Here is a 144,179-nt window from a genome sequence, read left to right on the forward strand (position 1 = left end):
GGTCTCCACCAGCAAGGAGCTTGTTCTCCATTCCCTGCAGTAAGCCACTTTAAACCCGAAGAAAGCCAGTTCAGCTTAATTTGGCTGTTTCTGTCAGCCTGTGACTTTTAATTGATAAATTTGCATATCCCTTCAAATCCATGCCATCTCATTCATTTGTTCTTTTACAGGAGGAAACAGGTTCTTCCTATCTACTCTGTCCAGCCTACAAATTATTTTGAAATGTCTATCAAGTCTCCTCTCACCCTAGCCTCTGCAGGGAGAACAGTTCTTCAATCAGCCCTTATCACTGAAGTTTCTCATTCCTGGAGCCATTCTTGTAAACTACTCCTGCACTCTCTCCAATGCATTCATGTCTTTCCCATAATGTGATGCAAACAACTGCATACAGTATTTAATTTGAGGTCGAACAAGTATCTTCTACAAATTCAACATTACTTCCTTGCTCTGGCTTCTATTAATAAAACCAAAAATGTCCTAAAGTGTGGCACTGGAAAAGCACAGCAGGTCAGGCAGCATCTGAGGAGCAGAAGAATCGAAGTTTCAGGCATGAGGCCTTCATCAGGAAGTCATTAAGAACACCGTAACCTTTATTTATTCTTCACTTGTCCAGCCACCTTCAATGATCTGTGCACATACATACCTAGGTCCCCATGCTCCTGCATCCTCTTTATAACTGATATTAAACCCTCAGTTTAATATTACCTTTCAGTGTTCTTATAACCAAAGAGCATCACTTCATGTTTCTCAACATTGAATCTCACCTGCCCCTATCTGCTTATTCCATTAACTTGTTAATATCCTTTTGGAATTCCTCTTTGTTCTCCGCACAGTTTACAATTCTTCCAAGTTCATTGTCATCTGAAAACTTTTAAATTGTTGTGTCCTCCTGAACAGCATTTGACTAAAATAAACTCAACATTTCAAGATGGCAGCTCACTGCCACCACCGTCTTGAGGACAAATAGTAAAGGGCAATAAGTGCTGCCCTTGTCTCTCCTGTGCTAAACGGGTGTTAGTCCATGATGCCAACACAATCAAAGTAGAAGCAGTATCCTATGGGCTCAGTGTTAATTAGAGGTTTAACTAAATCAACCATATTAATTCAAAGTTTGTGAGAAGATTTGTAGCTTGGGTGCTCGTTGTTGTGGTTCTGTTCGCCGAGCTGGGAATTTGTGTTGCAGACATTTCGTCCCCTGTCTAGGTGACATCCTCAGTGCTTGGGAGCCTCCTGTGAAGCGCTTCTGTGATCTTTCCTCCACCATTTATCGTGATTTGTACCTGCCGCTTCCGGTTATCAGTTCCAGCTGTCCGTTGCAGTGGCCGGTATATTGGGTCCAGGTCGATGTGCTTATTGATTGAATCTGTGGATGAGTGCCATGCCTTTAGGAATTCCCTGGCTGTTCTCTGTTTGGCTTGTCCTATAATAGTAGTGTTGTCCCAGTCAAACTCATGTTGCTTGTCATCTGAGTGTATGGCTACTAAGGATAGCTGGTCGTGTCGTTTTGTGGCTAAACGGCAGATACAAATCACTACAAATGCCGGAGGAAAGATCACAGAAGCGCTTCACAGGAGGCTCCCAAACACTGAGGATGTCACCTAGACAGGGGACGAAACGTCTGCAACACAAATTCCCAGCTGGGCGAACAGAACCACAACAACCATATTAATGCTGTGGCTATGAGAGCAGGCCAGAATTTGGTTACTCTGTGGCATGTGATTCATCTCTTGAGCCCTCAATGCCTCTCCATCATACATTTAGCAATTATTAAAAACTCAATAAAGCACCTCAATATCCAATCACAGCAGTTTGCTTAATGATCATAACTCCTGGCCTCAAAAGCCACCCCTCCATCATTGTCACACAGTGGCTGTCACAACTATATTATCCAGAATACACACCGATGTGATTCACAAAGTTTACTCTGACTGAACTTGTCTAAATGTCTCTTGCCCCCATTTACAACACACACTTTTGCAGCTGCCCTGGTAGTTTATTCCATAATTTAATAATTGAATAAATAATGTCCCACCTGACTTGCACTCTGATTCTAGATGTCTGCATATTTGGTTGCCTCACAAGCTCAAAGGTCTTTGGACCAAATTGTCCAGTTTTGTGTTGATTTATGTAAATTGTTTATTTAATAAATTGTTAAATTTGTTAAAACCTAATCTATGCAAAATCTAATGAATAGGAAACTTTGGTAAAACTTGGTATTTCCTTTAAGTTTAGTTGATGCTTTGACTTTTGTTCCAATTAAAACTCATTGCTAACATTCAGTCGAGAATTTTGACTGCAAGGTCTTGTCAGCACTGGCCCATCCAGGAGGAAGGAATCCTCCTTCTCAGTCCTGAAAATGGAACTTATGAATGGAGCATGCAGTATCTTTTTGAAAACCTGCCCAGATTCTTGTCCGTCATGAAAATGTCCACTGACCTAAGAGTCATAGAGATGTACAGCTTCCTTGTTAAGATTACAGTGGAGTCTAACTGAAATAACAGGACCCTGCATACATGTAAGAGAGTCTTGTAAGAGATGGGCCCCTCAGCCACCTGAAAAATCAGGCATCTTTGAATTTCAACAATTTGCAGCAAAATTGTGTGGTCACCCATCCATTTTAACTGCTTCTCCAACTGATGGTTTCACAAAATTTGTATCTTAAATGTGGGATTAAATGAAGACTTTTAGAAATTGAACAGTGAGATTTGGTATATCAAAACAAGCTTTGAATAAGTTTCTGATTTGCATATACTCAATCCACAATTGTCACTTTTGTTTTAACAGGCCCTTCTGATGAACTGGTCAGAAATGTTTTGGGCCAAGTTAACCACCTAAAGGAACAGTGTGACAATTAGGATCATGTTCACAGTTGGATTGGTATAAGACAATAGAATGTGGATCCACATGGTTCACTAATGTCCTTTAGTGAAAGTAACTGCTGTCCTTAATTGATTTGGGCCTACCTGTGACTCCAGACACAGCAATGTGGTTGACTCTTAACTGCCCTCTGAAATGGCCGAGCAGGTCACTCAATTGTATCAACTGCTAGAAAAGGATAAAAAGAATGAAGGTGGATGGGCAACCTGACATTAACCTAGGCGCCAGAAACAACCACAGCAAAAACAGCCCTGTCGACCCTGCAGAGTCCTCCTTACTAACATATGGAGGCTAATGCCAAAATTGGGAGAGCTGTCTCACAGACTAGTCAAACAACAACCTGACTTAGTCATACTCATGTAATCATCCCTTACTGACAACGTCACAGACATCATCATCCCTTGATATGTACCATCCAATAGCAAGACACATACAGCAGAAATGGCAGCACAGTGGTATACAGTAAGGAGGCTGTTGTCCTGGGAGTCATCATCATTGACTCTAGACCCCATGAAGTCTCATGACTTCAAGTTAAACAAGGAAACTTCTTATTGATTGCGATATACTGTCCTCCCTCCATTATGAATCAGTGCTCCTCCATGCTTAACAATGCTTGAAGCAAGGGCACAAAATGTACTCTGAGTGAAGGATTTCAATGCCCACCATCAACAATGGCTCAGCAGCAGCACTTCTCATCAAGCTGGTTGGATCGCAAAGGGCATTGCTGCTAGACTGGGTATGTAGTATGTCATGAGGGAACCAAAACAAGGGGAAAACAGTCTTGACCTAATCCTCACCAATCTGCTGACTGCAGATGTCAACAAAATCCATATTCAGCAGAAACCAAAACAATCTAACCTCTTGGCCTGGCATATCCTCCACTCAACCATTACTATCAAGCCAGGGGATCATAGATCAACCCTGGTTCAATGCAGAATGCAGGAAGACATGCCAGAACAGCACCAGGCATACCCAAAAATGAGATGTTAAACTGGTGAAGCTATAAAACTTGCATGCCAAACAGCATAAGCAGAAAGTAATAGTCAAGAGTCAAACAACCCCACAACCAACAGATCAGATCAAAGCTGTGCAGTCCTGCCACATTTAGTCATGAACGCTGGTGGTCAATTAAACAACTCAGTGGAGGAATAGACTCCACAAATATCTTCATCGTCTACAATGGATGAGCCCAGCACATCAGTGCATTCACAGCAATCTTCAGGCAGAAGTGCCGTGTGGATGATCCATTTTGAACTCCTCCAGTAGTTCCCATCATCACTGATATCAGTCTTCAGCCAATTCAATTCACTCCACATGATATCAAGAAACAGATGGAGGCAGTGGTTACTGTAAAGCTTATGAGGCCTGACAACATTCTGGTAATAGGATTGAAGACATGTCCTCCACAACGTGCCGGACCCCTGGTCAAGCTGTTCCAATACAGGTTACAACATTGGCATCTACCAAGAATGTGGAAAATTGCCCAGTTATGTCCTCTACATAAAAAGCAGGACAAATCCAACCTGGCTAATTACCGCCCCATCAGTCTATTCTTGATCATCAGTAAAGTGAATGGAATGGTCATTAACAAAGCTATGAAGCAGTACCTGCTCAATAATAACCAGTTCAGTTACCCCCAGTTTGGATTCTGCCACTCCTGATCTCATTACAGCCTTGCTTTAAACATGGACAGAAGAACTGAATTACAGAGATGACTGTCCCATGACATTTGCATTTCACCATCAAACTGGTTGGATCCTAAAGGGCATTGCTGCTAGACTGGGAATGTAGTAGGTGGTGAGGGAACCACCTACTACATCAAGGAGCCCTAGCAAAACTGGAGTCATTTGGAATCAGGCAAAAACTCTCCACTTGTTAAAGTCATACCTGGCATAAAGGAAGATGGTTGTGATTGTTGGAAATCAATAATCTCAGCTCCAGGACAATACTGCAGTGATTCCTCAGGGTAGTATCCTAGGCCCAAGCATTTTCAGTTGCTTCATCAATGACCTTCACTCCATCAGAAGTGGGGATGTTCATTGATGAATGCACAATGTTCAGCACCATTTGCGACTCCTCAGAATCTGAAGCAGTCCATGTTCAAATGGAAGAAATCATCTCTTTTTAGGAAGGCTTAGTACATCTTGTGTCAGTCAGGCATTGAAAAGGGCCATGTGGGTATTAAATGGAGCAAAGACACTTGTGTGTGTGGGAGGGGGAATGACAGCTTCCAAGTCAGTCAGAGGATGGCAACACCTCTGTGTCTCCCCTGTGGAAACAGTGGCTCCTGCCAGTCCTGCACCCACCTGAGAGTACTGAGGAGAAATCCAGGGTGCTAGTGGATGAGGGTGGGCAGTCAAGGTATTGAGGTTCTGGGGTGAGTGTCAACAGGAAGGTCAGGGAAGTTACTCCCAGCTCCCCTTCCTAATGTCAGCCCACTCAATGAGGCCATGAATGCCTTATTCAGGCATTCTTAGCCCAGGAGCCTACAGGTTAATGAACTGAATTGGGGAGGCAGGAAAGGCAGCAGGATCCTCACATGTCATTTCACTGTACTATACCCCTTTGAGGAAGGTCACATGGTTCCACCACTGCAGCAATGTTTTGTTAGCTATAAAGTGCTTTGAAGCATCCTGGGGTTGTGGAAGGCAATGCAAAAATTTGCATTTTTCTGATTTCTAATCAATAGCTAAAATAACCTATTTGTCGATCAACAAATAACAATAGTTTGTGCACCAATTTTCTGATTGTACTGGAGGGGTCCACCTTCTGAAAAACTAGTTCACCCAATGATGTGTTGACACTGTGTTAGTACAAGTACCTAATTTTTAATCTAACTGTTTGGGCACATTATGACACAGCTCCACACCAGGTTTTACTTTAATTTTGACCTTCTGATCAAGAGCTAGGAACACTGAAGGATCAGGCAACACCCATCCTATTTATAACATTGAGTACAGGAGTTGGGATGTTACATTGTGGCTCTGCAGTTCACTGGTGAGGCCACTTTTGCAATAAATCTGGTTGCCCTCTTTGGGAAGAATGTTGTTAAATTAGAGAGGGTGCAGAAAAGATTTACAAGGATGGTGCCAGGACTGGGTGTTTGAATAGGCTGGGCCTTTCTTCTCTGGAGCATCCAAGGCAGAGGGTTGATCTTAGAGAGGTTTATAAAATCCTGAGGAGCGTGGACAGGGTGAATAGCCAAGGTCTTTTTCCTAGTGTGGGGGAGTCCAAAACTAGAAGTCATAGGTTTAAGATGAGGGGGAAAATTTTAAAAAGGCCCAAGGGATGACTTTTTCACGCACAGGGTGGTGTCTGTACGGAACGAAGGTACCAGAGGAAGTGGCGGAGGTAGATACAATTACACCATTTAAAAGGCATCTGGATAGGTATATGAATAGGAAGGGTTTAGTGGGATATGGGCCAAATGCTGGCAAATGGGACTAAGTCAGATTGGGATATCTTATCAGTGTGAGTCAGTTAGACCAAGGGTCTGTTCCCATGCTGTATGACTCTATAACTTGTGTAATACTTTGAATGCACTCTTTAACACTTACATAATGATTACAGGGTGAATAAAGCCCCTACTTTTTCATTGTATTCATCAATACAAAAATAAAGGCAAGATATAATAAGATTTGAGGTGTGGGATTGTGCTCAAATAATGATTGAAATCAGTGAGTGGTGAAAATATTCTCTTTATTCAGCAACCACAAGTAGCATAAGTTCAAGGAAGCAATAGAATCCGAAATTCTTACACTAGCCTTCTTATACACAGTTCTTACATATATTAAAATTCCATTTACTATGGTGTTACACTGTTTCGTCTCTAGTACACAAAGGTTTGAGGGGCTTCTGTCCTGGGAGACAGGAGATGGGTTAAAACATGTGCTAAGTGCTGACTGCTACTTCTGATGGAATTAACAGTGTCTGTCCGGTCTACTTACATAATAAGAGGTTTTAGTCCTTTTGTCTTTTAAGTTATTAAATATTAGTAAAAATACTGGGCCTATATGCTCTAAATAAATTAGAAATTGTACCTGTACTTAATAAAAGAATAAAGAATTTTAAACTGGTTACCGCAGCTGGATTGTGAGATTTGTTTACTGTGTGAGTTTCATTCATTCATGCAATTTCATGGAAGAGCTGTTTTGTCAGTTAGTTTCTTAAAGGAATAATGACCCAGTTAAAAGGTATTCAGACTGGAGACCTGTGATCGGTGGAGTGCCACAAGGATCGATGCTGGGTCCTCTACTTTTTGTCATTCACATAAATGATTTGGATGCGAGCATAAGAGGCACAGTTAAAGTTTGCAGATGACACCAAAATTGGAGGGGAGTGGACAGTGAAGAGGGTTACCTCAGATTACAACAGGATCTGGACCAGATGGGCCAATGGGCTGAGGAGTGGCAGATGGAGTTTATTCAGATAAATGCGAGGTGCTGCATTTTGGGAAAGCAAATCTTAGTAGGACTTATACACTTAATGGTAAGGTCCTAGGGAGTGTTGCTGAACAAAGAGACCTTGGAGTGCAGGTTCATAGCTCCTTGAAAGTGGAGTCACAGGTAGATAGAATAGTGAAGAAGGCGTTTGGTATACTTTCCGTTATTGGTCAGAGTATTGAGTACAGGAGTTGCGAGGTCTTGTTACGGCTGTACAGGACATGGTTAGGCCACAGTTGGAATATTGTGTGCAATTCTGATCTCCTTCCTATCAGAAAGATGTTGTGAAACTTGAAAGGGTTCAGAAAAGATCTACAAGAATATTGCCAGGGTTGGAGGATTTGAGCTACAGGGAGAGGCTGAACAGGCTGGGGCTGTTTTTCCTGGAGCATCGGATGCTGAGGGATGACCTTATAGAGGTTTACAAAATTATGAGGGGCATGGATAGGATAAATAGACAAAGTCTTTTCCCTGAGGTCAGGGAGTCCAGAACTAGAGGGCATAGTTTTAGGGTGAGAGGGGAAAGATATAAAAGAGACCTATGGGGCAACCTTTTCACACAGAGGGTGGTACGTGTATGGAATGAGCTGCTAGAGGGAGTGGTGGAGGCTGGTACATTGCAATATTTAAGAGGCATTTGGATGGGTTTATGAATAGGAAGGGTTTGGAGGGATATAGGCCAGGTACTGGCAGATGGGACTAGATTGGGTTGGGATATCTGGTTGGCATGGACGGGTTGGACTGAAGGGTCTGTTTCCATGGTGTACATCTCTATGGTGTACATACTAATTGGGGAAACTGTTTGGTATTCTGTAATCTATTCAGATCCAGGAGATGACTGGTAAGGGCTGATTAATATTATAATGTTTCATGGAGACATGATGGCAGGGATAGTATTGTTCTGTGCGTTACACTTACTCAAAGATAAACACTGCTTGTCGCAAGGTGTGAAAAATGCAGTGATGGGTTTGAAAGGGTTGCTTTGATTAGAAAGTTAAAAATCACACAACACCAGGTTATAGTTCAACAAGTTTATTTGGAAGTACAGTAATAGCTTTCAGAGTGCTGCTCCTTCATCAGGTAGTTGTGGAGGCCTGATGAAGGAGCAATGCTCCGAAAGCTAGTGCTTCCAAATAAACTTGTTGGACTATAACCTGGTGCTGTGTGATTTTTAACTTTGTACATCCCTATCCAACACCAGCACCTCCAAATCTTGATTAGAAAGGGTTGTTTTAAATTTGCTTTATCTTATGATAGTAAAATATACTACAGAACCGCGGTTTTATGAATGAATGAATTAAACTGTGTTAGAGTAGGGAATTATGAATGAATGAAACGGAAAGGCGGTGTTCGCTTGTGAGTCGGTTAGTAAAGGAGTTATGAATGACTAGACAGAAAGCGCTTGTGAGTGGGTTAGTGAAAGGACCTAGATTAAAATGTCTCACAGAGGTCTACAATTGGTGTTCAAAAAGAGGGTGAGGATACACAAAATGATTATAGACTGGTCAGTCTAAATTGGTGGTGGAACAAGTACCTTAATCAATATTGACAGTTCGCATGAACTGGTACTGAGAAAGGCATGGATTAATCATGGATGGTCAGTATCAGGAAGGTTGTGACTTTTCATTGAGGATTTTTTTGAGGAATTAACAAAATTAATTTATTTGAGGAATTAACAAGAAGAACTGATGAAGGTAGTGCGGTTGATGTATCTACATAGACTTTAGTATTTGACAAGGCCCACATGGCAGACTGGTCTGAAAAATTAGAATCGATGGGATAAAAGGAATGTGGTGAGTTGGGTCCAAAATTGACTAAGGGACAGGAAACGAAGGGTTTTGGTCAACAGATCAAACTAAACATTGATTAGGTCATAACTGGAGTGTTATGTGCAGTTCTGGAATCTACATTATAGATGGATGTGATAGCACTGGAAAGGATGAAGAGAAGATTTAACAGGATTTTGTCTGGGCTGAAGAGCTTCCGTTATGAAGGGAGATTGGACAGACTGGGGTTATTTTCTTTCAAGCAGAGGAGATTGAGAGGAGACTTGACTGAGATTATAAAATTATGAGCAACAAGATAGGGTAGGCAGGAAGGAACTTTTCCCCATAATGGAGGGATCAATGCCCAGGTAAGAGGTTGAAGGTTTGGAGGAGATACGAAGAAAGACCTTTTCACCCAGGGGTAGTGGAAATCTGGAACTCACTGCCAGTAAGTGTGGTAAGCCTCATAATATTCAAAATGTATTTAGAAGTGCATTTGTACATACGGGACACACAAGGCTATGGCCAACCATTGGAAAATGGAATTGGAATAGTTCGATGGTGATTTTTCACTGGTGCAGACTTGATGGGCTAAAGGGCCTGTATATCTCTACGACAGATGTTTTTGCAAATGGAAAGCAGTTTCCAGTAGCATTCCACAGAACTCAATTATTGGATCATTACTATTGAGGCACATATTAACAACTTAGATTTAAACATGGGAGACATAATTTGGAAATTTGCAAACAACAACAAAATTAGCCAGGTAGTGAAGAAGATGGCTGCTGACTGCAGAAAGATATCAGTGGCTCGGTTGAGTGCGTGGAAAAGTGGCAAATGGAATTCAATGCAGAAAAATACAACACTTTACATTTGTGGATGTCAGACAAAGCAATAGAATACATGGGATATTTCTACATGAGGTAATAGAAAATTGATCCACAGATCCCTTGAGGTGGCAGGACAAATAGAACCCGGGACTGCACTTGGATGCAGTGTAAGGGAAATAAAGAAGATCTTTTGAAGGCACACAGGTGGCATGGATGACACTTTATTATAATTATCATCTCACTTTTGAAAATATATTGATCTTTATCTCATCATCAGCTTTGTGAGTGAATATTCATTTAGCAGCAACTGTAAGATTTAAGCAGTAATTGCAGGATTTAAGGTACAGAGACATCATCCCGAGCATTAACTTGGTTTTATGGTCCAAGGTGTTAAACAACAGTTCCTGCATCTTGTGCAGGCTTTGGGAAGTTGCAAGGTAATTGCTACCTTGGCAACTAGACAATAGACAATAGGTGCAGGAGTAGGCCATTCAGCCCTTCGAGCCTGCACCGCCATTCAATATGATCATGGCTGATCATTCCTAATCAGTATCCTCTTCCTGCCTTATCTCCATAACCCTTGATTCCACTATCTTTGAGAGCTCTATCCAACTCTTTCTTAAATGAATCCAGAGACTGGGCCTCCACTGCCCTCTGGGGCAGAGCATTCCACATGGCCACCACTCTCTGGGTGAAGAAGTTTCTCCTCATCTCTGTCCTAAATGGTCTACCCCGTATTTTTAAGCTGTGTCCTCTAGTTCTGCACTCACCCATCAGTGGAAACACGTTTCCTGCTGCCAGAGTGTCCAATCCTTTCATAATCTTATATGTCTCAATCAGATCCCCTCTCAGTCTTCTAAACTCAAGTCCAGTCGCTTCAGTCTTTCAGTGTAAGGTAATCCCGCCATTCCAGGAATTGACCTCGTGAACCTACGCTGCACTCCCTCAATAGCCAGAATGTCTTTCCTCAAATTTGGAGACCAGAACTGCACACAGTACTCCAGGTGTGGTCTCACCAGGGCCCTGTACAGCTGCAGAAGCACCTCTTTACTTCTATACTCAATTCCTCTTGTTATGAAGGCCAGCATGCTATTAGCCTTCTTCACTACCTGCTGTACCTGCATGCCTGCCTTCATTGACTGGTGTACAAGAACACCCAGATCTCTCTGTACTGCCCCTTTACCTAAATTGATTCCATTGAGATAGTAATCTGCCTTCCTGTTCTTGCCACCAAAGTGGATAACCATACATTTATCCACATTAAACTGCATCTGCATCTCACCTAACTTGTCCAGGTCACCCTGTAATCTCCTAACATCCTCATCACATTTCACCCTGCCACCCAGCTTTGTATCATCAGCAAATTTGCTAATGTTATTGCTGATACCATCTTCTATATCATTAACATATATTGTAAAAAGCTGCGGTCCCAGCACGGATCCCTGCGGTACCTCACTGGTCACTGCCTGCCATTCCGAAATGGAGCCGTCTATCACTACCCTTTGTTTCCTATCAGCCAACCAATTTTCAATCCAATCTCGTACTTTGCCCCCAATACCATGCGCCCTAATTTTACTCACTAACCTCCTATGTAGGACTTTATCAAAAGCTTTCTGAAAGTCCAGGTACACTACATCTACTGGATCTCCCTCGTCCATCTTCAGAGCTACATCCTCAAAAAAGTCAAGATGATTAGTCAAGCATGACTTCCCCTTCATAAATCCATGCTGACTCTGTCCTATCCTGTTACTACTATCCAGATGTGCCGTAATTTCATCCTTTATAATAAACTCCAGCATCTTTCCCACCACTGAGGTCAGACTAACTGGTTTATAATTTCCTGCTTTCTCTCTCCCACCTTTCTTAAAAAGTGGTATAACATTAGCCACCCTCCAATCCTCAGGAACCAACCCCGAATCTATCGAACTAGGATCATTCTTTCCAGTCTATAGTACTGTACATTGTTGTACATTAGTCAGACTGATTGCTGATGTTGTCTAATGTGGTCAAGAGAGCTTCGAACCAGGAACTGTATTGACACAGTGGATTAATGTCTAAGGTACACCACGTGGATGTACTGTCACCCTTTGAAAGGCCTCACATTTCTCAAACATGAAGCCCCCACATTCAGAGAATGAAACTTACCCCACACACTCAGGTGTTGTGGCAGCCATTTTCAGCTCCATTGCACTTTTGTTATTTGTAGCTCGATGGAAGGGGATAGCAGTTGTGCTCCATGCCCGAGTTACAAGCTCGGCCTCTTACATTTGGTGAATCCCAACTGTACACATTCCCTTCTTGGTAGTCCTCCTCACTAACCCTGTTGGAATGTCTTCATATTCCCACCCAACTGTCTATCTAGCTGTTATCTGCCCACTTTACTGCCTGAGCTCCAAGCATACTAAATCAACATGCCAGGTACGGTATTGCACTGGCCCCATTGAAGCAAGGGTGTTGCTGACTGTAAATGAAAACCACCCCTATATTACTTCTTTCTTTTCATACTATATTATTTCCCCTGTTGTACGCTGAGTTGCTCCTCTTCACAATTCCCATCGTATTGCTTCCAGTTCCCCAATTTCCTTTCCATAGCAGTAAGTCCCTGGTAACCTGAATTTGACTTTTGTGGACAGACCCCCAGGAGTGACTTTGGGCCTACCCCTTCATCAATTTGAATGGGCAGTCAACCATTGGCTGACCAGACTCCTGACTGGTCTTTGTGCAACTCCCTGACTGTGGCCCACTCCTTAAACTATAAAACTATAGACTCCCTGACTGTGCTACCTCAAGGAGCTGACTGACAATGCAGAAGTCCTTAGACTGATATCAGAGGCTGTGCCAGATCACTGACTGAAAGGTGTCTCCTTTGAAATGAGAACTATTCCTCTTAGACTTTGACAATTACATCAGTATCTGAGAATAAAGAATGACCAGTGCCATAAGGAAAGGGCATATGAGTGGTGTTAGACAAATCAATCATTCCAAAAGTAAGTACAGATAAGCCAGGCTGCTAAATGGCCTCTTTCTGCACTTAAAAAAAATGTTAAAAATTAGATAGCACCATATGGGACACTGTAACAAAAAGAACAAAAATAAAACTGTCAACAGAACTTCACAGAAGCTTTTCAAAATTAAATCAAAATGCTGTTATCATGGTTGATAATGCAGCCCAACCCCTGAGATTGTCATTAATTCCTAACAGTCTTTATTGCCTTGTTTTCTGCTGCAACAATTCTACAATGGGTCTGGGTGGGTTGTGCATCGGTGTGGACTGTTTCCACACTGTAAGTAATCTAATCTAATTCCATGAAGGCAAGTACACACTGGTGTTTCCCAAAAGTTAGCACTACGACTATTGATCCACTTCGTTTACATACTCTGGCTGGAGCATTTGTTCACAATGAGGCAAAAGTGAGGTCTGCAGATGCTGGAAATCAGAGGTTAGATTAGAGTGGGGCTGGAAAAGCACAGCAGGTGATGAAGGGCTTTTGCCTGAAACGTTGACTTTCCTGCTCCTCGGATGCTGCCTGACCTGCTGTGCTTTTCCAGCTCCACTCTAATCTAGGCTATTGTTTACAATGGCACAGATATGATGGGCCGAAGGTCCTGTTCCTATGTAATCTGTGCAGTTCTATATTTCAGATAACAATGTTTAGGAAGGTGATAAACAGTGGGAATGACAGGGGCAGACTGCAGCAGAACATAGATGGATTACATTTCACTCGGAAATATGAAGAAAAAATATTCGGACAGTAATTAACTGGTACAATTTTAAACAATGGCCTGAATATCTCCCTTCTGCAATCAACCATCACCAAAACTGTGCTATGGACAAAACTCCCCTTAAGAGACGTTAATGTTGGCCTACAGAAATTCGAATCGGGCCCTTTAAGAAGCGGGTGTTGGCGCCGAGCTATCGCGAGATGTCTCTGTCTGTTCGTCCGTCGCCTTGAAGCAACGCGGGAGCCATCTTGTTTCCGCGCGAGGGGGGAGGGGTGGGGCAGCGAGGGGACAAGGAGACGAGCGAAGCGGGCAGGCAGGAGCTGGGACAGGGCGGCACTCCCACGTGCTGCCGGGTGAGTGCAGGGTCTGTGTCCGGGGGCGGGCGCGCGCGGCACGGAGAAGGGGGGGTGCGAGGTGGCGGGAGGGGGCTGCGTCCCGCCGTTGCTCGGGCGCCATCTTTTCACCGCCTCGGTGTGCCGCTGCTCTCATTGGTGGACACGGGTCAGAGGTTTGATTGGTCTGAGGGTTTCGGCCGCTATTGGTTCGCGGGCCCGGGCCCGAGGCCTGGGCCTCAGGTGTGAGCCCTGAGCAGCCAGCCTGCCTGCTATCCAGGCGCTCTGAAGTGGTAGGGAAACGGGCCTCTTCACACGGCCGACAGGCAGGCGGCGGGTTGTGGAGTTAGTCAGGGCCTGCACCCCCCTCCCCCCAACAATACACACTTTGATTGACACCAAATATCCAGGGTGTGTGTGTGTGTGAGAGAGAGAGAAGGTCTTGGTTCATTGTATGCTCTTGCACTGGTTCCTGGATTATTGGATCGCAGGATGCATTAGGCCAGAGGGCTTACCAAATGACTTAGGGATACAGGGGGAAGCTCACTGCATGTCCTGCACTTGTACATTAGTCCTCCTGGTGCACCATGCCAGAGTGGGACAGTTCTCCAGTGTAACTGATGGTGTACTGTTTCTCAGCTGCTCATTGTCACCCACGGCTAGTTCAGAAGAACGTAAATGGGAAAAGGGGATGTGTCACCAGATGACTTGCCTATCCTGTTTTATCATTCAATATGATCATGGTTGATCTTGGGAATCAAATCCAAGTTTGTATTTCCTCACCATACCTCTTAAGATAGAAGTAGGGAAGTCAGGAGGTGAGTTACTTTCCTCAGTATTCCCAGTCTCTGTCTGCTCAATAGTAACCCTAAGGATATTGATGGTGGAGGATTCAGTGCGAAGAAGCTTTCAAACTGAACAGGGCATTAATTGGTATTATAATCACTATTTCCCAATGGATCATTCAGTAGAAATAAGTTACTATAGTCCCAGAGGACCTTAGGGGTGCTCTCTCATTGGAGAGAAAGACAACTAGTGGTGAGTTTAAAGTAAAGAGCACCGTGCCTTAGGCAAGGGATGAGATTGAGAAGGTGGGATTTTATCGTAACCCTGGAAATTAACTGCAATGGCTGAAAAGGGAGTTGGTTAACTCAGTTGGCTGACTGGTTGGTGACTTTGAAGTGTGATGATTTGGAGGTGCCAGTGTTGGACTGGTGTGGACAAAGTCAAAACTTACATGACACCAGATTATAGTCCAACAGGTTTATTTAAAACCACAAACTTTTGGAGCTACCTGAGGAAAGACTGGGAGCTCTGAAAGCTTGCAGTTTCAAATAAACATGTTGGACTCTGACCCAGTGTCGTGTGATTTTTGAATTTGAAGAATGATGCCAACAGCATGTTTTATTCCCTCCCTCATAAGTCAGAAATGGGAATGTTTGCTGATGATTTGCAGTGTTCAGCACCATTTACCACTCTGATACTGAAGCAGCCCTCCAGTGCAAGATCTGGCTTGGGTTGACATGTGCTATGTCTTAGTTGCCCCACACATTTGTGTGGCAATGACCATCTCCAATAAGAGACAATCTAATTCTCCTTGACATTCCTTGACATTCCATAGTGTTACCATCACTGAATCCTCTACTACCAATATCTTTAGGGTTAGCACTGAGCAGAAACACGGTTGAACTCGTCATATAAACATAGTTGATAAAACAGCAGGTCAGTGGCTAGGAATATTGAGGCGAGTAACTCTCCTGATTCCCCGAAGCCTGTCCACCATCTACAAGGCACAGGTCAGGATTGTGATATAGTATTCCCCACTTTCCCTGTTGGGTACAATTCCAACAGCATTTGAAGAAGCTTGACACCATCCAGGACAAAGCAGCCCATCTGATTGGCACCATATCCACAAGGATCTGCTCCCTTCACCACTGATGTTGCAGCGTGTACTATACATAAGATGCACTGCAGAGATTCACCAAAGATCCATAGACAGCATCTTCCAAACTCATGAGCACTTTCATCTCGAAGGACAAGGGCAGCAGATTCATAGGAACAACACCTATAGAATCCTCTCCAAGCCACTCACCATCCTGATTTGGAGAAAGCGAGGACTGCAGATGCTGGAGATCAGAGTCGAGAGTGTGGTGCTGGAAAAGAACAGCAGATTAGGCAGCATCTGAGGAGCAGGAGAATTGACGTTTCGGGCATAAGCCCTTCGTCAGAAAGAACATTTTTTTTGAGGGGGTTATGCCTGAAACGTTGATTATCCTGCTCCTTGGATGCTACCTGACCTGCTGTGCTTTTCCAGCACCACACTTTCACCATCCTGATTTGCAAATATATCACCATTCTTTCATTAATACTGGCTCAAAATCCTGGAATTCCTTCCCTAAGGACATTGTTGATCAACCTACAGCATGCAGTCTGCAGTGTTTCAAGGAAGCAGCTCGTCACTACTTTCTCTTTGGCAACTAGGGGTGGATGATAAAATGCTGGCCAGACAGTGATGTCCATCCACATTCCTCAAAAAAATTTATTAATTAACCCTGACACATTACCAAATATAATTAAGCTTTGAACCTGGTTAGTAACATAATCTATTAGTCCAGCAAACTGTCTTAAAAATATTCTACAAATGCATCTTGTCATAAGACCATAAGATTCTAGACCACTTTTGCCAATTTAGTTATTGTCACCCATATGGAGATAAAGTCCCCCACAGTTAATACAACACCAATAATTTCTCATTTAATGCCCTGTCCTACTGATGCAGGGGTCTAAAAAAAATGCCATCAGTGTTTTCTGACATTGATTTCCACCCACACCGATTCTATTTGATGATTTTCTCAAACAAGATACTTTCCACTGTGTCATCCTTTATTTTCAATGCTACCCATCCCTGCCAGTATTCTGGCTAACTCCAAAATACTGTGTATCCTGGAATGCTTACTTCCCAACATTAAACACCTTGCAACCATATCTCTGAATTGGTGATTAAATAATCTCTTCCTCTCTTTGTGCTTATAGTTCATCTATCATATTGCAGATGCTTCATGCATTTAGAGAAACAACCTCTAATTTTTTTTTTAACTTCTATTCCCTGCAATTACCTTATTCACTGATGTACAAGTTATGTTCATCTCTGTTCTCACTCCTCCTCACTTTGTCTTTATCACATCACTGCAATATTTCTTGTTTTTCAGGTTCTCCCAACACTCTGCTCCCTCTCCCCTCTACTGTTGGTATAAAACCCAATCTACAGTTCTAGTTCAGTGACTGATCAGAACACTGGTATCATCCTAGTTTAAGTAGTGCCCATCCCAACTGAATAGCTTGTCTGTCCATGAATACTGATGTTGGCACCTCATACATTGAAACCCCCTTCTTCTCACACCTCTCTTTGAGCTGCAGCTTTAATACTTTGCTCAACCTGTGCTAATGTGAATTGGCATGTTGCTCAGGTAACATTGATTTGGGCATTAACATTTTAAATTATCTTAGAACATTATTCCTGATTCTATGTATAATTCACACTTTAGAGAACTACACACTCCCTGATCACACTGTCTCTTAACACTACCACGTTCCTTTTCCCTAATGCCTGCTGGAATGGCATTATGTACCATAATTTGTCCACTCATTCATCCTTCTCATTCTCAAAGTTAAAGTTGGGCTGATCCTCTTCCCTTGGGGACTCGACAACTTAACTGTGGTAAGGTTGTTTCTCATTCTGGGAGCGTCTAGGGCGACTAAGCATAATCTCAGAATGAGGGGTTGCCCTTTTAAAGTAGAGAAGAGGAAGAATTTCTTCTTGGAGGAGAGTCAATACGTGGAAATACTTATATATTGACACGTGCCTTCAACGCAGAGGGCTATAGGGCTGAATTATTATCTGTATTCAAAACTTAGACAGATCATTAACCAATCAATCAGTTATTAATTCACACACGGCTGAAGTGATAGAATGTTGCACTGTCTGAACTTGGAAACAAAGGTGTCAGCTACCAAATGCTTTCCTTCTCAGCATCAAATTCCCATGTGAACCAAACCTGCAACTTTGTTATCAGTGTACTACATGTACTCTTTTGTGCATCCATTACTACCAATGCTGTGGACGGTGATTGGTTCGGGTACTGTCACAGGCACAGTTAATGGTTAAAAAGAACCCATTGAATTGCGAATCCTAGAAAATCATAAATCATAAACAAAATCATAAATTGCTGGAAAATTTCAGGTCTGGCAGCATGTAAAGGAAGCAGAGTGAAGATTTCAGATCCAGTGATTCTTCTTCAGTTCAAATGCTGCCAGACCTCTTGCGTTTTTCCAGCAGTTTCTGACTTTGCATTATCATCCTATGTGTTATAGAGTCATAGAGATGTACAGCATGGAAACAGATCTTTCAGTCCAACACATCCATGCCGACCAGACATCCCAACCCAACCTAGTCCCATCTGCCAGCACCTGGCCCATATCCCTCCAAACCCTTCCTATTCATATACTCATCCAAATGCCTTTTAAATGTCGCAATTGTACCAGCCTCCACTACTTCCTCTGGCAGCTCATTCTATACATGTACCACCCTCTGTGTGAAAACGTTGCCCTTGGGTCTCTTTTATATCTTTCCCCTCTCGCCCTAAACCCATGCCCCCTGGTTCTGGAGTCACCGACCCCAGGGAAAAGACTTTGTCTATTTATCCTATCCATGCCCCTCATAATTTTGTAAACCTCTATAAGCTCACCCCTCAGCCTCCGACGCTCCAGGGAAAACAGCCCTAGCCTGTACAACCTCTCCCTATAGCTCAAACCCTCCAACCCTGGCAACATCCTTGTAAATCTTTTCTGAACCCTTTCAAGTTTCACATCATCTTTCTGATAGGAAGGAGACCAGAATTGCACACAATATTCCAACAGTGGCCTAACATTGGCTTTGGTCACCACACACAATCTCTGAAGAGTCATGAGTTTAAGCTGTTCTCCAAGACTACCTACAATCTAGGTTGACACTCCTTGCTGTTTGTGGGACTTTACAATATGCAAATTGATAGCTGCATTGGCCTATAAAATAACAGCAACAATATGTAATAAGTACTTGGCATGAGCATAGTGGCTCAGTGGTTAGCACTTCAGGGTCCCAGGTTCAATTCCAATCTCAGCCACATTCTCCCTGTGTCTGCGTGGGTTTCCTCCCACAATTCAAAAATGTGCATATCAGGTGAATTAGCCATGCTAAATTGCCCACAGTGTTAGGTGCATTGGTCAGGGGGAAATGGGTTGGTGTGGACTGGTTGGGCCGAAGGGCCTGTTTCCACACTGTAGGGAATCTAATCTAAAAAAGAGAGACAGATGTGAATCAGTGGACAGCATTTTTGCTTCTTGCAAAAGTTGTGTGATCAACTCCTTCTCCAAAGATATGAGCACAAAATCAAGACAGATATGCCAGTGTGGCAATGAAGGAGTGCTGCACTATCAGAGACATTTTAAGATATCCAAAGTTCTGTGTCATAGAGTCATAGAAATGTACAGCATGGAAACAGACCCTTCTGTCCAACTCATCCATGCTGACCAGATATTCTAACCCAATCTAGTCCCATTTGTCAGCACTTTGTCTGTATCCCTCTAAACCTTTCTTATTCATATACCCATCCAGATGCCTTTTAAATGTTGCAATTGTACCAGCCTCCACCACTTCCTCTGGCAGCTCATTTCATACATGCACCACCCTCTGCATGAAAAAGGTGTCTCTTAGGTCTATTTTATATTTTTCCTCACCTCAAGGAAAAGACTTTGTCAATTTATCCTATTGATGCCCTTCATGATTTTCTAAACCTCAAAGGTCACCCCTCAGCCTCTGACGCTCCAGGGAAAATAGCCACAGCCTATTTAGCCTCTCCCTGTAGCTCAAATTCTCCAATCCTGGCAACATCCTTGTAAATCTTTTCTGAATTCCTTCAAATTTCACAACATCCTTCTGACGAGAAGGCAACCAGAATTGCATACAATATTTCCAAAAGTGGCCTAATCAATGTCCTGTACAGCTGCAACATGACCTCCCAAACTCCTTTATTCAATACTCTAACCAATAAAGGAAAGCTTACCAAACGCCTTCTTCACTATCCTACCTACCTGCGACTCTGCTTTCAAGGAGCTATGAACCTGCACTCCAAGGTCTCTTTGTTCAGCAACACTCCCTCGGACCTAACCATTAGGTGTATAAGTCCTGCTAAGATTTGCTTTCCCAAAATGAAGTACCTCGCATTTACCTAAATTACACTCCATCTGCTGCTCCTCAGCCCATTGGCCCATCTGATCAAGATCCCATTGTAATCTGAGGTAACCTCCTTTGCTGTCCACTACACCTTCAATTTTGGTGTCATCTGCAAACTTACTAACTATACCTCTTATGCTCACAACCAAATCATTTATATTAATGATGAAAAGTAGTGAACCCAGCACCGATTCTTGTGGCACTCCACTGGTCACAGGCCTCCAGTCTGAAAAGCAACCCTCCACCACCACCCTCTGTCTTCTACCTTTGAGCCAGTTCTGTATCCAAATGGCTAGTTCTCCTTGTATTCCATGAGATCTAACCTGGCTAACCAGTCTCCCATGGGGAACCTTGTCAAAAGCCGTACTGAAGTCCATATAGATCACGTCCACTGCTCTGCCCTCATCAATCTTCTTTGTTACGTCATCAAAAAACTCAATCAAGTTTGTGAGATGTGATTTTCTACGCACGAAGCCATGTTGACAATCCCGAATCAGTCCTTGCCTTTCCGAATACGTGCAAATCCTGTCCTTCAGGATTCCCTCCAACAACTTGCACACCACTGACATCAGGCTCAACGTCCACAGTTCCCTGGCTGGTCCTTACCACCTTTCTTAAATAGTAGTACCACGTTAACCAACCTCCAGTCTTCCAGCACCTCACCTGTGACTATAGATGATACAAATATCTCAGCAAGAGGCGCAGCAATCACTTCCCTAGTAGTATCTCACCATCTCGTGCGGCTTCACACAAAGGTTGCCTTGCTGATCTTTGAGGGGCCCTATTCTCTCCCTCGTTACCCTTTTATTCTTAATGAATTTGTAATAACCCTTTGGATTCTCCTTAACCCTATTTGACAAAGCTATCTCATGTCCCCTTTTTGCCCTCCTAATTTCCTTCTTAAGTACACTCCGACTGCCTTTATACTCTTCTAAGGATTCACTCGATCTAGACTGGCATATGCTTCCTGCTTTTCCTTAACCAAACCCTCAATTTCTCTAGTCACCCAGCATTCCCTACACCACCAGCCTTTCCTTTCACCCTAACAGGAATATACTGTCTCTGGACTCTTGTTATCTTGTTTCTGAAGGCTTCCTATTTTCCAGCTGTCCCTTTTACCTGCAAACATCTTCCTCCAATCAGCTTTTGAAAGTTCTTGCCTAATACCATCAAATTTGACCTTCTTCCAATTTAGAACTTCAACTTTTAGATGTGGTCTATCCTTTTCCATCACTATTTTAAAACTAATAGAATTATGTTTGCTGGTCCCAAAGTGCTCCTCCACTGACACCTCAGTCACCTGCCCTGCCTTATTTCTCAACAGTAGGTCAAGTTTTGCACCTTCTCGAGTAGATACATCCACTACTGAATCAGAAAATTTTCTTGTACACACTTAACAAATTCCTCTCCATCTAAACCCTAACACTGTGGCAGTCCCAGTCTATGTTTGGAAAGTTAAAATCCCCTATCACAACCACCCTATTATTCTTATTTGTAAGGAGATTTCAGTTATCTATTTGTTTCTCAGTTTCCCTTTGACTATTAGGGGGTCTATAATACAATCCCAATAAGGTGATCATACTTTTCTTATTTCTCACTTCCACCCAAATAACTTCACTGGATGTATCTCTGGGAATATCCTCCTTAAGTACAGCTGTAATTTTATCCCTTATCAAAAATGCCACTACCCCTCCTCTCTTGCCTCTCTTTCTGTCCTTCCTGTAGCCTTTGTATCTTGGAACATTACCTGACAGTCCTGTCCATCACTGAGCCACATTTCTGTAATTGCTATGATGTCCCAGTTTCATATTCCTAACCATGCCCTGAGTTCATCTGTCTTTCCTGTCGGGCCTCTTGCATTGAAATAAATGCAGTTAATTTATCAGTCCTACCTTGTTCTCTGCTTTGTCCCTGCCTGCTCTGACTGTTTGACTCGCTTCTTTCCCAACTGTACCAGTCTCAGATTGATCTCTTTCCTCACTATCTCTCTGGGTCCCATCCCCCACCTTATTAGTTTAAATCCTCCTGAGTAGCTCTAGCAAATCTCCCTGCCAGTATTATTAGTCCCCTTCCAATTCAGTTGCAATCCATCCTTCTTGTATAGGTCACTTCTACCCCAGAAAAGATTCGAATGATTCAAAAATGTGAATCCTTCTCCCATACACCAGCTCCTCAGCCACACATTCCATCTGCTTTATCCGCCTATTCCTACCCTCACTAGCTCGCGGCACCGGGAGTAGATCAGATATTACTACCCGCAAGGACCTCCTTTTAAAATTCCTGCCTAACTTTCTAGATTCTCCCTTCAGAATCTCATCCTTTTTCCCTCCCTATGTCCTTGGTTCCAATGTGTACAATGACCTCCTGCTGGTCCCTCTCCCCTTTGAAAATATTCTACACCCTCCCTGAGCCATCCTTGATCCTGGCACTAGGGAGGCAGCACACCATTCTGAGTTTTCGCTACTGGCCACAGAAACGTATGTCTGCGCCTCTTCCTAGGAAGTCCCCTAACACAATCGATCGCTTGGAACCCAATGTACCCCTCATTTCATTACAGCCTGTCTTAATACCAGAAACTTGGCTGTTAGTGCTGTTAGAGAGTCCATCACACCCTACATTTTCCAAACTAGCATACTTATTTGAAATGGGGATAGCCATAGGAGACTCCTGCACTATCTGCCTCCCTCTGCTACCTTTCCTGGAGTTTCCATTTGGAAATGGTTTCATGATAACATTTCAAAGGAACATGTGGAAGTTCTCTTAAATGCCCTGACCAGTGTTTATCCTCAAACAACCCCTCTCACTTAAGATGGCATTCATCACTTTGCTAGTTTGGATTTTGTTGTGTCCACTTTATTAAAGGAGCAATACACTTTGAAATTGACTGTAAACGGTTTTGGAATGTGAAAGGTGTTATGTTAATGCATTTTAAAGTGCATGTTCTTTAGTAAGTGATGTACAGAGTACAGAAGGAACTAATAAACACATATAAACATGACTTAACTCTGGAAGTGCAGTTGATGAGATTTGGAACACCAATCAAATAGGTTTCAAGTTTTATGTTTACTGATAGCTTCTGCAGTAATCTGATTCAACAAGTGATGCTTATCAATGAGATTAGCATGCCCATCATTCAAGGTTTTCTGGTTTAGAAGAAATCAATTTTTTAATATTCTCTTACATTTTATATTTGATGTAAGATGATGAAGCTCAGCTGTCAGTGTTGTAAGTATAGGGGTCAGTATTCACATGAGTAACTCTTATGTTGTCTGAATTATAATTTAGCTAATTGATATAACTGCCAGATTGTTTTTCCAATTAGATTCAGTGTGAATCATTTTTAGATCTGAACAGCTTTGAATTGTGCTGCATTAGCCAAAAAAAATGTATTTATCCCTTTGACGGTTGATCCGAATGGCCTATTTCCATGCTGCATATCTTATGATATCTATTAGGCTAGATTATTACATTTATGGCAGTAATAAATAGAGACACTTTTTTTTTGAATATGATTGCATCAGTTTCTGCACCAAACGTCACTGCATATTTGCCCCAACTGGGATTAATAAATCAAGGAGATGAACGCTTGTTATTAAAACTGAAAGAACTATGGATGCTGAAAAACAGAAATTGCTGGAAAAGCTCAGCAAGTCTGGCAGGATCTGTGCAGAGAAAGCAGAGTTAATATTTCGGTCCGATTCTGAGGAAGGGTCACCAGACCTGAACCATTAACTCTGATTTATTTTCACAGATGCTGCCAGGCCTGCTGAGATTTTTTGGCAAGTCCTGTTTTTGTTTGTGAACGTTTGTTATTAGTGACTAGCTGCTGGCATAACTAAATGTTGTTGCTTACTTTTGGCTTCAGGACATTTCAGGATATTATCCCTTCTGGCCTACCATTAACTGATTATGGTGCTGCTGTATGTATCCTTGCCTTGTCTGATCTTCATGTGTGCCTCCAGTTGCCTTGTCTAATGCCAGTGTTGCTGGGTCCAGTAATTTATCTATGCAATCCTGTCTGCCGTTGTCGTGTCAAATCCCTGCACATGTATTGTGCCTGTGGGTGCCTGTCTGACTCTGGTTTTTGTTTGGCCCTGCTGGTTCTAGTGTTTTGCCTGTAGTTGACCTGTCTGACCCTGGTAGTCGTTAACTTGATTGTTACCGGATTAAGAATCTGCCCAAGAATGGAATTCTTTATGTCGGAGACAGATAATAGGATCACTTTGGTCAACATTTTTGTAGATAAATGAGTTGTGTATTGAATGGCGTGTTTAGATATTCTTAAGAACATCTTTCTTGTTTATGTCGCCTCTGTTACTTATGGCAGCGGCGTTTAGTTTTAGCAAAATTGTTTGAGCAACATTAACTTCAAGATCTGGTCTCGTTCAATGTTTTGGAGATTTCGGTAAAGATAAATGGGGAAAGAGCCCTCATGATGACGCGATCTCTTTGCAATGATTGATGTAGCTTCTCGCCAATCGAATACTAGGCGGCGCTGGAATGGAATGTTTGCAACCCCGTTCGGACCAATCTGAGAGTGCGTGGGGCGGGATTTGCTTGATGAAGGGGAAAAGCAGTGGAAAGTTTGCAAAAAAAATCCTCTTCGCTATGAAAGAGGAGAGAAACAAAGCAAGGTTACACGGTGATGTCGGCAATGGAATCTACATGTATTGCCAAGGGGAAATGTGCAAATACACAAGGCTAATAAACAGACAATTTACTGATTGGTTTAATTGCAAAAACACTCCGACCTTTTGTTCACACGATCCTACAATTGTATCATGATACAATTCAATGCTTTCGTTGAATGTCTCCTTTGCCGATCCAGGCCTCCCCTATCTCCTCTGACCCCTATTCTGTCGGGCAACCGAACCTGAAACCGGAAGTGTCAAATGGCCAGCGGATTGGCGTGTCCACTATCCAATCAGGATATAGCACCCAGGGGAAGGGTGAGATGGTGTTCCAATGGCAGGTCACTGTACCGGGGAGGCGGGTCTTTCACGAGTAGCAGGTTGGGCTGAGTTTCAGCCTTCACTTGCCAGTGGGGGAAAAAAGGCTGCAGGTTTGTTGTAGTGAGTTTATCACTGAGACAGGGGTCAAGTGAAAGACAAAGAAAAATGGCGAATGCATTCATTTACTGGCTTCAGAGCACCAAGCTTTCTACTTTACAATGTGTCCTGTCTGCATTGCACTGCAGCTGCGTTTGGGGCTCTCTGCATTTGAGAAGCTTTTTGATTGCTGGCCTCCTTTTTTTTGGAGCCTAGGAGTGTCTTCCACTGCTCCTTTTCCTCTCCTTCCGGACCTGGAGGGGAAAGAGTACATTCGTACTATGAAGCTGGATGTTGGGGTAAGTATGAGATTTTTTTTTCCAATCAAAATGAGTGAACGACTGCACAGATACTGTCGTGGATTCGCAAGGTTCTGGGTTTCCCTCTCAAAATTTAGTCGAAACAAAATCCTGCTGGTCTGACTGTTGTTCTAACATTTTCGGCTGTGTCCTTCAGCATTCTGCTTCTTTACAAATCGCAGTCAAGTAATCGAAGGGCTTTGAGCAACCTTGAATTCCTCAAGGGCTAGTGAGTAGACAGTGGTTGTTAAAGGAAAGGCCATTCAGACGTTTGTTTTGATTTACTTCTAGAGAGGAAAGATTGTTAAGTAGATTTTTTTTTCTTAACTACAAGTAAACGATACCCAAGTTCAATATGTGGGTGTAATGAAAATGTCCTACTTTTGATTTCTTATTCCTATACTCCCATAAACATTTGAATTTTTGTTTTAAGTCCAGTATGTCAGTATTATTTTGGATTTCCAGTGTACTAGAGTTGATATAGAGAGTACGTTCAAACCAAACCTGGTCAACAGACTTTACACAATATATCAAAACTTGATGACAGTTTCGTTCAAAATTGTATGTTTGCGAACTAGACTGTTTAGAAATTCTGCGGCTATCCTCAGATGACAGTCTCTTTCTTAATTGTCTTGTTCTTTTTAATTAGAAATCAGTTTATATTGCTGTCGTACAGTTTTGTCCTTCTTATCTAGGACAATGATCGAAGTTTGCTAGTCTTTCCTCTGTTACATAGGCAACATGTTACAGGAGAGGAACAGACGAGTGCCCTGTCCTGTGCGTGGTTGACTTGAGAATTGTGTGAAGGTCACTGGAATGTTGGCTTGGAATAGCTCAGCTAGTCAATGCCTCTTAAACTAAGTATTGTAACACAGCCACAAGTGACATGGAAGGAGTAGTAACTAAAATGCTTTTACTCTTTTTTTTTCTAAAAACTCATTAGGACTCTTATCTGTGTACTGTTAGAATTGCGGTCTGTTTTGTTCTTGTTGTGAAGGGTTTGACAAAGTATGTCTGAAGTTGGCGTAGCTGGGCCTTGAACTGAAAATAAGTGACCTTGAGATGCAGTTGCTTGATAGCTGTTCAAAGGGTATGATTATACCATTGAGTGGGAATGGGTACTATGAAAGAATTTTGTTACACTTGCAAAATATTTAATAACTTTGCAGGGATTTTCTATCTTGAATATAATTATCCTCTGTATATTTTGTAATATGGATGCATGGTTTCAATTTCTGAAAATAACTGGTAATTTAAGGTGATTGATTTTATTATGGTAAATAAATTGTTGTAATATGCTGAAAACATTTTTAAAGAAATTGTGGCCATCAAGGAACAACTGCACGCTTGTTGCTGATTTCTTGTGATACGAGCTACTGCGTACACACTTAAGATGAGAGTTGACCTCGCGTAGTTTGCCTATGGCAGATTTGGTTACAAGAACAAGTAAAGAGTTGAAAATATATAAATTTGTTGGGATAATTGTACAAAACTAGCACTTGGATATGGTTTAAAATGTTCTTTGTAAGTTTTCACTCATTTTTTAAAAAATTGACAGTGCTGCAGTGATACTGTTATGAGATATGTTACCTCTTCAGGACTGCCTACTCAGAGGCCAGTAGAGGCAGGGATCACTGAATATTTTCAAGGTGGAAGTAAATAATTTTTTTGAGTAAGGGAATCAAAGGTTGGTAGGGGTAAATGGAACAGTGGAACTCAATGCAGGTGACCTGTAACCATGAGCTTTGGCAGAGCAAGTTTGAGGGGTCAAATGGCCTCTTCCTGCTCCTAACATTGTTGTTTTTTTCTGGTAAACTTCATGTGGTTTGGAATCACAGTTGGTATACATAATTCACATAGGTGTGAATTAATTCTTTAGAAGATTCTATGATGTGTAACTCACTGCCACTGTGCTGAATATATGTTGTACCATTCAGAATGGTGTCCCTCCAAAGTCCAAGATTTGCCTATTAAAATACAGAGGAAGCCACATCTATATTGGGCATTTGTTTCTTGTGGATTAAATAAGGGGATGTAAAGTAAATAGGTTGTTGAGTCCAATTAACATTTGTTTCTGATCAGCTCCATCTACAAACATTCTTAGAATATTTCTTGGTCGGTTCTATCCCCAGGAACATTTAATTGTCTCAAGTACATTACAGGAGAAAGTGAGGACTGCAGATGCTGGCAATCAGAGCTGAAAATGTGTTGCTGGAAAAGCACAGCAGGTCAGGCAGCATCCAAGGAGCAGGAGAATCGACGTTTCAGGCATGAGCCCTTCTTCAGGAATGAGGAAAGTGTGTCCAGCAGGCTAAGATAAAAGTACATTACAGTTGACCCTCAGTCCCAGACTTTCAAATCCTCTGAGTTAGTGTTTTACTGTTTTTCTTCAACTTTTCCCTGATTCTGTTCATTGCTGGAGGTTCCACTTAGTGTCTTATTATTTACATTGCAACCCACACTATTTTGACAATGTCAGAATATACCTGTACATGTAATTCTTACACTAGCAAGATAAGTTTTTTGCTAAGTGCAGTATAAAAATGTTACCATGTGCGTACCAATCGCCTATCTGGAGGCATGATGTTCTATAATATAATGATCAAAGATAACATTTCATTGTGGGAAATGCCAGGACTGTCCAAAACCCTCCCACATCATATCTCTTTGTATTACAGCCAATCTAACGTTGGTGGTATTGATTTGCCTAGGACTTTTTTTGATGGTGGGGTGTGGGGAGGCGAGGCGGAAAGGAGGATATTCACAGAATTCCTTCATCATGGTGTCTGCATTACTAACCTCCTTGCTTGAAACTGTTTATAATTGTAAGATGGGATGAGTATTACCCAGAAGGCCCTAGATCTTTGACTACTCCATAACAAGTTAGATTTTATATTGATCGAGTGGTTAATTCATTTACTGAGAGCATACTATAATTGACTAACGTTCAGATAATCTCACTGCTAATGCTTAGCTCTCATTATCAAAGTTAATGTAATAATATTCATACTTCAGGTGCATGTAGATGGTCAGAGTCAAGTTTTTGCTTTTTGACATGAACAACCTTTTAAAAGGTGACCAAGGGATAATTTCACCTCTTACTCTGCCTTATAATTTTCTGTGGTAGGAGAGCAGCGTGTTTACAAAGTTTTTACACTCATGTTGACAAATGAAAATTCACATTACCTGCTCTCTAATTGGGCTCATGCATCAAATGGTCAACAAATCATAAAAGCAAAATAGTGAGAGGAGAGAGATTCACTGGTACACTAACCTCTCCTGTCTCTAAATTTATTTGGAAGCACCAGTTGTTCAGAACCTTTTGAGCAGACCCAAATAACTGTCATTTTAGTGTAGTATTTTGGGAGCAGAAACACAAGATGCATACTGCTTTGTGATGCTTTTCTGTTTTTAATGTTTATATTTGCATTTTTCTGGTTCATATGGTTAAGCATTCTGAAATTTTGTAAACAAAATTCCAGTATCCAGTAATGCCTTGGTTGCATGCATTCTGGATTGTTGCGGTTACAATATAATTCTAGATAGTTAATAGCAAGTCCAAATTCCTGAAATGATGTGTATTCTGTGTAATTTTGACAAATTTCAGCTGTGTATTTTTAGTCAGACGTTGGGTGTCTTCCTGTGTTAGCAATTGAATTAGCCCCATTTCCTCAAATGCCAAATTGCTTTGTTACCCATTATTGGAAGTTAGTTGATGTTTTGGAGAGCAGAGAAGAGTGTTGCTGAATGCTCTTTGCACTGATATGTTGACTACTTTGCATGAACTTCCAGGGTTATGGCCGAAACCAGTGTACACTACCTCCCAGCGGTACTACAGTATTGTATACATAGAAATGTTGTATCATTAAATATTGTGAATATATATACTTAAAGTTGTTGTAGCTGACAGTAGGATGTGCTGTTGAGATTTCATTTTTAATGTATGTCATTGATGTCTCACTTGCTCTCTCACTCACTCTCTCTCGCTCTCGCTCTTTCTCTTACAAACTACCCCTTCAATACCTGCCACTCCACCCTTTGTTCATATGTAAGAGTACTTACTTTGATTGCCAGTTACACTAAGCATAAAGAGTAAGAATTACTGAATGACCAGTCACCTCTTGGAGCATACTGAAAAATGTTTGTTTGAGAACTTAAAATCAAAATGCAAATAGTTTGCAGTTATGGCTTAATATCTGACATTGTAATTTCAATCGTAGAAAAGGGATATCACATTACAAATGTTACTTTAACCCAATTGCATCCACATCATGAAATTTAGCGTCAAGTCCCACTGGTGCAAAAACTGGGCCAACTATTACAGCTAAGAGTTTCATGCTTTAGATGTGACGTTAAAAGCAGAATATTGATCCAACGATGTTGTATTAAAAGATACTGATGTGCAGTCTGATGAAGAAGAAGAGCAGCATCCAGGTTAACAGTGCTCCTCCAAATTAGTTATATATCTCATTGCTATTTGTGAATTATGTTGTGCAGCTGCATTTGTGCTTATAAGTGACTAAAGCCTCCAATTAATGCAGCATACATTAAGGAAGCCGAAATATTTGAGATAAAGAAACTATATTTAAATGCAAGGTTTCTTTGGACTGATTAGCTTTAGAGCTTGCAGCAAAATTCTTTTGAGTTTTAAGTGGTCTGATCCCTTGGTGAGCAGGCTACAAACTCACAACACTACTTATAAAATTAGTTCCAATTAAGACAACTTGGAGGAAGTATGGAAATAACTGTTGCAGTAGAGATTGAAGTACACAGAGGAACTTTATCCTTTGTCAGACGTAAGAGTGCTTTACTAGATAGAAAACTCTGCTGGCTATGCATATAAACTAGTATATATGTTCCTGACCTTGACAATAAGACGGAGTGCAAAATATTCAGTGTATGTAGTGGGAACCTGTTAATTTATAATCCCATATTGAAAGTTGCAGTCACTTTGAATGTCGCAAGATTGGAAAATTTGACTTGCTAAACAAGCTTTTTGCTGCAGCTCAAATGTCAAAGTATCTTGACAACCTACAGGTGTCAGCATATTTATACTTCTGTTTCCAATACAGCCTTTTCTCTCTTTCAGCTTTCTTGTGTTGGGCTCATTCTAGGTTGTTGCTGCCCCATTGATCAGCCTTTCGTCTGAATCAAGGTATACAATATTTCTTTTCGAAGGAAAGATTTTCTTTCTTAGTTTGCAAGTAAAGCACAAAATTTAAATGTGTTTATGGTTAAGCACCATATAACTCTTAAATGTCTTGCCCAGTCCAGAACTGCTATAAATATCCAAGTAAAGCAGCATAGTAGTAACTCCTGTCAGGCACATGAGGTCATTCAGTGCACAGTACAATTCAGAACTTTTTGGGTATTGATGCATCCTTTGTCTACATGCAGCAAGAACTGAAAAACATTTATATCACACAGGTGCCAGACAGTGATCATCTTTGACAAAATAAAACCTAGTTATCTTCCCATGTAATTCAATGGCATTACCAACATTGAATCTCCTGCATCATCTGGAAGAGCATGGCTTGATTAAATGCAGTCAACATGGCTTTGTGAGGAGCAGGTCATGCCTGACAAACCTTATCGAGTTCTTTGAGGATGTGACTAGAAACGTTGATGAGGGTCGAGCTGTGGATGTGGTGTATATGGACTTCAGCAAGGCATTTGATAAGGTTCCCCATGGTAGGCTCATTCAAAAAGTCAGGAGGAATGGGATATAGGGGAACTTAGCTGTCTGGATACAGAATTGGCTGGCCAGCAGAAGACAGCGAGTGGTAGTAGAAGGAAAGTATTCTGCCTGGAAGTCTGTGGTGAGTGGTGTTCCACAGGGCTCTGTCCTTGGGCCTCTACTATTTGTAATTTTTATTAATGACTTGGATGAGGGGATTGAAGGATGGGTCAGCAAGTTAGTAGACGACACAAAGGTTGGAGGTGTCGTTGACAGTATAGAGCGCTGTTGTAGGCTGCAGTGGGACATTGACAGGATGCAGAGATGGGCTGAGAGGTGGCAGATGGAGTTCAACTTGGATGAATGCGAGGTGATGCGTTTTGGAAGGTCGAATTTGAAAGCTGAGTACAGGATTATGGATAGGATTCTTGGCAGTGTGGAGGAACAGAGGGATCTTGGTGTGCAGGTACATAGATCCCTTAAAATGGCCACCCAAGTGGACAAGGTTGTTAAGAAAGCATATGGTGTTTTGGCTTTCATTAACAGGGGGATTGAGTTAAAGAGTCGTGAGATCTTGTTGCAGCTCTATAAAACTTTGGTTAGACCGCACTTGGAATACTGCGTCCAGTTCTGGTCGTCCTATTATAGGAAAGATATGGATGCTTTGGAGAGGGTTCAGAGGAGGTTTACCAGGATGCTGCCTGGACTGGAGGGCTTATCTTATGAGAGAGGTTGACTGAACTCGGACTTTTTTCATTGGAGAAAAGGAGGAGGAGAGGGGACCTAATTGAGCTATACAAGATAATGATAGAGGCATAGATAGGGTCGATAGCCAGAGACTACTTCCCAGGGCAGAAATGGCTAACGCGAGGGGTCATAGTTTTAAGCTGGTTGGAGGAAAGTATAGAGGGGATGTCAGAGGCGGGTTCTTTACCCAGAGAGTTTTGAGAGCATGGAATGCGTTGCCAGCAGCAGTTGTGGAAGGAAGGTCATTGGGGACATTTAAGAGACTGCTGGACATGCATATGGTCACAGAAATTTGAGGGTGCATACATGAGGATCAGTGGTCGGCACAACATCGTGGGCTAAAGGGCTTGTTCTGTGCTGTACTGTTCTATGTTCTAACAACATCCAGTTGATGATAATTAATCTGATATTTAACTCTGCCAGCCACATTTAATACTCTGGCTACAAGAGAAGTCAGAGGCTGGGAATTCTGCAGTGAGTAACTCTTTCTAACTGCCCTGATCCTGTGCACTGTAAGGCAAAAATCTGGAGCTTAATGGAAGACTCTCCACTTGCCTCGATGATTGCAGCTCCAACAACACTCAGTCGTGATATCAGCTGGAACTAAGCAGCTTGTTTGATTGACAGTCCACTCACCACTTTTAAATGTTCACTCCATCCCTCACTGCTACACAGTGTGTACCACCTACAAGAAAACAATTTGCCATTGACAGCATCTTCCAAACCCATGACCTCTATTATCAAGGAGGCCATACCCAGAATCTGCATGGGAATGCCACCTGCAAATTCCCCTGCAGATCTCTCAGCATCTGACTCAGAAGTACATTGCTGTCCATTGATCATTGATTGGACTAAAACCTGAGAAGTTTCTTTGTCCTTCTGTTTTCTTGCTATCTCATCATGCTATTTCAAGCTTTGACACCTTGCTTAGAAATTCAGTGTATTTCTCATTACTTGCAGATCTAACATTCATCATTGTTGGGACAAAACCTGCAATGCACTCCCTAACAGAACTGGCACCACGAACACACTCAATGATTCATAATGGTTCCAACACGGGAGGCCACTGAGTGGGTTGTTGAGTCCACGTGAGCTTTCTATAAAGCATTCCCCATTACTCCTCTCTAACCCTTGTATCCCAACACGTTGATTTCCTTAATTTCCTATTCATAAAGCAGCCTCATTTGAACACCAGAATCTAAGTTTTTTGTGTTGTCAAAGTCTGGTGCCTGTGGCTTCTGGCTCCTTCTGTTAAATAATTGTTCATAGTCCAGCATCTGCATTGATACAGTGAGCAGGTGGACTAAGGGGAGAACATGTGCATGTAGTAAGGAGAAGAAAGAAAAAACTGTAACTACCCTAATATTGTATAAGTACCAGCTATGTATAATGAACTTCCTAGTTTTAGTTTAACAGCAGTATCTCTACAATGGTAGGAAGATGAAGGACATGAGTGTGAAAGTCAGTTGAGGTTTGATTATGACATTGTCTTATTGAGTAGAAAGTTAATGACAAAATACTCAGTAAAATCCAGATGTTTCTGTCTCCTTCTGTTTTATTGCTATCTCACTATCTTGCTATTTCTAGTTTTGACACCTTGCTTAGAATTCAGTGTATTTCTCTTTACTTGCAAATTTAACATTCTGTGTTTCATAGCAGTCGTCTTAATGTTGTACTCACAGTACAGTTGTTCAATACAAGTAGAATCCATTACTACAGCAACTGTTTCTGTGCTGCATCTTAACATTTCCCGTTGGAGTTGCAATTTATCCAAGATAGCTATTTGTCTGTAACATAATCCCAAAGTATGTGTCTTCAAATTGCTTCATGTCTGAAAAGTCCAGTTTCTGTGACCTTCTCAGTACACAGCAATTATAGGTGGTGCTGCTCCCATTGTACCACACCACCTCGATACTCTGCATATCTGTTGAGTCTATGCTGTTACCTTGAGGAAAATTAAGAGATGAACTGTCCTCATTAAGAGCAGTTGACAAATTTGTTTTGTTTTAGCCTTACCTGATCCAGTATTGTTAAGCATTTGGAATGTACACCACTCACTTCTGCACATTCAGATGTCATACTGATATCACAGTCCATTTTGAATCAAGACTGCAAACCTTCAGGATATGATGATCTATATAGAAACATTGGAACGAGAAGTAGTATGCCATTTGTTCCATCAGGCCTGTTCTGCCATTCAATATGATCATGGACTGATCCTCTATTTCAATGCTATATTCCTGTTTTCTCCACATACTCCATGATACCTTTAAAGTTTGAAAAGGTATTTATCTCTTTCTTGAATATGCTCAGAGACTTGGCTTCCACAGCCTTCGGTGTAAGAGAAATCTGCAGGTTCACTATCCTTGTGAGTGAAAATTTTTGTTTCCTCATCTCAGACCTAAACGGTCTTCCCAGCTTTAGCTCCCCAACCAGGGAAAACATCCTCCCTGTATCTAGTCTGTCTAACCTTGCTAGAATTTCAAAAGTTTTAATCTGATCCCCTCTCCTACATCTAAACGTAGCTGAATTACAGGCCCAGTCAAACCAATCTCTTCTAGCACAATCCTGCACTCCCTGATATCATAGAATCCCCACAGTGTGGAAACAGGCCATTAGGCCCAATAAGTCCACACTGACCCTCCGAAGAGCAACCCGCCCAGATGCACTCCCCTATCCGATAACTCTACATTTACTTCGACCCACACACCCAACCTACACATCCCTGAACACTGGGCAGTTTAACATAACCAATTCACCTAACCAGTGCATCTTTTGGATTGTGGGAGGAAACCGGAGTACCCGGAGGAAACCCATGCAGACACAGGGAGAATGTGCAAACCCCACACAGGCAGTTGCTTGAGGCTGAAATCGAACCCAGGTCCCTGATGCTGTGAGGCAGCGGTGCTAACCACTGAGCCACCTTGCCGCCTAATGAATCTACACTGCACTCCACGTATAGCAAGTATTCTTCCTTATGTCGTAAGCAGCATTCCCTCTAATTTCTTTCCGGCTGCCTGGGCCTCCAAGATCTGTGCATGCATCGACTTCCTGAACCAGAAGTCAAAGCTGTATGCTGATGCCAATCGCTGTGCACAAACCTTGCAGTGCTGAGAGTGCATGTAGCTGTTGCCCAGCTTAGTTGGTAAGGAGAACAATATCATCCAATACTTCAGGTCTCACCAAAACCCTGCATAACTGCAATAAGTTATCCCTACTTCTGAACTCAATCCTCTTGTAATGAAGGCCAATGTACCATTTGCCTCCTTAATTGTAATACTATATTCTGCATTCTGTCTTATTACCCTGATGTACTTGCGCATAGTACAATTTGTCTGGTTAGCAAGCAATACAATACTTTTCACTGTATCTCCGTACATGCGACAACAGTCAATAAATCAAATCAAATAATTGCACCTGCTTGCATGCTTTCCTTGACTGGTAAACAAAGACACCCAAATCCTCTTGAATGTTCACATTTCTCTCTTCCTTTCTCATACGGAAGTGAAAAACTTCACATTTAGTCATGTTTGTGCTACATATGCCAGGTGTTAGTTCCCTCACTCAGCTGCTTTTAAGGTGATTTAAAGCCTCCGTGCATCTGAGAAAACTTGAAACTTGCATTTGGTTCCCTAATCCAGGTTACTTAAATATGAGGTTTTACTTAACTTTTTCCAAGCTGTCATTAGTTCTGACAAAGAGTCATTGGATTCAAAATGTTAATATTGCTTTCTCTCTACAGATAGTGCCAGACCTTTTGATTTCTCAGTAATTTCTGTTTTTGATTCAGCTCTGCAGTATTTGCAGTTCTTTGTTTTATTTCACTGAAATATGTAAACTGGGAATATGTTTTCATCTGTTACACTGGAGTATGTTTTCCAGTTGGAAGACTAGGTAACCTGATAACTCATTGTTTGTATCGCAACTTGCATGTTAAAACAACCTTTTACAGTCAGCAGACAGTCTTGATGAAGATAAAAGAAACCTGAAATCCATAGTGTTTTAAACATATACAGAACGGCAAAGAATGGCAGTCAATTCTAAGGATGAATCCCGTTTCTTCTCAGAATTAAGTATTAGTCAATTATCAAAAAGAACTGTTGTTTTAAATATCCTGATGTGGTATAATACTACCAGAATGTAATTACACTTTCACACTTCAAACAAGGGTATTTGATAACCTAAAATTAGAATTTCTCCCAAACTTTCATCTATTCGCATTTTTAACAAGATATAGTTTGCACTTTTGAAAATACTGAATTATATGTAACTTTATTGGGCTCCAAACATCTTCCTGTTGCACAACAGTGTCTTATTCCTGAAGAACTTTGGTGAGTCTTGCACTGACTGGATATGGGAACAGGCGCTGGCCATTCAGTCACTAATGCCTGCTCTGTTACTCATTAAGATTGTGGATGACTTTTTACATCAATTCTAATTTCTCATAGCCTTTTGATTCCCTTCGTGCCCAAGAACTTGTTGATCTTTGTCTTCTACATATTGCCAGAGACCTTTAGGGTAGGGAATCCTAAAGATGCACAATACTGAACGAAGAAATTTTTCCTCATCTAAATTTTAAATGGATAAGCTCTTTCCCTGAAACTATAACCTGTAATTTTGATTCTCCAGCTAGGGAAACACCCTCCGTTTATCTGTCATGTCAATCTCTAAGAATTTGCTTAATTAAAATTTCACACCTCATTCTTCTAAAATTAGTGAATAATCTACTCAATCTCTCCTCACTGGACAACATCTTTGTCTCAGAAATCAATCTTATGAATCATCTTTACAGCACCTATAAGACAAATCTATTTTTACATGGACAAAGACCAAATCCGTACAGTTTAAACAATTGCACCTAGATTTCCTTACTCCTACTGCTTCCCTCATTGCAATATATGATAATATACTATTTGCCTTCATACATGCTCATTTTATCTGCATGTTAACCAATTGTATTTAGATAGCACCTTCAATATAATAAAACATCCCAAGGCAATTAAGAGGCACTTCCAAACAAAATGTGATACCAAGCCTCAAAAACTGTCTTTGACAAAAGCAAAATATGTGAATTCTGAAAATCTGAAATAAAAACAAGATAATGTCAGGAATACTTGGCTGGTCAATCAGCGTCTGTGGACAGAGAGTCAGAGTTAATGTTTCAAGTTAATTACCTTTGTTCTCATGAGAGGTGATTGATCTGAAGCATTGATTCTAATTCTGTCTCCACAGATGGTACCTGACCTGAATCTTTCCAGCACTTTCTGTTTACAGTTAAGGAGATAATAGATCAGGTGACTAATAGCTTTATCAAAGAGATAGGTTTGAAGGACTGTCTTAAGGATGAGAATGCATGAGAAAGATGAAGAGGTTTAGGCAGGGAATTGAAGCAGGTAATGTAGGAGATCAAAATAGGCAATCTTAGAGGTAAATAAAGAATTATGAAGTAAGAGTCATACCATACTTGAAACATTAACTCTGGTTCTCTCTCCACAGAAGCTGCCAGACCAGTTGAGTTTCTCCAGCATTCTGTTTGTTTCAGATTTTCAGCATCTGCAGTATTTTGCTTTTATACGAGTCTTGAAGGCAGCCAGCTATAAGTTTTAAAATTCATTTTGAGTTTGTGAACAGTGTGGTTACAGGCTAACAGTTAGCGGGCAATGATAGGAACAGATTTTGAGACCGGAATCAAACAGTGTCTTCAGTAACCAAAAGAGAAAATGCTGGAAAATCTCAGCAGGTCTGGCAGCATCTGTAAGGAGAGAAAAGAGCTGACGTTTCGAGTCTAGCTGATCCTTCTCTCAAACAGTGTCTTCAGTTTTTACTAGATTTAATCTGAGAAATCTATGCTCAAACTGTCCTCAATAGCTGCCTCACAGCGCCAGAGACCAGAGTTCAATTCCCGCCTCGGGTGACTGTCTGTGTGGAGTTTGCACATTCAGGTCAGGTGAATTGGCCATGCTAAATTGCCCGTAGTGTTCAGTTAGGGCTATGGGTGGGTTGCGCTTCGGCGGGGCGGTGTGGACTTGTTGGGCCGAAGGGCCTGTTTCCACACTGTAAGTAATCTAATCTAAAGTAATCTAATCTAATCTAATCTAAAATTCTCCCCGTGTCTGCGTGGGTTTCCTCCGGGTGCTCCGGTTTCGTCCCATAGTCCAAAGCTGTGCAGGTTAGGTGAATTGGCCATGTTAAATTGCCCATAGTGTTAGGTGAAGGGGTAGATGTAGGGGAATGGGTTTGGGTGGGTTGCTCTTCGGAGGGTCGATGTGGACTTGTTGGGACGAAGGGCCTATTTCCACATTGTAAGTAATCTAATCTAATCAGTTAAGCAACTTACAATATAGGGACAGTGCAGGCATTGAAAGAGGTGGTGTTGAGTTAGAGCTGGCTGGGTGTTATTGGCTTGCATATAGAAACTAATTGGATAACATTGCAGAGGAACACAGAATATGGCAGATTTTGCAGTTCTAATCTGCTCCATCATTCAATATTACCGTGATTGATTATCCAACACTATCCTGTTCCTTCTGCCTCCCATACACTTTGATCCCATTAGTACTAAAAACTGTATCTAATACTTTGTTGAAAACATTCAATGTTTTGACCTCAACCTTTCTTTTTGTGGCAGAGAATTCCCCAGGCTCATATTCTGAAAGTCCAAGTAAATCACATCCACTAGTTCCCACTTATCCCCCTTGGGAACATCCTCAATTTTTCAGAAGATTTTTCAAGCATGTAATTCCATGTAATTCCATGCTGACTCCATCTGATCCTGTCACTGTTTACCAAGTTACCAACTTTTATAATGGACTCTAGCATTTTTCCCACTACTGATGTCAGGCTAACCGGTCAATCAATCCCTGATTTCTCTCTACTTCCTTTTTTGAATAGTGGGCTTACATTAACTACCTTCCAATCCATAGGGACTAATCCAGACTCTCTAGAATCTTGGAAGATAACCACCAATGCGTCCAATATTCCTATAATTGGTCTGTCATGCTTTTGTTCCCCATTATAATTTGCCTGTTTCTGACTGTGTAAGGGACCTAAGTTGTCTTCACTACTCCTTTTTTCTTTACATATATATAGAAGCTTTAACAATCAGTCTGTATGTTCCTGCAAACGTACTCTCAAACTCTATTTTTCCCCCTCTTAAATTAATTCTTTTGTCCTCCTCTACTGAAATGTAAGCTGCTTCCAATCCTTAGGTCTACTGTTCTGTTGGCCAATTTTTATGTCCCTTCCTTGGATCTAATGCTATCCCTAATTACCTTTTGTTAACCTTGGTTGGGTCACCTTTCCTGTTTAAGTTTTGTTTAACAATTGTTGCAGTTCATTCATGTGCCTTTTAAATGTTTGCCATTGCCTATCCACTGTAATCCCTTTTAAGTAACGTTCTCCAATTTATCATAGCCAGCTTGCAGTGATACCATTGTACTTACTATGGGACAGCATGTAGATTAGAAATAGAAGGGGTCCTCTACACTAAAGATAACTAGAAATATGAAGGTAAGCTAATGATGGTGTCTTCCTGCATACGATTAGATGATAATAGTGGAACCAGATTAATTCAGTTCCACCCAGTTGAAAGACAGGATGATGTTACAGAAGGGTGATGGATGTCAGAAACTACAGATCTGAGTTGAGCTTCTGTCACAATTTCATAGAATGTCATTTGTGACTTTTTTGATTAGATTAGATTCCCTACAGTGTGGAAACAGGCCCTTCGGCCCAACAAGTCCACACCAACCCTCCGAAGAGTAACCCACCCAGTCCCACTTCCCTCTGACTAATGCACCTAACACTATGGGCAATTTAGCATGGCAAATTCATCTGGCCTGCACATCTTTGGACTGTGGGAGGAAACCAGAGTACCCGGAGGAAAGCCACACCAGCACTGGGGAAATGTGCAAGCTCCACACACACAATCACCTGAGGCCAGAATTGAACCTGGGACCCTGGTGCTGTGAGGCAGCAGTGCTAACCACTGAGCCACCGTGCCACCCAAAATTTGCTTCAGTAATGTAGCAGGGTTAACAACCTGATCAGAATGTGTTAAATGTGGAATTCAAGGAAAGATGGGCAAGGTGACAGGATGTTCCAGGGAGGTTTTGGAGAATGGCAGGGATGAAGGGGGTATGGGTTGGTTTCTTTGAGGATTGAGTGATGACAGCAGATTTGATTGTATTTAAGGAGCCTGTCACAATGCTACCAACACTCATTACACCATCAGCAAACCCCAGTACGTTTTTTCTTAAACACAATTTTTCTCTTGTTAACAGTTGTCATTTATCTAATATTGTGACTTCTCAATTGCCTTCTGACCAATTCCTTAGTAACTTCCAGAAGCTGAAGTACCAATATGATTGCTGTGCCTTCCAGAGCAGGTCAGAAGCTAGGAGTACTGCAGTGAGTAAGTCACCTCTTGACTCCCTTGTTCATGGCCTACAAAACACATGTCAATGGAATGCTCCCTACCTGCTTGGATGAGTGCAGTTCAACAACATTAATGAATCTTCACAGCACTCCAGGCAAAGCAGCTTGTTTGATTGAACCAAATCCATAAACCCATCCATTCACTCCCACCATCTACACACTGTCGCAGTAATGTGTATCCTTAAGATGGATTGCAGCATCTTGCCAAGATTTCATAAATAGTACCCTCCAAACTGATGACCATTGCCATCTAGAAGGACATGGGCACCTGGAAACACTGCCACCTCCAAGTTCCCTGCCGGTTACTCACCATCCATACGCTAACCCTAGCTCTATTCTTTCATTTTTGCTGCAACAAATCCTGGAACTCCTCTCATTAACAGTATTGTCAGTCAACCAAAGGATATAGCACTTCAAGTAGACAGCTTCCTGGGTCTCTGCTGCTTTTGTTCTTTTGTAAATGGATGTTTGTGGATGTAGTGCAATCAAGCAGGCTGCTTTGTCCTGGGTGCTGTACAAAAGATTGGGCGTCATTGGAAGTGCACTCATCTTCAGGGCAATTAGGGATGAGCAATAAATGCTGTACCAGCCGGTTAAGCCCAGAAGGCCTGAATGAATTTTACTTGCAGAAGGTACCAAAACAGCCTCCCATTTGAAAAATACCAACTAATCTTTTGATTTCACCATTTTATGCATTCTGTTCACTGATCCAGATTAAAGGTTGTGTGTTTTCCCAAGGCAAGTTCAGTTATAGTCATAGAGTTCACAGCATGGAGACAGGCCCTTCAGCCCAAACTGATATGTGCTGACCAAAATGTCCATCCACACTAACCCTATTTCCCTGCAGTTGGCCTATGACCATGAGCGTCACCTCATGCTCCCATGAACAGGTTGAACAATTCATCAACTTCACTAACACCTTCCACCCTGACCTTAAGTTCACTTGGACCATCTCGGACACCACCTTCCCCTTCCTGGTGGTCTCTGTTACCATCTCCAGCAAGCGATTCAACACTGTCATCTATTTCAAACCCACTGACCTCCACAGCTACCTGGATTACACCATCTCCTATCCACTCCTCCTATAAAAACACGATCCTTTACTGCCAATTTACTTACTCCCAATTCCTCCGCCTCTGCTGTATCTTCTCTCAGGAGGAGCCATTCCAACAGATGGCCTCCTGTTTCAAGGACTGCAATTTCCCCTGTCACGTGATCAACAATGCCCTTTTCACATCCAACAGAGATTTTCCTGTGCATCCAAACACCTCATCTAATGTGTCCAATGCTTTCGAATTGGTCTCCTCAATATCAACTCACAGAACATCTCTGCGCGACATGCTCCGAACAACCTACCGCCCTGTGACTGAAAATTTTAACTGCTTCCCACTCCACCCAGGATGTGCAAGTTCTGGACAGCCATCACTGCCAAATCCAAGCCACCTGACAACTGGAGGAAGAACGCTTCATCTTCCACCTTAGGACCCTTCGTCCACACGGCATCAACATCAACTTCACTAGTTTCCCAATCTCCCCTCCCACCACCTCATCCTAGATCCAACCCTCCAACTTAGCACCACCCTCTTGAACTGTCCTACCTGTCCATCTTCCTTCCCACCTATCCACTCCACTGTCCCCGCCGACCTATCACAATCACCCCTCATCTGCATCCACCTATCGCCTTCCCAGCTATTTTATGCCTGAAATGTCAACTCTCCTGTTTCATGGATGCTGCCTGACCTGCTGTGCTTTTCCAGCACCACACTTTTCAACCCCCATCTCCTTATTAATCTTTCTATCCATGTATTTGTTCAAATGCCTTTTAGATATCATTAATGTACCTGCCTGAACCACTTCTGGCAGCTCATTGCATATGCGTACCACCCTCTGTGTAAAAAAAAAATTTGCTCCTCAGGTTCCCATTTATTCTTTCCTCTCTAACCTTAAATTTATCCTTGTAAATTTCTCTGCACTCTTTCCAGTTTAATAACATCCTTCCTATAGCGAGGTGACCAAAACTGAACACACTACTCTAAGCGTAGCCTCACTAATGTCCTGTACAACTGCAACATAACTTTCTAACTTCTATACTCAATGCCCTGACTCATGAAGACCAGTGTGCCAAAAGCCTCCTTCACTGCCCTGTCTACCTGTGACTCCACTTTCAGAGAACTGTGCACCTGAACTCCAAGGTCCCTCTGTTCCACTACACTCCTTAAGGCCCAACCATTCACCATAAAACTCCTACTTGATTTGACTTTCCAAAATACAGCACCTCACACTTATCTTTATTAAACCCCATTTGTCTTTTCTTGGCCCACTTCCCCAGTTGATCAAGGTCCTGCTGCAATTTCTGACAACCTCCCTCACCGTCCATGACACCGTCTATTGTAGTGTCATCTACAAACTTACTAATTGTATATTCTTATCCAAATCATTGTTATAGATAACAAACAGCCATGGTTTCACTACCGACCCCTGAGACACATCACTAGTCACAGGCCTTCAGTCCGACATGCATCCTTCCACTATTACCCTCTGTTTCCTACCATTGAGTCAATTGTGTATCCAATTTTCCAGCTCCCTCTGAAAGTTGTGGTGTTGTCTCTGATCTATTTTCATTTAGTTTAATGTAAATAGTTTCAGGAAAAATAAATACTTGTTTCTACAAAATTATTACTCTTGAAAGTATTTAATTACCCTATATTCAAAGTTTGTGAGAAGATTTGGGTGCTCGTTGTGGTTCTTTTCGCCGAGCTGGGAATTTGTGTTGCAGACATTTTGTCCCCTGTCTAGGTGACATCCTCAGTGCTTGGGAGGAGGCTCCCAAGCACTGAGGATGTCACCTAGACAGGGGACGAAACGTCTGCAACACAAATTCCCAGCTCGGCGAACAGAACCACAATACCCTGTATTCAATTGGAGAAGCTGAGTTCATGTGATAGTTTGAGTATAAAGCGTCAATAAATGAATAACTGGGTAAGTTCCAAGTTCTAAAAAGTAATGAATTTCTATTTAAAGTCACCAAAATCAAGGCGTTAGTGTTTTGTACACTTGATTGCCAAAGGACCAATGGAACCTGTTACACGTTCTGTTATTTGGTCTTCAGCCCAGATTTATGTTATTGAATCACCTGTATCCATATTTACATTAGGAGTAGGCAATTGAGCTCTTCAAACCTGCTGCACTGCTTAATACAAGCATCGCTGATCTCATCTTGCCCTCAGTTCCATTTTCCTGTTCACTTCCTTCAACCCGTTACTAACTAAAAATATGCCTATCTCCTCAAATTGATGGCTGCAGTCACTGGCATTGGCACAGGTGAGCAGCTTCAAGTTGAGCTTGTGCATATAGATAGTTCTGGGGTGATGCAGTCCAAGAGAGGGAGAGGTGGGGACCCAGAAAGAAGAGGAAGGGATCAGGAGGGTAGGGGAAGTTTGGGACGCAGTTGAGAAGTAGAGGTTGGGTGGGAGGAAGAAGGAAAGAGTGGGTGGGTGGGTGGGGGGGGGGGGGGGGGGCGGTTGGGTGGGGGGAGGGAGCAGGGAGGAGGAAAGAGCTGGGGTTGAGGGGGTGGGTGCTTCTGGGTAGCTTTCCCTCCTCATTCCAGGGGATTCCAAACCCCTGGGCCCTGTTCTGCAACTGGCGTCCCACTGCTGAACACCATTTCAAAGGCACACTTCCCAGAGCACTACTTAATTTATGTACAATGACATCCCACATAAATTCTACATAATGACATATTGTGTTGGAATCCTGCTCATGCACAGTTGCCTGAGGTTGTGGGTGTCAGCAAACGTTGTCTACATTTATTCTGCCATCGCTATACTCTCTCGTGTAGTGAATTCCACAGATTCACAACCCTTTGAGAGGAATAATTCTTCCGCATCTCTTATTTTAAATCTGTAACCCTTTAGCCTAAAGCTATGATTTCTCATTCTCGATTTTCCCACAAGGAGAAACGTTTACTCTACATCTACTTCATTAATGCCTTTAGCTTCTTTCATACCTCAATTAGATCGCATCTCATCCATCTAAACTCTCGCAAACTTAGGTCAAAATTGTTTCATCTCTCCTCATAAGACAGGCTTTTCATCTCTTGAATTTGATGACATTGCCTTTGTAGATGATGATTCTGTCTCATGCTGTTAAAAGTTGGAACTAGTTCTAATTTCTGTTTGATTCCTGATATTCCACTGTTATCTCTTGGACTTTAGTGAAGTGTGAAAATTTCAAAAACATACTTCCTTGAACTGAGATTTTGTTTGCATTTGAAGAAAGAATCTTGAGCTGATTAAACCTGAGATCATACCTGTCAGATTGAGAATGTGCAAGAGGCTTGCAGCAAATATAAGAGGGAAGCAAAAATCTTCTACTGACATATTAACAGTAAAAAGGAGTAAATGGAGACATGAGACCAGTTAGGGGCCAAAAAGAGATGCAAAGGACACTGAGGTGCTAATTTGTTTACTGCACAGATGATGAAGAGAAGATATGAGGTCTTTTGTACTTAGAGTTGAATCCCTAGGATCAGATGGCATGTTGGAACATGGGAACAGAAGTAAGCCACCCAGCCCATCAAGCTATCCCTGACGTTCAATATTATCATCTCTGATCAAACATTTCAATGCTTTTTTACTTGCCCCCATCCCCATAACCCTGAATGCCGCTGGTGATGCGATATCCATTAATCTCAAACTTAAACATGTTCAAAGGCTAAACCTGTGCAACCTTGCTTGCCAGAGGATTCAAAAGGTTCTGAGTAAAATAATTTCTCCTCATTCCAGACTTAAGAGGCATCCCTTTTAATTTTTAAATTGTGCTGCCTGGTTTTAGACTCCCAAACCAAGGGTAACATTTTACCTGCATTTACCCTGTTTTATACCTTTGCGCGTTTTGTAGATTTCAATTAGATCACCTCTTGGTCTTCAAAGAGCACAGGCTTAGTTTGCCAAATCTCTACTCACAGGCCAATCTGCCACCCTGGGAACAAGTCAGATGAGTCTTTCTTATTGCACTCCCTCTATGGCAATAATGCACTGCAATAAGGAGTAAATTCTTCTTGCCAAAGTGGATAACCTCACATTTTTCCACACTATATTCTACCTATTATATTTTTGATGGTTTACAAAGTCTGTCTAAATCCTCCTGAAGCAGTTTTACATCTTTATTTTGTGAACAGCTATGATCCTTATAGTATCCACTAGTTGCAGCCTGCTAATGCAAGAATAACTCATTTATTTCTACTCTGCTTACTATCTATTAGCCAATTGTTAATTTCATTACATTACTTCCTATCCCATGTGTTTTAATCTTTCTAATCCCTGTGGGGTACTTTTATAAAAAAATTCTAAAAATCTAGGTAAAACATCCTTTGGTTCTACTTTATCAATTTTATTAGTAGCATCTTCAGAAACCTGAACAAGTTCGTCAAACACAATTTTCTGTGCCTAATCACGTTATTATCAACCAGCTATCAAATTATCCCGTCCTTTTATAAATTCAAGTATTTTCCCTCCAACTAATGTAAGGCTAATGGATCTGTAGTGCCCTTGTTTTTTCACTAAGAAAAGTAGGATAACATTTGTTACCTTCCAATACAAAGGAATCATTCCAGAATTTAAAGAATTTTGGAAGATAATCACCAATGTATTGACTTTTTATAGCTCCCTCCTTCAACACTCTGGAGTGAAGACCATCAGATGCTGGGATTTATCAAGTTCTAACCCCATTAACTTCTCCAGCACAATCTTCTCACTAATCTTAATTACCTTCAATTCCTCTTTCTCCCTAGCTACTTGGACCTGTAGTTCTGGGAGATTTCTGGTAACTTCCTCCAGTGAAAACAGACACTCACTAATCGTTTAACTTCTTTGCAATTTCTCTGTCCCCCATTCCAAATTCTCCTGTCTCTATCCTTAATGAGCCCACATTTGTTTTATTTTTATATATCCATAGGAGCTTTTAAAATCAGTTGCTTTTTTTTTACTAGATTACATTTATATTTTGTTATCCCCTTCCTTATTAGTTTCTTGGTCTTCCCTTGTTGTATTCAATTAACCTCACAGTACAAGCAACACTCCTCTGTGAGGATGTTTGTCCCATTCTTGTTAATGTATAACTCGTTCAGCTTGTACAAGTCTCACATGCCCCAAAACTAGTCCCAATTCTTCCAAAATCTGGTGTCCTCCCTCCTACACCAATTCTCTAGTAACAGTTTTAATCGATCAATCTTCCTGTTCTTATATTCACTAGCATGTGGCATTGGGAGTAATACTACTGTTGAGATCCTGCTGTTTAACTTCCTTTCTAACTCGGTGAAATCTGACTTCAGGATCTCATCCTTCTTCCTACCTATGTTAGTGGTAGCAGTGTGGACTATGATTTCTGGCTGATGTCTTCCCTCAAAGATGTTCTGCAGCCACTCCATGATATCTTTGACCCGAACTCCAAGGAGGTGACACACAGTCCTGGAGTCTTGGTAACATCACTATCTCTGTCGTAGAAAAACTGTCTGAATTCCCTGATCTTTTGCTATTGCTCTTCTGTTCTTCCTCCCAAGCCATTAAACTGAGCCACCTGTGATGCTATCAACCACTGCTCTTTGTATTTTCAACTGAAACTACAGTATAGGGCACATTTGCAAATTTGCAGTTGATACAAAATCTTGAAATATTTTGAACTGTGAGGAGGATAGTGATGAGCATGTAAAACTGTTACTAGAGAATTGGTGTAGGAGGGAGGACACCAGATTTTGGAAGAATTGGGACTAGTTTTGGGGCAGGTGAGACTTGTACAAGCTGAACGAGTTATACATTAACAAATGGGGGACAAGTGATAGGAGATTTAGTATAATGCAGAAGAAGTGAGAATTTTGATTGACAGATCAAGATGAGGCAATATAATTTAAAGCTCTGAATGTAAGTTTGCTCGCCGAGCTGGAAGGTTCATCTTCAGGCGGTTCTTCACCACACTAGGTAAGATCATCAATGAGCCTCTGGTGAAGCACTGGTATTAGTGACCCGCTTTCTATTTGTGGGTGTGTGTGTAGGTTACCTTGGTTTGATGATGTCATTTCCTGTTATCTTTCTCAGAGGGTGATACATGGAGTCCAAGTCGATGTGTTTGTTTACCTATGCCTTACCACCCATTTCAGACAAACCAATGGAAACACCGACAGGATCTCCTATATCCGAGTTCTTAGCAGAGGCAGTAATGCAGAGACTCTAGCAAACTGCTCTGCCAATCATCCAACCCAAATTTTGGATCCGCTTTATCATCACTAAACAAAACAAATTAGAGGAAACCTTCACGACCATCGATGACATCCTTACTGGCCTAAAATACACTATAGAGGTGGAAAGCAACAACAAATTGCCATTCTGAGATGTTGCATTAGAGCAAACAGCCAATGGTGATCTTCAAACCAGCGTCCACAGGAAAACAAGACGTACGGACCGAATACTGAACGACAGAAGCAATCATCCCAACACCCACAAACAAAGCTGCATTAGAACATTATTTCAGCTAACCAGCACACACTGCAGCACAGAGGAAATATGAGAGCAGAGGAAAGTCACCTATACAGTGTATTCAAAAAGTAAGAGTACCCAATGAACATAGTCCGCCGATATATCAGCAAACAAGCAGACAAAACACGTCCAGAAGCCCTAGCCAGTCTTTCCTACCTCAAAGACATCTCAGAAATGACTGCCAGACTACTCGACCTCTGGGCAGCATGGTAGTCCACAAACCCACCGACACACTAAAGCAGCAGCTAGTGAACTTGAAAGACATTATACAGACAACAAGCAAAACTAATGTCATTTACAAAATACCTCGACAGAACTGTAACAAACACACTACATTGGACATACAGTCACAAAACTAGCCACCAGTATACATGAGCATCAACTAGCCACAAAAAGACATGACCCACTCTCACTAGTATAGTATAGTACACCATTTCAACTGAGACAACACCTCCATCCTAAGACAAGCTAAACAGAGACACTCTCGAGAATTCCTAGAAGCATGGCATTCCAACCGGAATTCTATCAACAAGCACATCGACTAGGGCCCCATTTACCACCCTCTGAGAAAAAGAACAGCAAATGACATTGCCATAGGAAATGACATCACAAACCCAAGGAAATCCAAACATATAAATAAAAAGCTCACCATACCGCCAGTGCTTCACCGTAAGCTCACTGATGTTAGCTAGTATCGTAACGAAATGTCTGAAAATGAACCTTCCAACTCAGCATGCAAAAATACATCCAGAACCTCAACCAAATCTCCTCAAAACCCAGTAATTTATAGCATACAGTTTTACTGATGGTTCAGGTTGAGAGAGACTGGGAATATATATGTAGAAATGGGTGTGGATGACAAGGCTAGTTGAAAAAGTAGTTAAAATGCACTGGAGGGTCACTTGTGGCACAGTCATAATGTTCCTGTCTCTGAGCCAGAGGACCACTTCAAATTCACCATGCTCCAGAGAGTATGTCATTACATCTGAACAGGATGAGTAGAAAATATCTTAACAAACATAGGAATAGTTTGCTGAACCTTTACAAAACATTGCCAACTGAGGTCAAATCATACTTAGAATAATGTGAAGGATTTGGAGACTATTGCAGAAAATATTTATAATATTGGTTCCAAGGATGAGAGATTTGTTTTTAATTGAGGGTAGATTGGAGAAACAATTAAAATAAGATTTGGTAGGTCTTCAAAATCTTGAGTATATGCTGTAGATGGAATACACAGGGCGAAACTGTTACAATTACTGAAAGGTTGAGAAATACATGGCACTGCTTTTTGGTGTTACTGGCAGATTCAATGATGACATGAGGAAGCAAGTCTTCTCATAATACAACGAGGTAGCTTCATTTGAGGCTTCTAGGAGGGCATTTGATGAAACACTTGGAGAGGGGGAAGAATGTGCAGTGAAAGGCATGAAGGGTGTGGGAGTAGGTAAAGCAGGAGAGGGTTGCTTTTGCAAGAGCTTATGTGAATACACCTGGCTAAATATTAGTGGAGAAACACTCATTCTTTAAAACTGAGAAAGTGTTATAGAGACAGTTTCACAAGTAGCAGCTATGTTTTGTGCTTAGTATTGACACCAACATGGCTTTGGTGAAGACTGCTGGCTCGCAATCACATATTGCAACAGAGAAAACTGTTCGGATAAGACATTATGGTCTCTGTTTCTGTGTGTGAAACTGTACTGTGTGAAAGGCAGATAGCCAGGCATCAGCAGGGAAGTGAATGTCTGATGTGTGCAGTTCCATGCTGAGCTCTGATGCTCTCATGATTACTCAGATAACTAGATTTAGCACTATAGGCACTTGGTCCCTTGAATGAAATTTGGGAGGCTTGCTGTCATTTTTACAACTGTATCCAAACAAGAATCAGGCTTTTCATAAAAGAGAGAAAGTTGTGAGAATCCTTTCTCAAAAAGGGCTGAATGAATCACTTTATGATGTGTGGGTGCATGAATGGATGTTTGGTACAATGTCAGTTGTTTGATAATATTGTTGCTGAGTATTGTTTGACTTCTACATACTCCAGTTAATGATTTATGTTGTTAGACACAGATTGTTTCGAGCAAGTATGCAATGAGGACATTTCCTGCATTGAAACCTCAGACCTCATTGTACAGATATGTTTATGCAGCAAAATTAATTGTAAATATGTTTCTAAAATAGGATTTCTCTCATTAAATATAAGATCAGATCTCTTGTAATCGGTAGGTTGTGTATAACTTCTTTGCTTCTGATTCCTTGCAGGCCTAGGAATGTCTAACACTGCAGATGGTTCGTTTAGTACAGCCTCTCAGGGAGGTGGCAGCAGTGAAGCCCAGCACTTGCTCCAGACATTCTGGCCACGTGTCATGGAAGAGATACGCAACTTGACGCCAGTATGTTGTCATCGTCACTTGTTCACTTTGCCTAACACTCCTTTCAGTTTGGATCTGAGATCTGTAATCTTTTCAAACAGTTCATGTGCATAAAATTGGCATAAGGCAAAAGTAATAAAAGTGTAAATAGTGCATTAAGTTAATCTTTTCTTGCTGGGCTATTGAATATGTAAGCAATTGGATGTGGACATGAACACAGCGCGACATTCTTGGTTATGTAGTTTGAGAATGGTTTATGGTACAGTATGCATACAGGATGAGGAAAAACTCCGGCCCAATTTGATCCATCTTAGACGAGATGGTATTGAGTTTCTTAAGTGTTGATATAGTTGTATTCATAGTAGACTTGGCTAGATGTATGCATACTTTGGAGAGTTAGAATGTGAATTATTCACTTCAGAATTTTCAGTCTTCCACCTGCTTTTGTAATCACTGTGTCTGTGTGTGTGTGGTTGATTCCGCTCAGTTTCCAGTCAATGACAATCCCCATGATATTGATACTGGGGATTGCTATTGAATATCAAGGGGAGGTAGTAAGCTTTTTTTCTTGTTGGTGATGATCATTGCCTCGTACTAGTTTGGATTGAATGTTACTTGCCACTTATCCAAATCTGAATGGTGTCTGGGCATGGTCTGCTGCAGAATTCAAGGAGATGCAAGTGGTACTGAACATTGTGCAATCACCAGAAAACGCCCCCTTATTTTGACCCAATGTAGGTTCTTCATGAAAGAGCTCAGACACTATCCTGAGGATCTGGGCTATTGTGACAATATCCCTCCTTCTGGGCCAAAAGGTCCTGGTTAAAATGCAGCCTACACTAGAAATGTCTTGTGATATGTCTGAACAAATTGATTCAAAATACTTAGTTTGGGGAGCCTCTGGAGCAATGGCCTGGCACTTTTTAAAAATTATTCTTTTGATGGGCCGGTGATATCACTGGCAAGGCCTACATTTGTTGTCTGTGCTTAATTGGACGTAGAACTGAATGGTTTGTTGGGCCTCTTCAAAGGGCACTAAAAAGCCTTACACGTTGATGTGGGTGTGGAGTCCTTTGTCTGTCAATCAAGTGAGGATGGCAGATTTCCTTCCCTAAGATATATTTGTGCAGCAGATGGATTTTTACAACAATCGCAACAGTCCAATGGTCACCATTGCTAGGACCAGTTTTGAAATTTGAGATGTATTAATAAAGTGATTTTAAATTTCTGCAGTTGTTGATTTTTGCCTGTGACCCCAATTAGCCTCAGCCTCTGGATTAGTAGCCCAGGGACATTATTATTTTGCCATTCCCATCACCAGTGACACTAGATGATTTAATTTTAGCAGATTCAGTGTGGCATCAGATAGAATACATTTATGACATCCAGCAAATGATGTGAACAACATGTCCAGTTTTATTAATTCTTGAAAAGTAATATAGATCGAATTTGTCAAATATGGAAGCTGCTTCTGAAGCAACATTGAATATTTCCAATTAGAAGTTAAAGTTGCTGATCATGATTATGGATCCTGTCAATAATACTTTCCATTTGTTTCTCCACCAGTACTGAGGGTAGATTTACTGCAGTAAATTCTGTCTATTTCTACGTTTGACTGACTCTACCCAGCTTAAGTTCCTTTTGTTCCCAAAGTTCCCTCTAGACTTGATTTTCATCCAACTCCTTTACTTCACTACTATTTTCATCCTTAGTCCTTAAAACCTATTATAATATTTCTTTAACTGGCTTACTGTCCATGTTTGTTGCTGTTTAGCACCTGGGTAAAGGTACAACATTAAATGCAAGTTTTTATTGAAGGTCATTTCCTTCATCCTTTAAGGCTAAGGTAAATCAGCCCTGATACTTTTTCCACCTAGTGGTTTTTGGTTTAGAGTGCACCATTTCCCATAGCAAGTTCGTTTTGACTGTTATCCAAATGATTTGATCCTTATTATTACCAGTAATGTCCAAGTCCTCCTGGTATTCTCCTGTTTTACAGTTCCTATTTTCTAACCAGATTTTGACTACTGAGCAGCAAACACTTCAGCATTACTCTGACTATATTTAACTATACTATTTTGCAATTCACTTTAGGGTGTCTAATACTTACAGCCGATGCTTGCTGCTTTTTATACCTTTCTCTGTGTGAAAGACTTAACTCATTTAATAAACTTGAAACAAAATTAATTTTAAATTCCAGTGAATCTTGATGTTAATTCCCTTCAATATCAAGTTAATCACTGCATGCTGTGAGGTGTAATTTTAAAATAAATATTTGAACGATTGATGCTTTTAGAAACACAACTCCACTAGTGGTCATTGGTGATGTGAGATGCATCTATAATACTGCACCAGTTCTGTAATCTACATTGAGAGCAGGATTTCGTGGTCTCAGCCCAAAACGTGAAAATATAGTGAGCTAATAGTATTAATTCAGAGGGACTTGTGCAGTTGAGAATCTGTTTGGAGAGGGCTGTAGCTACTGATTTGTCAGCATTTGGAACACCTGTCTAAATTTTGGGTAAATGTGGTGGGGGTCATTTCTCTGGTAGAGTTGTGTATTGTGGATATTGCATCAGGTTTTTGGTGTTTTAACTCTTGGCTGTATTTGAAAATCTGACCATACAGAATGATTTCAAGGTGCAAGATCTTCCCTTGGCTCGTATCAAGAAGATTATGAAGCTTGATGAAGATGTAAAGGTACAGTGAAACGTTCTGTATTTACAGGCTGTGTGTCAAGATTATGCAGGAGTGCTTTGTTCACAAAGGCACTTGTATCAAGAACTACTGGGAGTGGGGAGAAGGGCCTGATATTTCTCTCCTACCACTTCCTCCAAAAAAATTCTTGAGCTCAGGAGTAATGTAAATTGTCTAATTGTAACACTTGTTGTGGTTCTGTTCACCGAGCTGGGAATTTGTGTTGCAGATGTTTCGTCCCCTGTCGAGGTGACATCCTCAGTGCTTGGGAGCCTCCTGTGAAGCGCTTCTGTGATGTTTCCTCTGGCATTTATAGTGATTTGTATCTGCCGCTTCGGGTTGTCAGTTCTAGCTGTCCACTGCAGTGGCTGGTATATTGGGTCCAGAGAAACAATAGCCAACCTGCTGGACATACAGAACAGACAACAAGATGGGGAATCTATAAACACAGACTGCATACTCAAACTACTGGACCTGTGCCTCACAACACACTTCACATTCAACAACCAAATATATGAACAAACCAACAAACCCATGGGCTCACCCATCTCTGGACTCATAGCAGAAGCGGTAATGCAAAGGTTAGAACAAACAGTCTTACCGTAAATTCAACCCAAACTCTGGGTCAGATATGTGGATGACACCTTTGTAATAATTAAAAACACAGAAATAGAGAACACACACCGGATCATCAACGCCACACTCACAGGAATCCGATTCACTAGAAAGGAAGAAAAGGGCAACCAACTCCCATTCCTAGACGTGATGGTACAGAGAACACCGAACGGAGAATTCACCACAAAGGTAGACGGGAAAGCCCCACACACAGACCAAGTCCTGAATTACAAAAGCAACCACCCCAACACACACAAAAGAAGTTGCATCAAGATACTGTTCAAAAGGGCCACAACACACTGCAGTACACCAGAACTGCAAAAAGAGGAAGAAGAACACCTCTACAATGTATTCGCCAAAAACAGATACCCGCGCAATTTCATCAACAGATGCCTAAGGGAAAGACAACGGAACGAGGACATGCCACAACCCAAAGGACTAGCCACACTACCATACATCAAAAACATTTCTGAACTGACAGCCAGAGTACTGCGACCACTAGGACTCATAACAGCACACAAACCAACAGCCACTCTCAGACAACAACTCATCACGACGAAGGACCCAATACCCAGCATGAGCAAAACCAATGTAGTGTACAAAATCCCATGCAAGGACTGCACAAAACACTACATAGGACAAACAGGAAGACAGCTAACGATCTGCATCCATGAACACCAACTAGCCACGAAACCACACGACCAGCTGTCCTTAGTAGCCACACACGCAGAAGACAAGCAACGTGAATTCGACTGGGACAACACTACTATTCTAGGACAAGCCAAACAGAGAACAGCCAGGGAATTCCTCGAGGCATAGCATTCATCCACAGATTCAATCAATAAGCACATCGACCTGGACCCAATATACCGGCCACTGCAGCGGACAGCTGGAACTGACAACCGGAAGCAGCAGATACAAGTCACTATAAATGCCGGAGGAAAGATCACAGAAGCACTTCACAGGAGGCTCCCAAACACTGAGGATGTCACCTAGACAGGGGACGAAACGTCTGCAACACAAATTCCCAGCTCGGCGAACAGAACCAGAACGAGCACCTGAGCTACAAATCTTCTCCCAAACTTTGTAACACTTGTGCTTTCACCAGGGCTCAGGTGATCAAATCTGGAGTGTTTTTAAGCTGTGTAGGTCAGCTGCCTCATCTGTCCAGATGAGGTAATGGAAAAGTCAATGACTGACTGTTAGTTTTATAAAGACTGATGAGTGATGCCGTTCTCTTTAGAATGAAAATGTTTTGCCACAGATCTTATCTCTCTCACTCCATTTTTCTGCTTCTTTCTTTGAATCTAATAGCTTAGCAACGGAATCAAAACATTATGTGACTAGGATTTATCTACTTGCAGTTCAAATGCTTAAACATTCATTAAGGAAATCACACAGCAGCCAAATGTTGATTTTACTTCCATTAAATCTTCATAAAAGTGTTTCTTCTCGTTACACAACTCCATTCTAATTTATTTTCATGTTTTTTAACAAAACTCCTTGAGTTGAAAATGGTGACTAAAGTTTGTTATAATAGCAGTGGCTACTTAAAAGAAAAGTTCCAAATCTGATGGAAAAGAAAACAAAGTTTTTGGAAGATTCCAATCTCTTTTTTAAAAATGACTGGGAGTGTACAATAGACAGTAATACCTTGACAAGTATGAAGACTCCCTAAGCTTAGATTTCTGATTTCTTAATCTGAGTCATTTTTGATTCTGTTACAGCACTGAGCTGACTCCCCATTTTCTCCTGCCTTGTGGTGTTTGCCAGTAACCCAGTTTCCTAGCATTTCAGTGTGGGCGTACAGTCCACAAATATTGACTCTCGTAGGAATCTGTTGTCTTTGGGTCTGAAAGACAGTTTTGGAGAAATGGCTATCATTAGTGGAAAGTTCTTGATTTGTATGTAGAAGAGACCTAATGTAACTTGCCAGGTGCAGAAATTTAATGGGGTGGCTAAAAACTTAAGACAAGAGCAAAATATTTTAGATACAAGCACTGTTTTTAATTCAGAGGATGCTGAGAGTTCTGAGGTCTGGCAGCATCTATGGAAACATAGTTTTAATGAAGGGTCATCAACCATAAAACTTTAAATCTGTTTCATTCTTTATAACTGCTGGCAGACCTGCTGAGTACTTCCATCATCTTCTGATACATTTGCATATCCTTGTTGGTTCAGTGTGTTATGGGACCCGAGTTGCAACCTGTGTAGTTGCTTATTATGTAAATCCTTCAGTCAGACTGGCAGCAATGGAGAGAGAAAATGAGATCCACACTGTCCTTATTTAAAGCATCAGACCAAGTTACTTTTATATCAACTGTTCCCCAATGCCTTAATGTACCAACAATGTTATATTTTAAACTGTTTAATGAGAATGGGAGACTGATCAAGAAGGTAATAGCTGATGCAATTTGGCAAATTGGATCCAAAGTTGGCTTGGACTTCCAGGCACAAAAACAACCATTGATCAACACACACTGTCCCTTGCTACTATGTCCAATGCTGTACCACAGGAATTGGTGCTATGTCCTTGCAGATTGTTGAGTACATTTAATGATTTAAATGTAAATGTTTGATCAGTAGTTCATAGATGAAGTGAAATTGTTTTTGCAGCAAGTAGTGAGGAAGAAAGCCATAGATTAAAGGATGATATAGACGGACTATTCAGATGTGCAAATTAAATTTAATCTTGAAAAGTGTGAGTTGATATCTTTTGGGAGAACTAAAAAGGCAAGGGAGTACATAATTAATAGTAGAACCCTTGGAAGTACAGAGGTTCAGAGGAACATTGGTGTGCATGTTCACATATCCTTGAAGGCAACACGACTGGTGGTTAAGAAGGCCTATGGGATTTCTTGGCATTATTAGCCAACGCATTGAATACGAGAGCACCATGGTTTCAATGGAGCTGTATGTAACATTAGATAGGTCACAGCTGGACTACTATGTGCAGTTATGGTTGCCACACTATACGTAGGATATTTTCACTTGAGAGGATGCAGAACAGATTAACCAGAGTGTTGCCTGGCATGGAGTTTATCAACAATGAGGGGGAGCTAGATAGGCTAGAGTTGTTTCCCTTGGGTCAGCGAAGAGTGAGGGAGGATCTGATTGATGTGTGCAAAATTGTGAGGAGTGTAGATAGGGTATGCGGGAAGAAACCTTTCCTCTTAGTAGAGGATCCATTAACCAGTGGCATAGAGTTATGGTAAAGAACAGGAGGTTTAAGGGTATTTAAGGAAGAACGTTTTCACCCAAAGGGTGGTTGATATTTGGAACTCACTGCCTGAAAAGCTGGCAGATGTAAGAACAAACATAACATTTACTAAATATTTAAGCAATCGAATACAAAACTACAGGCTAAATGCTGGCAGATGAGATTTGGTGCTGATGAGTAACATAAGTACGATGGCCCATAAGACCTCTGTCTATACTGAAAAAAAATACCCAAAGTAAGAGGTGTCTGAATTATTAGGGCAAGAACCAGAAACTCTTAGATTAGATTAGATTAGATTACTTACAGTGTGGAAACAGGCCCTTCGGCCCAACAAGTCCACACCGCCCCACCGAAGCGCAACCCACCCATACCTCTACATCTACCCCTTACCGAACACTACGGGCAATTTAGTATGGCCAATTCACCTAACCTGCACATCTCTTGACAGGTAACTGATGTTTGAAGGCTTTCTTGTAGTTGTGAACAGAAAAAGTCTTTAAAATCTTCTAATGTCTAATAGAGTCGTACAGCACAGAAACAGACCCTTTGGTCCATTTCATTTGCGCTGACAAGAATATCCCAATCTGGACCTAGCCCCATTTGCCAGCATTTGGCCCATATCCCTCTAAACCCTTCCTATTCATATGTCCACCTAATCATTTTATCACCTTTTAACTAAAAAAATTCAGATTGCCAATTGCTTTGTTTCATATTGAAGCCGCATTGTGCAAATCGTATTAGATACTAGAGTATATGGGGCTTTGCATAGTGCCACTCAGCTCTGTATTAGTAAGGTACAGTCAATGAAAGAGCTTTGATCAGCCCATCCTCACTAAGAGCAGATGACAGGAGCAGAGACTTTTAGGATGTAATTGCACTCTTCTTTTATCTTTATAGATGATCAGTGCAGAGGCACCAGTGCTGTTTGCGAAAGCAGCTCAGATTTTCATTACAGAGTTATCCTTGCGAGCATGGATACACACTGAAGATAACAAACGCAGGACTCTGCAGGTACTGGACATTCTATAAAAGGAACCGTGGATGGAAAGGAGAGTTTGAAACAAGAAAATGTTGATAAAACAACAAAAGGGCCTGACAGGTCAAGGAATACTAATGGTCAGCAGACGCTGCCTTCAGAGCAGGACTGTCTATCAGCTTGGCCAAAAGGAGGAGAACTCTTTTTTTTTACCAGCACTCTTCCAAATTGGTCACCCTAAATGGGATGCTTATGCACCAGTTGTCCCATACTCAAAGTCAAAGCAGTAGTGTGACTAGCAGAAATGTTTCCATACTGTACCTGTCTATGACTCCATGACTCTATAAATAAGCTATGACAGAATTCCTAAAAGAAGGAATATCACATCTATTACTTATATATTTTGATTAAAATTTGCTAAATTAAAATCATGCTTTAATGATTTGATTCAAACAATAACAAACCAATGCTGCTTGAATGCCTATTTTGATGTCAGGTTTTCTCATTGCTGACTGTGTAGTCAAAATAACAGACTTTAATGTGTTTGGTGTGGATCATCTTTTGTTGTGAAGAGAATTTAATGCATTTCCTCTAATTGAATCAAAACTTCTGCCTGAGGTGGGTATTGTACCTACCTGGCTGATGTGTCAAGTCAGACCTGAAACTTCTTCCAATCATTATTTCACTGCACAGCACAAAAGCAAGGTCCTTGCATACTTAAACTACATAGATGAAACGTTTGCTGTATTTGAAGCTGCACTTGTATGCAAAGATTTCTTTACACGCTCCAGTGACCTCCATCCTGAGCTTAGATTCATCTTTTGAAAATGAGCGTCTGATAAGCTCTCTTTCCTTGATGTGCTTTTGAGAAATCCGCTAATGCGTTCACTGCTATATTCCCCTACAAACCCACCTTCACTGGGTTTCCTCATATTTTTGCAGTTGGGATTTTTAGCAACCTTCTACATTTAAAAAAAATAGGTTTTGGATCACCACACAGGTGATTTGAAATAGGATGGATCAAGCTATCCTTTGGAACAATAACTACACAACTCGGATCATTGCTTGCTATATATCATGCAGGCTAATGAGTTGGCCTAAAGCTGTCAGTGTCAGCTGTGAAAAGAGCCCAATCAACTTCTGATTACCCTGGAAGGATAAGTGTCTCAGCGACAGGTGAAGCAAGTAATCTTGCTCTGGTACTATGTGGTAACGACACAAAGTAGTATTAACAGGATACTGCTGTCAAACCAAAAAGGTGTCCTGCCTCATCCAAATGCATAATGTGGTATTTGAATTTCATTGCTGGTGTGTGGGCTGTACAATCCCAATGGCCGGTGCATTGTCTCTTTTGTTTATAATTGGCAGTGTATTGACTATATTCAATTGACCCATACTTGTGAAACTTAGAACAAAGAAGTGCCCAATATTATGTGTGATTCCATAACTGGACAGCACTTGCTAAACAATCGGTATTAAGCTACGCGTTACAATAACACCCAATTTAAGATAATCGAATAATACTCAGCTTCTGCTAAAGCAACATTTATTCATATGCAGTGTCCTGTCCTTTGCAAACAAAGAAAATATCACCTATTGTGCCTTTCTTTTGAATTAAACAAAAGCTTGGGAACATTGATTCTCTGGTATAATTCCCAGGACGTGCCCTGACCAATTGGAAGTGGAAATTAAACAACAGCTTGCGTGAGATTAAAATGGTTGAGGTGCTGCTGTGAGGACTACAACGTTGACCAGTCAGACCCTCTTCTCATGCTGTGTAAATTCTTATTGATTTTGAGATTTGATTTTCTTGCAGTTCCACCCTGATGACTACAAGGTGAAATGTTTTGACAGCATATCCTTTTATCATTAAAATTTTCAACTTTTGATCTTCCTTTACTCTTATTTCTCTGCGACAATGCTGCCTGCCCCTGCTAAACATTTTCAATCTTAATTTGTTTTTACTGGAGTCTACAGCTTTGCAGTAAACTCAAAGTAGCGTTTCTCCAGAAAGAGAAGAGCAATGTGGAAGCGAATCACAGACTGCTGTCAGCAGTGGATAGTACAGTTAGATGTCTGATAGAGTACAATTTATTTTTGTTATGAGGAAGCACAATTTTTAAACTTTCCATTGATTTCTGTTGTCTTTTGGTCTCTGATTGCATTGGATGGGATCGGTGTTAAATAGTGGTGATGCGGCGATAGCCTCGCACCTCTAATTGTCCATGAGGATTGCTTGGTCTGTCAGTGTTGTTTGCTAATTAGAGACAAGAATTGAGCTGAAGTACTACCAAACACTTTGTCATAGGTCTTGTTTGAAAGGAAAGGTTGGGAGCTGTGGCTAGTTCTGCTTTCCCCTACCTAGTCCTTTTTCCCATTTGCCCAGATGTGTTGTAACAAACTCTTGGCCACTGTGGCTGAGACTGAGTGATTCATTATAAGCTATAATGTAGTTATAGGTTTCCACAAATGCTTCAATTCTGTTATTTTCAGTGTATTTTCTCACTAACCAGTTTAGATCTGGGTTTACTAATACATGGTGGTGTCAATTCCAATGTCTGGGAGTGTCACCCTATACTCTGACTTAATAAAGACCCAATTTTTTTTAAGTTAAAGACTGTTAAAAGTTTTACAAGGGAAGATTAAAGGTCAGTATTTAGTCACGTTAGGCTGCAGCCAGACAAAAAAAAATTAAATTCTATTTTACTGCTAGGAATTTAACTGAGTCAGCGGTAAAAGGTTTTAACATAATATAACTACAGGAGGGTGCCAGCCAACTTTGAAATTCGTAACCAGAAGTTTTAAGGATAAAAAAGTGGGCACAAAGCCCAACAACCAATCCTTTTCTTTTGACCAACCAGTCCCTATATACTTTTTCATATCCTTCAGACACCTTTCGACTTGCTCAGTGTTAACCTAATGCAAGTTCATTCCAAGAACTAGGACTAATTTATGCTATTAGGGTTAGAATGAATTTTTTTTTTAAATGAAGGTGTTGTGGATGCAAACTGTTGATTCATTTCCCCACAAAGAACTGCTGCTGAGAAATCTCTCTGACACCTGCTGCCTTTTTGTGTTGCTACTTTGTTGCCATAGCTGTTTGAGTTACTTTTGATGTTTCCCTCCCGACAGAGGAACGACATTGCCATGGCCATTACTAAGTTTGATCAGTTTGATTTTCTGATTGACATTGTTCCTAGAGATGAGCTCAAACCTCCAAAACGACAGGTAAGAAACAAAAAAAAAATAGATTTATAAACCTAACAACAAAGTTCATCAGAAATCTAGGTTGCATATTTTTTTTTCACCCGCCATCCTCTTAAACCTGATTAGTATCTAAACGTCATACTCTTATATAAAATGTTCTTTGTTTAAGTAGTTGCATTCAGTTATTTATCTCAAGAAAGTGGAACACTGCCTTCTTGTGGCAGCATGCATGAGTAAACCTTGTTAAAATTTGTGGGTTTTTTTGGACCAAAAAATTAGTGGATATACAAATTTGTTTTTTTTATTTGTATGCTTTTTAATCATTTGTCTCATAATTTATGTAGTGGGGGAGTTGGCTCTGCACTGAAATATTAATAAGCACTGTCAACTTATGTTTTCAATCATATCTGTTAGGACACTGGCCTGTAGGTGGTGGTGTGGATTATATTCAATGACCTGAATCTGGTGATCTTTAACTTGAGATAGAAAGGCATTTCTCAACTTAGTCTGATACTGTGCTGTTAACTGGTTTTGTTACGATACTTCAATATGGTTTGTTCCAAATAAAGTCCATAATATTTTTTTCCTTACATTTTAAACAGCTTCTTTTATGGTTGTGCACTGTCTATTTCAAGCAAAAACAAAAGCTCAAAAGAGCCAATAAATAAAAATATTCAACCATGTAGCAGACCCACAGTGATTCATCACTCCTTCATTGTAATGGTGAACTGTTGATAGCTATCACACTACTGACTGACTTCTAACATTTTAGCTTCTAACTCCAGCTCTCTAGAGGTGCAATTTCAAGAGGGGTGAGAAATACAGAGGAACATGTAGTGCCACTGAGATGCAATTTATTGGGATTACACAATAAGATGGGGCAAGAGGTTGCCGTAAGATGTAGAGGAAAGTATTATTCGATTCTGTTAGAATTGATAGAATTAAGAGTTTAGTTTTTTTTTAAAGTTGCATGCTGATAACTTTATCTCTTGGCCATTCAGATATGCATTGGTGTAGCGGTCATGTAAACATCTTTAACTGAAAGCTTTACAAAATAAATATAGCTTTCAGTTAGATGTTTATGTTACCTTGTCACTAAATATCATGGAACATCCTTGTTTCAGTTTAATGAACCAGAATGAAATTCTTGGTCACTTCCTAAACTTTGCCTCCATTTTAATTTGACTAAAGTGGGCTATGTACTCTCAGAAGTCATTTGCAGGGCTCTTCACGAAGACTGGTATGTGGACCTCAGTTTTCAGCATGATAGCTACCTCTTTGTGCTTGACTGGCTAAGTGTGTTGGACTGAAGTAGTCTTCTGTGGTAGGCGGATTTCTTTTGTCAATTTAGTTCAATTTTAATGAGCTTACATGAATGTCACTGTTGCTTTGCACCACGGCTGACTTGGTCTGTATTACTGCCTGTATGTGAATCTTGAGTATGTCTTGTTTTAGACATGGGTCTGAGTAGTGTACCTGAGTGGTGACCAAGGCCAGTGGTTTATGACATACTACCTGCTTGGTTAGTTCAAGAAGCATTAGGTCTTAGTGGGACTTTGTGCAATACGTTAGAGTCCCTGTTCATCTCAGATAAATTATGGTCTCAATATTATATTTTCATATATTTTCACTGTTCTAGATTAGTTTTTCTTTATGCAGTGATTGACTGCGTAGATTCTTGGGTCTGCATCCACAGGAAGATGCAACAATATCTTTGAAGAAGTGTAGGGGTCTTGTCCTAGGTGAGTACTGTAACTAATTGTACATAGTGGTATTGGTGCATTTCTAGAAGTTCTCTCATTTGCCATCCTGCCAAAGAATCATTTAACAGAGCAGTGTAGCGATCCTTGTATCATTGTTTCTAGTCTTGTGAGATTATTGTCCACCTAGCTTCAGTGTTTAGTTTTAGTTTAAGTTTTTGTTATATGTGATCTCTCGCCCATCTTAACAGCGTTGATTGCTGGCAGTATATGCTGCTGTAAACATCCTTGACTGGAAGCTGTGTGGAGTGGAAGGGCTTTCAGTCAGATGTTTGCAGCTGTTGACTGCTGCATACTTCAATGAATCACTGCTGCTGTCATTCCCTGGTTGAAGAGCTTCATAGTATTGAACTACACCAGGTGGAAAAAGCTGATGTTTGAAGTCTAGATGAAGTTGGAGTTTTCAAGGTGAGGGATAATACTACTTGACAATGTTATCTTCTATTGTCAAACTCTCCTGAAAACACAAAGTGCTGGAAATCACAGCGGGTCAGGCACCATCCGTGGATAGAGAGCAAGCTAACATTTTGAGTCTCGATGACTTTTCATCAGAGCTGTCCTACTTTAAAATAACTTTAATAAACACTTTGTCTTTTTCATTTCTCAGAATAAAGAATTGTTCAATTAGGGCTGAATACAGAATAAAGTTGTGCTTTTGGAGAGGCCTAAACTGTGGAAGACAGGTTTTTGTTAATATGGAGATTTTGGAGAGGGCTACATGTGGACGCCTCTTCAGTGAGATGATTTTTTTTTATCAGCCAATTGAAAGTGTATGCTGGACTGCTTGAGAAGGAGTTAATTTTAATTCCATTGTTCAGCTAAGTGGTTTATTTTATTTAAGATTCATTTTTTGTGCATGCTTAATATTCTTTGAGTAAGGAATGGTAGTTTATTTTATATATAAGGTGCAATTGCTTCTTTTTAGGCTCAATGTCATTGAGTGCATACAAGAGACAGCGTTAAATGCCAAGATTTAGAGAAATAATTACACAACAGGATCAGTCAGGTAGATGAGTGACTGTCAGGAAAGGTAAGAAGGTAGTTCAGAAGTCTCCTGTGGCTATTCCTCTCTGTCAAACAGGTATTCAGTTTTAGGTACTCTTGAAAGGTTAGTCTCTCAGAAAAATACAAGAGGCAGTCAGATCTTGGGAAGTTAGAATGAATATTATATGAGACAAGGTTTGACAGAATTTAAAAGAATAATTGTTGTAGACGTTCTCCTGTCAGGCACAGACAGGAGATTCTGCAATAATGAGCGTGAATCTAGAAAAATATGTTGTGTACCTAGTACCAGGATTAAGGATGTCTCAAAACATTTGAAGCATATTGTTAAAGGGGAGATTGAGAAGGTAGAAGTTATTGTCCACGTTGGTAGGAATGATATAATGGGGAAAAGATTTACAGAGTAAATATAAGGGGTTAGGTAGAAGATTAAAAAACAGAACCTCAAAAGTAGTAATCTTTTAGTTTATTCCCGGTGCCAAGCTCAAATGAGAAAAGGAATAAAAGAATAAAGAAGATAAATCAATGGCTGAAGAGGCAGTGTGATGTTCAGGGATTCAGATTCTTGGATTATTGGGATCTCTTCAGGGTCTGAAAAGACTTGTTCAAAAAGGATGGGTTTCACCTGAACTGGAAAAGGACCAATATCCTAGTGAGAGATTTGCTATTCTATTTAACGCAATTGTAAAATATTAGGTGGAGGTGGGATGTTGGTGGGAGGAGTGGAGGAATCCTAAGTAGCAGAGTAAATTGAAAGATAGATGAGGATGGTACTGAATCTGAAAAGAACAAGTTAGATAGAAAAGACATACAAGAGCAAACCCAAAAACGAAATAAGGAAGGAATTTAGAAGTGCATTTATTTCAATGCAAGGGATCTTACAAGTAAGTCTGATGGACTCATGGGCACATGAGTTTGAGTCGTCCAAGCTATTATGGAAACTTGGCTGAAGGATGGACAGGACTGCATCTCAATGTTCTGGGTTTCAGGTGCTATTGGAAGATTAGAAAGGGAGGCAAAAAAGATGTGGGAGTGCCACTTTTAATTAAGGAAAACATTTAATGCTGTAACTAAAGCAGATATTTCTGAAAAATCATCCAGTGAAAATATGTGGGTTGAAATTAGAAATAAGAAAGGAATGATCACCTTGAAGGAATTGTACTGTAGGCCCCCCAGTAGTCATAAGGAAATACATACAGTCAGTTCTGCCATAGCGCACATTTCTTCAACACAAATTGGCTATAACGCGATTGAAGAATTTAGACTAAAATTTGTAGGATGTGAACTTTCCTTACCTGCATTGGCTATAATGTGATTCTGGTTCCATTGGTTTAAATGGTGTTGCTATTACATAGAGTGATAGAGATGTACAGCATGGAAATAGACCCTCGGTCCAACCCGTCCATACCGACCAGATATCCCAACCCAATCTAGTCCCACCTGCCAGCATCCGGCCCATATCCCTCCAAACCCTTCCTATTCATATACCCATCCAAATGCCTTTTAAATGTTGCAATTGTACCAGCCTCCATCACTTCTTGTGGCAGCTCATTCCATACCCGTACCACCCTCTGTGTGGAAAAAGTTGTCCTTAGGTCTCTTTTATATCTTTTCCCCCTCACCCTAAACCTATGCCCTCTAGTTCTGGACTCATAGGGCTCATTCCTGAAGAAGGGCTCATGCCCGAAACGTCGATTCTCCTGTTCCTTGGATGCTGCCTGACCTGCTGCGCTTTTCCAGCATTTTCAATTATTATTAAGCTGGAGAAGGTTTTGAAAAGATTTACCAGGATGTTGCTAGGAATGGAAGGTTTGAGTTATAAGGAGAGGCTGGACAGATTGGGTCCTTTTTAACCAGAGCATAGGGCATAGGAGGTTGATCTTACTGAGATTTATAACATCATTAGGGTTGTGGATAAGATGAATGGCAGGTGTCTTTTCCGTAGAGTAGGGGATTTCAAGACTGGGGGGCATGTTTTCTAGGTGAGAGGCGAAAGATTTTAAAAAGACAGAGGCAAAATTGTGGTATTAACTTTGAGGAAGCTGTGGACGCGGCATTGTTAAAATGTTTAAAAGACATTTCGATAAGTATATGATTAGGAAAGGTTTGGAGGGATATTATGGGCCAGGAGCAGGCAGGTGGGACTAGTTCAGTTTGGGATTCTGGTGAGCATGGACAGGTTGGACTGAAGGTCTGTTTCTATGCTCCATGACTCTATCTGTTCATTACCCTCCACATTCTACTCGTAAGACTACTAATCCCAATAGATTTGAGTAATGGTGTTATAAATCTGCCTTCTTTTGCTGTATCCTGGGGCCTGGTTGGTGTGAAGTGCAAGATTAGCAAATCTCAGAATACAGATAATGACCATTTTCATTGACCTGATATTGTTATGTTTTAGCAGCTTTGTTCCCAGACTCCAGTTTTAAACCGAAGTTTATGTACTCTGCTGCTGCTGCTTCAGGCTGAGGAGGTCATCATGTGGAAAGAATCTATGTCCCATCACACACACCATGTTTTGGAGATAGCTTGGTTGTGAAATTGGCAAACACTTCTCACCACCACCTGAGAACTCCTAATGAAGGAAACAGCAGAAGTAAATGAGGTGTTGTAAAAATCAAGAATTTGCATTGAAGTGATGTAATTTTGGTGACTGATTGACTGATTGCTTTGTTAATGAAGCTGTTTAATAATCAATCAATCAACTTGTTTGATTCAAAAAGGGCTCATGCCCGAAACGTCGATCCTTCTGCTCCTTGGATGCTGCCTGACCTGCTGTGCTTTTCCAGCAACACATTTTCAGCTCTGAACAAAGTTTGTGTCAATATACCTATTTCATTTTGAATCAATGTGGTTGGACTGCAGAATGTCCCCAGTGTCTCACTGTGGCAGAAAACAACACCAACGTTGAAAAGACTGGACGATAAGTGGAAAAGTAGTGAAGAATTGTGGCTGTGATCCCCAACCAAGTTAGAACTCATTGTATTGCATGTTAGATATTTTAGCCAACTTAGCAGTTGATAAAAGGCTCATGAGGTTTCTGGTAGGTGCAATCTGATATATGTCAGATTAATGGAACTTTAAAGAATCACAAATTAAACTATTCTCTGGAATGTGTGCATGTGGCTTTTAAAAAAAAAACCCTAACAGATACGATTGCATCTTGAGCAGGGATCCTGAATGTTGGGAGCTATTGTTAGATTTTTGGTCATTGGCAACAAAAATAGGGTCAGAAGTGGCCTAACAACAATGAACATAATGCTTTTAATATGTGAAAGTTCCAAAGCACTTCATAAGAGCAGACAATATTAACACAGTGTCGTAAAGAGACATTAAGAGTTAAGGTGGGTGACAAAAGCTTGATCAGAGGTAGATTATACACAATTACACAGTTTAGTTTTCATCTGCCACAAATGGTAGACTTGGGAAACTGTTCCTTTGGCTTTCGTGAAGAAGTCTGTGTTGATTGACTGATGTTATCTCCTTCTTCCTCCTATTTCTCTCTGGTGGATTTCTTCGTTCTGTGGCTGTGCCTGAGTTTGAGTATTTTGAACAGATAATCTGTTGAACTAGGAAGAAGCTACAGTTCACTATTTCCCAAATGGTGCCTTAAATTGCCCATGAATGAATGGGTCTCTGATTTTTATTTTTGTTATTGATTAGATTAGAATCTTGTAGCTTTCCTTCAATAGTGAGGGCTTCTTTTAATTTCAAAACCTATCTTGAATCATGTAAGTAGAGCTAGGCATTCCAGATGCTCTGGCTTTCCAGCATTTGGCACACATCAAAGAGATGGAACAAAGTTACTTTATTCATTTTGCAAACCTTGGCCTTTCAGTGTTGAAATATCAGGAAATGCTTCAAGTTCACTGGGTTAAACAATAATTGTGGAGAGAAACAGGGCTAACGTTTCAACTTAGTGACCTTTCATCCGAATATATCTATTCTGTGATGAAGGTACGTTGACCTGAAATGTTAATTCTGGTTTTCTTGACAGATGCTGCCTGACCTGCTTGAGTATTTGTAACATTTTCTGTTTGTTTTATACTTCCATATTTGTGGTGTTTTGCTTTTGTTTTAATATTTCATGGAATTATTTGTACATTCAGCTTATTCCTAGATGCAGCAAAACTCCTCAGCAAGTTCAGATTATGAAGAGGGTCCATGTGGCAGACTCCATTCGTGAACAGCATGAGTATTGCCAGAAGATAGGCACTCATGGACACTCTTGGTGTACATATCAGTAGTCCAAGTGCTGTGTTTTACTCCAAAGTTAACCTTCATTCAGTATCATTGTAAATTATAATTCATGTTCTGTTTGACTTTATATTTATTGTTCTAAGAAGGATTCTTTTTATTTTGTTGTACTGTTGGACTTTTGTTGATGACATTGAGTCATAATGTACAGAGTCCATTACTGGCATTACAGTAGTAATATCTTCCCAGGGAGGAGGGATTATGTTACCAGATCAGGAATTAAGTCTTGGCACTTGTTCCCAGAAGTCAAATCTTAAAATTTGCCAGGAATGGGGTGCCAGGTTTTGCCAGTTTCACTTAATAACCTCCGATCACTGTTACAAGATTGCATGGATTTAGAAGGAACACCTGAACTACCAGCTGTGTGTATTCAGTCTGGTAGTATGCAGAAGTAATGGTTTATAAAACAAAAGCTGTAATAGTGAAACATGTTGCATAAACTATCTGCAATTGCTATAAACATGTACATAAACATTCTCTAGGGTTGTAGAGTCTTTGCAGAGATGTCTGAATTCCAGTCAGTGTGTGCTGGCAGTATATCTTATGAGCCCTAGACAGCTCAGGATCAACATTGATGTACGGAGGGATCTTGGGGTTCAAAACCATGGCCTCCTGAAAGTAGCCACGCAAGTAGGTGGGGTGGTAAAAAGGGCATTTGCCTTTATTGGTTGGGGAATTGAGTACAAGAGTCAGGGTGTCATGTGCAGTTTTATAAGACTTTAGTTTCACCACACTTAGTATTGTATTCAATTCTGGTTGCCACATTGCAGGAAGGATGTGGAGACTTTGGAGAGGGTGCAGAAGAGGTTTACCAGGATGCTGCCTGAATTGGAGGGTATGAGCTATAAGGTGAGGCTAGAAAAACTTGGGTTGTTTTCTCTGGAGTGGCAGAGGCTGAGGGGAGACTTGATAGACTTCTATAAAATGATGAGATGCATAGACCGGGTTGACAGTAAGAATCTTTTTCCCAGAGTTGAAATGTCTAATAGTAGAGGGCGTGCATTTAAGATGAGACAAGGGAAAGTTAAAAGAAGATGCGAGGGGCAAGTATTTTACAGAGTGGTAGGAGTCTAAAAAGCACTGCCAGGGATGGTGGTGGAGGCAGGTACAATAGGGGTATCAGAGGGACTTTTGGATAAATCCACGAATATGCGAGAAATGGAGTGATGTGGACCAAGGGCTAGCAGAAGGGATAAGTTTAATTTAGCGTCATGTTTAACACAGCATTGTGGGCCTGAAGACCCGTTTCTGTGCTGTACTATTCTGTGTTCTAATTTGTACTCAATGTATCTGTTCACTCTGAGGCAATAATTGTGAATGATAGAAATCTGAAATTTGAACTGAGGTGGAAATATTCTGGGCCTGGCAGCATCTGGTGAAGAGAGAAATAAAATCAATAATTTTCCAATTATAACATCTGTCCACAGCTTCTTCATATCGCAGATGTTAATAATGGCTCTATATTCCCATTTTCACCTGCTCTGCATCTACCTATTATTTCTTTATTAGTTCCATTGGCGATCACCTTTTGTCATTTTAATATCCCCCAACCTTTTCTTACAAAGAGGAAAGTTTGAACCCCTTTGATAATTAAAACTGAAACACCAAGAGAAGCTCATCTTCCCTATATAAACTATTAAAAAGAGTGGTTAAATGAAAGAAAATCCCCGATGGTCACTTTATAAACAACACGTAACAATTTATTGATTTAACCCTCACAGTAAACAAATTAACAGAATTACTAACAAACCAAATAATTCCACCCAAATTACTTACTATTCCCTAACCAAAGAAAGTTTGACTGGTATGCTGTCCAATAAGAAAAAATAAATTTAAAACTTAATCTCTCAAAGTCTACACAGAATGTGTGTACTGGAATGCTCTGCCTTCTCCACTGTCTCTCCAGTCGTAAATGCCTTTCTTCTGTTGTTTTTAAGTCACAAATGTGTTTCTTCCGTTGATCCTGCAGTCAGGGATGTTTTCCCTGTTGAGATCTTCTGTGAGGATTCTTAGCTAGAAGTGCCATGGTTCCTTTTATGGATAGATGGTGCTTTCTTCGAGAGCTTACAGATTTCTTGTGAGAGCTAGATGTTTATTTCTCAGATGGCAGTTTGCCCTCACCCTGATTTTCAAAAATCCTCTCCTTATACACCTTGAATGACGTATCAATTTTCGTACGTTAACATTGGTCTGAGTTTGTCAAAACCATCAGATTTAAATTCAATTGGCTTTCAATCTCTAAGTGCTTGGTTTAAATTAATCGGCTGATTCAAGTTAGTTGCCAAAATATCAAAACAAACCTAAGGTTTCCAATTGCACAGCCAGTTGATAAATGTGTCAATTTCAGAACTGTCTATAATCTGCAACTACTTACAGACACGTTGTTCTGTATAAATCTCCACACTTAAAAAAAATACGAGGAAAAATGTTTTTCTAACAAATAAGTTCTCCCTTTCAAAACACGATAACTCTACACAACTTGGTAATGCTTTGATGTTATCACTCCTTCCCGTTTGCTTTCTCCTGTTCCTTTTACCTTCGCACTTGGGTTTCTCTGCCACTATTTGTTTAAAAACAGTACATCTGTAACTTTTTCCAGATCTGAAGAAACTTTATCAACTTCGAATGTTAACTTGGCTCTCTCTGGGCACTTTTATTCTTTTTTTAGTCTTCTTTTCTTATCCTGTAGCTTGCCCAGTTTGGATTTGTTTTATTTTAGCCAGGTGGCTCATTGAGGAAATTTTATTGATCAGAATACCAAAACCTGTTAGTATTTGAAGCTTGTGGTATCTGCAGCAATTGGAAATTGCAGATTTAACCTTTACTATATACCCTGCAGAGTACAGTTTGGTAATCCATTGTTGTCCTCTTGTGTCTTATCGATAGGTACTTCTCTGATTTTATTTTTGTTTCAGAGGGGTACCTAGACCAGTTTTTGTGTCTTGCTCTTGCTTGCTCGCATGGAGAGGGAAAATCTCCAGGCGTATCTTGACCTGTCTGGAAATAATGCAACCAAGAGTGAAGTAAACTCATGGAGTGAGTTCACTGCAAGCATAGGTTTTATTGTTTGGATGCGATGCTAATTTCCATTCCATTGTTGCTGATTATGAGGAATAGTAAACGAGACTCTCATTCAGAAAACTCTTTTTTTTTTCAATGATTTGGTTTGAGAATTCTTTTTTACTCCATTGCTCATTCTGAGGTTTGTGTACAAAAGAAACTAACCCAGAATCTCCAGTTCCTAGACTAAGTTCAGTAATCAACAATTTGGGATCTTTATGCAGTGAGTTCTGGCAACTTCTTGTCAGTTTACCAGGCAAGGTCACCAGAACGCACTGTTGAACACTATCTTGCCTCTGCTGTGTGCAAAATGAACTGGTCACCAACTAGAGCAGGGGTGGGAATGCTAGAGTTAGGGAAACCTCTTGACTAATGTATAGTGACTGCTGCGAGAAGTGAATGTTTGGTGAGGAAAGGACAGGCTGAGCAGTGTTGCAAATTTGCTCACAGCCTGCTAATGTCCATAGATGAGCCTCTGGCATGGGTGACCGTTTACTGATATGTTACTGAAAGCAGTAAATTGCATTTCACCTGCACCTTTAACATCACAGAAAGGTTAAAGTCAACATTTAACATTCAGTCCCTCTGAATGTATCAGGAACACATAGCAATATAAGAACAGGGTTAAGTCATTTTGACCCTCAAGCCTATTCAATTAAATCCTGGCTGATCTGTGAATAGATTTGTATGTCAGACCATAAGAAATACAATCGGAGTAGGTCTTTCGACTGTCATGCCTGCTCTACCATTCAGTAAGATTTCTCATCCACTTTAATGTCCTTTCCCTGTAATGCTTTATTCCCCTATTGATCAATAGTCTATCTGTCTCAGCCTTAAATATACACAAGGATTTTTCCTCCACAGCTCTCTGTGGCAAGGAGTTCCTAAAGCACTCAACCCTTCAAGAAGCAATTCCTCCTCATCTCAGTCTTAAATTGGCACCCCTTTACTCTGAGACTATGCTGTCTGGTCCCATATTCTACCATGAGGGAAAACATCTCAGCATTTACCCTTTCAAGCCCCTTTAGATTCATAAGTGCAAAAAAAAGGCCCTTTGGCCCATCAAGTCTGCACTAACATGACTGCCACTAAAAGTATGCTAATCCCAATTTATCCCATATTCTTGAATATTATATTTGAAGTGTTCATCCAAACTTTTTTAAAAAATTGTAAGGTTTCCAGTCTCCGCTACCTTCCCAGACAATGCATTCCAGATTCCCACCATCTGCTAGCCGCAAGTGAGCAGGTTTTTTCCAAAATCCCTTCTGAATCTCCTACCCCTAAAAACTGTTCCGTCTTGTGATTGACCCCTCAACCAAGGGGAACAGCTGCTCTCTATTCACCCTATTCATATCCCTCTAACCTTTATACACCTCAATCATGTCTCCCCTCAGTCTTCTCAGCTCTAAAGAAAACAGTCCAAGCCTATCTGGTCTCTGATTATAGCTCAATTCCTGTATCCCAGGCAACATCCAGGAAACCACCTCTGGACCCTCTCCAGTGCTATCATATCCTTTCTTTCGTGAGGTGACCAGAACTGCAGATAGTACTCCAGATGTGGCCTGGCCCACTACTCTGGACAACTCCTCCATTACTTCTTATGCCACGACTGTTGAAAGCAAGTGTCCCATCTACCTTCTTAACTATCCTATTCATGTGCTCTGCTAACTTTATGGACCTGAGAATAATTACCCCCAAGATCCCTCTGTTCCTCTAAGCAACCCAGTGTCTTGCTATTCATCAAATATTCCCCCATTTTGTTTCTTCTTCCAAGGTGCATCTCCTCTCATTTGTCAGGGTTAAATACTATGCTGCCAGTGGTCTGCTCATCTGACCAATCTATCTATATCTTTCTGTAATCTACAACTATCTTCTTCACTATTAATCACCCTGCCAATCTTGGTGTCATCTGCAAATTTGCTTAACATTCCCCTCCACTTTTTCATCTATATCAATTATGTATGTAGCAAACAATAAGGGCCCCAATACTGATCCTTTCAGTACCCTGCTGGACACTGGTCTCCAGTCACTGAAATAGCCTTCTCCCAGTACCTTTTGTGACATATTACTAAAACTACAGTTTCTGATCCATCTCGCCAAGTTTCCCTTAATTCCATGTGCTTTAATCATCTCATCAGTCTTCTATGTGTGGCATTGTCAAAATCCATATAAACCACGTTAACTGAATTTTCCTCATTCACACACTTGATCATGTTTTCAAAAAAATTCTAACAAATTTGTTAGGTATGACCTCATGACAAAGCCATTCTGACTGTCCCTAATTTACCCATGCCTTTCCAAGTGAGTATTAATTCGTTTAAGAATTTTTGTCAATATCTGATCCCTGATGTGAAACTCACTGGTCTGTAATTTCCTAATTCATTTCTACCACCCTTCTTAAAAACTGCAACCACATTTGCCGTTCTCCAATCCATTTTAATCCATGGCCAGAGAGGAATTAAAAATTTGCATCAGAGCCCTGCAATTTCCTGCCTCCCCTCCCACAGCAGGCTGGGATGAAGTTCATTCAGCCCAGGGGATTGTTGCCATCGCAGAAACATGGTTGAGGGAAGGGCTGGACTAGCAACTCAACATTCTGGGGTATAGGGTCATTAGGTGAGACAGAGGAGGATGTAACCAGGGTGGTGGAGTCGAATGAATAATTAAGGAGTCAATTATTGCAATAAGGAGAGATGATCTTTTGGAAGGGTCCTCAAAAGAGGCTTTGTAGGTAGAACTTAGAAATGTTAAAGGGACAGGCACTTTACTGGAATGTATTATAGGCCCTCAAAGAGTCAACAGGAAACAGAGAAGCAAATGTGTAGACAGTTCATAGAGGTGTGTAAGCGTAGTAATCAGGTAATTATACTAGGGGATTTCAACTTTCCCAATATAAACTGGGATCGTCATAGTGCTAAGGGTTTAGAGAGGGCTGATTTCTTGAAATGTATCCAGGGGAATCTTTTGTGTATCAATACATAGAAGGGGTGGTGCAGTGCTAGATCTGGTTCTAGGGAAATAAGTCGGCCAACCGTTTGATGTGGCAGTGGGGGACACTTTAGCGATAGCGACCACAACAAAAGTACGGTTTTGGACAAGGAAGATGGCCTGCAAAAGATGGCTTTGGATTTGGGGAAGGCAGATTCTATTAGAATAAAGCAGAATCTGGCCACTTTAGGCTGGGAACCTTGCAGCAGAGCAGAGGGAGGTATTCAAAAAGGATCTGGGGAGAGTGTATATCCAACATTTACCTTTTAAAGCAGGAGCCAAAAGTTCAGGGAACTGGATGTCTCGGACAGCTGAGGACTGGATAAGGAAGAAGAGTAGGGCTTTTAGCAAGTCTACAGGGAGCAATTCAGCTGTGACCCTAGAGGAATATATCAAGTTCAAGACAGAACTTAAGAAAGCAACTGGAAGAACAAAAAAAAGGGCATGGAAAAGGACTTGTGAACAGGATTAGGGAGAATCGCAAGATATTTTATAAATACATTGAAGGGAAGAGATTAACCAAGGAAAGAGTAGGGCCCAATAGGGACCAAGGATGCAGTCTATATGTGAAGGTGCAGGATACTGGATAGGTATTGAACGAATACTTCCCTTCAATTTTCACTCTGGCAAAAAAGAACGTCGGTACAGAATTCAGGGAAAGGTATTGTGAGGAACTTTCAAAGTTTGATGTAGGAAATGGGGAGGTATTGGAGGTTCTTTTGGGCTTATAGACAGACCAAATCCAAAGCCATCTTTTGCAGGCCATCTTCCTTGTCCAAAACCGTACTTTTGTTGTGGTCGCTATCGCTAAAGTGTCCCCCACTGCCACATCAAACGGTTGGCCGACTTATTTCCCTAGAACCAGATCTAGCACTGCACCACCCCTTCTATGTATTGATACACAAAAGATTCCCCTGGATACATTTCAAGAAATCAGCCCTCTCTAAACCCTTAGCACTATGACGATCCCAGTTTATATTGGGAAAGTTGAAATCCCCTAGTATAATTACCTGATTACTACGCTTACACACCTCTATGAACTGTCTACACATTTGCTTCTCTGTTTCCTGTTGACTCTTTGAGGGCCTATAATACATTCCAGTAAAGTGCCTGTCCCTTTAACATTTCTAAGTTCTACCTACAAAGCCTCTTTTGAGGACCCTTCCAAAAGATCATCTCTCCTTATTGCAATAATTGACTCCTTAATTATTCATTCGACTCCACCACCCTGTTTACATCCTCCACTGTCTCACCTAATGACCCTATACCCCAGAATGTTGAGTTGCTAGTCCAGCCCTTCCCTCAACCATGTTTCTGCGATGGCAACAATATCATACTTGCAAGTGTGAATCCACCCCATTCAGTTATCAGTCTTGCCTATTACACTCTTCGCATGAAAGACCATCCAACCTTGCTTTACTCTCTTGACACTCAACATAGCTGAACTCAGAGTCCTAACCTGTTTAACATTTTGCTCATAAGACAGCTTCTTCAAAACAGGTATAATCCCACTGAGCATTGTTTGAACTGCTTCCGATGAATGCTACCTTCCCTTAAATAAGGAAACCAAAACTGCTTCCAGTACTCTAGATGTGGTCTTACCAGCTTTCTGTAGTTGCAGTAAGACTTCCCTGCTCTTATAATCCAACACTCTTGAAATAAGGGCCAACATTCCATTAGCCTTCCTAATTACCTGCTCCCATGTGTGCTATCTTTCTGTATTTTGTGAACAAATACCCCCAAGTTCCTTTGTGTTATAGCTTTCTGTAGTTTTTCTCTGCTTAAATAATACTATTCTGTTCATCTATTCTCCCTTCCAAAATGAACAACTTCACACTTACCCCACTGTATATGGCATTTATCAACGTTTTGACCACTCATTTAACCTACTAATATCTTCTTAAAAACTGTATTCCTTTCCACCTATTTTTGCAGTTTGCCTTTCCACCTATTTTTGTGAAGTCTGCAAATTTGGCTACACTTGATTTGCTGCAAGTCATTAATATGTATTGTGAATAGTTGCAGTCCCAGCACTAATTCCTGAAGCCCACTGGTTACAAGTTGGCAACCTGAAATGAACCCCTTAACCTCACTTGTTATTTCCTGCCCATTAGGCAATTGCCTATCTGCAACAATATACTACCTCCAACACTTCATAACAGCCTTTCATGAGGTAGCCCATGTCTCTTAATACATTTTAAACAATGATGGGCCATCAATTTAAGATTTAAAATTTACATTTGATCAGTTGTCATTTGCAGAAGAGAGTTCCAAACCTTTGCCTTGGCAATTGGAAGTATTTCTAACTTCCACCTGAAAGGTCTAACTCTAAGTTTTATGTTGACTAATGAAACTATAGAAAAGTTGCAGAACAGAAAGAGGCCATTCAGCCCATCATATCTGCACAGACTGAATAAACTAGACACCCATTCTAATCCTAGGAGAAAATGACGACTGCAGATGCTGGAGACCAGAGACAAAAGTTCTGATGAAGGACTTAAGCTCGAAACGTCGACTCTGCTACTCCTTGGGTGCTGCCTGACCTGCTGTGCTTCTCCAGCACCACACTTTTTGACACCCATTCTAATCCTACCTTCCAGCACCAGACCCATTGCCTTGCAGTTTATAGTGTTTCAGGTACAGATCCAGGTTCCTTTTAAATGAGTTGAAGTTTTCCACTCAACATCAAATTAGTTAGTGGGTTACAGACACCCACCACCTTCTGAATGGAACAGACTTTCCTCCTGTCCACTCCAATCCTTCTACCAATCACTTTAAATCCTTGTTCCTGAAGTAGCAGACCTAGCTTCCACCTATTTACTATTAGTTCCCTTTTATGCCTTGAAAATCTTGACCAAAGTAGGGAGGTGGTTACTACTAAAGGAAACAGAAAACAGACATCAGGTCTTTAGTTTAAAATATGCTCCTATCAGTGACTCTTACAGTTGTTTACATGAACTAACCAGCCAAAGAAGCAACTACTGGAAACTAAAATGTAAAAAAACAGAAAATAATGGCAGTGCTAAATTAAAGGAATACTACAAATCAATGCTTGTTAGAACCTTTTGTCAGAGTGTTTCTATGCTGGTGATTGGTCCCAGAATGTTCGTCTGTACTTTTAATTTAGCTGATGTGCAATTAACGTTCTAATTTCCTTCTTGTTTCGTAACTTTTTCTCATTTTGGTGTTTGAAGATCTAATGTCAGTGCAGAGGAATCACATCCTAACACTGTGCTCTAGTGTGTGTAAACATCCTACACTCTCAGCTGTGGTCTGACTGAGCTGGGAGAGGGATGTTTGCTCATACTGACACAGACTGAGCAGCAACAAACCAGCAAGTCGTGCAGAAGATTGACACAACCTTGACCGCCTCTGGTACAATCTCTTGTGTATAAAACAATTTTCAAGGTCACTGTTACCCTGAATTACAGCTTGACCCAAACCAGTTTTCTGCACCTCTAGCTGAATGTGCTTTTCGTCAGCGAATGTTGGATCATGATGAGGATGCTTAGCAACCTTTTTTCTCTTTTTCCCACTTCTTCCTAAAGTCTCCACTTCCAACCCAAACACAAAGGGCAATCTGCTGCTCGAAAAGATGACAACTTAAAATGGATTGGACCTATGTCTCTTCTGGTAGATGTGATTTATTCCCAGAGTCGATTTACTTTTAGAGGGTAATGCATTGGACTCAATCACTCAATAAACTTGATGCAAGGGGCTGCCAGTATTATCATTGAGAAGCTTCTGTGATTTCTGCGTACTGTATTTTATAATCTTGGGCAATACTGAGACAGAGATTGGCTGCAATGATATCCTACAGTGAAAGCAGTTGCGTTTTATGCACCCACTCCTCACATTCATGGTACTGCTGGAATACATTTTGTGCTGTCAAAATTGGAGGCATGTGCAAGCTGTCTGCAAACAGCTTTTAAACATGATCACAGGAGACTGGTCGCCTCCTTGCTGTAAGATTGCAAAATTCTAAGGCCACTTGAAAATGTCCAGAAAGTAAAATTAGTCATTTGCATTATCCCTTAACTGGCAAATGTCCTGTTGACTTTGAAATTGAAATATTTTCCATGCTATCTTCAGTGAAATGAGAGCTTTATGGACCTAACTACTATCAAAGTGGTACTTTGATCAGCATGCTGAGGTTTCTGTTTGTGAATGAGAAAACCTGGTTTGATTGATAATTCTGCTCTGATGGTATTGGGCTCCTGATGTGTGGATATTCATCAAGGTGAGAATACTACAGATGACATTTGTGGCATGCTTGATGTAAGTACTTTGCTGTCTATTGTCTACACCTGAGAATCTGTTCATTTTGTGTATCTTAGCTGAGGTCAGTGTGTATTAGTCCACTGTGACACCGCCTTAACTAACAGGAATAGCAAACCTCACACTGCCTCATCTCAGGTAGATGGACTTTGTGTTTGTTTTTGTATCCCAGGAAGAAGTTCGCCAGACAGTTCCAAGCTCAGAGCAAGTGCAGTACTACTTCACATTAGCTCAACAGCCCACAACTGTGCAAGTACAGGGGCAGCAACAGGGTCAACAGGGCTCTGGTAGCACAACCATACAACCAAGTCAGATCATCATTGGACAACCGCAACAGGGGCAGGTAGGGAGCTTATAGCTCTAAGGAACAACATGAAGTTTTTTTAAAAAGAACATTTCTGTTTAAGAGTTAAACTGTTCTAAAATTCAATTCTCAGGTATTTCATTCAAATCTTAATAATCCATGTATTTATAAACACTACATACTGGCTGGTTCCTTGTCTCATTTAAATATTTATTGGAGCTTGAGTTATTTTGATTTGCTGCTATTTAGTGAAGAGCCCTTGAATTCCATGCTATGCTTGCAGTCAGAAAATATATTTCGTAACCTGAGGATTTTTTTTTGTGTTCCCGACCATTGTAAACCACAAATTAAACTCTATTCAACCAATGGTGGGGAGGTGATAGCCTTAGTGGTAATATTGCTGGACAGTTAACCCAGAAACCCAGGTAATGTTCTTGTGACCTGGGTTCAAATCCTGCTGTGGCAGATAGTGGAATTTGAATTTAATAAAATCTGGAATTAAGCGTCTAATGATAGCCATGAATGCTGTAGACGGGCAAGAAAAACCCACCTGATCCACTAATGACCCACGGCAATTTGGTTGACTCTTAATTGCCTTCTGGGCAATTAGGGATAGGCAGTAAATGCTGGCCTAGTCAGTGATGCCCTCATCCCATGAATGAATAAAAAAAACTCAAAACATTAAAAATAAAGTATTACAGCCTTCCATTTTGCTAGACCAAAAATATCACAACTGCAGATTTACTGGTGATTCAGAGACCAGCCATCTATTGTACAAACCAAGGTCTGCCAGTCATTTCAGCGCCTCTTACTAGAGGAGACAAGATTTTGCCAGATCTCCAGCAGCTGGCTTTATAGCTTCAGCTCCGTAGTGTACTGATGTTGAATTCACACAACAAAACAAGTAGACTTGGTTATTATTCCCCACGAATTTGCTTTCTCCCACTTGTTTCCCCCTCCCATCCCAGTCATCTGGAGTCAAAGATGTACATCACAGAAACAGACTCTTCAGTCCAACTTATCCATGCCGACCAGATGTCCCAACCCAATCTAGTCCCACCTGCCAGCACCTGGCCCATATCCCTCCAAACCCTTCCTATTCATATACCCATCCAAATGCCTTTTAAATGTTGCAATTGTACTAGCTTTTACCACTTCCCCTGGCAGCTCGTTCCATACACGTAAAGGTCCTTTTTGAAAAAAGTACAGTAGTGTTACATCGTGCAGCTCAGGCAAGCAATCATGATCCTTTGAGCTAATCTTTTAGAGCAAGTCTAGTTGGCTGCACTTTGTTGGTAACTTTCCGCTGTTTGTGGTGGCCTGTTATGTGGTTGAGATGTGTTGAGCATGTGGAAAAACATGGCTGTAACTGATCAAAATTTAATTCATTTAACAGGATTCAGTTCATTTTATATTTTTCTAACAAGCTCCAATATATAAATTTATTTTACTGGACATTTTTTCACTCTCCTATATGGAAACATACTGTCATGTCCATGAAAAGCTATAAAGCCCAGTAACGTTACCAAAATAATGGCCAGCAATGGTCCATAATAATGGTACATCTCTGTGAGTAATCTAGTACCATACTGTACGTGAAGTGTACGCAGAATCACATGTGGCGAAGATGATTATTGATTATATTTGTTAATTGATGCCGTCTATGTAATAAAGTCTTGTGACCTTCAGAGAGACCAATGGTTTGAAATGTTGCATTCACAGGTAGTGCAAGGAGCTACTGTCCAGCAGTTACAGCAAGTACAGGTTGCACAATCTCAGACTACAGCATCTTCCATTACGGTAATGTGTCCCTGTGAAAAAGAAATATGCATGCTTTCTCTCTTAGCTTGCCTTGTTTATTCAATCTCTGTCTAGGTGTACATAACACTAACACACGTAACCTAATTTCTGGAATGCATTTCCTAAATCCCTGCATCTCACTGTTTTTACTTTAATTCACCTCTTGCCTGTGAGACCAGGCTTATCCTACTGCCTTATGTGGCATGTATTACGTTTTAATCGATAAATTAATCTGGATATTTTGCAACGTTAAAGGCACAATATAAATGCAAGATGCCATTTATAGTTGTTTCCTGACTCTGTATGGTGCCTGACTTTTTAAATTTCATTCATGGACTGTGAGCATCTTTGGCTAGGCCAGCATTTATTGCCTGTCTCTAGTTAAGAGTCATCCACATTGCTATTGATCTGGAGTGTAGGCTCCACCAAGTAAGGACAGCAGTTCACTTCCCTAAAAGACATGAGTGAACTAGAAATTTTTCTGACAGCAATGGTCATCACTAGACTCTTAATTCCAGATTTTTATGGAGTACAATTACCCCCATTTGCCATGGTGGGCTTTGAGCCCAGGTCTCCAGAGCATTACCTGGGTCTCTAGATTAATAGTCTTGCAGTAATACCACTAGCCCATTACTTCCCCAAATTGTTCTGCAAGAGTGTGTTGTACATACGCAACATGATCTGTGTTCTCAAGATTTGACAGTACTATTGAAACCGTAGATGGCGTTGTCATTGAAGCACAACAGTGGACTGATAAAATTATTCTGTTATATCTACTTGAATTGTGAGAATGACCAGAAGCAGACTACCTGTCCTTTTGAGCAGTCTTTCATGTGTCCCCGGAGAATGCATTGAGGTATATGTTAGTGGGAGTACAGTGTGTACCAGAGGTTTCAGGATTGCGTTTGCTGTGGGATTCACCTGAGACCATGAATTGAGCATAGCACAAGATTTGTAAGGGTAAAGGCTATTGTGCATCAATATCCAATATAAACACATTTGATGTTAAAACTAAAGGGCAATGATTTATGCACACATTGTATTCTGCATACTAATGTTTAAACAAAGTCAAACTATGTTACAATCTCTGGTCCGTCTGAGAAATTTTCCTATCCCGTAAATAGTGGCATATTGCAGATAAATGAGAATCCCCCTGTACTTGACTTGACAGAGTTAGTTAAACTCCTAATTGTTCAGATAAAATTGCCTGACAAAGTTCCCAGCTTGTGCATTTAGGAGTTTGCTTTATTATTCTTAAAACCAAATAACAACACCATATATCGAGTGATCTTTTTCAGTGCTGCTGATGTTGTGACCCATCTTTGAATCATGCAGCACAGGAAGAGACCATTTGTTTCATCGTACCTAGGCTGCTTTTCTCGAAGAAACTTGTTTTGGAGTGGCACATTGACCCAGCAGTTAGCACTGCTGCCTCAAAGTGCAAGGGGCCCAGGTTCGATTCCAGCCTTGAGCAACTGTCTGTGTGGAGTTTGCACATTCTCCCAGTGTATGCGTAGATTTCCTCTGGGTGCTCCAGTTTCCAGCCACGGTCTAAAGGTGTGCAGGTTAAGTCATTTGGCCATGCTAAATTGCCCATAGTGTTCAGGGATGTATAGATGCATTAGTCACGGGAATTGTAGGGTAATGGGTCTGGGTGGGATACTCTTTGGAGGGGCGGTGTGAACTTGTTGGGCCGTTGGGCCGAAGGGCCTGCTTTGCACACTGTAGGAATTCTAGTTATAATTCAAATTTCAGAGATCATGCTGCTTTCATACTCTTTCCCTAAGGATATGCAATTTTTCACCATTTTTTGCCTCTGATTTTAAATTTCTGGTTATTGACCTTTCTGTTACTGAAAATAGTTTGTCTCTTTTTCAAACACGCCAAAGCCCCCACAGTTTTGCAAAGCAAATTCTGCCGTAAACTTCACATTTGGATAAATACCTGTTTGGTTGCATTACAAAACCAGAGCCCATTAAAAATTAGGTTGGAAGTCTGCTATGTTTTAACTGATTTATGGTCAACAAAGAATGAAAATTCAGGAACCTCTTACAGGCAGTAAAGCTCAGTTACGGTTTTTAGCAGTTGTGTACAAATAGCATAACTTCTAACTAGAATGTTCATAAAATTGCCTGTCAGACTAAGTGCCAGCTAAGCTGATCCATTATAATTCTTGGCATGATCTTTCCAATATTACTTTGTGTTTGAGGACCTCCTGCCTGAAGTGTTCTCCTGTTCTTTGTCCAGTATAGGCAACTTATGGTCCAGCAATTTCTATCTTCTCACATTTTTATTGATAGATGCTAATAGTGGCTGGAAGATTTACCAACAGTTAACATAAAAGTGTTGTCCTCCCAACAACATGAAATAGAGAGGGGATGGGTGAGATGAAACCAAATCTTGAATGCACTTTTGCGCTTGGCCCCCTAGGGTCAGTGTAAGGTCATGATGGTACCTAGTATAGGGCTGGGAATTTGAGACAGTGTTTGGAGTTTAATGCTTTGCCTTATTCATGGATAAGAAGAAATTACTCTCTAGGCAGTTTTCCTTTTCAAAGTCAGGCTCCTCTTCTTTAAAGAAAAAGAAATGTGGAAAGAACATGACTAGAAAAGGCAGTATTTACAATTGACCAACCATGTACTTGCATGCTACTGGAACCCAGATGATGGTCTGTTCCCATTGTGCTGTGGCTGGATTCTGTTTGTCCACAGCATTGCAAGTGCAATGTCAAGTCAGTTCCTGAAGTATATTGAGTGGGATATGTATCACACAAGTAAGCAGTGTGATAAGTTTCTTATGTGATCTTGTTTCTTTTTGTCAAAACACAAGGCGGGGGGATTGGAGTCTAAACAGAATTGTTGGACATTTGCAGTAGAAATGTAAGAACAGAGCAGGTCATTCAACTTGTCGAGCCTGTTTCACCATTGTGAGATCATCCAAACATCCTAGATTTGGTAAAGTTGCATTCAGTGGATGTATTTTATGTAGAGGGTGATATGTGAATGGAACAGGTTGCCAGAGTAAGTGCTGGAGGCAGTTACAATTCTAGTATTTAAAAGACATTTCCATGGGTAAATGACTAGGAAGGGTTTAGAGAGATATGGGCTGGAAAATGGGACTAGGTCAGGTTGGGATGTCTGGCCGTCGTGATGAGTTAGGCCAAAGGGTCTGTTTCCATACTGTATGACTGATCATGTATCTCATTGCTAATTTCCCATGTTATCTTGATATCATTAGTTTCCAGAAATCTATTGATTTGTGTCTAGAATTTGCTCAATGTTTGAACTTTCACAGACTTCTGAGCTAGGGAGTTCCAAAAATTCGCCATCCTCAGAATGTAAAGACCTCCTTTGTCCCTCTTAAAAGACCCCCGTGTCCCTTATCGTGCAGTTATGACCCATGATTCAAAACTCACTAACTGGGGAAGCACCCTATCTAAAGATATCCTGTCAAGCCGTGTAAGAATTTTGTACATTTCAATGAGATCACCTTGCACTCTTCGAATTTGTGGAGAACACAGATTCAGTTTATTCAATCCCTCCACAAGACAATTTGGCCATCTTAGGCATTAACCTGATAAACATTTATTGCACTCCTTCTGTGGTAAGCATAAGGTAAGGAGACCAGAACAGTATACGTTATTCCCAGTTTGGTTTCACCAAACTAATATCAAATCATTGATGCTGTATGAGAAAAAGAGTACAGATTGGTTGGCAAGTGAAATTCTCAATCAGAATTCATTTGCCAACAAATCACATCCTGTTGCTAAGGGATATAGATTGTTGTTTCCTTTTGAAATTTGGCATTCTTGTGATTCTGTCCTGAACTTTCAAAAGCATGATGCTTTTTTCCTGCAGTACAAAATTGTACTCTGTACAAAATTAACATAACTTTCTTGTATCCATCACTGTACCCTTACTATGCAAAAACAAAGTGCTGGAGAAATACAGCAGGTCTGGCTGCATCTGCAGAGAGAAATATTGAGTTAACATTTCGAATCCAGTGACCTTTAGTCACAACAAGCCAATGTTTACGCCAGGGTTCAAAAAAGGATCACTGGACTCGAAACATTATCTCTGTTTTTCTCTTTTAATGCTGCATTATCCTCCTCACAGTTCACAATACTTCCAATTTTTGTATTTTTGCAATGATCAAGATCATTGATATAGATCATGAAGAGTAGGGGTTCGCTGTACTAAAACTCCTGTCTGGAAAAGGACCATTCACTACTACTCTGTTTCCAGCCATTGTGCTAACTTTGTACACTTGTTGCCGTTGCCATTGCCCTTTTTGTTTTGAGGGTTCCAACTTTTGCTCACAAGTCTATTATTTTCACAAATGTCATTTTGAAGACTATGTAACCATATTAATAGCATTACCTTCATCAACCATCTGTTTCCTCATCAACAAAATTCCCAAGTTAGCTAAATGCAAATGACCTTTAACAAATCGGTGTAGACTTTCCTTAATTAACCTCGATTTGCACAAGTGATTAATAATTTTGGTTGATTTTAAAGTAATAACGCCACTAAAATACCTGTGAAAACAGCAGACCCTGAGGGCTCTTGTGGCACAGTAGTACTGTCCCAACTCTGGGCCAGAATGCCTGGGTTCAAGTTCCGTCTGCTCCAGAGGTGTGTCATCACATTTCGAAACAGGTTGATTAAAAATAACCACAGTAGAACCTAAGCTAGACCATTAAAGTATTAATTTCCCTTAAATTTTATTGTAACAAAAGCATGGTGCTTGACAATAATTCTTTCTAGATGTTACACAATATTAAGGTGGTTGCTTTCACGCTGTTTTATTGCAGACTGCCCCAGTGACAATGCAGGTTGGAGATGGACAACAGGTACAGATTGTTCCAGCACAGAATCAAACACAGCAGACTCAGTCCAATTCAGGACAGACCATGCAGGTCATGCAACAGATTATCACCAACACTGGCGAGATACAGCAAATACCGGTATGCATAAAGTAATACTCTTTTAACATGGTGAAATAAGCTGACTCTGGGACAGTTTGATACTCATAAAAATGAATTGCTGTCAGGAAGTCACTTGCACAGCCCTTGCATATCAGAAGAATGATCATGAAGTGCTGTCCTATCTTTGACGTGCAATCTCAATGTTGCCCTGTCCTGGTCTTTTTCCAGCTTTTAGTTGCATTGACAGTCTGAATACTCTTTTTAAGTGGATTGATTTGCATGCTGTCCCAGTAGACCTTGATTTTGTGCCTGTTGGTTGCTTTCCTGAGGCTCTTGGTACAGTAATCTTTCTCCCAGATAAGGGAGACTTGTATTTTAAGTAAAATCAATAAAAGCTGGAAACACCGCTTCTGCATCCTTGGCTAAAATAAGGAATCGACGTTTGGTTGAGCACATTGTTTCTATTATTTACTTCAACAATCAGGGATAACTGTGATATCTGATGTATATCTCGAAATAAGCATATGTAATTTTTTTTAAAATTAGAGACATTGTTAAACATTTTAACAATGGAAAGATTGGGCTAAAGCGGGAGTGATAGAAATGTGTCAGTTATGAAATTAAAAACAAATGATAAAAAGAATGCAGTTGAAATCCAAAATTCATACCAGAAGGTTTGCTGTTGCTTTGAAGCAGAGATATAATTTTGTTCCTGAAATTTGGAATTTGGAGGGCCAGTGCACAGGTATAATGATGGAGAGGGAATGAGTAGTAATGTACTGGACAGTGTTGAACTTGTTCAGATTTGTACTAGAACCTAATCTGTCCTACATTTCTCAGTGAAAAGGACAGTATTGTGTATAGAATACCAGATCAGAGGAAGTACAGATAAATCATTGTCTCATCCTGAAGGTGGAATCAGAGACCTGGACAGTGGTATGGGAAGACATGACTAGGATTGTCTAAGGCCCGTTTGACAATTGCAATGAGGATGCACTAAGCCAAGGTAGTACAAGTGCTAGTGCAGAAGATAGTGAAGTTGGAGAAACTGGGAGAATGGGTTGGAATCTTTGCAGGCCAGTGGGAGGAAGCACAAAGGATCTTATTGTGGGGGACAATCCAGGGGCTCTGATTGGTTTGCAACTGTCTCCACAATGTCATATATGGATCTGAATGAGTAGTGTACATTAAAAGTTAATTGTTTTATCCAAGTATGTGGAAAAAAGTGCTGAAGAGTGTCATTAACACCATCCAATATGATGAGGTCATGTGGATTTGTGGTGAGATCAATCTAGGATCTCAAAGGCTTAAGAAATTAAGCTGTCCTCGTCTAATGGAGACAGATGGTTTGGGTGACTTCATTCAGCCTGCAGAAATGATGGGTGATTTTTTTCATAAAAACCACAAAAAATGTGGCTTAAATGTTATTTAAACCCCAAAGGATGGAAATCCTTAAAGAACCCTAATGAAAATAGAGTCAGTGGGAATTGGGGTAATCTCTCCATTGGTTAGAGTCAACCTAACATCAAGGTTTGCAATTGTTGGTTCCTACATGGAGAGGATGATGGTAGCTAGCTTCATCTTGAACAGCAGCTTGTGTAGTGTAGTGAACTGGCATGGCCATTTAAGTCGGTTTTGCTGCTTATTATTTCCTCTGTGCTCACTTGGCCCATTGCTTTGCTGAGTGTGTATCAACCCCCTGCAGACCAGAGAAGTCCCAGGCGAAGTCCCAGGCTCAGTCCCTGCTTCGTGTTGAGTTACTAACTCTTTTAAATTGGCCTCATCATGACTCTTCCAAATTTGACCGTGACAGCTTGTGTGTTACAGTGTCAATTGTGTCCCAGTGCCTACCATCCTCCAGTAAACCATTTTGGAATATACTCCATGTAGGTGTCTGATGATATGGGATCAGGTTGTAAGTTCCACTCCAAGAATCAGTAGTTGATGTTCTCTCTCTAAACCGTCACATATATTTGGACAGAGTACTAGAGGGAGGCTGATGCATCTGCAACTGGAACTTAGCGCAAAAAGAGTACCTGTTTGAAACGTTCATTACATTTCATTGAGGGCAAACAAATACCTTGGAAGTACATGGTAAAATAGGGCTGAGTCAGCACGGCTTTGTCAAAGGGAAGTCATGCCTGACAAATCCATTAGAATCCTATGAGAAGGCAGTGAGCAAGTTAGATGAAGGAGAGCCAGCAGATGTGATCTGTTTAGATTTCCAGAAGGCCTTTGACAAGGTGGCACACAGGAGGCTGCTAAATAAAGTAAGAGCTTCTGGTGTTAGGGGCAGGCTATTGCCATGGATTGGCTGACTAGCAGAAGAAGTCTTCTTCAGGATTGTAACCGGTGATTCGTAAAGTTCCATAACGATCCGTGTTGGGACCACAACTGTTCACATTATACAAAGAGGGCATGTCACTACATTTGCAGATAGCACAGAAATGGGTGAAGAGACAGATAGTACTGAGGAAGCCAGGAGGCTGCAGAAAGACTTGGACAACCTAGGAAAGTGGGCAAGGAAGTGGCAGAATACAGTGTGAGGTTCTGCACTTGGGTTGGAAGAATAGAGGTGTTGACTATTTTCTAAATGGGGAAAGGCTTCAGAAATCTGAAGCACAAAGGGACCTGAACCCCAGTTGAGGATTCCCTTAAGGTTAACGTGCAGCTTTACTGGCAGGTAGGAAGCCAATGTAATGTTCGCATTTATTTCAAGAAGGCTACAATAAAAAAGCAGAATTGTATAGCTGAGGCTGTATAAGGCTGTGGTCAGACTACATTTGGAATATTGTGAACATTTTGGACCCTGTATCGTAAGTGTGCATGCACTGGTTTTGGAGAGGGTCCAGAGGGCCAAGAATGATCTTAGGAATGAAGGGCATGTCATATGAAGAGCATTTGAGGTCTCCGGGTCTGGAGTCCAGAAGGATGAGAATGGATCTCATTGAAACTTACAGAATACTGAGAAGACTGGATAGAATGGGTGCAGAGATGATCTTTCTGTTGGCTAAAGAAACTAGGACCCAACAGCACAGCCTCTGTGAAGGGACAACCCTTCAGAACTGAGATGAGAAGGAATTTCTTACGTCAGATTGTAGTGACTCAGTGAAACATTATTGAACCAGGTCAGAATATATTAAGAAGGTAACCTAGACCCTAACTTTTTTCTTATTTTAAAGGTAGATATGAGTGGGTGTTCCAGGTGTGATGCAACTGATCAAACCACTCGGCTTTAAGCAAAACAGAATTTATTTAAACACTACAGTTGAAACACAAACAAAATAAAATGGAATTTAGAATAACTTAACGTTTGGAAAACGTGTTGGAATACTTTGTTTGCCTCTTTCAAACCCAGTGTATGTTTGACCAGGGTCCCTCCTTAGACTCCTGAACATTGTCTGTAGGCTTCTGGCACAAGCTCTTTAAAATAGTTTTCGTCACTTCCTCATACTCCCCAGAAACCACCTCTGATAGGGCTAGTGAGGTATTTGCATTACTATCTCCCAGCTTTGTTTGGATCAACAAAACCCTCGTGGTCTCTGGCCACTCAATTGTTTAGCCACAATTTCAAATGAAATGAGAAAGGCTTCTACATCCTTCTCATCAAACTTTGGCAATGCTTGGATATGTCTAAATAGATCCCCGCCAAACCTTTGATGTCAATGGGTTTGTTCATCAACACTATCCTCCTCACTAAGCCTACCTTCTGCCTTCACCTCCATCCATTTGAGCCAACCTTCCTGTCTAATTGCCTACTTCTGATGTTTGAACACTACTTTCCCATTCTTCTGCTGTTAACCATAATTCAAACTGTTTCGCTTCCTTTTCATGTTCAAACTGCTTCATCTGCAATTGAACTCTATGCATTTCTAATGCTTTCGATGGTGTTTTCAGCAAATTTAAATGTCAAGTTATTGCAGTAATTGCCTGTCCTTTTCTCTCAGAGAAAGGTAACCCCAACTCCATCTTGTCTGCCAATTCCAACAGCTTTGCCTTGCTCACTTCTTACAAAACGCCCAAAGCCACTTCTTCCACCCCTAAAAAGCTCAGTGGCTGACAGAGCTATTGCTACACAAAGCACTGTTTAAATCAACCAAATTCAACACCTGCAACAAAAGACTAGTACCTACCACTCACTGCTTTTGAGTCCAACAACCCTAAACTCAAAGTGGAATTCTAGAATCAATCCAGACAAGAACCCCAATCTGTTATGGACCAGGTAGGATCCTCTCAAAATATTTTTTAAGAAGGTAGCCTAGATCCTAACTTTTTCTTAAGTTAAAGGCAGATGTGAAGAGGGTGATATAGGTGCGATGCAGCTGGTCAAACCACCCTGCTTTAAGCAAACCATAATTTATTTAAACACTACAGTTGAAACATAAATGAAAAAAACAGAATTTATAATAACTTAACTATTGGAAAGTTTAACTGACCCAATACAGTAAGTACTACTAATTAATCATTCCAATACAGTAGCATCCCATAAACACACCTTGGCAACAAGGTAAATTCAAACACAGATTTTTGCAGGTAGGAAGGAACAACTTCCAGAGATTTCAGAGAAAGTCAGAGGAATTACTTACTGAAGTTTGCAGCTCCCCTAGACTGTCACATCCAGAGACTGCACCGGGTAAAGCAAACTAGAAAAGAAACCTGAACTGGGAGAACTGGCCTCTCCCCTTCCATTGTTAAACTAGATTCTTCGGCTCCTCTGCCTTTACAACCTCTCTTCAGAACACCCAAGGACAAAATAACCTTTTTAAAGTTGCAGCATCATCACAGGAGCTCATTGCCACAGAAGTCTATGGAAGCAAGAAAAGGATCAGCCGTGATTGAATGATGGAGCAGATTTGATGGGTCGTTTGGCTAAATTTCTGCTGCTTTTATCTTATGCCCGAAGCCACTATCTTCAAACAAGTAGGAAAAGAGAACACAAATATACCTACCCGTGGAAACGAGAGCCAGACTTGGATTTTAATGAGCTCAATAAAAATCTTGTCATTCCTCCTTATGTGTGAATGTACTTTTTTCCGATCCTGCAATCTCTGAATGTAAAAGAGGAGTGTTCACTTAACTTTCTGAAAATGTTGCCTTGTAATTTAAATCCAGTTATTGTAGAGCAGAGACTAAAGGTTAATGAGCCTTGTTTGCTTGTGAAGTTTGTGCATTTAATGAGAAGTGAAAAATTAAAATGTCATCTTGTGTATGTTGTTAATTTTGGAGAATGTCTACCAGGCAAGCATCCGAAAGGAAATGATTTTCTTACAAGGAAAGGTGGACAGGCTAGGCTTGTACCTTCAGAAGCTTAGCAGACTAAATTGTGACTTGATTTTAAACTTCTAATATGTCTTGAAGGGCAGATGTGGAGAGGATGCTTCCTCTAACGGTAGAATCTAGGTGTCACTTTACAAAAAAAAGTTCCCACATAAAACATGTTAGCTGAAATGTTTTTTTTCTCATGGGGTGTGGATGTTTGCTTTCACCACCTTTTCAGAAAGTGCTCCGAAACCCTTGACTATTTTGAAGGCGGAGGTGTACTGATTCTTGTTAAGTGCGTAAAAGGTTACTGGGTTAGGTGAAAATGCACGTTTGAGGTTACAATCAGCCACAAAGTTAGTGGGTTGCGGAGCAGACTCAAGGGACTTAATGGCCCACTCTTGCTTCTGATTTGTAGGTTGATAACTTGAAAAGTACTGGAAATCTTTGTATTTTGTTTAATGAGATGCCTTCATTTTGCTGTGATCATCAGGTGCAATTGAATGCAGGACAACTGCAGTATATTCGGCTAGCTCAGCCTGTATCTGGAACTCAAGTGGTCCAGGGACAAATCCAGACCCTTGCCTCAGGAACTGCACAGCAGGTAGGCATGTGTTTTATGGTATGAGGAGTCTGAGCTGGGAAATTGAATGAATGATGTTAAATTATAACTAGTAGTGTTTGTTTCATTTCAACTGATTGATGCTGAATGTAAGCAGAATATTTCGCAGTGGAAAACAATAATTTCAATGATCATTAACATGTATCCAGCAAAAATGGTCAGCAATTGGTTTATAAACAAACAACCCTTGTGACTTAAAGTCTCTTCACAAACTTCATAGTCCTAGGTTCCTTGTTCAGCTTTGATTGCCAGTCTGAGGGATTGTCATATTGGACCTGCAGCCTTAATCCTATTTTTCTCTCCACAACTGCTGCCAGACCTGCATTCCTGCAGCAGTTTGTTTTTATTTCTGACCCTCAGCAGCTGCAGTGTTTTGCTTTTGATTGTCAGCCGTTTTTCTTTTGTCTGTCTTGAGAAGGGATTTTAAAAGCTGATGTCCGAGAGAATGTTTTTTCCATCACCTGGAAACAATTGAAGATGCTGGTTCAGGTCAGGAGGTCAGCCTTGCAGCTTTTATTTAAAACACAGAAATTTTTCTTTCACCAGACCACTCCAAAAAGCAATTTTTCATCCTGTAGATTTTTCTATATTTTTCAGTCACTTTTTTTGGTTGTGGAATGAAGTTATACCTCCAGTGAGTTATTGAAAAAAAATGTTGAGTAAAGATCAAAGTCATGATCATGAAGCAAAGATGATCTGAGTGCAATCAGTTTGTAATGAGTGTCTGCTGTCCATGAACACAATGTCCAGTTCAGTTTGTTATCCTGGTTGTCAGACATCTTCCTGAAGAAGGGTTATACCTGACACGTTGACTTCTCCGCCTCCTGATGCAACCTGGCTTGCTGTGTTCACTGATGAAGAGCAACTGTGTGCAACTGATAAGGGAGTCTGCATTAAGTGCTTCTGCAGCCACTTTCAAGACAAAGTCACAATCCTGTTAACCACAAGGAGCAACTCTTTGAGCCTTCTCCATCCAGGAAGCATTTACCTCACTGGTGACTGCCTCTACCTCTAACGACTAGGTGTGTGTTGCTTGGCATTCTCCCACAGAGAGGCAGAACTGGATATCAAAATCTGTCCTTATGCATATAAGTACATGACGGTTAATTGCTGGATAGGGTGTTAGGTCACTGCAACATTCAGAATAATATGTGATCTGGGGAACTCGAAAATAACTAAACAGGAAAGATTGAAAACTCTATTTTGTTTTTGTATCCTGTCTTGGTGCATCTTTCTTCTCTTGTGTATCCTAGGTAGGACAAGCAGAAGTTCAACAGGGACAACAGCAACAGCAGCAACAGTACAGCCAGTTTACTGACGGACCGGTTTGTTACCTTTGTGATATTCTTTGAACTGCCTCTTTATTTCTGACATAATTCCTGGAAATATTTATAATTTGAGCTAGTTTTCTGAGCTGCATACAACATGAGATAGACTGTCTGTTTTGTAACGTGAGTAGATTGTTGAGTTGACGTTTTTGCATTAACAACACAATAAGTAGGAGCATGGGAGATGATGTGACCCATTATGCCTGCTCTGATAGTTAATATAATCATGGTTTATCTTGAACTTCAGCTCCACTTTACTGCCACTCAGTGTCCCTTCACTCCCTGAGAGACCAAAATTCTGTCTATTCCACCCTTAAATGTATTCAACAGTGGGACATACACTGCCCTGTGTGGTAGAGAATTTCAAAGATTCATAGCCATTTGACTGAAGTAATGTCTTCACATCTCCAGTCTTACATAATCAGTCCCTTATCCTGAGACCATTCCAAACCTCAGATACTCTGCCAGCTGAAGCAGATTCTCAGTATCTACTTGAAGTTTTCCCAAACTAGTGCAGTCACAATGTGAAAGGCAGCAATGGCTGTGATGACGCTTCAACTGATTTCTGATAACAGTGCTACCCCTTTTAATGTTCAGTTTTTGTTTGTGGGAATACCCTGATGGAATGCTGTCTGATGCCTGATTGCTGCTGCAAATAAAATCTGTGAATGCATGGGCATTAATTGTTATGGAGAAACCCTCCCTTTCCATCAAATCCACTTACACTCAACTCGTTGGGCTGAATGGCCTGCTTCTACACTGTAGGGATTTTATGATGCTTTGCTTGCACCACTCTCAATCTCCTCTCGCTCAATGACTCTTAGCCCCCTCAAAGTTTCACACAAATTCTGAAGTTTTAAAATGGGATTGGAGTGGGAAAAACTTTGTGTAACACCAGACTACCCTATTTAGTCCCTTCAGAATCATAACCATAGCTAAACACAAACGTTAGTTATGTTAGGTGGAAATAGAAAACAATTTGCAAACAAGTTGGAACATGCAGAGGATTTAGTTCTTTTCAAAGGGATTGTTGCCTTGGTGAGGTGCAGAGGCAAGCGTGCCTTTCTTAACTGGATCCGTGGAGAAATGTTCATCCATCAGCTGATGTTTTGCCAACTTCACCTTTTGAGCCTGTTATAGTTCAGTGTAGTGGTTTTGTTGCTGGGCTAGCAAGTTCAGAGAATATAAGAATCTAATTCTGGATTGGAATTCTAATTTGAAGAAAGCAATGTTTGGAAAATAAAACTTGCACCTGTAAAAATAATGATAAATCTAAAAGCCTGGTCTAGTTTGTGACTGTAGTCACACCAATATGATTTATTCTTAACTGTCCTTTACAGATGTCTAGCAAATTGAAATATTGAATTTTTAAGTTGTTATTTATTACACCAATATACGTTTCTTATCAGAATTCTTAGTCATAGGATCTTTTTAGTTTGACCAAAAAAAAACTAAGGTGTTCTGAGCTGTGCTGACTTGTCCTTGAGCTTTACTCATCTGCTAATGACATTTCCATTGAGCAATTGTATAATGTGTTACATTAATAAATAAGCTTATGTTTTTGTACAAATAATTAAACTGAGAATCATAGCTTGCAACACTGAGGAGTTAGAATCTTAGAGTAATTATTACCACAGTTCAGTGAATTTACTGCTGTATTGCCAGAGGCAAATTGGAGGTTGGAATGTTTATAATGTAGGTTCACTAACTAATTAACAACAACAGTCATTACCCCACCTCCTCCCGAATGAACGGAGTCCCTTTCCCCTCTCTAATGGTGATTAGTGTTGCTAAAATAAATAAAGTTGAGTGTCTGTGTGCTGGTGGATTTGGGTGTTTGTTGATGTAAAGAATAGATATTTTAGGGGCATGAAATGCTATGGGAAATGCTTGAAGTGAAGAGCATTGTATCTTAAAGGAAAATTGGGTACAGTTTCAAAAGAGGTGATGCAGGTGCAAGACTGAAATTCATTTTAGATTTCTGTAGCATAGAGCCAGCACAGACAAGCTAGGCTGAACAAAGTTTTTTCCTTGATGCTTCGTATACTCATTGTCATTCTTTCTGAGGTAGATGTTGGAATGTATTGTGTCAAGGGTTGCAGGAAGGGAACTATATACCTGAACTTAGCTGCAGTTGGCCATTATTGATGCAAATGATAGTGCTAATCTCAATAAAGAGGATTCTACTGGTATTTGGAAACCACTTAAACAACGTACTTACTCACTGCTGAAAAATTCATTGCAGCTCATGTTCCAACCAGGTATCTGTTAAGCTGGAGATGTCATGGCTGAATTATCTGTAAATTTGCCAGCAATGCCTGTTACAGTTTTGTTTTCAAGTTTGGAAATTGAAGTGTGTGCACTGAATAGGACAGTATGACTGTGAAGAATGTGTGTTTTTTTTCTCTATTGATCAGATTGTGGTTAACTTCAGTAGTTAAATGTAATTTATGTTGAGATTCCCTCTCTTCTCCTCCACCTCCTCCCCCCCCCCCCCCCCCCCCCCCCTTCCCGGTTCCATAATACCTTGATAATTACTGTTTAATTAGTTGTTCTGAATCAGCATCTCCCACTTGTAACGAAGAGTGGGGAGGATTGGTGGCTGCACTGCAATAGCTTTTTTATTGTTGACCATTAATTGATATCAGCAAGCAGTCCCAGTAATAAATAGCTTTTGTGGCATTGTCTTGGTGAGTATTGCCTCGACATTCCTTAGTTTGAGGTTATAGTTTAGGCATAATTTATCTCTATGGTATATATTGTGAGTACACTGAGAATTTGCAATGAGATTGAAGATTAACCAGCATTTTGGACTTAGGACCCATCTCTCCTGCCAGCTTGTCGCAGAGAAGTCAGGTATTTTGAATTTGTTCTCTTTAGGCCCACCTCCCCTTAGTTTGTCGCTTTACATAAAACTGACCTCTGACCTCTTTTGTAACCATGGGGTTAATGGTTCACCATCTGGTTTGCAGGACAAAATTTTCCAAATCACTGACTTTAAATTGAGGCACAACTCATTCTTTGTGAAGCCTCAAACTCTGCACCATCTTCCCTCACTCTTATTATCTTCAGGTTTGGAAAGTAGGTGTCACCTAATTACTACAGTCATTTGTCTTCTCTTTTACTTTGTTCAACTTTTAATATTGTCTGCTGTAACAAGAATGAACTTGCAATTATGCAACAGCATTCATGACTTTTGAACGCTTTAAAACACCACCGGTTCCTAAGTCCTGTATTAGAATGTCAACGTAGATTGACTTCAAGTCTCTGTTGTGATTCTTAAGCTCACAAGCTTTTGACTTGGGTAAAAGTGCTATGTGCTGAGCTGTGGCAGACACGTGGGGCCCTGACTCCTCATCTTAACTTTCAATTCAAAGCAAATAATTGCAGTTACATGCTTGTTTCTGTGTCAAGTTGCTTTGCTTATCTTTAGAAGGACAACAGACAAGTTATTGTACAGAATCATATTTAGTGACTGCATAACAAGTTTAGAGGTGGGGCAAGGTTGTAGGTAAATAATTTACAAAACAACAGCTTTGTTTCCATGAAATTACATTCCTAAGGGGTGAGAGCTAATAGAAATTCATCAACTATTAACTGTGAGGGTAATAAAATGAAGCAAGATATATTAAAGTATGAGAAGCCATTAATTAAACCAAAAAAAATTGTCACCCCTCTCTCTTTCACTCAACTTTGCTCCCTCTCAGTTATGTTTTAAATGGAAGATACTCTTTTCTGCAAAATACTAACTGGAACAATTGAGTGGTTCATTATTTCGAATTACTATTTTTTGTTATCCATGGCCTCTGTTACCTTGCAACAAGAATGAACACCTGCTCTCCTCCAAGCCTGCGCTATGTCAGTGTGTTCTCCCATTTCTCATGCTATCATCATGAATGTACAGTTGTTCTCCCAAGTGATTTTCCGCTCTTGTAGGTCACTTGCAACGTATGTTCTCTGCTTCAGTCATCAATATGCTTGGTTATGATATCTGATCTAATACAGTTGGTATCTCAAAAGGCAGTGGATGCAGAACCTTTAAATATTATTAAGGAAGAACATTGAACCGTGCAGCACAGTACAGGCCCTTCAACCCACGATGTTGTGCCAAACGTTTACCTAAATCTAAGATCAACCTAACTTACACTCCCCTCAACTTATTGCCATGTGCTTGTCCAGCGGTCTCTTAAATGTCCCTAATGTCTCCGACTCCATTACCACGGCTGGCAGTGCATTCCACGCACCCACCATTCTCTGCTTAAACATCCTATCTCTGACGTCTCACCCTAAACCTTCCTCCAATCATCTTAAACTTATGACCCCTCGTGACAGCCGTTTCTACTCTGAGGAAAAGTCTCTATCTACTCTCTCAGTGCCTCTCATTACCTTGTGCACCTCTATCAAGTCACCTGTCTTCCTTCTTCATTCCAGTGGGAAAAGCCAGAGCTTACTCAATCTCTCTTCATAAGACAAGCCCTCCAATCCAGGCAGTATCCTGGTAAATCTCCTCTGCACCCTCTCTAAAGCATCTCCATCCTTCCTCTAATTAGGTAACCAGAACAGGACATGGTGTTCCAAGTGTGGGCTAACTAGGGTTTTTAGAGAGCTGCAGCAAAACCTTACGGCTCTTAAAACGGAATCCCCATTTAATGGAAGCCAAAACCCCATGCGCGCCTTAACAACCCTTATCAACTTGTGTGGCAACTTTGAGATATCTATATATATCGACCCCAAGATCCTACTGTTCCTCCATGCTGCCAAGAATCCTGTCTTTCACCCTGTATTCAGCATTCAAATTCTACCTTCCAAAAGGAATCACTTCGCATTTATCCTGGTTGAACTCCATCTGCCACTTCTCAGTCCACCTCTGCATCCTGCCAATGCCATGTTGTAGCCTGCAACAACCCTTGACACTATCTACTTCACCTCCAACCTTGTGTCATTAGCAAACTTACTAACCCACCTTCCACTTCTTCATCCAAGTCATTTATAAAAACTACAAAGAGCAGAGGCCCAAGAACAGATCCCTGTAGGACACCACTGGTTACTGACCTCCAGGCGGAATACTTTCCATCCACCACTACTCGCTGTCTTCTTTCAGGCAGCCAATTCTGTATCCAGACAGCCCAAATATCCTTGTATCCCATACCTCCTAACTTTTCTGAATGAGCCCATAGTGGGGAACATTATCAAATGCCTTACTGAAATCCATATACACACTGCTGAACCTTTCAACTTGTCTCATCACATCCTCAAAGAACTCAAATAGATATTCTTGATGATTTTCTAAATTGTGAAAAACTTATTATCTTTTTTTCTTTAGTCACTGAATCTTTAAACATTATTTTCACCACAAATTTCAACTTAGCAAGGCGTTTGATATGGTTCCCCATGGTAGGTTTGTTCAGAAAGTATGGAGGCATGGGATAGAGGGAAATCTGTCTGTCTGGCTACAGAATTGGCTGGCTTGAAGAAAATAGAGGCATTTAGTAGATGGAAAGTATACAGTCTGGAGCTTGGTGACCAGTGGTGTTCCTCAGGAATAAGGTCTTTGCTCTTTGTGATTTTAATAAATGACTTGGACAAGGGTGAGTTAGTAAGTTTGCTGATGACATCAAGGTTGGTGGAGTTGTGGATAGGGTGAAGGGCTGTTGTAGTTTGTAATGGGATGTTGACAGAATGCAGAACTGGGCTGGGAAATGGCAGATGGATTTCAACCTGAAAAAGTGTGAAGTCATCCACTTTGGAATTTGAATGCAGAATAAGGTTTAAAGGCAGGATTATTGGCAGTGTGGAGGAACAGAGGGATCTTGGTCTCCATATCCATAGATCCCTCAAAGTTGCCATCAAAGATGATAGAGTTGTCAAGAAGGCTTTTGATGTGTTGGCTTTCATTAATAGGGGATTGAGTTTAAGAGCCACACCACACTTGGAACATTGCGTTCGGCTCTGGTCACCTCATTATAGGAAAAAATGTGGAAGCTTTAGACAGGGTACGGAGGAGATTTACTAGGAGGCTGCCTGGACTAGAGGGCTTGTCTTACGAAGAAAGGTTGAGGGGGCTAGGGCTTTTCTCGTTGGAGTGAAGAGGATGAGAGATGACTTGAGAGAGGTTTTCAGGGTAATGAGAGGCATAGTAATAGCCAGAGACCTTTCTGCATGGTGGAAATGACCATCACAGGTCATAATTTTAAGGTAATTAGAGGAAGGTTTAGGGGAGATGACTGATTTGGGTTCTTCACAACAGCGTGATGGGTGCGTGGAATGCACTGCCAGCAGGGGTAATAGAGTCAGATACATTAGGAACATTTAGGTGACTCTTGGATAGGCACAAGGATGATAGTATAATGAAGGGTACATAGGTCTGATCATAGAGTAGGATAAAACATCGTGGGTCAAAGGGCCTACATTGTGCAGTACTATTGTGTTATTCTTGGCTCACGTCATCGAACCATTTTGTGCTTGTCCAAGTTCCATTGTCATCCTCTACTGTGGAAATTTACTACTTCAACCGTCTACCTTTTTAGCCCAACCCCACTGTTCCAGTGATTTTCTGCCTTGTAGCTTGACATATTCACAGCTCCTGATATGTTGAGGTGCAACCAGTGGAATTGAGGGGAGGGGGTTCTCATGAAATAACTGTAACTCTGGACCTAACTTTAATACCACCTTTTCTGCTGTCAGAAAATGAATCAACACTTGTCACTGCATTATCATGCATATCTGAACCCACTCTTCATATCTGATGCTGCCAAGTGGTGATATTGAGATTATGAGGTGGAAAGGTGCTCATATGGAATGTGCTAATAAGCATTAGCTTGCTTTGAGATTTGCAGCACCTGGACATCTTAGAAATCATGTCTTTATTTGTCTTTTGTGTAAAGTTTTATAGTTTAGTTTATGCACATTTATAATATAAATCAGTGTATTTTGTCTTGTTCCCTGCAGCAACTATACCAGATTCAACAGGTTACCATGCCAGCAGGACAGGATATTACCCAGCCTATGTTCATCCAGTCCACGAACCAGACTACAGATGGGCAACCTACTCAGGTCACGGGGGAATAGTGCAAAGGGATTGGACAGCTGAAATCAACTGCCATAGAAGCCATTGTATAAATAGTAAAGTCACTAAATAACCAGGATGGAAAATGACTCTTTTTGAAGTTTTCTTTTTCTGTTGCATTGTGCTAAGTGAAGATAATTGTACATACGTAAATTGCAATAAACTCCTTTCTGAGTAATGCTTTGTAAACCCGTGAGAGGACAAGAAAGAAGGAGAGTTCCTCCCTATGCTGATTACCCTGTACCATCATTGATCATATTGCTGTTGTTCTATTCATTTGTACAGTGTTGTTGCTCACCAAGGTTAATCAGCTTTTTTCTTAAAAAAAAAGGAACATAATGCAGTAAATCTGCGTTTAAAATAGATCTGAGTTACATGGAGGTAAACTTATAAACTGTGTTCCTTGGCTCACCTATCAGAGAGTCTAATTCACAATTTCTCCATAACAGGTTTATAAACCAGAATTCTCAGAATGCTGAATCAAGACCTGTATATGTAAATTGGTCAAAATTGAAGAATTGATCACTGAGAGATTTTTATAGTGAAGCATTAGCAGGGAATGTTCAACATCAATGAAAAAGTCTTTTAACAGTGGAATTCTAATAGGAGTGTTAGAATATAAAATATGACCAAAGCTTAATAGAGGAAAATGAGCTGTAGTCAGGGAAGTGCAGGGAGCAAATTCATGAACTTGGGGTTAAACAACTGAAGGTACAGACACTGATGGGCAGACAATCTTAAATTGATGATGCTGAAGAAATTTGAACTAGACGAGTGCAGATTCCTTGGAAAGCTGTGGGCTTGAGGCAATAGGAGGGAATGAGTCTTTGGATGGATTTGAAACCAGGATGAAAATTTAAAAATGATGACTAACATTCAAAGTGCTGTGTAAATCAGAGACCAAGGTCTAGTCTCCTCCAGAGAGGAGTAGAAAGAGACACCTTAGAGAATTCTGGTGAAATGTTGAACAATGTTTGTAAACTGTGCTCTCCAACTCAACAACTACAGTCTTATACTACTGTTGGAAAAAGTGGGATTAAACTTTAAATATTAATGAGATATGGACATTACTCATGCACGTATTTATATCTCTCCTCTAGTTGCCCTTCCATCTTATCATTTTGTTACTTATTTAAGAAATCTGTTTAATGTTTACAAAATGTTGATAGCTCAGTGAAGTTTAGAATGTTAGTGTTTTCAGTAACTGTCTCATGGATCTAACTGTGTAATACTCATGAGTGAACTGCACAGGGCCGTGAAGATGAGGTGTTTGGTCAGATATTACAACTTACTTGATAGATACTTGTCTCAATCCAGTCACAAGGTGCTCCTCTTCCATCTCCAATTTCCTTTTGCTGACTCTCAAATGTGCAGTGTGGTTCCAGAAGGGACATTGGGCATTTTCTTCACTGTACTTGTGATGGAAACCAGCATTGATGATCTGGCATGCTCTTGACAGCTTTCAAAATGTACTACAATTATGCCATGATTTGGAGATGCCGATGTTGGACTGGGGTGTACAAAGTTAAAAATCTCACAACACCAGGTTATAGTCCAACAGGTTTAATTGAAAGCACACTAGCTTTATCACCTGATGAAGGAGCATTGCTTCGAAAGCTAGTGTGCTTCCAATTAAACTTGTTGGACTATAACCTGGTGTTGTGTGATTTTTAACTCTTTTACAATTATCCCAGTCTCTTCCTTTTTTTCCTGATAACTATCACCAAATAAATATGGGTGCAGGAGACCCTTCCATCCATGCAGCAATCTTCAAATGCCCTGGTGTGGCACCCATATTTCTTGAAAATTTCCAGGGACTTGTTTCTACTTGTCTGCAAAGAAGCTGAGTGTTGATATTGTATGATAAACATCTGGCTTCAGTCTTACCTCCAATTGCCTTTTATGAATTTGAAACTTTCTCATTGACCTGCTTATGAACTTAGCAAGCATAGAGAACAAATGGAAAGCTGTCATATGACACATGTTCTCATTCATTGGAGGTGGAATGTTCTCCTTTGTTGGAGGCTGAATAGTCCTAGTTTCTCCATCATTCCTTGTATTTGAGAACTTTGACACTAGGATTGACCCCTGAGGACTTCTCTGTGCTGCTCCAACACTTTGGTATCTCTTGTGTTTCGGTCATCTAAAATCAGATAAAGAAATATTCTGGTACAGTCCTGTACTCGACTTGACTTCAACTGCTTCAGCTATATAGTTGAATATTGCTAACTGCTACCCATATGTGGTATAGTAGTCATTCACCCAGCATGGGCAGCAGTGATGGAGCTGACATTTATTGCTGAGCTGCACTTACCTGGGAAGTTGGTGGTGGGCCAATTTTTCATGCAGAACTGTTACGCAGTTTAGGCATTTTTTTTATTAAACTTCATTCAATCTTTGTAGGCCTCTTTGAAATCCCTAACTAATTTGACATGATTAATGGACTATCAGTTGTTTTATTTTCTGTGTGGACTGTCAGTATTACTTAGTCAGTTTCTGCACTGTCAAGCAGTTTGATTTACTAGGCTTTTATAATTTGCAAGATTTCCATTGTTGCTAGTCTGAATAGGGTAGTGTCCTGTATACAGCTTGAATGTACAATTGAGTTTCTGTATTTTCAAATGGGGTGAACTAGGCCTGTTATAAAAGAGTGCTGTATGGAGCACATCCCAAAATCCTGAGTCATTCTGTATTTATTAAATTTAGATCATTTTGTGTTAATTAATGGGGAGTAATTTGTTCCAGTGTTCCTGGGAGTGGATTGGTCAGCATTGAGACGAATCTTCACTTTGAGTGAACAGAAAATTTTCAATTTTGAAAGAATGAATACTTCAACGAATCCTTATGGATTGTTAACAGGTATCCGTTCTCTATTCACCCTGACCAGGTCAGGCTTAATTTCAATGCTGTTTTAATCCTGCTGGTTGCATAGAGAATAACACAGCACCACAGTCAGTCCATTAAGCCCATTACGTTTGTGCCTGCTATATGCAGTTTAATTACACTTTCCATAAAACTCTGCAGATGTTTTTCAGTTCTTACATTTTTCTAATATACTTTAGAAAATGTTATTGAATCTGCTTCAAAACCCTTTAAGATCATCTGATGTTTATGTAAAATAAAATACACGTTTCTCAAGTTCCTCCTTGTTCTTTTGCCCACTACCTTAAATCTGTGTGTTCTGACTACCAACTTTTCTGCTTTTGGAATCTGTTTCTTGGGTATAGAGCCTCAGTATAAGTTCTGAGCCTTTAAGAGTGATTAAAGCAAGCCTTTGTAATATAAACACAAGACAGAGCAGTAGCAGGTTTTCTTCACATTAGAGTTGGCTGTGCTTGCACTGGAACTGGGCACAACATCTCCTATGTATTATAATGATTGGTTTGTGCTCCTCCACCTTGACTGCACTTGAAGGAATTTAGTTCTTTCTGAATTGAAACTTTGTTCTATTGAGTCTGTGAAGATGAAGGATTGGATGTAAAATTAGGCTGAGATCACATTGTGGATTTAACAGCCAAATATATAGAGAGCACCGTACCTCATCTGCACGTATCCTCTACATGATGTGCTTCACATCTTGAGCTTTTATTAATGTGGGTACCCTCTGTTAGCCAAAGAGAAACCCCTTTCGGTTCTCATTCGTGAAGCTCTGCTTGAAAGTGCAATGTATGTGAATTTTGGGTTTGGATGAGGTTGGATGCGTTTGTGATGCTTTCTCCCTCCATCCCCTTCAATAAAAAACTTACCACTGATTCCTACCTTAATCCCATAAATGAAGATTGACTCCATTTGCAAGATACTGAAGGGCTGTTGGGAGTCTTGAAATTCTATCCCAACAAGATTCAATATTTTTGTTGGGGATTGGAGTGAAAATGATGTAAAGTGATACTGGAACCTGGTATTTTACAAGTTTCTAAAGCTAGATTTCTTTCATTTTGTTGCTGAACATATATTTGAATTGCCAAACAGTGTTTGTTTGCTATTATGCTTTTCATATTCCCAGTACAATCTGTCATATTTTCTTCCCTCATGATTAGATCTCTCCTTGCCAGAGCTGTTTGTGACTCAGTCACTGACAAACCTGACAAACCCTGGCCTTAACCCTTTGCTGACTTAATTTCTTCATTTCCCATCATAAGTAAACTTTTATTTTTAAGTATTCTGCTAAAGAGCAGCTAAATTATGCCCAATCTGCTTATTTAAGAAATAAGTGACACACAGACCAGACATGTCCTCAGTTCAATTCAGTGTTTATGTTGAATGAAGTGATCTTGGCAATGCTACATACACATGGTACAGTCAAACTTGTCACCTATAGGTTCGAGGCAAGGGGCAATTATGCTGCAATATTATCCAAGCATTGCTGGAAAATACTTGCAGGTGAGAGGAGCATCAGCAGAGGCCCCTGCCACCCACTAACCCCAGCCACTTGCTCATTGTTGATGACCAGTTTATTTGCAATGGACCTCTCCTTCCGTGTGTGAATAAGTTGATAAAACATGAAGTGACTGTGGTGAGAAGATCATCAAGTAGACATTGTAATGTTTAGAAAAGCTGATTAATTTTGTGTGATATTTTTGTTTCATTTCAATTTTATAAACCACAGTTTGTTCTAAGGAGTGTTTGGTTTTGTGTGTGCATTAAAAATAATGTTTATTTGATTTCATCTGTGTCTCCAATGGTTCCCACCTACACCTCTTCCTCTGGCAATGACTGTCTTCAAATTTCATGTCCTCTCTTGATTTTTATTAAATATCTCTGCTGTACAATGGTTGAACAGCCATCTTTCTCCTCTTGCCATGGTCCTCTGTGTGTACCAATGTCCAGTACCCTGCCCCCTTTGCCTGATTCTTATCAGACAGTGACACTTCCTCTCCAATGGTAATCTCATTAAATACACATCCCATATCTGCCTTCCATCTCTGCTGGGATGACCCAGTAACTGTACAAAAGCCAATCATGAGCTTCCATATCCGTCCTTGTTGTAATAAAAGTGCTAAGGAAAAGTTACCAGGGAAATTGTGACTCCCCACTCAGGGTTGAGGTGAGGACCTGGGGTTGAAATTGCTTCTTTTGATATGGTTGTATGCCTTTTCTAGGGTGATGAGAATAATCTAATCATGTATACCCTGTATTACAATTTCTCACTCTGCCTCTGAGTCATTGCACTGTTGTTTAAAACAGAGTGCATCTATTGTTGCTTCAAGCTGTCTTAAGAATTTTCTGATATCTGGACTCTTTGGTAATAGCACATTTTTACTTTATATGCCTTTTAGAAATAAAAACCTTTTGTTATAGCACTATTGTTGAGCTTTGTTTTTAGGATTGGTGGAAGATGATAGTGGATTGAGCAATAAAACTTGCATTTCGGATGAGTTTTTAATCTATCTTGTCTCCAAGGTAAGAACAAACCAAAAATAGTAACCCTCCACTTAGCTGTAGTACATGACTTCAAGTATTTCAATCTTTGTTTTGCTATTTATGGAAACGTCCAAAAATTAGCTGCTTTGTTTCCCCACATTACAGCAGTTCAAAATTACTTCATTGGCTCTAATACAGAAAGCCTTAGCAATCAGAATGTCCTGATATTGGGAATGCCACAATAAGGATGTAGGGTTGTCTTTTAAATATATTGTCCATTTGGTTTATAGTCTCAGCCACTTTCTAGTAGATGTACTGGCAAGGGCTCATGGTTAAATCCCTGAGTGTTACTTTTGCCTAATTTGTGTGTTTACTGGGAACAGCTGGCTAGGAGTAAACTAATTATTGCAAAGCATTTTGAGTACCACGTAAAATTAGACATACAAAAACAAAACAATAATGTTCAGTTGTGTGTAACACCACTCCTCGGTATAAAAAAAGAAAAAATGTGAAAGATTTTGAGCACTACTGAAATATATATCACCTTTTATTGCTGACTGACTGTTGGAGGCTTTGAAACTTTGGCAGGATGTCACCAACACTTGAGCAGCATTTGTTCCAGAAACTCTTGAGGACCTCGCCTCAAAGTAGTGAGTATTGTGCCACTCAAGCATTATTGAATACCTAATAGGAGTCACCAGGGAAAGGAAGTGCTCAGCATTGGTGTACCTTCATCAAGATGCAATGGCCTGTGTAAGGAATGGGAGGAGATGAAACTAGACAGAGCAGCTCAAGCTGCTGCAGGGACCCAATGACTCCTCTTCACCTCTTTCCCACACCCCTTTAGGTGGAGTATGTTTCTGGAGCTCCTCCACCAAGACCTCCGGTACTGTGAGAACCTGTACTTTCTCTCATTTGGTCCCTGAGCACTCCACACCTTCAGTGGAATGACTGCTACACAACTAGCTGTGTTAATGTGTGTAAGGGCTGAAACTAGTTCAGTAACTTATTAATGAAAGGATGAAATACCAACAGGATTTAACAGGGAAATTCTGCATGGCAAGCTATTTCAGGTGAGGATTGTCTCTGGGTTTTTGATTATGAAATCTAAATTACCTTTCTCCTTTGTAATTTCCTTTGCCCTTGACTTTGTAAAGCGTGGGTAATATTTTACTTCCCTGGACTATTAAATGATTGAGAAGAGTTTATTTTACTATACTTTACTACATTTGCATGCAAGATTTCAACTTTCTCAGTGCTACATTATTACATAGTGATAATACAGACAAGTATGCTAAAATTTAAATTATCTGATCATGAAGATTTTCATCCTTTGGAATGTGAGATTAAAGCCCACCAGCAATTATATTACTGGTAGTCCTTGGATAATGTGTGTTCCAGCAGTGCGATTTGGCTATAATTGTGCTAAGGAATTAAGGAATGGTATTTTTGAGAATGCTTATTCACAATAACGTGATTCCAGTGGTGATCATTTCATGCACTTTGTTACGCACATGCGCCACTGTCTGTACCAAAGTCTCAACGCCATTCTATGAACGTATCAATGTCAGCTGCCTTCACCGCAGTTTTCTGGGAGAGGTACATTGTGCAGCTTCCTGTGAAATGTACACTAGTTGATTATCCCTTTTTCGAAAAAAATGGAGGCAGATAGTGGCAAGAATGTTAGCAAGAAGCGTCCTGGTGACAAAATTGCAGATGGTGAACACAAACGAAATGCTGTAACACTGGAAGAGAAGCTACGAAAGCATTTTGAGCATAAGGAGAGAATATGTGATAAAGCTGGCTTAATAGGAATGAGAGAGTCTACTTTATGCACCATGATGACTCTCTGTCCCTGCATTAGCAATACTTTTAAAATTTACTGTGTTAAATTTACTTTTGTTTCATTAATAAATATGATTTATGCCTTCACGCAGACTGTGCTATACTTTATGATTAGACTTTTGGGTAACCTTTGAGCGATTGAGAGTGATGTTTTTGCTGGTATGTCTCTGACCCCACTTGTCCAATAGGCCCCATTATTTATATTAGGCGATTTTCTATTAAGTGAGGTTTCACTGGAACACAACTCCAGCATTATAGGAGAACTACCATTATGTCATTCAAAATACATCGTTTCATAAATTACATTTTGGAATACGATTGCTAACTCTACTATTATATTAGGAATAAGAACCAGGAACAAGAGGAGGTCATTTGGCCCTTCGAGCCTGCTCACCCATTCAATAAGTTCATGGCTGATGTTTTTGTTGCCTCAACACCACTTACCTGCCCCCTCACTATAATCCTTAATTACTTTACTGTTCAAAAAATTATCTATCTTGGCTTAAAGCATTTACTGAGGAACCCTCAACCAGTTCACTGGGCAGGGAATTCTATAGATTCACAACCATCTGGGTGAAAGTGTTTCTTTTCAATTCAGTCCGAAAGCTGCTCCCCCAATCGTGAGGCTATACCCTCTTGTCTTTGCTTCTCCTGGCAGGCGAAACTTTCTCTCTATATCTGTTTTATCTGTTCCAATCATATTTTTATATGTTTCTATAAGATAGCCCCTCATTCTTCTCAATTCCAATGAATATAATCCCAGTCTACTCAGTCTCTCCCCATAAGCCAACCCCCTCCAATCTGGAATCAACCATGCGAACCTCCTCTGCACCCCTTCTAGTGCCAGTATATCCTTTCTCAAGGTATGGAGACCAAAACTGCACATAGTACTCCAGGTGCAGCCTCACCAGCAACCTATACAGCTGTAACATAACTCCCCTGCTTTTAAACACAATTCCTTTAGCAATGAAGGACAAAGTTCCATTTGCCTTCTTAATTACCCGTTGCACTTGTGCATGAATCACAGGGGGTTGGGTCTACAAGGACACCCAGGTCCCTCTGCATAGCAGCAAGCTGCAATTTCTTACCATATCAATAATTGTCCTTTTTACTGTTGTTTCTACAGAAACTTATGAGTTCACATTCATTAACACGGTATTCCATCTGTCAGACCTTTGCCCACTCACTTATACTATCTATGCAAAGTTTCAGTCCTCTGCACATTTCGCTCTACCAGTCATCTTAATGTCATCTGCAAACACTACACTACATGTGGTGCCCAACTCCATCAATGTAAATTGTGAAAAATTGCGGTCCCAATATTGATTCCTGAGGCACATCATGAGTCATTGCCAACTAGAATAGTACTCATTTATCCCCACTCTTTGCTTCCTGGTGGCGAACCAATCTTCTATCCATTACCTGTAACACCTCACATCTTTATCTTATGCAGCTGCCTTTTGGAAATCTAGATACACTACATCTACTGGGTGCCCACTGTCCACCATGTTCATAATGTCTTCATAGAATTCCAAAAGATTAGTTGAGCATGACCTGCTCTTCATGAACCTATGGTGTGTCTGCCTAACAGGACACTTTCTATCCTTTGCCTTGCTATTTCTTCCTTGATAATAAACTGAAGCATTTTCCCCACTGCAAAAGTTAAGCTAACTGGTCTATAATTCCCCATCTTTTATCTGCCTCCCTGTTTAAACAGTGGCATTATATTTGCTGTTTTTAAACTTGCTGGAACTACCCCAGAGTCCAGTAGATTTTGGAATATTACCAGAAGTGCATAAATTAATATTTGAAATTCTGAAAATGTTGAACTTTTTGCCTCTTATTAGAAACCTCAATATTAGCCACATCTCAGTTGGCAACATGCTTGTCTGTGGGTTCAAGTTCAACTCCATGTCTTGAACATAAAAATCTAAGATTTCAGTACTGAGAGAGATGCTTTTATTAACTGCTGTATGCTTTTATTAACTGCTATCTCCGCCTGTCCTGCCACCTTCAATGATCTGTGTACATATACACCCAGATCCCTCTACTCCTGCACCCTCTTTAGAATCATACCTTCTGTTAAACTGTCTTATTGAAATGCTGCAATCCATGGGACACAGGAGCACCCACAATGCTGTTAGGGAGGGAGTTCCAGGGTTTTGACAGAATGACACCAAGGAAAAGGTGATATTTTTCAAGATGGTGACTGACTTAGAAGGGAATTTGCAGGGGCTGATATTCCCATGTATCTGCTGAATTTGTCCTCGATAATAGTGGCTGTGAATTTGGAAGGAGTTGCCTAAGGATCTTTGGGAATTTCTGCATTGCATCTTGCAGATACTACACACTGCTGCTACTGAGCTATGCTAGGCTGTTTTCTTTGAAGTCACCTGATTTCTATTTAACACCTGGTAAACCATAGCGCCCAGTAAATTGTTGATTCCCATTTCCAATAAGTCACAAAAAAATCAATCCAGAAAGAGGCATAGAGTACAAGAACATTGAATTAGTTCTATACGAATTTAACACCGGTGTAGCTTCAACTGGAGTTTTGCATCCAGTTATAGACGCAGCATTTTAAAAAGTCTATGAAAGCATTAGAGAAGATGCAGACAGGATTCACAAGAATGGTTCCAGGGATTGAGGAACTTCGGTTGTCAAGATAGTTTGCAGAAATTAGGACTGGTTTCCCTAGAGTAAACAAGTTTGAGAAGAGATTTGATCAAGATGCTCAAAATCATGAGATCTGGATAGAATAGATAGGGAGAAGCTGTTCCCGTCAGTGGAAGGGTTAGGAACAAGTGGGGACAGATTTAAGGTGTCAGCAAAAGAGACTGGTAACATCGTGAAACTTTCCAGCAGTGGGTGGTTCAGATCTGGAATATACTGGCTGAGAGTGTGGCAGAGGTATGTTCATTTGAGGCTTTCATATGGGGAATCAGACTGTGTCTGAAAAGAAAAGGTTTGCAGGGCAACTGGAAAAAGGGAGCAAAACAAGGAAAATGGCTCTTTCACATGAATCGAATGACCTTTATACCTTAACCATCAGTGATTCTATGAATTTGTACATAGCTCAGTAAAACTCCAGTGTGATATTGACCAGATGTTGACTGAGAGATAAGTATGGACCAGAAAATCAGGATAGTGGAATCATTTATATTAATCCTGTCAGAGTAGACCAGGTCTCCATTTCAAATTTCACTCAAAAGACACCTCACATTGCAAATCTCTCTCAGTACTGAAATGTCATCTTAGATTTTTATGTTCAAGTCCTGGAGTTGAACTTGAACTCACAGACGAGCATGTTGCCAACTGAGATGTGGCTAATATTGAAGAGTGAGAAAACCCAAGATTCAGGAGTGAATCTGACAGTACATGATTGAATACATACATGAACCTCTGAATGATAGCTCCTGAAATCAAGGTAGAGCCCAGGACGTGATTGCAAGAACAATAACCCTCTATGACAGCACCGGTCAGCAATGTTGTCAGTTGAAAGTTGTCGGTCTCTGATAGCTACCTATTATTATAAATGGGATGCATCAGCCCTTCACTGCCTGATAGCTGTGGGTGTTCTTGCAGACCACTACCAGATATATGGAGAAAGTGAGGACCGCAGATGCTGGAGACCAGAATTGAAAATTGTGGTGCTGGAAAAGCGCAGCAGGCCAGGCAGCATCCAAGGAGCAGGAGAATTGATGTTTCGGGCATAAGCCCTTCTTCAGGATTCCTGAATGGTATCTAAATTATTGTTACACATTGAGTAAATCCTCTTGCTTAATTTACACCAACAAAAAAGATTTATTCTGTACAGTAATCTGTGAAATTTGAGAGGCCAAGAACTATTTAAAGTAAAATTAACAACTTTATTTCTTAGAGTATAGCAGAGAATAATTAACTAACAACTATTTACAACTCCTTCCCGTATCCTATCTTATATCTTCCCTTCTACAATATTAATCAGATTAAACCCTGATTATGATTTCTCAAAACCTCAAGTTTTCAAAACCAGGCAGCTGTCAAATCTTCTATTTGGATCTTCCTGTGTCGTCTTTTCTTCTTAGCGATTATACTTCACAGATCATGGATCGGTGAAGGTATCTTTTTAAGAGCTATTTTTCAGGCAGTCTCTAAATGCTAGGTGGTGTGGCAGTTCTCTTCCCAACTATTCAATTTTCCCCCAAACATCGGATTATTTCATTGGTTTTTAATATTGTCAATACACTAAATTTAAACTTGATTGGAGGTTAGTATTTTAGGGTATAATTTAAGTTGATTGGCTGAATTCAAATTTGTTTGTATTTATTGTCTCCAGGCAATGAGCTACACTAACTACTGGACCGTATGCTACATTGTACCTTGTAGTTCTGCTAGCTTTTATATGGTACAGTACAATCATATCTTCATAACATTATGCATAGTCAAGTATTCTCATTGAATACACTCAGTATACAATACAGACATAGTGGTGGCCATCGAGAGTACATGATGGAACACGAGTATCTATTCACAAAGAGTCTTTGGCCTGTAACATCCTAATGGCTGCTAAAATAGAGATGGATTATCAATTTGGCAAACAGCAAGGGATGCTGGGTATGGGATACTTTGACCAAGTAAAGCTCTGCAAATTGCAAACCCAGAATCTGCAAACAAAGCAACCAGGTGTGAATTACATTAGCATAGCATAAAAGGACACATCTCGTCAATAGTTATCCTGGACAGACAGATGCCCAAAAACTGATCAACCAGCAAAGGAAGAATGCATATTTTCAACCAAAAACCAGATTGAAAGGTTCCCGTTCCTGATACACAATGAAACAAACATTGTCAATCATTTGGATGGCTTGCTAATGTTTTAAACCATTAAATGAGTCTCCCCAATTAGACAGACTATCGAAAGTTCCAGAAAGCCATCCAAAAAGGGATAAAAACAATATGTTGCTCTCTTGGGTCTACTGGAGATGAAGAAGCAGCAACCAACATGGCAAAGACAAAGACTGACTGACTATCCAGAGTGAGAGAGAAAGAGGACAATGATTTCTGTTACAAGAGACTCTGGGAAGTATTGTAACGACTAAGGGGATTGGACAAGATTAGGAGCAGCATTATTTGTAACAGTTTGCATTGGTACCAACTTGTGTCTGTTTACTGCAGATTTGACGGTTCTAATATTGTGGGATGCCTGGTCCAAGTGTCTGATGGGTCCTAAAAGGCTCTGCAACATTTAGTGTACCTGGGTGGCCTTCGATAAGAAATGACTGTCAGATCCTCTGAACCCAAACCACCGACACTGCCTGCTGTCTTCAACAATCAAATGGGGCCAGCTGTGAAGAGGGCAGGTGTCCCAGGTGAGGACCAGGATTCACGTGAGAAATCGCGACATTGGGACCAACCCATTCTGGGCCAAACAAAGTGAATGAGCAGACCATGAGTTGGGAGGCACTCTGGGTATAGAGGGAATCAACCTAGGGGGGAAACGACCTCATGTGCATTGGCAGTTGTTGAACCCCCACATACTCCATTGCTTCAAAGAAAAATAAAAACTGGAAAGGTGTCCCATTGTCAGAGTAGGGAGGATGCTCTCAAACAAGATCTGTTGTAAAAATGGCTCTAATGGGCAGAATTCTGCAGTAAACCAGACTGGCTCTGGAACAAAAGTTCCATAGTGTAGGACGGATGGCTCGGATCACGCGAGGAATTGGGGGCAAAGGCTAAAGTAATCACAGCCGAGAGAATTCCCAAGGCAAAGTTGCTGAAATGAATCACTCCAGGTGCGATTAGAAGTCACAAATGATGCATTTGGAAAGTTAAAACTTGTCGCTTCTATTCCCAATTTGAAACGGCCTATTCAAATAAAAGAAGAGCAGTCAGAGAGTGGAAAGCAGCCTGGTCCACATTGATAGGCCCGACCGGCATTGTAAAGAGCTGCAGGTTGTGGTGGCATTGCTGTGCATGTCTAATACAGAAAAGATCAAAATTGTTACAACTGGGAAATATACAAAGTCCCACGAAAGGATAGAGAATCTAGGGAACCAGTTGTTGATTTGTAATGGAATTATGTGTGTTATTGAGGTAGTGCCAAACACAGGAGGCAGAGAGAGGTTAGATGAAGAGCATCAATACAGATCCCAAATACACTAACCAGGAAGGAACATCTATGGGACATCCTTCACCTTTTCCTGGAACTACAGGCCCATCAGCCCTGATCAGCAATCCCATAATGGAAAGAGCTTAAAGCTACTCAGCCACATGAGTGCACAAGCCACTGAGCTCCTGTAACTGCTACATGTCCATTCGACAGCATGTCTGTCTGTTACAGCCACACAGACTCACTTCCACTCTGAGAAAAGCATGGCGGTGGGTCTTCAGCTCTGTTGATGGATAGCCCCTCCAATCTACACCTTTTAAAATCTGGTTTCCAGCAATCCCAAAGCCAGACTAATGGGGTCATTAAAGTAAAAGTTCACCGTATAACTTTCCCAACTAGAAATATTAGAGCAGACCAATTAATCTGAGCCTATGGCCATGCTAGTCTGAAAATGTCCGATCTCAGAAGCTAAGCAGACTCAGGCCTGATTCGTATTTGAATGGGATTCCAGCTGAGAATACTGGGTGCAATACTCTTAAAAAGGGCTGTTACAGTGGTTTGAGCTGTTTCCTCAGTGGCAGGTACCTGGGTTCAATTCCAGCCTCAGGCGACTGTCTGTGTGGAGTTTGCACATTCTCCCTGTGTCTGTGTGGGTTTCCTCCCACAGTCCAAAGATGTACAGATTAGGTAAATTGGCCATAGTGTTCAGGGATGTGTAGGTTTAGGTGCATTAGTCAGTGGTAAATGTAGAGCAATAGGGTAGGGGAAACGGGTCTGGGTGGGATACTTTTCGGAGGGTCAGTGTGGACTTGTTGGGCCAAGTGGTCTGTTTCCACACTGTAGGGATTCTATGCAAAGTTGAGCAAATGGCCACAGCAATAAAAATGGCTACAAGATGAAGACAAAATTGGGCTTATTTCAACTACAAAGTTCACCCTTCAGAATACGAGATCGGACAACAAGTTATGCTCTAAGTCTATCAGCCTGATTCTTTCCTAGCCCCCAGATCTTTGGGACAAAGTTAGCCCCTTGATAAGAAAATTTGTTGAATTCAGGTAAAACAGGGTGGTACCATATAAACCAAATGAAGTTCAATGTGCCTCAAAATAACTCCTATCACTTTCACATCCTGCTTGGGGAAATGGAGTCCAATCCAAAACAAGACCTGAACAATTCTGATAACCTCCTGGCCTCCGACCTCAAGATCACTGCCCCTACCCTAACCCCACTTTCAGATGTTACTGCAGATGAGAACCTGAAGTCGATTAGCTTCAAACTACACACTGCTGTCCAAACCAGTCTCCCCACTGAGGAGCGGGTCTCAGCACCACTGAAACAAAATGCAAAACCGATTGGGAGAATACGCCTGGTCCACGGAGGATGATTCCCCATCCCCTGCACTGATGGCCATCCCCAGTGAGGATACAGACTCATTGGGTACTAACACAATAGACCCACCCATATTACTCCAACTCAATTGTCACCATTCACACAACCCCAACACACATATGTTGAATAAAAAGGAAGCAAGGAATGGGTGACAATTTGATAGTTGAGTAATGTAATTTAAAATGCGAGTCAGATGTTGAACAATAATTATTACAGAAACTACACCATTGTTTTTACGAAATGTTGGAGAGAACACTCCAAGACAACAATGAAATCTACTTCTGCTATGTAAGAGTATGATTATTTTATGTAAAAATGTTGTGTGGGCAAATAGGAAACCAAGGTACTTATGTTACAACCTGCCTGACGCTGCAGTGTGCGTGAATGGGATCCTTTGGGTCCAACCTGCAAAATCGGTTAATTTCGGGTGTAATCATCAACTTGTGGTGTACAGAAAACCCAGTGGGAGTTCCACACATTGTTACATGTGCATAGAGGTCATGGATGATTGGTAGGGGTTCTGGGTGCAAGACGGTGGCATATCAAGCTCATTACCTGGGCAAAGGATTAGAGTTCGGATGCAATGTCCTGGGACGCCCCAAACGAGGGAATTTCTAGCATGTGAAATTAAACCAGAGCCCCTTCCCCATCTTGTCCCACAGCATTCCAGGTCTACATAATGGACTGGGAATTAATCCCACACGTAAAATTTTGTTTGACAATATCCATTACGAATTTATGCCAATAATAACAGACCTCACCAGAATGCAGCTCCTAGAATGGTGTCCTTCCCAATGAAAAGATTGTACACACACCTGACTCATAGGACAGTGGGATGAGGAACAGGAAAATATGAGGGTAAACCACAGCCTGTAATTATCTGTAAATGTAACCACATCACTGATCAAATGTTAGTGATAAGCTTGATCAATAATGGGTTTCATGGTGACTTGTAGCCACTTCTCCCTGACAAAAATCAAAACCAGGTTTCTCCAATCAGGTTCGAGCTACATTCGCACGAACCTTCTCAGTTCAAAATGGAGGAAATGTAACAGCCTTATGCCTGCTAAAGTGCAAATAGATGACCAATTTAGTCAAACATCAAGGATCACTGGGTATGGGACACATTGGCCAAGTAAAGCTCTGCAAATTGCAAACACAGAAACTAGACATAGTCAGGTGCTAATGACATTAACATAGTATAAAAGGATACAATTCATCAACATTTATCCTTGACAAACATATCTCCAACACCTTATCAACGAAACAAAGGAGGAATGCCTATTTTCAACCAAAAACCAGACTGAAAGGCTGCAGATCCTGAAACACAAAGAAACAAGCATTAGCAAGCCATCCAAATGTTTCAAACCATGAAGTGAGTCTCCTTGATTGGCTAGAACTATTGAAAGTTCCAGAGAACCATCCTCAAGGGTATAAAACAGGGCTTACCTGCAGTTCCAAAGGGGTTCAGGCAGCAAGCCAAACTGTGCAGCTTCTCAATGAACAGTCCCATGCATATCATAAATAATTTCTCCAAGTCACATTGGAGCTAACACCTCACTATTTGCTGCCATTGTAAAAAATCTCAAAGGATAAGCCCTTTCCCTTTCACTCCCATTGTACAGAATCCCAGTTGTCAAGTCCTGACATTGATCAGAGTTATATGTTTTTCTCATCTTCTAATCTGCTGAATGCAGTCCGAATGAGTGCAGTCAGATACAACTTAAACTCTACAAAATTATACAAGTCTGATGCAGCATCTGATTTTATGTTGAATTTTAATTGAAAGATAATGAAACTGATTAAATCAATTGCATTTCACAGCAAGCTGTAGTTTAATACAAGTAGCAGTCTTTATGTTAACGAGGTTGTTATCCACAAACAGTATACTGTATTTACTGCCGACATACTTAAATAGGAACCAAAAGAACTACAGATGCTCTAAATTAGAAACAAAGAAGAGAAATTGCTGGAAAAGCTCAGCAGGTCTAGCAGCATCTCTCCTCAGAACATTGTTACCCTTGGTGTCATCATTGTGCACCCACGTTACACTGGAACCAGAGCCAGAGGTGGTACAATAGCTGTGGATGCCTCTCCTTCAGCATCCACTGGTAGCCCTGCTATCTGCCCCCTTGCTAGTGCATGCCTCTTCTCTCCATCATTTGGTGTCAATGGTCTTCCAATGCATTTCAGGGACTGCATTAAATAACATTTACATATAAAGTTGTCACACATGGGACTGTGATGGCCATGGACAGTGAGGACATTCCCTATAGTTGCACTGACAACAAAACCAGTCAGAAAAATAATTTCAAGGGCTGGTTGTTGTCAGTGTATATGAATTCAACTGGCCAGCAGAGGATGCTCCTGTACCATGTTTAATGTAGAGTAGATTAGCTTTTATTTGTCATTTCTACCATATACAACTGACACAGTAAAAACGAGACAGTGTTCCTCCTGGACCAAGGGTGCGACATGGACAGCACAAACTGTACAAATGTACAAGGCATAAAGTGCATGAGAAGTGCAAAACACGCAAGTTACAGTATAATAGAAGAATGATAAATAATAGATATTTTTCTAGCAGCAATTCAAAGTCTTGCAAAGAATTTCAGGTGGGAAAGAGTCTGATCATACTGTGTTAAAGAGCCTGATGGTCCAGGGGAACAAACTGTTTCACAGGTCTGGCCATGTGATACTGAATGCTTCAGTATCTTCTGTTAGCTGGCAGGAGGGAGAAGAGTTTGAGTGAGGGGTGTGCAGGGTCTTGCACAATGCTCTTAACCTTTTGGATGCAGCGTGTGGTTTAAATAACTGTAATGGAGGGAAGAGAGACCGCGATGATCCTCTCAGCTGTCCTCACTAACTGTTGTCGGGTCTTACGACCCAAGATGGTGCAATTCCCGAACCAGGCAGAGGGGGGCTCTGATTCCTGACGAAGGGCTTTTGCCCGAAATGTCAATTTTCCTGCTCCTTGCATGCTGCCTGACCTGCTGTGTTTTTCCAGCACCACACTCTTGACTCTAATCTCCAGCATCTTCAGTCCTCACTTTCACCTACTCTCAACGAACCCTCTATGGAATGTGGTGAAGGGGGGGGGGGGGGGGGGGATGGGGGGGGGGAGGTGGAGGTGGGCTTTCCTCAGCTTGTGCAGAAAGCAGAGACACTGCTGGGCTTTCTTGGTGATGGAGCTGGTGTTAAGGATCCAGGTGTGATTCTCCACCAGGTATACGCCAAGAAATTTGGTGCTCTTCATGATCTCCACACGGGAGCCATCAATGTCCAGATCCTGAAGTCAACAACCACGTTTTGTCCATGCTCTGAGTCAGGTTGTTGGCTCTGCACCAGTCCGTTAGCCTCTGTATGCTGACTCATCATTCGTGCTGATGAGACTCACTGCGGTCGTATCTCATCAGTGAACTTGATGATGTGATTCGAGCTGTGCCCCACTGCATAGTCGTGTGTCAGCAGGTGAACAGCAGTGGTCTGAGTACACAGCCCTGGGGGGGCGGGGGGCATGCTCAGTGTGATGCTGTTCCCAATTCAGACTGACTGAGGTATCCCAGTCAGCAAGTCCAGGATCCAGTTACAAAGGGAGGTATTTAGGCCCAGCAGACTCAGCTTCCCAGTCAGGTGCTGAGGAACGATGGTGTTAAATACAGAACTGAAGGAAATTCATTGGAGTGACACTATACTGCATTATAAATATAAAGTTAAATATCACACGACACCAGGTATTTGTCCAACATGTTAGCTTTCGGAGCACTGCTCCTTTGTGAGGCAGCTAATGGAGCTAGTGGTAAATAGTGATGGCAATAAACTCTGCACGGGGGTAGTATCAAGCAAGGAATCTCAGTGATTAGAATTCTGCCTTGACACTTGCATTAATGAAACAGTTTGTGCAATACTTCCCCTTTGCAGGTAATGATCTCAGTCCCATCTGTCATAGGTACAACCCATGACAAATTCTACAGAGTAGGAGTCAATGGGAGTGGTGTTGACTAATGGGAAGATGATTAAAAACAAAAGTGCTGGAGAAACTCAGTATTTTAGGGCCAGGGTCAGAGTAAATGTTTCAAGGCTAGTATGACTCTTCTTCAGAAATTAAGAGAGTGGAAAATTTATGATTTTAATTCTGGAGAAAAAGGGTATGGAGGAACAAGTGGAACAGAATGGAAGGTCAAAGGAAGCTCAGAGGCTTTGTTCTTCCACCTTGTGTTGGGCTTTGCTGAAAAACTATAGCAGGTCTAGGACAGAAATATTCACATCAGAATAAGATGGTGGAACGGCAAGAGACCAGAAGATTGGGGCCATTCTTGAGGACAGAACTGAGATGTTGTACAAAGCAGTAGTTCACCTTGTATTCCCCACTGTACAGGAGACTGCATTGTGAGCAGCCAATAGAGGATATCTGGAGTGAAGGTTTAACAGAATCAGTGCTCTGGGCACAGCCACAGAGCATCTTATGAGGAGCTATCTATGATGATGTTAGAAAATATGGAACTGAGACGTGATGTAAGGATGCAAAACCCAGCTCTGCCTGACTTTCAGAAATATTAACATTTGCAATAGCTTTGTGTATCAGTCCCTCATATATCTTGATCTCTAACTAGCTCCAAATTATATTTTTGTACATGGTGCCAAGTGGTGACCAGGCAACAAAATGTGGTCAGTGATGAGGGAAAGCCTGGCAGAAACAGCCAGAGAGCATTGGTTGAAGGACCTTGAGGCCAGTCCAGCAATTGGACCGCAGTGAGGGAAACTGCATACATCACTGACAAACAGAAGGCAAGTAAAGTAACTTTGACTAACAAAATTCACTTAGTGAAAGATCCCACAGCCATGACCAGACCAGCTCACCGTTACTGGAGCTGATAATAAGCATACTTGTTGATGCTATATTATGCCTTTGCCCCAGCCCTGAGTCCATGCTGGGGTTCTGATCAAACTGGAGCAGGTAATGGATTTCCTCCCGTCTCGATTAAAAACAGAACAGGAACAGGTTAGTGTACTTATGTACACAGTCAGCAGCAGTGCCAGTACCTTTCTCATTTGAGAGACATTGAAGAAGAATCTCCAAATACTGCAACCTCCTTAAGGCCTTTGACTCTTATGTCAGTTTACTGCACAGACTGCATTCAGGAACATCTACTAGCCAGGAGAGATTATTAATTCCTTAATGAGCTGGACCATCTTATTGGTAATTTATTAATAGTTGAGGTCATCAGAAACCTCATTGTCATGGGATGCTGGATGAAGCTCCATCAGTCTAAAAAAAAAGGATTTTACACAACCAAAGGCAATCCGGTTTGACAGAAAGGCTGAACTTCATAAACAAGCCAGGCTTATCATCTGTACGTTCAGGGAATCTTTCAGGGCACACACCATTGATTCCGACTGAGTCCAGTTCATCAAACAAACAGATTCCAACACTAAGTAAAACAACAAGCTGGATGGGAAGAACAGCATCTTGTCTGCCTCTGTCTCTGGGTTGTGCTTTAGTGGAGATTTTCACATCAGCATCAACCCACCCAGTTTAGCAGCACCATGCCTGCTGAAAGACAGGCCAACAATAAATGTCCATCTGTGGCAGCAATTTGGAAGCAGACTTCTTCAGTCCACAATTGTCCAGGAGATGGCGTGTGCTGAAGAGCAAGATTTCTTCTTCTCAGAGGGCATTTTAGGGATGCAGGATGATTTCTGGTTTACAGATATCACCATCAATGGCAGGAAACCTCGATCTGAACTGAATAAAGAGTTCACATTTCCACACTTTCAGATTCCATGCCATGGTTGAAACCTAGATTTCTCAATTCAATTTAAGGGTGTAGGAGGTATTAAAATCAGAGTAAGGAGACAGTGACAGTACTCTTCAGTATGATAAGCAAGGGATTACCAATATTTTCTAAGTCATTTCTAATCAATGCTGTTATTTGTTATACAGGATCACCTATGTGGTATGGCATCTTCTTCGTTGAGCAGTTACTTACGTAACCAAAGTTGACTCACTCTCCACTGAAGCTGCATCCTTATGACCGTAGGAAGATGGTGTGTGTTTTTCATTTTTCTTAGAAGAGAGGCTGTTAGTAACAGGGAGTTCGGGGAACAAGGATGATGTGCAGCTTGGCTGCACAAGAACATTCTTGACCTTTGTTTACTCTTTCAGGAAAGTGTGAGAGGGAATGAACTAGCCACTGATCCTCCCAGGTCTCCCTGTTCTCTGCTAACAGTGGTAATGCTGCCAAAGTCTCTATGATCTGTCCTGAGGAGAATCTGTTTTAAAGGGTTGATAAGTGATTTTTCTGTTTACCCCTGAATCTGCCATAACAACAACAACAGCAACCACAGTCTGATATAAATATTCCTGCAATGAAAGCAAGAGCAACACAGAGAAGGTGATAAAGATTTATGTTGAGATACCATAACTCAGCAGCTGCTAAAGGTGGATGAGCCCTTGGCAAAAGTTACAGCAAACTCAAGATAAGGCTCTGCCAGTGCCATGGGCCGCGTATAACCAACTTGTTACCACGGTGATGGCCGAACCCTGAAAATCGTGTGGACATATTCAGCCTTTAATTCCAACATGGGCATGACTGGAAGTAAATTAAATACCTGTCTAGCAGAGCCCAGTCTGACCCAAGGAATGTCACATCTGTACAGAGTCAGAGCAAATTCAAATAGAGATACCAAGGTGAAGAAGCTAATGAGAAGCTGCACACTTAGCAGAAAGCGGTCTCCTGCAGATATGCTTGTGCTTTACCCTTCCAGGGATTTTTTAAAAAGCTGCAGCCACTGGCCAAGTGTGTTAATGGCCTGGAGTAGTACTGAATGGATTAGTGTGCTGTAAGGTCATAGTTTGAGAACAGCCATGGAAACCCCTGCACTGCAGGTAAAGCAAGGGAAAATTCAAACTCTCAGTCTGAGTGCTGCCAGCCAGTCATTGTTGAAAGGAATCCCCCTGCCCTGCCCATTCTCAAACAAAATAATTTCAGACAATCTGCAAAGCCAAGAATTTCAAACTTGACTACTCAACTATAAACAAGAACTCTGCAGGTGCCATCCATTATTACAGCTATAATGCTTTGCTTTCTAATCTTCATGTATGATTTAGAGATTTGCCCAGTTACTGCCCTCAACAACAGTTATTGGCTCAGCACAGAGAGGAAAGAAAAATCAACTTTGTTAGTTTAATTTAAACAGACATTTAATTCACACAGTTTGGTTAAGAAAGGGTGAACAGCAGGCTTGTAATTCATAAATCCATTAATGTCCCCGCCCCCCTCCCCACCGAACCAGGATTCTCAGATGATCCCTGAACAGTTACAGAAAATAAACGTTAATACTTGAGAATAGGAGTGCACGCTGGGCAGTTCCTCAGTATAGTCTTTTTGCTTCCAACGTGGGGCCTCCACTTTGGCGAAGGTTGATCTCTGGAGTTTTTACTGCTGGCATGCCCAAAATCCTTCACTTTGATCCTTTGTCCTTATCTTCCCAAGCTCTGGTGTCTTATTATTGTTAGTTCTGGGTCATCTGGTAAGTCTGTGTCTTTTCATTATACACAGTTAGCATAACCTCATTACCCTTCCATCACGTACCTTTTGTCACTTTGTTTCCCTCTGAGCTGACCCGGTACAAACTGGCTCCAGCCAGCAACAAGACAGTGGTTGATGCTCAGGTGACTTGAGTTCACAGGCTGCTGGTTTTATGAGTGAGCAGCCCTTAGCCAACATCTTGATCCAAAGATATCAATCTTAGGATTATCATGTTTCCACCTTCTGAACTGGTACACGTTGAGTATCACGATTACCAACGTACATAAAATCAATATTACAGCTGTATGTGCTAATACTTTCACCAATTAGATCTCCAATTCCAAAACTTGTTCCAAAGACCAGTGTCAAGCAACACTTCATTTGCCTTATCGGCATGAGTTCTAATCGTTTGGTGTGTTGAGTCCATTAATGGACTGACTTCTTTGTCTCTTCCACAATTTGTGTCCAGTCTGCTGTAAGGTTTGGGATTGTATAGATCGTGGTTGTTATTACTCTGCAGTATGTCTGCATCATACAAGTACATGTTGCAAAAGAAAACTGATTAAACACACGCCAAATAGACAATGAACAATTCATACAAGACTAAAATCTATTCGCACACCCACTACATTTCTCTAACATTCCCTGAACAGTCACTAAAGGCTAATATGCTGGCCAGGTGATCCCTCAGTTCCTTGATGTAGTCTCTACCTTTCAACATAGGGTCCTCCACTTCGACGAAGGGTGGTGATGACTGGTATGATTACAACATCTGAAAGACTCACAATTGCAACATTTAAACAGCATTTGGATAGGTATATGAATAGGAAGGGTTTGGAGGGATATGGGCCAGGTGCTGGCAGGTGGGACTAGATTGGGTTGGGACATCTGGTCGGCATGGATGAGTTGGACCGAAGGGTCTATTTCCGTGCTGTACATCTCTATCACTCTATGACTCTATTTCCAGAATTTATGCTGCTGGCAAACTCAAAATCCTTCATTTTTATCCTTTTTCCTTATCTTTCCGAACTATGGTGTCTTATTCTTGGATTTGGCCCATGTGCTGAGCGTGTGTCTTCTCATTATAGGGTCTGGCCCAAGGACACCATCAGTATTATCTCATTACTCTTCCACCAAATAAGGATTTATACCTTATGTCACTTCCCTTGTTTTTCTCTGAGCTGACCCAATCCGAAAGTGTAAAACAGTGGCTGGGGCTTGGGTAATTTGAGTTCACAAGCTCTTGTTTTGATGGGAGCAGCCCCTGGCCAGCAGACTGATCACATTTTTAAAAATGTTTATTTTTACTCACAAGAGTTCACCAGCAAGCTGGAAGGTAGTTTGAGGTGTGTCTACCTCAACACCAGGAGCATCCTGAATACGGTGGGTGAACTTGCAGCATGGGTTGGTACCTTGGACTTCGATATTGTGGCTATTTTGGGGACATGGGTAGAGCAGGGACAGGAATGGTTGTTGCAGGTTCCAGGATTTAGATGTTTCAAGAAGATGGTAAAAGAGAATGAGGTGTGGCATTGTTAGTCAAGGTGAGTATTATAGTGCCAGAAAGGATGTTTGAGGACTCATCTACTGCGATAGTATGGGCTGAGGTTAGAAACAAGAAAGGAGAGGTCACCCTGTTGGGAGGTTTCTATAGGCCTCCAAATAGTTCCAGGGATGTAGAAGATAGGATAGCAAAGATTATTCTGGATAGGAGCAAAAGTGACAAGGTCATTAACTTTCCAAATATTGACTGGAAATGCTATTGTTCGAGCACTTTAGATGAGTCAGTTTTTGTCCAATGTGTGCAGGATGGTTTCCCGACATAGTGTGTAGGCAGGCCAACAAGGAGTGAGGCCACATTAGATTTGGTACTGGGTAATGAATCTGGCCTGGAGTTAGATTTGGAGGTATGTGAGCACTTTGATGGTAGTGACCAAAATTCAGTTATGTTTACTTTAGCAATGGAAAGGCAGAGGTGTATAATGCACAGCAAGAGTTATTGCTGGGGAAAGGTAATTATGATGTGATTAGGCAAGAATTAGGATGCATAGGACCAGGAAAGAAACTGCAGGGGATGGGCACAATTGAAATGTGGACCAGCTACTGTGGGTCCTGGATAAGTATGCACTGTCAGGCAGGGAGGAAGTGGTTGAGCAAGGGAACCGTGGTTTACTATGGAAGTTGAGTCTCTTGTCAAGGGGAAGAAGAAGGCTTATGTTAGGATGAGACGTGAAGGCTCAGTTAGGGCGCTTGAGGGTTACAAATTAGCCAGGAAAGACCTAAAGAGAAAGTAAGAAGAGCCACAAGGGGACATGAGAAATCGTTGGCAGATAGAATCAAGGAAAATCCTAAAGCTTTCTATAGGTACGTCAGGGATAAAGGAATAACCAGAGAAAGGTTAGGGCCAAGCAAGGATAATAGTGAGAAGTTGTGCGTGGAATCCGAGGAGATAGAGGAAGTGCTAAATGAATATTTTTCATCAGTATTCACACCAGAAAAAGACAATGTTGTGGAGGAGGATACTGAGATACAGGGTACGAGACTAGACGGGACTGACGTTCATAAGGAGGAGGTGTGAGCAATTCTGGAAAGTGTGAAAATAGATAAGTCCCCTGGGCCAGATGGGGTTTATCCTAGGATTCTCTGGGAAGCGAGGGAGGAGACTACAGAGACTTTGGCTTTAGGAACTTGATTGAGTTTTATGAAAAAGTAACAAAGAGGATTGATGAGAGTAGAGCAGTAGATGTGATCTGTATGGACTTCAGTGAGGTGTTCAACAAGGTTCCCCATGGGAGACTGGTTAGCAAGGTTAGATCTCATGGTATACAGGGAGAACAACCATTTGGAAACAGAACTGGCTCAAAAGTAGAAGACAGAGGATGGTGGTGGAAGGTTGTTTTTCAGGCTGAAGGCCTGTGACCAGTGAAGTGCCACAACTTTTCATCATTCATATAAATGATTTGGATGCGAGCATAAGAGGTATAGTTAGTAGGTTTGCAGATGACACCAAAATTGAAGTTGTAGTGGACAGTGAAGAAAGTTACCCCACATTACAACAGGGTCTTGATCAGATGGGCCAATTGGTTGAGGAGTGGCAGATGGAGTTTAATTCAGATAAATGTGAGGTGCTGCATTTTGGGAAAACAAATCTTAATAGGTCTTATACACTTAATGTAAGGTGCTAGGGAGTGTTGCTGAACAAAGAGACCTTGGACTGCAGGTTCATAGCTCCTTGAAAGTAGAGTCACAGCTGGAAGAAAGTGTTTGGTATGCTTTCCTTTCTTGGTTAGAGCACTGAGTATAGGAGTTGGGAGGTCATGTTGCAGCTATACAGGACATTGGTTAGACCACTTTTCGAATATTACTGCAGCTGTACAAAACTCTGCTGCGGCCGCACTTGGAGTATGATTAGATTAGATTCCCTACAGTGTGGAAACAGGCGCTTCAGCTCAACCAGTCCACACCGACCCTCCGAAGAGCAACCCACCCAGACTCATTTCCCTCTGACTAATATACCTAGCACTATGTGGCAATTTTGCATGGCCAATTCACCTGACCTGCACATCTTTGGACTGTGGGAGGAAACTGGAGCACCTGGATGAAACCCACACAGACACGGGGAAAATATGCAAACTCCACACAGGCAGTCGCTCAAGGCTGGAATCAAACCTGGGACCCTGGTGCTGTGAGGCAGCAGTGCTAACCACTGAGCCACCGTGTCGCCCCAACTGTACTTGGTAGTGTGGAAGAGCAGAGGGATCTTGGTGTCCATGTACACAGATCTCTGAAAGTTGCCACCCAGGTAAATCGTGCGGTGAAGAAGGCATATGGCGTACTGGCTTTTATTGGTAGAGGAATTGAGTTCTGGAGTCCTGAGGTCATGCTGCAGTTGTATAAGACTCTGGTGCGGCCGCATCTGGAATATTGTGTGCAGTTTTGGTCGCCATACTATAGGAAGGATGTGGAGGCACTGAAACGGGTGCAGAGGAAGTTTACCAGGATGTTGCCTGGTATGGTAGGAAGATCCTATGAGGAAAGGCTGAGGCACTTGGGGTTGTTTTCATTGAAGAAAAGAAGGTTTAGGGGTGATTTGATAGAGGTGTACAAGATGATTAGGGGGTTAGATAGGGTTGACAGTGAGAACCTTTTTCCACGTATGGAGTCAGCTATTACAAGGGGGCATAGCTTTAAATTAAGGGGGGGTAGATATAGGACTGATGTTAGGGGTAGGTTCTTCACTCAGCGAGTCGTAAGTTCATGGAATGCCCTGCCAGTAGCAGTGGTGGACTCTCCCTCTTTATGGGTATTTAAGCGGGCATTGGATAGGTATATGGAGGATAGTGGGTTAGTGTAGGTTAGGTGGGCTTTGATCGGCGCAACATCGAGGGCCGAAGGGCCTGTACTGCGCTGTATTCTTCTATGTTCTATGTACTGTGTACAGTTCTGGTGACCACATTATAGGAAGGATGTGGAAGCTTTGGAAAGGTTTCAGAGGCGATTTATTAGGATGTTGCCAGATATGGTGGAAAGGTCTTATTAGGAAAGGTTGAGGGACTTGAGGCTGTTTTTGTGCAAGAGAAAAAGGTTGAGAGGTGACATAATTAAGACATACAAGATAATCAGAGGATTAGATCGGGTGGACAGTGAGAGCCTTTTTCCTCAGATGGTGATGGGTAACATGAGGGGACATAGCTTTAAATCGAGGAGTGATAGATATAGGACAGATGTCAGAGGTAGTTTCTTTACTCAGAAAATAGTAGGGGCGTGGGATGCCCTATCTGCAACAGTAGTAACTTTAAGGTCACTTAAATGGTCATTGGATAGACATATGGATGGGAATGGAGTAGTGTAGGTTAGATGGGCTTCAGATTGTTTCTACAGGTCAGCACAACATCGAGGGCTGAAGGGCCTGTACTGCGCTGTAAAGTTCTATGTTCTATGTTAACCAATAACCTGTGATAGTCAGTAGTAGATCCCTTTAATGATATAAGAGCATCTGTCACTGTCATGGGATAAATAACATTGAACAAATGTCAGGATTGCCTCTTTCTCTGTAAACTTAGACTACAAGCATTTTCTTTTACAAAAATGAAAAGCCACTACAAAATCTTCAGGATGCTTGAAACACCCATCGAAATCAAGGACACAAAACCAAATGCTGCATTCTATGTTCTATCTGGAGAATGTGATACACTTATTTCCATCCAGTGATATATGATAGCCGTTACATTACCACTCTCAGATTGTATGCTGACTGCTTTGCTCATCAGTAAGCTGAAAGGTATCACATGAAAGTCGTGCACAGACCCAACTCTGCTCCTCGTCAATGGCAGTGAGTACAGTTCATGTGAAAAAGTTGGCAGAGAAGTAACTTCAGAGTTTACTTGAACTGACATTGTTGAGGAAGCTGGGGATGAGCCCACCCCTTGAGTCTCACCTTATCAAGAAACCCAAGAGTAGAACAAGTTACGGTGGCACAGTGGTTAGCACTGCTGCCTCACAGTACCAGAGACCTGGGTTCAATTCCTGTCTCAGGCAACTATCTGTGTGAAGTTTGCACGTTCTCCCTGTGTCTGTGTGGGTTTCCTCCCACAATCTAAAAATGTGCAGTTTAGGTGAATTGGCCATGCGAAATTGCCTGTAGTGTTAGGTGAAGGGGTAAATCTATGGGTGGGTTGTGGGTTGGTGTGGACTTGTTGGGCCGAAGGGCCTGTTTCCACACTGTAAGTAATCTAAGTTTTGAAGCTACAGTAATATGTGGCTACTAAATCAAGCCAAATGATGAGAAAGTCAGAAGTCACATGACACCAGTTTATAGCCAAAACGTGTGGTGCTGGAAAAGCACAGCCAGTCAGGCAGCATCCGAGGACCACGTGATTCAACGTTTTGAGCATAAGCTCTTCATCGGAAATATGGACCACGTTCCTGATGAAAAGCTTATGCTCGAAATGCACAGTCTCCTGTTCCTAAGCAACACACACACAAATCATGACACCACATAACCCTACCATGGCAACCTCCACAAAACATGGCAGACCATCAACACGGATACCACCTTCACACGTGGGAACACCACCCACCATTTACACGGCAGGTACTCATGTGACTCGGCCAATGTTATCTACCTCAGCTGCTGCAGGAAAGGATGCCCTGAGGCATGGTATATTGGCAACACCATGCAGACGCTACGACAACGGGTGAATGGACTTCACGCAACAATCGCCAGACAAGGATGTTCCCTCCCAGTTAGGGAACACTTCAGCAGTCAAGGGCATTCAGCCTCCTTACCTTTGGGTAAGTGTCTCCATGGCGGCCTTTGAGATACACAACAATGTAAAATCACCGAACTGAAACTGATAGCCAAGTTCCATACTCATAAAGATAGTCTCAACCATGATCTTGCATTCATGTCACGTTACATGTAACCCCACTATACTGTTCTGTGCTTGTAAAATCTTCCTAATGGTTTTGTTTTGATACCATCACCTTGATAACTTGTAGTGACCTCCCTACCTTAATTAATTTTTACAGTTTTGACTTACTTTTTACTTTGGTTTGACCGTCGTTGTGCATCACTTATAGTTATCATGTTATTCCAGCCATTTGGTTTGTCTCTAGCACCATTTTATTTTTGATTTGTTGTAATTATCTCTCTGCTTTAATTAATCGGATCATAGGTCATCACTTCTCTTGCTATTCCATTGTTAACACTTTACTCTCACCATCTGACACTTTTGATCACTTGAAAAGGCTTGTTATTCAGCCTGCCGACACGACACACCATTTGTACAATCTTTCGTCACTCTTAATTACCTGGAATTATCTTGCAGTGATCTCTCCCCGTATAAATTCTGTGCCTGTGCACTTCCCTCTACTTGACCTGATAAAGATGCAGTGCTCCGAAAGCTTGTGATTTCAAATAAACATGTTGGACTATAACCTGGGGTCATTTGACTTCTGACTTTGTCCATCCCAGTCCATCACCAGCACCTCCACATCATGGTTACAACAAGAAAGGCATTTGACATGAACAAACTGATGATACTGTAGAGAAAACAAATGATGCATGCAAATTATATTGTCCACTTTCATACGCATGTGTATCAGCAGAGGAAATAAAAGAGGTCAACAAAGGTTTATGTTTTAGCAGCACTCATAGTAGTCCTGTTTCTTATTGAACATGGCTGCATTTTACTGTGACTTCCCAAGAATGTTATAGTCTCCATTTCACTGCTACCATTTCAATATCTCTTTACATTATGAATCATTCTGAGGCCAGAATGACTCTATGACTCTATGACCAGGTGAAAGTCTATGGGGATGTTAGTAAGATGGTGGCATGGACAGCAATGGAATGTAATATTGGAAAATGGGAGACGGTATAAATTTATTAATACTACAATAATTATATAAGTGAGTGGGGAAAATCTGGTTGATATGGGATGCAGATTGCAGGTTCTCAAAATGTAAAAAATAATATCTCAACTAGATAAAAACAGAAAAGGGCCAAAGGTAAACTGTGTTTGTGGGGAGAGATGTAAAATCAGGTTTTAATGATGAACGTGTATATAGGCAAGCACAATCACCATTACAGGTAGTTTTAGGTTCCATCCTGAGAAGGATTTTCAGTCAAAAGATAAATGGACAAAGACGCTGCCTGGTCTGAGAAAATAAAAATGCAAAGAAAATCTTGAAAAATTAGAATAGATGTCATTAAAAATGAAGGAGCTTATAGGGCGATTTGGTAGAAATGATTTTTTACATAAGGTATGAGCTATAAATGCTTGTAATGGAAATTATATCAACATTTAAGAACATAACAGTTTGGTAGTGATGGAAAGAGTGATAAAGGGGTATGGGAACATACTGGGGGAGGAGAAACATCAACACTGATTATCTATCTCCTCATGGAATTCTTCCTCCCTTTTTACTGTGTGTAGGAATTTCCATTTCTGATAATGACTTGTGTATTTTGTTAGAAAAAAGAATTCATTTTTATTCATACAGGCATCAGTCGGCTCAAGGTTGGCCTTTCCAGTCTTGGAGGAGAAAGTGAGGACTGCAGATGCTGGAGATCAGAGCTGAAAATGTGTTGCTGGAAAAGCGCAGCAGGTCAGGCAGCATCCAAGGAACAGGAGAATCGACGTTTCGGGCATAAGCCTGAAGAAGGGCTCATGCCCGAAACGTCGATTCTCCTGCTCCTTAGATGCTGCCTGACCTGCTGCGCTTTTCCAGCAACACATTTTCCGCTTTCCAGTCTTGTGGTGTGTTGAGGTTCCTAAATGCTCAACTGATGACCACTTCAGGATGACTTAAAGACCAATTCCCAACTGAGTTGCAATGATCTCAGCACCAGGACGTGTTGTCTGGCCATGCCAGCTCACTGCACTGTCTGAGCTAATGCTCACAGTGAAGGTTTACTCTGCTTATTCACTTCCATTGTAGGAAATCTCCAAATCTGCATTCCTGACCTAAATAGAACTGTTTCTTGTAATTGACAAGATTAATTAATTGCATGTTAGTAATTCTTTACCAGACACATGAAGATGATGTTGTTACAGAGACTTCAAAGAGAATGAAATGTTGGCTTTCAGATCCTGCCTGCCAGTGCATGTGACATCATCTGACAGGGTGGTTTTTATGGCATTTCTCCAACATTAACCCTTTCAGACCCATATCCAGCGAGTAGGGTGTAAAAGATTTAGGCCAGCCAACTGGGCAACCTGGCACGCTGTCAGCTGGGGGTGGGGGGTGGAGCCTGTTGTCACTGAGACCCAATCCTAGTCCTTACTTCTGAACCTTCAATCCCTCTCTTCGGCAACCCCCCAAACTCCTCCCCTTCCAAGAAGCACTTATCTGGCACTCTGGTACTAGCTATTCTGGGAGTTCTTCCAGCAGCAGCCACAGAGTGACACTGCTGAGGGTGAGAGCTGTCTGCGTCTGATTGCTTGGCAGCTCTGGCTGGGTGGGATTTCTACCCGTTGGACAAGAGGACATGGCTGCCCTTCAGATCGTCTGATTGGACCATGATATGGTCAGCCTTGCTTTGAAAAGTCAGCTCAGGTGTCGCGACACCTTTCTCAGCCAATGAGCAAGGCATCCAACATAAAGTCATCGAGCACAGAAAAAGGCCCCTTTGGTTCATCATGTTTGTGCTGATCAAAGACACCCACTTAACTACTCTAATCCCATTTTCAGCACTTGACCCATTGCCTTGTATGTCTTGGCAAAGCAAGTGCACATCTCAATACTTCTTCAATGTTATGAGGGTTTCTGCCTCTCCCACTCTTAAAGGCTGTGAGTTCCAGATTCTCAACTACCCTCTGGTTGAAAAGGTTTTTCCTCAGACCTCTCTAAACCTTCTAGTCATTGATCCCTCAGTCAAGGTGAGAAGGTTCTTCTTGTCTACCTTAACCACGCTCCTTATCATTTTACACATCCCAACCATGTGCCCTCTCAAACTCTTCTACTCTGAGGAAAACAACCCCAGTCTGTCCAATCTCTTTGCATAACTAAGTCTTTCCAGCCCAGACAACAACCTGGTAACAAAAACAGATGTCTTCAACCAATGTTTCAAGATGTATCTGGAGTCTCCCCTTTCCTTCTAAAGACATTGCTGTTGATCCTGGTTGTTATTTTGAAAGGGCTTCCAAGAAAACCCGACTCAGCAAGAAATTGGCCTCTTATGTCCTCCTCACAACTTATTCTCCTACCTCCTTTGGTGCAATACTCATCGTGTGATTCCCATTGGTTTCAGTGTTGTCAAAACTCCCTGATGCCAACTTGGTCAAATGCTGATTGCAAGGACAGTTACTGTGTACAGACATACCTAGGCAATTTTTCAGATTGTCAGTTAGATGCCAGTTAGATGTAGCTATGGCTACATTGAAAGAGCTTGGCTAGGGATGGAGTACAAGTCTTCAGTACAGTTGTCAAAATGTTGTCAGGACCCATTGCCTTTGCAGTATCCAGTGACTTCAGCAACTTCTGGATATCATGTGGTGTGAATCAAACTGTCCAAAGACTGGCATCAGTGATGCTGGGGACCATTGGAGTAGGCTGCAATGGATCATCCAATCTGTATTTGTGGCTGAAGATGGAATTGAATGCTTTTGCCCTCACATGCCATTCTGTGCTGTCAGTGAAGATGGGGATGTTTCTGGAGACTCTTCCCCCCATTTGGCTGGAGTTAAGGATATTTTCCCAGTGTTTGGAAGTGATTTATCCCAACTCAACCTTGCCACTACTATTGATGTTGGTGGACCTATGATTCATTCAGCCGTGAGGGGGACAAGTACCAACAACCATTGTTCAGTGAATTCAGAGAACAGGAAATAGAACAGTGAAGCATTTGGAGATGAAAGGCATTGTAACTGGATATATGTTCTGTCTTTAACAATGGCAGAATAATCAACAGTGAGAACAAACTGAAGGGGCTGTGATGAATTGATTAGTGAGGGTTTAAACTTTAGTCTTAATTTTAGTCTGGCTTTTGTGGAATTTTGGGATTGGCAGGAGGGTGTTCATTCTACTTAATTGTGTTTGTTTTATTGTATTTATTAGTTATTGTGTGATCCACATTCTGATGGGCACAGTCTGACTCAGGCTGCATCTGGATCCACTCTGATGCGAGGTCCAAGATTTATTCAGCAAAGCCATTAATTAATCATTTACTCCTACTCTTCGAAGTCATTAAGAATTTAAGATTGGATCTTTAAGTCTGCTTAAATATTTACAAATTACAATTTTTGCTATGTTGCTTTGCTGAAGTTGCTGAGATTTTGTTCAGTTTCAGGACTCAACTTGAATGTCTCAATTTTTAGGCCATAATTTATGTTAGGACACCAAAATAAAAATTATTTAATGTTGCTGCAATATAACAAGGCAGAGCTCAATCTTTCAATGGCCCAAGTTTAACAGTGTTACATACAATTGACACCAAACCTGACAGTCACCACTGCAGGCCATGCCACCATTTGCTTGGGCCCAACATTCTGGAATTGCTTCTATAAACTTCTCTGTCTCTCCATCTCTTTTAATGTCTTCCTTCAATTCTTTGATCAAGTATTTACTTGCATTTCCAATAATCCATTTGACTTTGTGCATTTTTTTAAAAACACACCTCTATTTAGCCTTTGGCAGTTCATAAATGTAGGAGAAGGTGAGGACTGTAGATGCTGGAGATCAGAGCTGAAAAATGTGTGGCTGGAAAAGCGCAGCAGGTGAAGAAGGGCTTATGCCCGAAACGTCGATGCTCCTTTGATGCTGCCTGACCTGCTGCGCTTTTCCAGCAACACATTTTTCAGTTCATATATGTAAGTTGTTATTGTTGAGTTGATATTAATCCAGTGAAGGATCTGTGCAGGTCAGATATAGTGTCAAGGCTAATGAGGGCTGAGGTGTGAGAACAAATGAGCAGTAAGAGAATGGATTTATTGTTGGATGGGTCAATTGGCCTCCCCCTGTTTGTATTTCTTATTGTCTTATGATCTCTATAAGTGAGGAGTAAATACAGTAAAGGAGTGACTTCTACAACACAGTGAATTTGTACAATAAAAAAGAGATAGTCTATGTGGAGCTTCCCAATGAATTGAGGTTATCTGGTCCTGTCCAGTGGAAGCTCATTCAAGGGTCACAGAATAATCAGAGGTGTCACCTAGATGATGATTGGCTGAAGTATGGGGTGAGTTTGATTCTGCAATGGTTAGTGTTAAACCTGAGCTGGGAGCACCCAATGGAGAAGTCAGGTCCCCTTGGCATCAAGACACCTGCAATATATCTTCACACAAAATTATTGAAAATGTTGGTGAGTCTAAAGTCACACTAAAAAAACTAAAGTAATTTCAAAATTTGCGTTGACCAAATCTATATTAGGGCAACTACTTTGTCAGTTTGTCCCACCAGCAGGGAGTTCTGCTACGTTGCAGAACAATCTCAATATTTCCATCGAAATATTCTCATCTATCTCCGCATTTTCGACCCAGTGCATGAATTAATGTTGCCAGGCCATCCTGATGGGTACATAGTGACATAATGGTAATGACATTAGGCTAATGACCCCAGGTCGTGGGTTCCGATCCCACCACAGAAGATGGTGAAATTTGAATTCAATATAAAGTCTTGAATTAAAAGCAAGCCTAATGGCAACCATATTAATTGCTGTTAAACCCCATCGGGTTCACTAATGTCCTTTAGGAAAGGAAGTGAGCAACTTGATTTAGTCTGCCCTTCATATGACTCAAGACCAACAGCAACGTGGTTGACTCTTAACTGTCCTTTGGGTGATTTGAAATGGGCATACTATGGCTAAATGAAAAAAATGAGCTTGTTGTCAATGGGACAGAACTTCACTTGTACTATAGTGCAAAGTGAATAATATTTATTTATCTATTGAAGTCAGTGTAAATACAAATCAGAACAGAGATAAAACAAGTGGCTGATTTCAGATTGTTGTCCAACATCAAAATTTATGAACAGGGTGTTTTAGAGGGTTACAGTCAGACTGGGCCTGAGCTGGAGGTCAGTTTCCTTTGGTTTCACTAATCAACAATTATTGTCATTCTGTGAAGCTGACATTCTCTTTAATGTTGAAATGCTGCAGTGAAAATGGTGACAGCTAGAAGATCAGTCAGCCCAGTTTCCCTCAGTGTCACCATAAAGCAGTTAATGTTATGAGGGGAAGCAAATGTTTCTTGGACAAGTCAAATTGAGGAATGGGTCAGTCATCAGGAGACAGTGGGAACAAAAGTGAGTGGAGCAAAATTATGATCAACCCGCAGTGAGAGGAAGGAACTTACTAGAAAATTAACACAAGCTCATACCTTGATTGTGCGTTGTTAGTTATTTTATCGAAGTTTACCATCCTTGTCTGGGATTAAGCACAGCAGGTCAGGCAGCACCATGCTCTTCAGATGCTGCTTTTCCAGCACCATACTCTCGACTCTGATCTCCAGCACCTGTCGTCCTCACTTTCTACTTATCTGGGGTTACCCAGCCCCCAGAATGAAACTGGAATCTCCAGGAACAGAGACTGATTCTTCAATATGCAGCTATATACTAGCATAGGAGAAAATTAATCGTGTCATGTCATCTTGTAGAACACTTATTTAAGACCAATATCATTTGTCATTAATAAAGTGTTCCCCAGCATCACAAGAGCCCCCAGCACCACAAATGCCAATCTTCAGCCAATTCAATTCATTCCAGACGATATTAAGAAATGGTTGCAGGCACTGGAAACCACAAAGGCTAAGGGCCAAACAACATCCTGGCAACAGTAACAAAGGCTTGTGCTTCAGAACCTGCCATTCCCCTAGCCAGCTCTTCCAGTACAGTTACAACACTGGCATCTACCCAACAATGTGGAAAATTGCCCAAGTATGTCCTGTACAAAAAAGCAGGACAAATCTAACCCAGCCAATTACCGCCCATCAATCTACACTTGATCTTGGAAGGTGGCATCAATATGCTATCAAGCAGTACCTGCTCAGCAATAACATGTTCAGTGATGCCCAATTTGGGTTCTAGCAGGGCCACTCAGCTACCGACTTTGGGTCAAACTTAGGCAAAAAAGCTGAATTTCAGAGGGGAGATGAGAATGACAGGCCTTGACATCAAGGACACATTCAATTGAGTGTGGCATCAAGGAGTCCTTGCTGAACTGGAATCAATGGGTATCCAGGCAAGCTTGGATTCAAAGCTGATACAAAGGAAGATTATTGAGGCTTTTGGTGGTCAGTTATCTCAGCTCTAGGATATCTGTACAGGAGCTCCTAGGATAGTGTCCTAGGCCCAACCATCTTCAGCTATTTTATCAATGATCCTTTTGCAGAAGTGGGAATGTATGCTGATGATTACATAATGGTCAGCATCATTTGCGACTCCTCAAATACTGAAGCAGTCCATAGTGAAATATTTGCAAGAGATGGATAATATCCAGACTGGGGCTGACAAGTACCAAGTAACATTCATGCCATAGAAATGCCAGGCAATGACTACCTCCAATAAAAGACAATCTAACCACCACCCCTTACATTCAATGGTGTGACCATCACTAAATCCCCCACTATCAAGATGGAGTTACCAGTGTCCAGAAACTCAACTGGGCTCACCATTTAAACACAATAGCTACAAGAGCAGGTCAGAGGGCAGGAATACTTCAGTGAGTAACTCATCTCCTGACTCCTCAAAGCTTGTCCATCATGTAGAAGGGATTCCAATTCCTCACTTTTGAAGACCTAGCATCATGAGTGCTTCTATGGCTGTTCATGCTCTGGTCGTTTGTTTTCTTCTGTTGCCACTGCATTCCATTGGCTCCCAAATGTTGTACCCCAGATTCTACTGATGGTCAAAACTCTAGCCCTGTGCAGGCAGCTAGTTTCAGTGAAGTGGCAACACCCCTAGCTTTCACCAGACTCCAATACTGAACAGCTGCACCAAGTAAGTACTCTGTGAGGGCTTCCCTCACTCCTACATTCGACTGTACAAAGTTATTACTGGTTCCTAGGACTTCTTTTAAGTTTCATGTAATTCTGTCCAATACAGTACCATAATGATGTTATCACACCAATCGTGCTTATCAGTCTCACTGCTCACAGATGATGGCATAGAAATATTTATTTTGAGTGTCAAATCTAGCAATTGCTATATTTTGCAACATTCTCTCATTTCTGCAGCAAAAACTCTTTAGTTTGCACTGGTGTAATTTTTTGGGGGGGAATGATTACAGTTCCAGCACTCTAACACCCTAGATCGGTTCATTTTGTATGCAGCTAAAAACAGAAGCTTTATGGGGGTTAGATCTTTACAATAACATATTAGCATAATTGATGGCATTGACTGTACATGATGCTATTGTTTCTTAATTATGGGATTTGGAAGATAAAGCTGTTCTGTCCTGCTCCTGGTGTCAGCACTTCAGTTCCAAGCTGCACAGAATGTGTGATGGTCACTATTTCCATGCTGAAGTGTCACAGGACCTGCAATAAATGATGTCATTGTGCAGGTCAGTTCATCACTACAGATAGTAAATCTACATCTAGCACGATACAAAATAAATGGCAAACATAGACTATGCATCAGCCTTAAAGTGCCAACAAAGCATCCATCTTACAAGAATTGACTCCATGTTTTTATGAAGCTGCTTCTGAGATTTCTGAGAAATAAGGAACCAGCTCTGCAATCTTTTTGCAGAATCAGGAGGAGTCCTTCCCTCTGGGTGCCAATCAGGTATAAGGAGTCTGCAGTGTTCAAACATTCAGCTTTGCAATCCTGCCGACTATGTCAAGTTGTTAGATTCCTAAGAAATAAGGAACCAGTCTGCAATCTTTTCAAATATCTGGCTTTATTTCTTCTTATATGTTGATTACATTATTGTAAGTTGAGACCTCGACAGCAATGGCTTTATCATGCTTATCATGCATTTTTTTTAACTTGATTCTCCCCAAAACTGCAAACTGTCCCCCAAACACAAGATCTAGGTGACAGTGTGTTTGTCACATTCAACTGTACCTACAAGTCAGTGTTTTGCAATAACATTTGTACCCTCTTTATGCTGTAGCTTAATCACACAATTTTCAATATACTTCACATTGGTTGTGTAACGGAGGTATTTTCAGATACCGTTAACAGAGCAAAGCTGATGTTTTTATAACATTGATTACTTATGAAGTGGGTTTCAGGATTGCAGAATGCCTGACAGGTTAACTTCAGCCCTTAGTGCTTCCCAGGAGATACTTTCTGCAGCATTGAAAGACAGCAAGGAATCATTGGCAATGTTGCTGGCCATGGAACAATGCTGAACACCATCAGTGGAGTTAACTGGGCTCACATACACACTTGATTCTGAATGAGGACACATGCTCAATGGAGTGAAGACCAGGCACAACACCATCAAAGCCACTTGTGTGTTTCCAATCCCATCCAATATGAAAATGTTGGCATTGTTCCATGGCTTTTATAACAACTTTATTCCTTGTTGTACAGAGATCATAGAATTTCTTCACATTAAAGATAAAGACAGCATCTCCACCAGTCCACACATTCCAATCCACATAAAGCAATGCTTGATAGATCAGATGTATTAGGTGCTGTCACCTCACAATACATTGAAGAAGGTAAAGAACCAACCGATGGCACCTTGTGAGAAACAGACAAATGAAAGTACTGCAGAGGGGAAAGCATGGGTCCTGAACCTTCACTGCTGCACACTGGGACATGCACCACTCTCCTCCCCAATCACACAGCACGACACAGTGACCTCTACACCATTTGATTCAGATTGTCCAACCTCTCATGTGGAATATCTCACTGGCTCACACAACTGGGGAGCTGACACATTTAGCTATACTACCATCACAAACGGCATTAGCTATAGTGGAATGTCTTATTGATGACTACGTGACCACAGTGATTTCAGAATTTTATGTGAGAGGAGTTAAAGGGAGAACCAGGAACTGCAGAAAATAAGCCTCAACCTAAAAACTGAGAGGCCATATTGTCAAGCTTGGGGACATCTATCACCTTATTTTATGAAACCTGCCTGTTTTATTACCAACTCCACCCTTCGGTGCCCTTCTGGCACATTCCAGCACCACCATACCATGTGCCATTTCCAAAACAACTCCTCACTTCCTAGATATCCCAGAATTGACCAACATCCATGGTGCTATCAGTCTGGAGCTGCCCTGCATGATTCCTGGCATTGGCCCTGGACGTGGCAGACAATGGAAAGTTGTTGCCTCTCTTTGTGGGCTGAGACATAGAGATGCTGCAGATGGGGATGGTGGGATGCAGAGGCAGGACGTCCCTTTCCCTCAAGCCAATAGAGGATGCCATTCTACTGGAAGTACGCCAACCTGGACCAGGGTTACCATCCAGGCCAGTGCAGTCTCAGCCGTCTGAAGGAATGCACAAAATGTTGGAAGAAGATCAATGACCTTCTCCACTCTGCCAGTGAAAGGGCCACCATCTTCTCATTGATACCTCACGCTCACTCTACCTCTGTTTCTGTACCCACCATTTCCTACAACATCTTCCCCACTCACTCGCATCCTCGCTAACATCTGATCCTGACTAACCCTGAATCTTTTCTGCACCTACTCACCCCCTCAGGACATCTCCACACATCACCAAAAGTAACAATGTGCCACCCATCTTTTTTTCTCCCTCACCCACTGTGTGCAGAGTTTCCTGACTCTCACCACCCTGGGCATGTCCAAGCCCCTGTGCTGGTTTTGGTTACCATAGTGATTGGTCACTGAAACAGATTCACATGAGTCTACAGATATTCTTTAATGATTTGGAGATGCCGGTGTTAGACTGGGTGTACAAAGTTAAAAATCACACAACACCAGGTTATAGTCCAACAGGTTTAATTGGAAGCACACTAGCTTTCGGAGTGACACTCCTTCATCAGGTGATTGTGGAGGACTCAATCGTAACACAGAATTTATAGCAAAAATTCTTTAACATCTGGACATTTTTTAAACAAAAAGAGAGAAAGAAAGCTCTTAATACAAATAACAAAGCCAACTTTCAAACTAGTCCTCAATGCTGTCATTTTACAAATGACAATTCCAGTGTTGACTTCCAAAAGTCAATTCCAGTGAAATTTCGCTCTTATCTCAACAATTTTTAAATTAACAGATTGCTACCAGCTTCTTGTCCTCAGGCTATAGAGACATTTTCATGATGCTTTTCCAAGTCCACCAGCACAAACATTTCACAATAGCTTTTACAAAGCTCTTCACGAGAAAGTGCACAAGCCAATTGATCATATGGTGCTGATGTGGAGTCCAGTCCTCCACATACCATGACATCTAGTGCCAGGGATGAGAATCACATAACAGCGAATGGAAATTCGCTTCATAAAAATAAAGTTGACAATTTACAAATCGTAATACAGACAAAATGCATTAAATAAACATGCGTTATAAGAGAACTACCTGTATGCCCAATGTTAATCTTATGATGGAGGGAAAGTCATTGATGAACACCACTCTGAGGAATTCTTACAGAGATGACTGACCTCCAACAACCACAACCATCTTCCTTTGTGCTATGTACACTGAGGCACAGAGTTTAAAGCAGGAGGTCATGCTGGTACTGTTGTGTTACCACAGTCTTACCAGACCACAGGGGCTGCTCTCTCATTAGAGAGAGAAGCAACTGGTAGTAATTTAACCTGAGGGCCACCAGACCTCAGATGAGGGAAGAGGTTGAGAAGGAGAGTCCTTCGTGTAACCTCAAACTGGTCATGGGAACTGAACCCACGCTGTTGGCATCACAAACCAACAATTCCTGATGAAGGGCTTTTCCCCGAGATGTCGATTTTCCTGCTCCTCGAATGCTGCCTGACCTGCTGTGCTTTTCCAGCACCACTCTAATCTTGACTCTAATCTCCAGCATCTGCAGTCCTCACTTTCGCCTAAACCAACAATCCAGCCAACTGAGCTAAACCGATTCCTGTTGGAAGTGTAGAAAATGTTGGTTATGCCACAGCTTGAATACTGGGTGGAGTTCTGGAAACCACACTCTAGGAGGAATGACATTGCACAGGGAGCGTGGAGAAGAGGTTTACCAGAATGTTTCCTTGACAGACTGGTGTTGTTTGCCTTAGAGCAGAGGCAATTGAGGGGGATTATAATTGAGATGTATAAAATTGAGAGGTATAGATAGGATAGACAGGAAGAAACGTTTCCCCTTGATGGAGGACCAAGGTACATAGATTTAAGGTGAGGGGCAGGAAGTTTAGAGGTGGATGTAAGGTTCAAAATGGCACCAGATTGTGGTGATTTTCATAAAATCCCTATAGTGTGGAAACAGGCCATTCGACCCATTGAGTCCACACAGACACTCTGAAAAAGCATCCCTCCCAGATCACCCCCCCCCACCACCACCACTACAATATCCAGGTCTAATCCACCTAGCCTGCATATCCCTGGACAATTGATCATGGCCAATCCACCTTACTGCACATCTTTGGACTGTGGGAGGAAACCCATGCAGACACAGGGAGAATGTTCAAACTCCACACAGACAGTTGACCGAGGGTAGAATCAAACCCAGGTACGGAGCACTATGACACAGCAGTGCTAACCGATGAACCACTGTGACTGTTGAAGATTTTCACTCGATTCACTGTAAGTGTAAGTGGCTAAATCAATGATTTATCATTCATTTAGAGGGTAATGGGACTCACTAAGTATTTAGATGTGCATTTGCGATGCTATGATATTCAGTACAAGGTCAGATTCTGGAAAATGGGATTAGAATAGTTAAGTGGCTGTTTTTGACTATAGAATCATAGAATCCCTACAGTGTGGAAACAGGCCTTTTGCCCAAAAGGTCCATACCAACCCTCTGAAGAGTAACCCACCTAGACCCATTCCCCTACCCTATTACTCTACATTTACCCCTGACCAGTACAAACACAGTGGTCTGAAGGCCACTTTCTATGCTGTGCACCTCTATGACTGCAAGATAGTCTGGTATTCGGTTCTTTTGTTTGGACCAAGACTGTAACGAAATCAGGAGATGAGTGGTCCTGTCAGAACACAAAAGTAAATATTCTGCCTACTAAAAGAGAAAAGATTTGCTCCAAGTAGTTCCAATAGGCACTGTTAACTAGATTTCAGTGACAATTCCATCATGCTGAGTTTATTTCAACATTGTGCACATAAAATAGTAAAAAGCCACAGCTCCTACTCACACAGTTCACTGTAACCTCTCCAGGACCCTGATTCTATCTCAGGATTCTGCTAACATTGATAAACTGCTCAAATTTCTCTCCCATCCTCAGTGATGTCACAAGACTGTTGTGATTGAATTAGCTCACAGCTGAGTTGGTCTTCTAGAATTCTATATTCAAAGCAAATCTTTTATGCAGTTTAGTATCGTGTTTCTCCCATACGAAAGGGCAAAGGCTGGAAATCCAGTAAATCCATCTGACGACTGCTTTAACCAGCTTAGATTGTATGTTGATTCTCCCAAACCTGACCTTAGAATAGAGATGAATTCACCTTCAGCCACTCACTTGTCCCTGAATTGAGTGGACGAGTCCCTTGTTTTTCCATTTTTAGAGAAATTCTTGTATATTACCGTCATTGTGATCTCTGAGCAGTGAGGGAATTATTTCCCAAAAGTATTAAACAAAAGTTTATAATTTAACCATTATATTTGAACAACTATCCTAGAGTGAGAGACAAATTGGAATTTATATTGTTATAAATATTGCACAGAAAATAACAGCTCCCCAGGAGTGAATTACAAGGCAGGGTTACAGTCAGCAGGGTTACTCTTAAAACAGAATGATTGACAGACAAAACACTGAAATTTAATTAAAGGTCTGAATGTCTCCTACTAGCATCATCTCTCAGTTTGATATTGCTGCCTGACCAGGGTAGGAAGGTTCTGTCTGGGGTCCTCATCTTTGCTTTTATTCACTTATGGAATGTGAATGTCACTGGCTGGGCCCAGCATTTATTGCCCATCCCTAGTTGCCCCTTGGGAAGGTGATAGTGAGCTGCCTTCTGGAAATGCTGCAGAATATGTACTATTGGTAGATTCACTTTTGGAGGGAATTCCAGGATTTTGTCCCAGCAAAGGTGATATATTTCCAAGTCAGGATGGTGAGTGGTTTGGTGGGGAACCTGCAGGTGATGATGTTCCCGTGTATTTGCTGCCATTGCCATCCCTGCTCGCTGTTTGGAAGGTGCTGTCCAGAGATGTTTGGCGAATTATGCAGGTGGCTCAGTGGCTCAGTGGCTAGCACTGCTGCCTCCCAGCACCAGGGACCCAGATTCGATTCCTGCCTCAGGCGACTGTCTGTGTGGAGTTTGCACATTCTCCCCGTGTCTGCGTGGGTTTGCTCCGATTTCCTCCCACAATCCAAAGATATGCAGGTCAGGTGAATTGGCCATGCTAAATTGCCCATAGTGTTAGGTGCATTAGTCAGAGCTAAATATGGGAAATGGGTCTGGGTGGGTTACTCTTCGGAGGGTCGATGTGGACTTGTTGGGCCAAAGGGCCCGTTTCCATAATGTAGGGAATCTAATCTAAAAAAAAAGTAGATCGTGCAGACCGCTGCTCCTGAGCGTCAGTGCTGGAGGGTGGGGATGTTTGTGAATGTGGTGCCAATCATGCAGGCTGCTTTGTCCTAGATTGTGTCAAGCTTCTTGAGTGTCGTTAGAGCTGCACCCATCCAAGCAAATGGAGAGCACTTTATCAGATTCCTGACTTGTGTCTTGTAGATGCTGCTGGAAAAGCTTAGCAGGTCTGGCAGCATCTGTGCAGAGAAATCAGGGAATCTTCAGAACTGGTCACTGGACCCAAAACATTCGCTCTGCTTTCTCTTCACAGATGCTGCCAGACCTGTTAAGCTTTTCCAGTGACTTCTGTTTTTATTTCTGATTTACAGCATCTGCTGTTCTTTTGGTTTTTATTGTTTCTTCTAAAAGGTAGACAGGCTTTGAGGAGTCATCCCTTTGGGACTTCTGGCCAACGGGATTGCTCCAAAAGCTTCAGCCCCTACCTTTTATACTGACATATTGGTCTCTTCTACCATTGAGAATGGAAATATTTATGGAGCCTCCTCCTACAGTGAGTTGATTAATTATCCACAACCAATCATGACTGGATGTGACAGTACAGAAGAGCTAAATCTGATCAGTTAGTTGTGGGATTACTTACCTCTGGCTATCACTTGCTGCTATGCTGTTAGTAGTGCTGTTTGGTAGCTTCACCAGGTTGACACCCCATTTTTACGGATGCCTGGCACTGCTCCTGGCACGCCCGCTTGCACTCTCCATTGAACTCTGCCTTGATGTTAATGATTGAGTGGGGGATATGCCAGGCCATGAGGTTGCAGATTGTGCTGATGGCCCACAGCGCCTCATGGATGCCCTGTTTTGAGCTGCTAGATCTGTGAGCCATCCGTCCCATTTAGCATGGTGATAGTGCTGTACAACATGATGGAGAGTGTGATGAAGACACAATGAAGGCGGGACTTTGTCTTCGCAAGGACTGTGCAGTGGTCACTCTTAACAATACTCTAACAGACAGATGTATCTGCAGCCAGTAGATTGGAAAGGATTCTCCTCTTTGTTTGTTCCCTCAATACCTGCCACAGACCCAGTCTGGCAGTTATATCCTTCAGGATCTGACCAGCTCGATCAGTAGTGCTGCTGCCGAGCCACACTTGATGGTGGATATTGAAATTTCCCACGCAGGGTACATTGTGTGCCCT

At 41.2% G+C, this 144,179-nt stretch overlaps 1 protein-coding gene across 6 annotated transcripts; it reads left to right on the plus strand.

Annotated features, from left to right (window-relative positions):
• Positions 1-13,870: 13,870 nt before the first annotated feature.
• On the plus strand, positions 13,871-105,012 carry nfyc (nuclear transcription factor Y, gamma). Of its 6 annotated transcripts, none has more exons than XM_072548632.1 (12): positions 13,921-13,991; positions 30,678-30,743; positions 50,240-50,370; positions 52,978-53,049; positions 57,779-57,892; positions 60,990-61,085; positions 78,582-78,752; positions 80,436-80,513; positions 85,327-85,479; positions 91,193-91,303; positions 92,575-92,646; positions 99,598-105,012. In XM_072548632.1, the coding sequence occupies exons 3-12, from the start codon at positions 50,248-50,250 to the stop codon at positions 99,715-99,717; spliced, it is 1,110 nt and encodes a 369-aa protein (XP_072404733.1). In that variant the 5' UTR covers positions 13,921-13,991; positions 30,678-30,743; positions 50,240-50,247; the 3' UTR covers positions 99,718-105,012. The 6 variants fall into 6 exon arrangements, with proteins under 6 accessions (XP_072404731.1, XP_072404736.1, XP_072404737.1 ...); XM_072548634.1 differs by lacking the exon at positions 13,921-13,991 and adding an exon at positions 25,276-25,588; XM_072548630.1 differs by lacking the exon at positions 30,678-30,743 and having other exon boundaries at positions 13,871-13,991.
• Positions 105,013-144,179: the final 39,167 nt, after the last annotated feature.

This window comes from Chiloscyllium punctatum, chromosome 27, assembly GCF_047496795.1.
Source record: "Chiloscyllium punctatum isolate Juve2018m chromosome 27, sChiPun1.3, whole genome shotgun sequence".
Taxonomy (NCBI): domain Eukaryota; kingdom Metazoa; phylum Chordata; class Chondrichthyes; order Orectolobiformes; family Hemiscylliidae; genus Chiloscyllium; species Chiloscyllium punctatum.

Excerpts from the sequence above, each read along its gene's own strand:
- nfyc (XM_072548630.1), top strand. The coding sequence starts at position 50,248 with ATGTCTAACACTGCAGATGGTTCGTTTAGTACAGCCTCTCAGGGAGGT. Across the intron at positions 53,050-57,778 it reads AGCTTGATGAAGATGTAAAG|ATGATCAGTGCAGAGGCACC; the intron begins GTACAGTGAAAC and ends TTATCTTTATAG. Across the intron at positions 91,304-92,574 it reads CCTCAGGAACTGCACAGCAG|GTAGGACAAGCAGAAGTTCA; the intron begins GTAGGCATGTGT and ends TGTGTATCCTAG.